This window comes from Oncorhynchus tshawytscha, linkage group LG24 (assembly GCF_018296145.1).
Source record: "Oncorhynchus tshawytscha isolate Ot180627B linkage group LG24, Otsh_v2.0, whole genome shotgun sequence".
Lineage (NCBI taxonomy): Eukaryota > Metazoa > Chordata > Actinopteri > Salmoniformes > Salmonidae > Oncorhynchus > Oncorhynchus tshawytscha.
Window position 1 is genome coordinate 11,917,076 of NC_056452.1, and position 144,179 is coordinate 12,061,254.

The window sequence follows — 144,179 nt, forward strand, 5'->3', positions numbered from 1 at the left end:
GGTGGACGAGTAATGGGGCGGCAGCTCTCATTAGTAATGATGGGACCCTGGGTATACTATAGTGGTATAGGGCTGGATAAACGGACAGGCCTGGAGCAACAGTGTCCAAGCCAAGTCATGTCTGCTGTTCAGCTCCAAGCGGTTTGGGTTGGTGTGGGTTAGCTGAGAAGAGTCTTACTGCTTGGACGTGGAGCTCTGACTGAATGCAGTGGTCTTCCTATGGTGGTGAAGGGACGAGAGAGGAAGTTGCCCTTAGCCACTGATCTCAGGACAGTTCAGCCATTTTCTAACCCAAATGTTTAGGTTAAGATTTAGGGAGGGTAAGCTGATCCTAGGTCTGTGTGCCTAAGGGTATCTTCCGCATCTTCCTGTTTTTTCGGGGCGAGTCTGTACAGTGTTTCACAGGAAGAGAGGCTCTACTGTGTAGAGTGCAGCACACAACCATAGGATTCCTCCACAAAGAAGGAACTACCCCCTGAGCTTCTTTATCCATGCAGGCCTCCATCCACATGAGCCCCCCCCTCCACGCCCGCATGTCGCATGGACAAAGCTCATCATCCGGATCCTCCCCTGTGGTGCGCACTGTATGGGAGAGTCTTCTGGTCTTTGACTCGTTAAAGTATAGAGGGACTGGGAATCTGGGGATTTGGGTATCTCAGAGGCTTGAAGTCAGAGATAGTGTATTGTTCCCATCTGTGTGGTCGTCCATGATCCCAGCCTGCTTCTAGACTCCCAGACAGACAGACACGTGACCGAGATGGTCTCAGAGGAGCGCCAGATGAGATATCAGTCTGCTCTCATCTCTCTGTCTCAACTGTATCTGGGAGATTAAGCTCAGTCCCTTAAACAAGGAACCTGAAACGGCACAGGTCATGTTCTACTCTCTTTTATGAGTCTCTGTCTCTCTCTGCCTCTATCTCTTTCTCCTTTTTCTTTCATGTCATCTGTCTTTTTTCTTATTCTCTCCACCTTTCTTTCTAGCCCTCTTTCACTCTACAGATATGTAGGCATCCCTCACCTTTCACAGGACATCACATGGTAGCAATCAGAGTGGGCTTTGGCAGACAAATTAGCCTGGTTAATGTGGACCGGAGATCAGTTCGGGGGCGGGAGAGCTGCCGGTAAACGCCAACAGATGGGCCTGATGCGTGGACCAGCATAGCAAAGCATAGCATAGAATAGCATAGCATAGTGTAGCAGATGGAGATCTGTGAAACTCACTCCTCAGCCTGAAGTGTCTACACTTGCGCTGCTGAATAGCTAGCTTTTCAGGGGACGCGACTGGGTAAGATGCTTCAGCAGCTGCGATCATGTGTGTTTGTGAGGCAGAGGTCGTGGGTTTGAACCTCTATATGAGCTGAATTAGTAGGAAGTGGTGTGATGTCCTTATCAATGGTGCCCTGACCCAGATCTGGGGGGGGTGAATGTAGCGGATGGAAATCTGGGTCACTCATTCCTCAGCATGAAGTGTTCCTGGGTTCAAGCCTCAATATGAACTGTATCAGGAGAAAGTGGTACTCGCTAAGCAAGCAACGTGATGTTCTTTACAATAGCATAGAAAAGTCAAGGAGGGATAAAAACAGAGGAAGCACTTAAGTCAATGTTTTTATTATAAGTAGGGGGGTGAATAGTTTAAGAGAGAGCAAGAGAGAGAGAGAGGGGGGAGAGAAAGAAAGACAGAGAGAAACAGAGAGAGAGGGGGAAAGAGAGAGAGCGAAAGAAAGACAGCCAGACAGAGAGAGAGATGGAGAGAGAGAGAGAAAGACAAACAGACGGGAGAGAGAGAGAGAGAGAGAGAGAGAGACAGACAGAGAGATGGAAAGTGAGTTGCTTAGAGTGATTTTGTTTGACTTGGAACCGAAAGAGTCAAAGAGTCAAGTCAGACACAACGAATTGATTAGAAACTTTAGATGACAGAGATATAGTGCATTTGAGCACTGAAGGAGATGTTCGGCACAATGTTGGGAATTGGACAGAAATGTTTTTAGCCTAACTCAACTGCATGGTTCTGATCTAAGATGAGATGAGGCACCACTTTAGAGTTGGATTCCTTTCCCGTGCAGTCATCGGGCAAAAGAGGTATTGTCAACACAATTCATCTCTGGCTCTTCTTTATGGAACACCATGCTGTCCTTGAGAGCAGAGAAACACGCACGCACTTGAACATCGCTCTAGATGTTGCCAAGATGTTGGTCAGATAGAAGATGTCCCGCAGATGAGAGAATAAATTGTTCACTCCTACTATCAGTTCTAAAGTGAGCCAGATTTAGTTAGAAATGTCTGTGAGATGACCACGTCTAGTTATTCACTGTTAAATTACACATACGCATCTAAATGTCCTGGCTCCCAAAGAAGGCCAACTAGCAACACTTCCAATCCATCCAAAACAAAATGAACCTCTTCCAAATGGTATTGTTTATTCTTGTAGTCCACCATTTTGTCTTTCATGATATTTCAAGTATTTGAATAAAACATGGATTCCGGAGTTGAAACTAACATATTATCTAAAGCTGTGTTACGTGACTGTTTTTCCATCCTTTGTTTTTGGGTTTCCTCCGTATTTCATTTTCTGAAGTTCCAAGTCACTTTTAACCCTTGGCACCTCATCTGACGGTCAGCTTCACAGCGGAAAAAGTCACAGATCGATTATTTCTCTTTTTCTCTCTCCTTCTCTCTTCTGGTCCAAACCACCTTGTGTTTTTAGAGAGTGTGAGTGAGTGCAGTCTGTTTGGCTTTGTTTGTGCCTCTCTCTATCCAGAGGCTGGTAGAAACGAAGCCAGGTCCACTCTCTGATCCGGACCCAAATCTTTACCCAAAACAAGATGGCCGCTTAAGCTCTCAACCCTGGGTGACTGCTCTCTGCCAAAGCAAACACCCAAAAGTGTTAGAGGGATTAATATCAGGAGAGGTAGAAGTGTGCCCGCACGTACCAAACATGGAAGACCAGTAATTGCACATTTTCTCCAAGCCAAGTTGAGAATTCTCTAACTAGAGCAATTTGTGGATCACAGTTCTGGATAGGCTGTAATGGGTCAAGTAATAGAAATATGACCAGCACAAGTCAACCAGTCTGAAAAACCACAGGCATGCAAGCGTGCGCACGCGCACGCACGCACGCACGCACGCACGCACGCACGCACACACACACACACACACACACACACACACACACACACACACACACACACACACACACACACACACACACAAACCTCTAATGTTACAGGCTTTGAAGAGGCAGACTCATCCCCATTTTCAACAGTACCCAATCAAACACAAAGCTGAGGACAGGATTAGGACAGAGCTAGCCTCTGGTATACAATGCTCTTATCAAAACCCTCATAGGACCACACCGGTTTTAAATTACTCACATTTCTCCTCACTTTCACTCACTCAATAGCTCAATAACATTTGTTTCTCTATTAAAAGAGGCCCAACAAAGGAACACAGACTCGAGTTATGTACCCAGAGTCACCTTAATGCGACAGACATTGTTCGGTTGTGTAGGGAAAACTGTCGAAGAACGATGACATTATTAGCATGACTCGCAGGCCCGTGAGGATTGCGTTGGTTCGCTGGGTGGAATGACAGGGTTTTGTAAGGATGTGCCTCTGAGAGAGAGAAAAAAATGCATAGAACGTTTTTCAAGGTTTCTGAAATGGAAAGATGGAAAATTGAAGGAGGACAGATGTGTGAACAGAGGTGTGGTCATCGTCATGCATCTTGTCAAGTTGCAAAGAGAACAAGGGTGTCTTGAGTGGACAGCAGCTGCTTTTACTCAGGGAAGAAAGGAAGAGACGTGGACCATGAGAGAGAAAGAGAGAGTGATAGAGAGGGAGGAGACACTGCATATTTATGACTTGGGTCCGTACGGACTTCTCACCAAATTTTTTGCGGTTTCCAGGGGTCTATAATATTACATGACCCACAAATACACTTGAATACATACATGCATGTATGTATGCTGCTAACGCACACAAATACACGAGTGCAAGGACGCACGCACACTTGGACACGCACGCACACACCCCAAGGACACTGAGAGAAGGAGAAGGAAGATAGGGAGAAGAAAAAAGGTGAGAGAGCGAGGGGGTAGAGGAAAAGGGGAAGAGAAAGTGGGAGACTGAAAAATAGAATGAAAAAGAGTGAAGGTATAAGTGAAACACACACAGGCACCATGCTGAAAAAGACCATTGTTTGGCTTTGAAGCCGAGTGGTAATGAGGTCCCATTTAAGCCCAATGAAGCTGGTTTGGCAGGTTATGAAAGCGTGATCGGTTAACCCCCCCTCTATGGCCCCCAAGCAGTGTGTGTGTGTGTGTGTGTGTGTGTGTGTGTGTGTGTGAGAGCAGGGGGAGATTTGGCATGAATCCGCCTAGCACCGTTCCCCCCTCTAAGAAGCAGCAACCCTCTCCCTCACCAGAGTGTCTGGCCTCACCATGCAGTCACCCACTTAACGTGGGTTTTTCCCAGGAAACCCCTCTCTCCTCCAGCCCACCTCCTAACCTGGAGAACAGTAAGGTGGTCTTACAACATGGAACACCAAGGTGGTCTTCCAACATGGAACACCAAGGTGGTCTTCCAACATGGAACACTAAGGTGGTCTTCCAACATGCAACACTAAGGAGGTCTTCCAACATGGAACACTAAGGTGGTCTTCCAACATGGAACACCAAGGTGGTCTTCCAACATGGAACACTAAGGTGGTCTTCCAACATGGAACACCAAGGTGGTCTTCCAACATGGAACACTAAGGTGGTCTTCCAACATGGAACACCAAGGTGGTCTTCCAGCATAGAACACTAAGGTGGTCTTCCAACATGGAACACTAAGGTGGTCTTCCAACATGGAACACCAAGGTGGTCTTCCAGCATAGAACACTAAGGTGGTCTTCCAACATGGAACATCAAGGTGGTCTTCCAGCATAGAACACTAAGGTGGTCTTCCAACATGGCGTAAGAGTGTGTTCACTGTTTCTCACTTAAAGGGGGACTGCCTTTAAAAAGCAGCGAATCCCTTTGAAAATGGTCTATGTGGCATTGATAGTCAGAAACAGAAACAGTTATTCTAGTGTCAAAATTGATTACAAAGTGTAAATAGAATACTTTTTGTCTCATCTAAAACAGAGTTTGGAACATCTGTGCGTCACACCAGGTAAATGAAGGTTGGGGTTTTGATTTGACAACGTCCATTTGCCCACTAACATGGGGTGAACAACTGCGGTGATCGTGCTCTATCCAATAGCAGAGACAGTGGACAGCAGCTCAAATCAAATCAAATCAAAGTTTATTTGTCACATGCGCCGACTACAACAGGTATAGGTAGACCTTACAATGAAATACTTACTTACAGGCTCTAATCAATAGTGCGAATAAAAGGTATGTGTGTGTGTGTGTGTGTGTGTGTGTGTGTGTGTGTGTAGGTAAGTAAAGAAATAAAACAACAGTAAAAAGACATTTGAAAATAACAGTAGCAAGGCTATATACAGGTTAGTCAGGCTTATTGAGGTAGTATGTACATGTAGGTATGGTTAAAGTGACTATGCATATATGATGAACAGAGAGTAGCAGAAGCGTAAAAAGAGGGGTTGGTGGGTGGCGGGACACAATGCAGATAGCCGGTTAGACAATGTGGGGGAGCACTGGTTGGTCGGGCCAATTGAGGTAGTATGTACATGAATGTATAGTTAAAGTGACTATGCATATATGATAAACAGAGAGTAGCAGCAGCGTAAAAGAGGGGTTGGGGGGGGGCACAGAATGCAAATAGTCCGGGTCGCCATTTGGTTACCTGTTCAGGAGTGTTATGGCTTGGGGGTAAGAACGGTTGAGAAGCCTTTTTGTCCTAGACTTGGCACGCCAGTACCGCTTGCCATGCGGTAGTAGAGAGAACTTTGCCCCAGTGATGTACTGGGCCGTACGCACTACCCTCTGTAGTGCCTTGCGGTCAGAGGCCAGGCAATTGCCGTACCAGGCAGTGATGCAACAAGTCAGGATCAAATCAAATCAAATGTATTTATATAGCCCTTCGTACATCAGCTGATATCTCAAAGTGCTGTAGAGAAACCCAGCCTAAAACCCCAAACAGCAAGCAATGCAGGTGTAGAAGCACGGTGGCTAGGAAAAACTCCCTAGAAAGGCCAAAACCTAGGAAGAAACCTAGAGAGGAACCAGGCTATGTGGGCTGGCAAGTCCTCTTCTGGCTGTGCCGGGTGGAGATTATAACAGAACATGGCCAAGATGTTCAAATGTTCATAAATGACCAGCATGGTCAAATAATAATAATCACAGGCAGAACAGTTGAAACTGGAGCAGCAGCACGGCCAGGTGGACTGGGGACAGCAAGGAGTCATCATGTCAGGTAGTCCTAAGGCATGGTCCTAGGGCTCAGGTCCTCCAAGAGAGAGAAAGAAAGAGAGAAATAGAGAATTAGAGAGAGCATACTTAAATTCACACAGGACACCGGATAGGACAGGAGAAGTACTCCAGATAAAACAAACTGACCCTAGCCCCCCGACACATAAACTACTGCAGCATAAATACTGGAGGCTGAGACAGGAGGGGTCAGGAGACACTGTTGCCCCATCCGATGACACCCCCGGACAGGGCCAAACAGGAAGGATATAACCCCACCCACTTTGCCAAAGCACAGCCCCCACACCACTAGAGGGATATCTTCAACCACCAACTTACCATCCTGAGACAAGGCCGAGTATAGCCCACAAAGATCTCCGCCACGGCACAACCCAAGGGGGGGCGTCAACCCAGACAAGAAGATCACATCAGTGACTCAACCCACTCAAGTGACGCACCCCTCCTAGGGACGGTATGAAAGAGCCCTGGTAAGCCAGTGACTCAGCCCCTGTAATAGGGTTAGAGGCAGAGAATCCCAGTGGAAAGAGGGGAACCGGCAAGGCAGAGACAGCAAGGGCGGTTCGTTGCTCCAGAGCCTTTCCGTTCACCTTCACACTCCTGGGCCAGACTACACTCAATCATATGACCCACTGAAGAGATGAGTCTTTGGTAAAGACTTAAAGGTTGAGACCGAGTTTGCGTCTCTCACATGGGTAGGCAGACCATTCCATAAAAATGGAGCTCTATAGGAGAAAGCCCTGCCTCCAGCTGTTTGCTTAGAAATTCTAGGGACAATTAGGAGGCCTGCGTCTTGTGACCGTAGCGTACGTGTAGGTATGTACGGCAGGACCAAATCAGAGAGATAGGTAGGAGCAAGCCCATGTAATGCTTTGTAGGTTAGCAGTAAAACCTTAAAATCAGCCCTTGCCTTGACAGGAAGCCAGTGTAGGGAGGCTAGCACTGGAGTAATATGATCAAATTTTTGGTTCTAGTCAGGATTCTAGCAGCCGTATTTAGCACTAACTGAAGTTTATTTAGTGCTTTATCCGGGTAGCCGGAAAGTAGAGCATTGCAGTAGTCTAACCTAGAAGTGACAAAAGCATGGATTAATTTTTCTGCATCATTTTTGGACAGAAAGTTTCAGATTTGTGCAATGTTACGTAGATGGAAAAAAGCTGTCCTTGAAACAGTCTTGATATGTTCTTCAAAAGAGAGATCAGGGTCCAGAGTAACGCCGAGGTCCTTCACAGTTTTATTTGAGACGACTGTACAACCATTAAGATTAATTGTCAGATTCAACAGAAGATCTCTTTGTTTCTTGGGACCTAGAACAAGCATCTCTGTTTTGTCCGAGTTTAAAAGTAGAAAGTTCGCAGCCATCCACTTCCTTATGTCTGAAACACATGCTTCTAGCGAGGGCAATTTTGGGGCTTCACCATGTTTCATTGAAATGTACAGCTGTGTGTCATCCGCATAGCAGTGAAAGTTAACATTATGTTTTCGAATGACATCCCCAAGAGGTAAAATATATAGTGAAAACAAAAGTGATCCCAAAATGGAACCTGGATGCTCTTGATGTTGCAGCTGTAGAACCTTTTGAGGATCCCAGGACCCATGCCAAATTTTTTTAGTTTCCTGAGGGGGAATAGGCTTTGTCGTGCCCTCTTCACGACTGTCTTGGTGTTTGGACCATTCTAGTTTGTTGTTGATGTGGACACCAAGGAACTTGAAGCCCTCAACCTGCTCCACTACAGCCCTGTCGATGAGAATAGGGGTGTGCTCGGTGCTCCTTTTCCTGTAGTCCACAATAATCTCCTTAGTCTTGGTTATGTTGAGGGATTGGTTGCTATTCTGGCACCACCCGGCCAGGTCTCTCACCTCCTCCCTATAGGCTGTCTCGTCGTTGTCGGTGATCAGGCCTACCACTGTTGTGTCATCTGCAAACTTAATGATGGTGTTGGAGTCGTGCCTGGCCATGCAGTCGTCGGTGAACAGGGAGTACAGGAGGGGACTGAGCACGCACCCCTGGGGAGCTCCGGTGTTGAGGATCAGCGTGGCAGATGTGTTGCTACCTACCCTCACCACCTGGGGACGGCCCATCAGGAAGTCCAGGATCCAGTTGCAGAGGGAGGTGTTTAGTCCCAGGTTCCTTAGCTTAGTGATGAGCTTTGAGGGTACTGTGGTGTTGAACGCTCAGCTGTAATCAATGACTAGCATTCTCACATAGGTGTTCCTTTTGTCCAGGTGGGAAAGGGCAGTGTGGAGTGCAATAGAGATTGCATCATCTGTGGATCTGTTTGGGCGGTATGCAAATTGGAGTGGGTTTAGGCTTTCTGGGATAATGGTGTTGATGTGAGCCGTTAACAGCCTTTCAAAGCACTTCATTGCTACGGACGTGAGTGCTACAGGTCTGTAGTCATTTAGTCAGGTTGCCTTTGTGTTCTTGGGCACAGGGACTATGGTGGTCTGCTTGAAACATGTTGGTATTACAGACTCAATCAGGGACATGTTGAAAATGTCAGTGAAGACACCTACCAGTTGGTCAGCACATGCCCGGAGCACACGTCCTGGTAATCCGTCTGGCCCCGCAGCCTTGTGTATGTTGACCTGTTTAAAGGTCTTACTCACGTCGGCTACAGACAGCGTGATCACACAGTCGTCCTGAACATCTGATGCTCTCGTTCATGCCTCAGTGTTGCTTGCCTCAAAGCGAGCATAGAAGTGATTTAGCTTGTCTAGTAGGCTTGTGTCACTGGCAGCTCGCGGCTGTGCTTCCCTTTGTAGTCTGTAATAGTTTGCAAGCCCTGACACATCCGACGAGAGTCGGAGCCAGTGTAGTATGATTCAATCTTAGCCCTGTATTGACGCATTGCCTGTTTGATGGTTCATCGCAGGGCATAGTGGGATTTCTTGTAACCTTCCAGGTTAGAGTCCCGCACCAGCGGCAGCTCTACCCTTTAGCTCAGTGCGAATGTTGCCTGTAATCCATGGCTTCTGGTTGGGGTATGTACGTACAGTCACTGTGGGGACGACGTCCTCGATGCACTTATTGATAATGCCAGTGACTGATGTGGTGTATTCCTCAATGTCATCGGAAGAATACCGGAACATGTTCCAGTCTGTGATAGCAAAACAGTCCTGTAGTTTAGCGTCTGCTTCATCTGATCACTTTTTTATAGGCCGAGTCACTGGTGCTTCCTGCTTTAATTTTCGCTTGTAAGCAGGAATCAAGAGGATAGAGTTGTGGTTGGATTTACTAAATGGAGGGCAAGGGAGAGCTTTGTACGCGTAATCTTTGTACTCTGTGTGTGGAGTACAGGTGATCTAGAATTGTTTTCCCTCTGGTTGCACATTTAACATGTTGATAGAGATTTGGTAGAACTGATTTAAGTTTCCCTGTATTAAAGTCTCTGGCCACTAGGAGCGCCGCCTCTGGGTGAGTGATTTCCTGTTTGCTTATTTACGTATACAGCTGACTGAATGCGGCCTTAGTGCCAGAATCTGTTTGTGGTGGTAAATAAACAGCCACGAAAAGTATAGCTTAGAACTATCTAGGCAAGTAGTGTGGCCTGCAATTTATCACAATATACTTCAGGCGAGTCAAAATCTAGAGACTTCCTTAGATTTCGTGCACCAGCTGTTGTTTACAAATATGCACAGACCGCCCCCACTCATCTTACCGGAGTGTGCTGTTCTATCCTGCCGGTGCAGCGTATATCCCGCTAGCTGAAAATCCACGCTGTCATTCAGCCACGATTAAGTGAAACATAGGATATTACAGTTTCTGACTGTTTACATAACACAACACTTTATAAAAAAATACTTGAGAAATACCACAAAGAAGAAACATCCTCGGCCAGAACATCAACATTTATTACAGATTTCTCAGATTCATTCTGGGGATTTTGAGGAAGTGAAATAGGTGTCTACAGTGTCTCATGGGGGACAAACAGTAACCAAATGCGGAATTGGTCGGGAAACACACACAATCTTGTTTTTTAATGAGCAACAGAAAAACACACGTGCCAATGTTCGGTGTCTCTTTAAATGCTTTACAGCCCAAGATCGCCAAAGATACATTTTAAGAAGAATCAAGCGAAGGTTCTACCTGTCAATGAAGTCGTCATAGCCAAAGTGTTAGTGCCAGGTTGTCAGTGAAAACAAAACAAACATTTCCTGGGTCGTGTTCATAATGTCACACTGTTTCAAAATGCTTTGCAATGGAAAACTAAAACAAACATTTATTATTGGACAGGTTCAGATAGTACATCCCAGTTTCACTCGCTTTTGGACTGCTTTGTCATTTTTCGTGCCTACTGAATATGACCCTGGGTTCAATCTCTGAACAGAATCAAACAGCCAAGGTAAACCTGGGAAATGTTCGAACGCACATACATCCTCCCAACCAACATGACATCATTAACGGAAAGGAAAATAAAAAATCCCGTGTTTTTCTAGCACCTCCATAACTCTCCATTTAACCAACCCCCACACGGGGTTGAGCTCCCCAAATCATAATGACTCCCCTATTCTTAACATTATTAAATTGAGGGGAAAAGAGTAACGGCCCTATTTTTAATCATGTTGCGGGAGTGTTTGCCAAAGTAAGCCAGGTGAATGGCCCTGATGGGGGTCTTGTCAACACATCGCTGTCAAGGGCAGCGGTATGGACTCCGGGAGCTATTGGGGGCTATTGGGGGTTTTAGCCCTCAACCAATCATGGGCTGCGATTAAGTATCCCAAAGGTCCGGCCTCAAGAAGCCATGTCAGAGCTGAGAGATGATGTAGGATTGAAATGGCTGGAGTCTGTAATGATATTAATGATGGATATAGGATAACCTGTTATTCAATGCTTATTCACTAGTACCTAACAGTTAATACGCAATAGACTAAGCATATATTACCATTTCTATTAATAAGGGTTGCGTCTGGTGAATGTCTAAATAGAAAACAGTTTCTGGAAAGAAAAAAAATATCAATCAATACACTGACCAAAAATATAAACGCAACATGCAGCCATTTCAAAGATTTAACTGAGTTACACTTCATAGAAGGAAGTCAATTGAAATAAATTCCTTGAATCCTAATCTATAGATTTCACATGACTGGGCAGGGGCGCATCCATAGGTGGGCCTGGAATGGCATACAGTAGGCCCACCCACTGGGGAGCCAGGCCCAGCCAATCATGTGTTTTTCCCCACAAAAGGGCTTTTTACAGACCGAAATACTCCTCAGAGCCACCCCTCCCCCTCCTTAGAAGATCCCGCAGGTGAAGAAGCCGGATGTGGAGGTCCTGGGCAGGTGTGGTTACACTTGGTCTGCGGTTGTCAGTCTCTAAAACGACGTTGGAGGCAGTTTATGGCAAAGAAATGTAACATTACATTATCTGGCAAAAGCTCTGGTGGACATTCCTGCAGTCAGCATGCCAATTGCACGCTCCCTCAAAACTTGAGCCATCTGTGGCATTGTGTTGTGTGACAAAACTGCATAGTTTAGAGTGGTCTTTTATTGTCCCCAGCACAAGGTGCACCTGTGTAAGGATTATGCTGATTAAATCAGCTTCTTGACATGCCACACCTGTCCAGGTGGATGGATTATCTTGGCAAAGGTGAAATTCTCACTAACAGGGATGTAAACAAATTTGTGCAAAACATTTGAGAGAAATAAGCTTTTTATGCGTATGGAACATTTCTGGGATCTTTTATTTCAGCTCATGAAAAATGGGACCAACACTTTACATGTTGAGTTTGTATTTTTGTTCAGTATATTTGGGATACTGTACTTTATGGGGATGTTTTTGATGGACCCCCAGTCTCCCTGTGAGAGTGAGAGCAGTGCTCCCTGGGCCCACGCCTTCAGCCCAGCCTCTGGCTCTGTTTTCAGTCAGGGGATTGGCCGGCTGGCCCGCCGGTAGCCAGAGAGGCCAACCAGGGTCCACTGGCGCGTGTCTGAGATGTCATGTCAGGCAAGTACTTCCCCTATGGCTGAGCGAGGTTTCAGCACGTCATTTGTCACCCCTATGGAGGTGGAGAAGGACTGAGCATGAGTCCAAGTCTAGCCAGGCTACCAGCCCTTGGGAAAGCAGCAACAGAGGGGAGTGGGGATCCTATACCCTTGAAGAGAAGGAGTTACAGGTAACTTCTTTTTGGAACACCACAAGTCCAACTTGTCTTGGAGTGGGAAAGCACAGGGGAGGTGAGTTGAAAAGAGAGGGGAGAGCAGGGGAGGAAAGGAGAAGATAGACAAGAAGACAGGAGAGGAGAGCGGACCAAATATACCTCCAAGCAATACCTCCTGCATTCCCTAACCCTTCTTCACCTCATGAAGGACTGTCTGATCTCAGCCCTATCCCAGAGGGCCGTGCCTTCTGCGAGTAACAGGAGCTGGAGACTGATGGGGCGGCCACAGGGTAAGGTGGGATGGACATCCGTCACAGATGGAGACGTGCCGCAGTGTGGCCGGACCTAGAACCACTATTTCCACGCTACGATACAGCTATGAGTGGAAGTCACTTTTCCGTAGCAGGTTAGAACTTACGCAGCAGGTTAGGAGTATTCACGTAACAGGTTAAAATCCTTTGGGTTAAGTTTAGGAAAATGGTTTCCTAACCTCCTGCGAAAATCACTTCCAGTCATAGCTGTATCGAAATGGCGTGAAAAATAGTCTGTCCCGTCCGGACCGTCAAAGCGTCAGTCTGTCTTCATCTCAGCTCTGGCCCTATTTCTGGTCCAGTGAGAGAGAGTAATGATAAATTACTGCTTTCCTGTAATTAACTAAAAGGATGGCTGTGGCCTGTTTGGTTAGAGGGTGGAGAGAGGAGAGGAGGCTGGGGGAAGAGGAGAGAGGAGGGGGAGGAGAGAGGAGTTTCCTGCCATGTCCCAGGCAATGGTGTTGGGTTTCCTCTGAGGTGTGGTGGAGGTGAAGGTTGGTGGGGAGCGGGTGCTGCCCCACTGTTTATTTTCAGAGCTTCAGCTCCCGCTCTGCCCTGGGTGGGGAACCACCCAGCCTCCCCGCCCTACTTCCCTCCTAGTCTCCCCACCTACTGTAGTCTGACCCGTCTTCAGTTTGAGTAAAAACACCAGAGCAGGATCAGACTCTCAGCCCAGTGCAGCACCCAAAATCAGAAAGGTTACAAGACAGGCCACTTGACTAGCCATGTAGTCATCAGTATAAGAGCACATGCACCAAACACATGGAAACGCACACACACGGACAGTTGGGTCTGGGCCCCGATGGCAGCCTAAGCAGCCGTTGATCTAGATCTGCTGCATAATCCTCAAAATGACAAACGATACACAAATTTCATTAACTAATAATTTATTTGTCATTTTACGATTAAAAAGTCAGTGGTCATTGCATCAGAGGAAAATGTACAGGGAAGACTTCATAATAACACGAGTGATGAAGGAAGGGGGGTGTGCATGGAGCGGAAGGCAACATCCCATCGGCCCTCAGAAGGCAGGTGGACATCGTCTGTGTGAGTGTAACTCTGTGACCAGAATGTCATGAGGACAGGAGGGGGCTTCTGGCAAATGGGGAGACATTTCATAGAATTTTGCTCTTGATTTCACATATTTTATAACACCTGGCAGTATATATATATCTCTCTCTCTCTCTCTCTCTCTCTCTCTCTCTCTCTCTCTCTCTCTCTCTCTCTCTCTCTCTCTCTCTCTCTCTCTCTCTCTCTCTCTCTCTCTCTCTCTCTCTCTCTCTCTCTCTCTCTCTCTCTCTCTCTCTCTCTCTCTCTCTCTCTCTCTCTCTCTCTCTCTCTCTCTCTCTCTCTCTCTCTCTCTCTCTCTCTCTCTCTCTCTCTCTCTCTCTCTCTCTCTCTCTCTCACCTGTGGACATTATAAATACTGCGGGAGGGGAACAAAGAGAGCAAGTTACGATCCTGGTTCCACTGCCAAGCTGTGGGGCTTGTTAAGTAAAGCAACAGGGTGGCTCGCCCTAGGAAGACTACAAAATGCTTTCGAGGGGTACGTTTAAATTTCTAAATAACATCTGCAGGGTTTAGTAAAGCTTGTTATCTGTATTCCAATATTCAGGGTGGCACAGATAAAAGAGGAAGAAAATAGAGACTGAGGTAAAGGGAGAAAAAGTATAGTGATTTTTTGTCTTGCTGGATATTATTCATAGCCTGGTCCCAGATCTGTTTGTGGTGTCTGGCCAACTCCTCTGGAAAATTACCATAGGAGTTGTAGGAGTTGCTAAGACAGCACAAACAGATCTGGGACCAGGCTATACAGTATTATGAAGTGTTGAGGTTCACACTTGAGCTACTCGGCACTGTAGACAGTGCAGTATAACCCTGCGTGGAAGCGGGTTGGTTCTGGACACGTAACTTGGACATCCATCAAACCTGCCCATGCCTTCCCCACATACCAGGCCAAGAAATGGTGGCTACTGTAAGACCACCTGTTTGACAGCTCGTCATGGACGCAAATACATAAATAATCAGACGATTTGGTTCTGCATTTTTGTGAAATTCCATCTCTGGGAATTCCTCTAAGGAAACGCTACTTTTACTCGGAAATGTTAGTGGTTCCGTCTGACCTCTTTGCTGTTCAAAGAAATAACGTTACATATTACACCAAAATGTATGGAAAACAACCTAGTTCACTTTGGTCATGGATTGGTTTTGGATTGGTTTTCAGAGCACTGTGCTACGCGACATGTTGAATGAATACTGTATGATGCAAACATTGACGCATATGAGGGAGGACCAACAACTGTTACACATAAAACCTACAATCTAACCAGACAGACCTTCATGTGAACAACTTCTAAATCCATTCAGCGTTTCTTTTTTTTAGAATGACAACGCTCGGTCTACATTCTCAGCTTTAACGACATAATCTCATAAGTAAGTACAATCATACCATGTGTCTTTAAGCGGTTTTTACATTTGACATTTTCTCATTTATATACATTCTTTCAGCAAATGAAAACAAGACCTTCACCACTGAAGGACTGTGGCTGGCTGCCTTTGTCCCACTACTGTCACGTACACTACATATACAAAAGTATGTGGTCGCCCCTTCAAATTAGTGTCCACATACTTTTGGACATGCAGTGTATCTAATACACAGAAACACACATGTTGCAGAACAGAAAAGAACTGGGGCCTGACAAGAGAGGGAGAGACACTCTTCTGAGGGGCTTGGACATGTGACAAACCAAACATAGCACTGCAGCCAACCAACCGCTAGCGTGACATTACTGTCAGCATGCTAACAGTTAGCTAGCATTACCCCTTCACAATGTGTTTACATTGTTCTATTTTTGAAATCAATCGTAATACGCTTTTAAAATGAACTAAGGACAAAGACAAAACAGTAACTTTGAGAGCAAACATACGCTCCCTTGTGGTTTCATTTTTGTCCTGATTTTCTCATTTTCTTGATTCAATTTAGAAACAGGCTGATGCATTATTGGCCAACGAAGAGAGGGAAATGTCGGCAAGGCCAATGAGGGGAGATGACTAAGGAGGTTTCCTCTGGATTTGTGATGTTAACATTTGTTAATTCCATGCTCTGCTTACTGTAAATTTTTCGCTTCGCATCGGACGGACCAGCCAAACCACAAACATGCAAACATACAAAGACATGAGGATTGAAGTAGACTATCGCATCATAATACAATCAGGCAGTGTGTATGTAGCCTAGAACGTTCCGGACTCTTTCAGTTTGTCAATAAACTACAGTTGAAAAGGTAGAGCTTAATCCAACCTTTGTCTGTTCTTCGTGAAATGGCACTCTTTATTTTGAGCTCTTCTTTCGGCAAGCGATCACTAGCCCGTCATTGGACACTTTGTCGAAAGTGGCAAACATTTAAAAGACAAGAGAAATAATAGAATTGAACCAACAAATGATATCGGTCACACAATGACACCCGCAGGACCTTCTATCAACAAACAGTGGAAGACATGACACAAAATATCCCCCCAAAAGTTTCCCTAGTATCAAGGGCATTGTTCTGTTCTGAAGCTGGCTACTTTCCATTCTGCTGGAGTCCAATATTCTTTTTCTTCACATGAGTCAGATAGTAATGCATGATTCCATTTCCTGCTCGTGGTGAGAAGGCTTGTGTGGGGGGGGTCTTCACTTAGGTAGTGAGACAGTGGGGTCTGTAGAAGTATAGGAATCTGAGAGCAGAAGTACATGAATATAGAATAAAAGAGAAACATTATTAGGGTTTAGTGTTTGCCAGTGTCCAAACAGTGCCACTGTCTGTCTATGACTGGAGCAGTAGAACCAGTGAGTGAGCGGTGGGGTCACTGTCAACAGCTGTATAGTCTAGACTAGAGTAGCAGATGCCTCAGTCTGAAGTTGTATATATATTGTAATGGCAGTGGTGGTAGAAGTGAGGTTTTGCATTGGAGAACGCCCCTGTGGGGACAGCCTTTGTTGTGGTTAGAAGGATCCTCTGAGGATGAGGATGCAGCCGTTGTGGGTTCTGGTCCAGAGATACTACTGCAGAGAGTTCATGTCTACAGATATCTTACCTACGGAATAGGAGTACAAATAAAATGGCCGCTCTAGGCCAGTAATCTCAGTTGCGTAGAGAAAGGTGGGGGTTTAGAGACAGTGAAACAGTGGGTGGAGGAGGCAGACGAACTGAGGTTGTGCAGTTTGTCTTCTCCCCTGCATGGGGCACTTTGCTACAACACTAAAAAATGTGTTTCTCTCTCTGATTATCTGAGCTCCATGGATACTCCTGGTAATAGAATGGGAAATGTGAGCTTTGATAGCTTCAAAACACTAAAACATGGTGTCAGGAGGGGGGGACTGAAGCAGTCTGAATGGGGAGGGGGAATGGGAGAGGGTAGGGGTGTGGGGGAGTGTGGACATTTTCGCTGTCGTTGTCGAGAAAGGGAATGGTATCCGCTCGTCTACACTTCGTACCCTTTTTAATGGTCCCTTTTTAAGGCAGACCAATAGAAAAAGACAGTCACAGTCCCATGATTAAAACAGAAAATAAAAAGGAAATAATTATACAATATACACAAAGTGGTCCTTAAACAGGCAGTATACATGCAGTCTCTGTAATGTGCAGTGTACCCCGTTTTTTTTTTTGGGGGGTTCAGGGTTTTTAGGGGTTAGGGGGTCGTGTTCTATCCTGCGAACTAGCCGCGAGCTAGGAAGGGGTCGTGGGGAGGTAGGAGTAGGGGTGGGGTCATGGGGGTTGGCTGAGGATGCGCTGCTCTCTCCCCCATCATGCTTTGCTGCACTTGCCCTTCTTCTCTTTGCGCTGGAACTTCCGGAGGCGCCGCGTCCAAACGTCTCTCCACTGGATGACCAGGCTGTTCTTATCGGCCAGGAGCCCTACGCGCTCTGCTCCTGCAGCAGCCCCAGCAGCCCCTGGTCCAGCCCCGGGCCCCCCGGCCCCAGGGCCCCCCGGCCCGGTCTCGCTGGTGCCCATCACCAGGAAGCGCTTGCTCATCTGGATTTTGGGACACTTGCAGGCCAGGTCCTTCATATGGATCCATAGCACGTTGTCGCCCCGTTTGAGTGGCTCGCCGCGGCTCTTGTAGACCGAGACCACGTTGACCGAGAACTTGGCCCAGTCGCCCACCGTCTCCATGTCCAGCACGTTGACTTGCACCGCTGATATGGCACACAGACAAACCAACCATTACAACTTATGCAGGTACAGTCCTAACACAACTGTAAACTAACTGAAAATACAATTCAGCAAAAAAAGCCAGTAACATATAGTATAATAACATATAATACCTTATAGCTACTAACAATCATGTTTCGGACTGATGGGCTGGCAATTTACTGTTATAATTCACTGTTCTAGTACGGGTACTACTTTTTTCATGCGTGATAAATAAATTGGATGCATTCAGTTGTTCAATCGCTCACCATAGTCTTTCTTGCAGTATTTCTTCATGTTGATCTTCAGATTCCCTTTCACTGGTTTGCAATAGGATTCACAATCTGCTGAAAAAAGAAAAACACATTTTAAACACCGGATACATTTTTAGTTGATGCACCACAATTACATGTGTGTGGGGTTTTCCCTTTTTCAAAACACCGGCTACCTGCACACTAGGCAGTCTTACATTTGGAGTCCAACTTGCTGGGAATTACACACTTGGGACAATTACACACATAACAGGACAGATCCACACTTAGGAGAATTACACACATAACCGCACACAGCAGCTACACATTTGAGATGATAAAGTGAACATGATGACATGGTTACATTCTAGGAATAATTACACACTTGAGATGTTTACACACTGTGTTACACACACACACACAAAGAGTTACATAAAAACGCATGTAGCACACGCACATAGCGCACACACGCACACACACACACACACACACACAAAATAGACACAAACATGCATGCACGCATACACACACGCATGCACGCACACACCTACATGCAAACACACAGGTATGCACACACACATATCTATACACACACACACAGCACGAGTGCCAGGACTCTGAGACAGGCGGCTGGATAGAGGAAATGTTAGGTTTGGTCGGATTTGCTGGAGTAATATACGACCTTATACAAATCACACGTAAGCCCCTGCAATAACCGCTGGGGGAGTCGTGGGTGGGTGGAATATTACAGAGGGGGAAAAGTGTTCCATTTGACATGTCTGCCTGCCTTTTGGGGGACTCTGAGAAAAGACAGAGTGCGGTGGAAGTGGTCATGGCTGGATGGCTGTGAGTAGCCCACAGCAGCCTCATGGCTGCGAGACTACGGCCAGAGAGAGACCACACAGCTGACTGCTGTACGTATGGAGGAGGATGAAGCTGCCCTGTGGTCGATGCGCTTTTCTCTGGGACTTGACTGGTGGGTATTGGGTCATAGGTGTGTGAACTAGAGCGGTTGAAAAAAACATTTGCAGTAAACGACCGACTGTACATACCGCAATACAGGTTTGGTTGAATTGATCCCTTACAGATCCATATAGGACATGAGAAAACACACATGAATGGACACAAAGTAGTGAATAATGTGGGCCAGCCAAACCACAACGTAACACCCAGTGGTGCTGTGGGACAACCCAATGTAAGCTTCTGTGGTGGAACCTCTCCCTAAGCTATGACAGGGCACTCACTATTAAAATGGCCAATTGGCTTTAATGTCACTGCAGTGGGAGTTGTGAGGATGGGACAAAGGATCAAACATGTTCATTAAACCACTTCTTTACTGTACTTGTTTTGGGTTTATAAAACCTTTTTGGGTTGGATACTTGAATATAGCGCTGGTTTAAAAGGTCACTGAGGGACAGAGTTGCTGACCAGTCTTGTTTTCTAGTTAACATGCCAGAGAGCCTGGTATCCGATTGAATTTTACTCTGGCTTTTGAAGGGGACACGCGCAAAGGTCCCGAAGACACCGGGTTTCGTTTGCCGCTAGCGTGAAATCACAAAGATGTGAGTCCTAGTATATGTGGTCTCCCTGGTCTCAGTCTCTCTAGTTTCCTTCAAAGTAAAATCATTCAGAAGTTGTGCAGGGAAGCGGACTCCTCCTCCAAAACAAACAAAATAAAAGTGATCGCTCACAGGAATATGGCCCCCCCAAAAAACAGTTTCAGGGTCGGTCGCATGCGAGGAGGGAGCCGTGTTGCGAGGAGAGAGGAGAGAGCCGGAGCAGGCGACGGCAGGAAGAGGAGAAAGAGAGAGAGGGGGCCGAGGAACCAGTAAAAATGTCAGGGAGGCTTGGCCCGTATATTAGAGTGATGGAGCTTTTATTAGCGACAAGCGGAGAGAGAGGCCAGAGCAGCTGCCTAGTTCCTTTACCTCTCACTCACAGCAGCTTTCAATAAACCTCAGTTAAACATACCTGGGTTAACGTGTGTGTTTGTGCATGTTTCTCTGTGGTGAGAGAGAGAGAGAGAGAGAGAGAGAGAGAGAGAAAGAGAGGATTTGGTGTACGTGCGTGGGTGTGTGAATGTGTGTGGGTTAGGGAGAGGGCGCAATGAATGAATTGATGAAGTAGGCCACACTGAATCAGTCATGGGGAGAGCTGAATAAATCTGTTGAATGTCCATCTACAGGAGTGAAGAGAGTGATATGCTAGAGCAGTTCAACCAGACAGTCAAGTAGAAAAGGACAGTTAATCCTGCTCCCTAGCTTTTACCCATAGGATCTTGGGCTCCAAAGTGTTTTTCTATTGTGTACATATACATGTGTTTGTGTGTGTGTGTATAAATGCATGTGTTTGTGTGTGAGTGTACGTGTGTGTATGTTTATATATTTGTACATTAGTATGTGCGTGTGTATATACAGTATTTGTGTGTATGTATATGTGTCTGTGTGTGTGTATGTGTGTGTTGCGTGTGTGTGTGTCTGCATGGTACCCTGGTACAGTGGCAAGCCGTGCAGCCCTTGGTATCAGTGGTGTGTGTTTTCCCATGAAGAGTCACTTACTGATGGGCATTCACCTGGAAAAGACCCCATGAATCGCCTATTGACCCAGAAGAGCCACGGCTGAAAACACACACAATCGACTCGGAGGCTCCGGTTACCCTTGTTCCCCCGTCCCTTTTCACAGTGCCGTGACAATGACAAATTGCGTCCACCGCCCCCCGCACGCACACACGCACACACATTTTCAGGTTTTGGGTACCTGAGTGCCCTAAGGAGGAGGAGAGGTTGGTTGGTATATGGGGTGTGGGTTAAAGGAGAGATGGAAGAGAAAATGATCCTGTATGTTGTACACTTGTGTGGGGATGAATTAACGATAAAGAACTGCTCTTATTTGTTTTTCACAGTGGAAAAGCCCTTTCCCAGGGATACAGAAACACACAAAGGAGTGTACTGTGTGTGAGGGTTACAAGCCCAAGCAGAGACTAAGTTGGTGTAAGCAATGTGGGGAAAATTCCACCTAGCCTATCAGAGGGCAAGGCGGAGCTGTTAGACTTATCAGTGGGCTAGGTTAGCCGTGGTCTGGCAGTTGATGGTAGTGTGAGCCGCTAGAAAAACTAATAAGGTGACACCACAACTTTCACATCCGAGCTAGACATATTGCAATTCCTTCAAGTTGAGACCCAGTCGGTCTTTGGCTAGCTATCAAAGGTCACCAGTCTAAATCCCTTCCTCCCACAAACTCTCCCTCTGCGGTAGGTACATGTTACTCCTTAGTACTGATACAGGATTTTTTTTTAATCCATCCGCCTAATGGTTAAGGTTAGGATTGGGGATAGGATCTGATCCTAGATCTTTAGATATATAGCAAATTCTACATCAAGCACTCCCGCTCAACTCATTTGCCCCCCTTTGGCTAGTTTGCATGCATCCCCTGCAGTGTGAGAAGTCCCAGGCCTTACAGAACATCTCTTCTGGCCTGGGCCTTCCAGAGAGGGCCGTGTCTCAGCCGAATCAACTGTGAAAGCTAAGGAGGGGGTCCTGACGTTGTGGGAGGTACGTCTGTGGTCGCCACGGCGTTGAGTTAAAGCCTGTGATGAATCACCGTTTCCAAATCAACACCGGGCCACAATTCCCCCGGGGAGGCGAAGGCGTTAAATAACGGGAGGGGAATAATTGACTGGAGAGAGCCTGGATGGAGTGAGGACTGCCAGGAGTCAGAGGCGGAAAACGTTCTCCCCCAAAACGACGGTCGCCAACAATCTTTTCACGCCTCGAAAGTTCCCCGTCGAAGTTTCCCCGGGATAGCAAACTGCAACTAATCACTTCTGTTGCAGCCTTTCCGTTGGCTTTGTGTTCGGCTGGAGTCGGACTTCAAGCACAGCGGAGCAAAGCTAACTCGCTAAAGGCTAGCAGGCAGACGTCGTGCCAAGAATGCAGGTTTTAAGACAATGGAAAATCTCACTTGGATCCAGAGCAGTCGTTTCTTCACGGAATATCAAAAGAGAGGCCCACCCCCTCCATGAATATTTATTAACCCAGTTTAGAAATGGAGGCCAGAAATATTAAAAAGGTTGTGTTTTTTAAAATGTTACACAGGTGTCAGGTGTGGGATGTAGGGTGGGGGAGTGACTAACCTGCCGGTTCCTCTGTGCTGCTGCTGACCATGGCTGTAGGGTTCACCACTGGGATCTCTGAAACACACACACACACAGTTTTAACTAGAGTTTTATGGAAACAATTTATACATTATATGTAGACATGGTGTAATTGCTGGCCATATGCCTACTCTTTGCATCTGTGGTCAAGCCAATAAAGTATGCCTGAATTAAATCACAGTTATTTGACGTAGGTAGAATGAGAGGAAGGGTGTAGGGTGGAAACATCAACCTAAAAACAGTGATAAAGATACTGATATTGGCACACACACACACACACACACACACACACACACACACACACACACACACACACACACACACACACACTGTAGAAGCATACTTTGTCTGAGCCAAACTCTCTTCCTCTGAAAACAGCACATCCATGGTGTAAGAGATCAATGCATTCAAACAGGGACATGGGATGAGCCACCTTCAGACAGATGCAAACTCCCTCAATACGCCTGGTTAGCTCAACCAGAACCCCTCGCCAGTTTCCACCAAAGCCAAAATAATTAAATTCTTAAAGAATTCCCCCCACAACGAAGGCCCCTTTTCAATACAAATGCTAATGCAAAGCGATGAAATTCGAATGCTAACAACAAATCCACTGCCTCAATGATAACAACAGGATGATTGGGACGCTGGCTTAGCATCGTTAGCGTGCACCCAGAGGGATTTGCCTTTCGACTGGGGAGTTAGAGGGAGGAGGACCGGGTTGGAGTCAAACAAACAGACAAGGAGCTTCCTGGAAAGAGCATTTTTGAGAGGCAAGTGACAGTTGGCTTGCTTCGAAATTATGGACACCCCTACCAAGAACAACAAATAGGGCATTGAGCTTTGGACTGCTTGGTAAAGGCCGAGAGGAAAGGAGAGCAGCTGGTGAAAGGCACGCCAAGCTGTGGGCCACTCCTCTGAAGGTGGAGGGTTGAGAGTGGATATTGAGATGATAAAGGGATATTCAGATGAGGGGCAGTGTTATCATACTAATTGGCTGTTAGCACGTCTGGTCTTTGTGTCGTACTGTGTTAGAGGGCAGAAGGGCTTGACCGGGGAGGAATGATAGTACCAATCAAATGGAGGGCGTTTTGGGAAGAGATGCTCTCTGGCTCACAGTGGAAACCTCAGATGGCATGCATATGCATACACACACGCGCTGACACACACACTGAGGCCAAAAACACTCTTTCTCCTCACTGGGTGTCTTTCAGAAAGTATCTGATTGGTTTTGTCGGCCGCGACCGCTATTGTTTTCTCCTTTTTGCCCTCCGCCATCTGCTCTGTAACACCAATGTGAGACCAACAACATGGCACCATGTGGCACGACGTGGCATAGCGGGGTAGGGTACGGCATGGCTTGGCGTGGTACACCATAGTTTGGTGTGGTTGGTTCAGGGTTACACAAGCCTGGTGTGTGTGTGAGAGAGTTGTGCCAAACCACATGGCACAGCACGATGGCAAGCTGCCCTCTATTCCTCCTGCCCGCAGGCGGTGGACCAGTAATCTAATTCATACACACACACACACTCACAGAGCACGCACACACACATACACACTGTACTGGCATGTGACGGTGCTAAAGCCTGAACGGTAATCAGGTACTGGGGTCTCAGGGTGGCACTAATCTACCCCAGACCAGACCACCATGACCTGCCTTCATCTGCGGGACTGGTGCCAGCTAGGAACTTCTGTCCCTACCTTTGTTTTACCAGGGCAGGTTACCTGAGAACATATTCTCTTTTACAACCTGCCCAAATAGTGAGCAAATGTTGCTGGGGTTACTGTCTAATTCTTTTTTTAAATTTTTAACAATGGCGGCTGAAGGCATTGAAAACTCAGACTTTCTAATCGAACACAGGCAATGGTGGATTTATGGATGGGCTAGCTTACCTCATGCTAACCGAGTGCTGCAATGTGTACCTGAGTTATCTATCATAATTAGCTTTTAAACTCATGTAAACCCACTGGGATAGCTAGCTTGTGACATCCCAGGGAACATGACTCTCCACCATGTTGTTACCTGGCTATAGAAATGAGACCGGGAATGAAGCAGCTGTACCTGCCATGTTACATGTGTGGTTGTAAACCCCTCGTTGGAGCTGGTACATGGTTCATGGTTTCTCTCGTATGCAGTGGTTCCCAAACTGTGGGGGCTAGGAGTCGGCAGCGGGGGAACTCAGTCCGGCATTCAACTTACTCTTGAAAGGTGTAATAGTAGAATGCACAAGGTGTAATTTTGAAATTGGGTAATGCATCATCAGTTTTTCTCTTGTCAAACCAGTCATTGCATACCTTAGAGAGCTATAATGTGTCAGAAATGTCCAGATCAACTAGCCCATGTCAGCTAGGTTTTTTAGACCATACATTCTGTTTGAGTCAGTCAAATGTCACATGAATGTACATTAGACATGGCAAAATGTATAGAATTGCACAGAAAGGAGCTTTAAAACTGTAAAATGTTCTCTACACCCCATGACTAAATGTGTAGAATTGCAAGAAATAAGCTCTAAAACTGCTAAATTGTATCTCCGCCAACAAGAGGGGTGTGAACAGTTTCTGTTATGAACAGTGCGTGTTATGAACAGTGTGTGTTATGAACAGTGCGTGTTATGAACAGTGCGTGTTATGAACAGTGTGTGTTATGAACAGTGCGTGTTATGAACAGTGCGTGTTATGAACAGTGCGTGTTATGAACAGTGTGTGTTATGAACAGTGTGTGTTATGAACAGTGTGTGTTATGAACAGTGTGTGTTATGAACAGTGTGTGTTATGAACAGTGTGTGTTATGAACAGTGTGTGTTATGAACAGTTTCTGTTATGAACAGTGCGTGTTATGAACAGTGTGTGTTATGAACAGTGTGTGTTATGAACAGTGTGTGTTATGAACAGTGTGTGTTATGAACAGTGTGTGTTATGAACAGTGTGTGTTATGAACAGTTTCTGTTATGAACAGTGCGTGTTATGAACAGTTTCTGTTATGAACAGTGCGTGTTATGAACAGTGCGTGTTATGAACAGTGTGTGTTATGAACAGTGTGTGTTATGAACAGTGTGTGTTATGAACAGTGTGTGTTATGAACAGTGTGTGTTATGAACAGTGTGTGTTATGAACAGTGTGTGTTATGAACAGTGCTTGTGTCCATAGAAATAGAAATAGGCTCAGGATGTTCCCCGATGCTGGTAGACCTGAGTCTGGGAACCGCTGCAGTATGGTACGTTTTCCCCAGTATATAACATGGTAATGGTATTCCAGTATGTAACATGGTAATGGTATTCCATTATGTTACATGGTAATGGTAATCCATTATGTAACATGGTAATGGTATTCCAGTATGTAACATGGTAATGGTATTCCAATATGTTACATGATAATGGTATTCCATTATGTAACATGGTAATGGTATCCAGTATGTTACATGGTAATGGTATTCCATTATGTAACATGGTAATGGTATTCCAGTATGTAACATGGTAATGGTATTCCAGTATGTTACATGGTAATGGTATTCCAGTATGTAACATGGTAATGGTATTCCAGTATGTAACATGGTAATGGTATTCCAGTATGTAACATGGTAATGGTATTCCAGTATGTAACATGGTAATGGTATTCCAGTATGTAACATGGTAATGGTATTCCAGTATGTAACATGGTAATGGTATCCAGTATGTTACATGGTAATGGTATTCCAGTATGTAACATGGTAATGGTATCCAGTATGTTACATGGTAATGGTATTCCAGTATGTTACATGGTAATGGTATCCAGTATATTACATGGTAATGGTATTCCAGTATGTAACATGGTAATGGTATTCCAGTATGTTACATGGTAATGGTATCCAGTATGTAACATGGTAATGGTATTCCAGTATGTTACATGGTAATGGTATTCCATTATGTAACATGGTAATGGTATTCCAGTATGTTACATGGTAATGGTATTCCAGTATGTTACATGGTAATGGTATCCAGTATGTTACATGGTAATGGTATCCAGTATGTTACATGGGTATGTTATGGTTGCCCTGTGTGGTTGGTTTAGTGTAAAGCCTTTAGTTGATGTGGTGGCAGAGACTGGTGTGGGCATTCTGGTAAAACCCTGATGGAAACCAACCCCTTGAATGAAACCAACCCCTTGTCCTTGGAGTGGGAATGACAACACAGATACAAACAGAGCCCGGAGTTGAGGTGGACAGGGAGGTTGAGTGTGTGTGTGTGTGTGCCACCACTGGGGCCTTCAGCACAAAGGAGGCCTTGCCTTGGTCACGCTCTGGTGCACCCACAGACGTCAGCGCTGGTGGATAGATTACTGGCCAGGACCACAGCAACACACAGTGTGTGTGTGTTTGTGTGTGTGTGTGCGTGTGCATGCGCGTGCGTGTGTATGTATGTGCATATGTATGTGTGTGTGCAGGCTCGATTCCCACAGGCTCGATGTGGCTACTGATAGCAAAAACAGTACACTGCCTTCCCCTGGTGACAAGTAAATATGTGCTTCTGTTAAATGCATGTCAATGTGTGAGTGTGTGTGTGTGTGTGTGTGTGATATTCTCACTGATGCAAGGGTCGGTTGAGCGGCCCTGTGTATGTGTATCTGTGATCTACTTACTGATGCAGGGGGCCACAGGTGAGCGGCTCTGTTGGTAGCCCTTTGCACAGCGGTTGCATGTGATGCCCGTCACGCCGTCTTTACAGGGGCACTGGCCTGTCGTCTGGTTACACGTCTTACCTGCCGCACCCACCGGGTGGCAGTCACAGGCTGGAGAGAGGGAGGGAGGAAGAGGGGGAGGAGGTGAGAGAGGGAGAGGGACAGAGAGAGACAGAGAGCGAAACAGAGAGTGAGAGAGAGGGCGAGGGACAGAGAGAGAGAAACAGAGAAAGACAGACAAAGACAGAGAGAGAGACAGAGAGAGAGACAGAGAGAGCGAGAGTGAGAGCGAGGGACAGACAGACAGACAGACAGAGAGAGAGAGTGCGAGAGAGAGTATGCGGGAGACAGAGAAAGAGAGAGAGAGTTCCAGAGAAAGATAGAGAGAGAGAGAGAGGGGAGATGGTTAGATGTGGCCAATTGAGAAACATTTAAGTCGCCTACGGTTCGTCACACATATTCAATGTCACTTTCAAGGTTTATTTGTGACTCGACACAAATCAGATGGCATTTTGAACCCTCTTATGAATAGGCTCTGTAGCACAACACATCCTAGTTAATCATCAACTGCCATTGAAGTATCCAACTGTATTCCAGATGCAACAGGACTGAGTGTTCCTTTAGTCTATTTACTCTATCATTCACACTCCAGGTCTGGGATTCCTTCTGCTCAATTGGGCTACCCTGCTACTGTCGCCTCCAGGTTTACGGACCTGACACTGCCTGGCAAAGATGTGTGTGTGCATATGTGTGTGTGTGTGTGTTGATAGGGAAGAAAAGCCTCCATTTGTCCGGTCTCTTAGGTGCTACGCTGGTGCCTGTTTGTGTGTGACACCCACTCTGCCCTTTCATCACTTCCCAAAAATCTGCCTGGCGCCCGCTGCGTACCAGCGACAACACGCCACCCAGAGAGAGTCCCCGTCCCCCCGGCCTTTTATGTGCTGTTATGGTATGCGCCGTCCGTCCGAACGCACCTTGAGCAATACGGGTCTTCTTCTGTTTAAAGAGCTGCTGGGATACAAGACCCGGCCTGTTGGTCAGCTCCTCTCTTACAAGAGCTCTTTACAAGGTGACAGAGAGTAGAGGAGAGGAGAGGAGGAGGGAGAGGAGAGGAGAGGAGAGGAGAGGAGAGGAGAGGAGAGGGAGAGGAGAGGAGAGGAGGAGAGGAGAGGAGAGGAGAGGAGAGGAGAGGAGAGGAGAGGAGAGGAGAGGAGAGGAGAGGAGAGGAGGAAGAGAGAAAGACATGCAGAGGGGAAGAACGGTGAAAGGGAGAGAGAGAGAGGGCTAACATGTTCCAAACTTTGCCTCTGGTGTGCTCATCAGCATAAACAAGGCTAAATCTCCCTCACCTCACCTTGGTTCAACCCGGCTCAACAAGGAAAACAGACATGTCTTCCTTGGGAAGCCGCACACAGACACACACACAAACGTAGAAGATAAACCTCTCCATCCGCAAGCTATCAAGTATCACTATTACACGTTACACTGATCAATCTGAGACTATCTTGACACATAAAAACACATAACTTTAATATCCCCATAACATTTTACTTTAAAGGGTGCGATTGAACACTTTGACTTGGCTTGGAACTGCAGCTCCTCTGTCCAGGCAATACAAAAGTAATGCTTTTGGAAAAATTCACAACAAAAAAAACTCTGCCCCCTCGATTCAATGCTAATATTTTGCATTTTATCTTGTCGATCTATTCTGGCATAAATAATTGCTTTTGGCCAAAAACAACTGGCCCCCAAAAAAACTGCCGACGGGGGAAGACGGCTCTTTCCCTCTACTTTGGGCTTAATTAGGTAGAAAACAAGCTCGCCAAGTTGCAAAATTGCAAAAGCAAACTGCATTACTTAAGTGTAATGTGATAGCTGGTAATTGTCCTCCTGCTTTTATAAAAACAACAAGAAAGGGCGAAACGAGCCTTTGGGGAAAACCCAGTAACCCAACAGTCTCTGATAGGGCTTGCCAAGGAATGGCAGCTGCTAACATGAGGAGTTTTCTTCAGGGCCTTGCTGTGTTGTTCCCTCAGTGTGTGTGAACATGTTTATTTGTGCTGATCATTTTGCCATCACAACTGAGGAGTAAGGACTCTACCACCTGTTGATTTGGGAGGGGTGTGGTGAGGTGGAGGGAGTCTGGACCATGAGAATTAGGAGTGGGGGGGGTTGGGGAGGAGGGTTAGTGCTTTGATCTTCAGATGCACATGTGGCTGTTCCGTCTGGGTGTCCGGCTGGGGTGTCAAAGTGTGTACGCCTGTTTGAAGCTTGCGCTCGCTTCGTAAATCTGGTGGCTCGCGTTGCATGTAAAATCTCCACCACCTGACCCAGCTTCAAACTCACAGAAGGCTTTGATTGGCCGTTGGTTGGCAGTGTTGGTAATATATTAGTAATATACGTTTGTATTGAGTGGGTTGGCGCACAGGGAGGTTGAAAGTCAAATGTGTGTCCGGTCTTCCGGTACGACTTAGTTCCTGTTTTGCTCCATGTCTACCATGTGACTTCTCTCCTGCCAAAATGTCCTTCTCTCCTGCTCTTGTTCCTGTGCCCAGGTGCAGCACGGACGGGGCCGCGGCTCCATTTGGAATTTCTGGCATTCCTGGGATTGGCGCCCCTTTATACGGTACGTGTTAATAAAACACAGCTGATGAGTCCAGAGACATAGGTTGTAGAACAACACAAACGTCTCTGATTTCATAACACAGCACTACTCTATGCACAATAGCGATATAGAAAGCAATGCACCTACACTCCAAACAGAGAGACTAGAATAATCTGGTAGTTTATAAAAAGAAAAAATGCAAATCATGTACAAACTGGTTTGCTGTACTAAATGGTGGGGACAGAAGTGTAAACTTCCCGTCATTTGATCTGTCTGGTAAAGTCTGTGCCAGTCTGGATGATACCTGCATGCCTAGACTTGTGGGACGGCAACAGACAATCATTTCTGAACCAATCCATTGTTTCGCTGATTGTCTAATAACAAAGGCAACTGGTACCAAACGTTGTGTTACTAACACAGAAAAAAATGAAGGAGATGTTAGAATATGGCCATCTTATATTGGTACAATCAAAACATATTTATCTGCATGTTTATGAGTTGAACATAATACCTCATTAAAAGTCAAATATGTTGTTGTAATGCAAATACATGTTCATTCAATCCATGTAACTGCTTTAAAATGGGATTAAAGTACTCTGTAAATCTACTGTTATTTATTGTGTTCAAAGTCTGTTAAACTCAGAATAACAACAGATGAGTGCCAGGATGGTGTTCGGGGAGGGGCACCCCCGTCCCCTCCCCCAGCCACTCTCCTCCATCCTCACACCGTCTTTCTGAAGTTTTACGCACAGGGGCTTGGGCCAGTTAAAAAGCTGTAAAAATGTCCTCAGATGTTGATGACTATTTAAGCCTGTGTGACTGAAGGTGTGACAGACAGACATCGCCTTGGGACTTGTAGTCTTTGGACAGCAGGCGTTTGCTCACTCTTGAACTCTGAATAGATCAATGGCGCTCAGTGTGTGTGTGTGTGTGTGTGTGTGTGTGTGTGTGTGTGTGTGTGTGTGTGTGCGCGTGCGCATGGGTGCAAACAGTATGTGTGTGTGTGTATGTGTGTTTTAACAAACCATGTGAGTGCGTGTGAGTAACTGAGTAAACGGTACTTTCAAAAGGGGTCCAAGTATTTCACCTTTTCTAATTGGGCGGTTTGCTCTGTAGACATCTGGTCAATACTGGCATGAGCGTTTCGGTTTTGGAATGATTTATCTTGGATTTCCTAATTCCCTTGTTTCTACGAAGTTACTCTATAAGAAATGATTTGCATATGGTCCACTTCAGAAGCTACTTGGAGGACAAATCTTGATATTTTCAGTATAAAGTATATATGAGGCTTTTTGTTGGCAAGGACTGCTGACATATTCTACGGCCTAAATTTAAATTCCTTTCTTTGACATTAATTATAGTCGATATAGATGCCAAGACTAGGACATGTTTGGAGACACATAAAGCTCTGACATTGAAGACCTCGTAGACACTGGTTACACCCGAGCTGGTTATGGCATGCATGTTTCTTTAATTTGCCGGCTGTTTTTATGCACGTAGCAGCGTAAATCCGTGGATGGAGAGTGGCAGCGGCCGCTGCCCAGGCCTGCAGGAGCTTGGGACACCCCACAGAGAGGCACTCTGGGCTGGGGCAGAAGGCCGAGGGCACTTGGGGTGGAGGGGGGTTGGGACCTGTGTGTGTTTGTGTGTGTGTGTGTGTTACCTAAGCACAAGGGTGTAACTGAGAACAGATGGGAGTGACGCTGCCACTTGACCCATCCATCAGAGTCTGGCCTGTCCATTAAACTGGCAATCCTTATAGACTGTGTGTTGGACACGCACACATGCACGCGTACACACACCCACACACACTGGAGCACACACACAGCAGGTCCGACATGGACACTCGTCCACAGAGGAGGTATGATTGGAAGCAGACATTCCACCCCCCCTGCCAACCCTCCAGACCTAACCGCCCATTCCTTAGTCCCATTCAAAAAACACCTGTATTTTATTGCCGTTACTCCATTTCAGACGTGACACCGACCATTTTTGACCCTTGACCCTTCTCCTGGCCCTGTCACAAGAGGAAAAATATATAAAACACTGCGGCAGAAAAAAAAGTTAGAACGAATTGGAGGATTAGAGAGAAGAAGAGAAGAGATGAGAAGAGAGCATTCTCCTCGGACAAAGAGGGAGAGAAAGTGAGAGAGGAGGAGAGAAAGGGAAAGAGACAGGTTCTAAAAGGGACTAGGATTGCTCTGATCAATCATGGTGCCAGCCGCCCAGGTTGAGGGCCGTTTCCACGGGAACGTTCATTTCCGTCACATCTTGCTATCCGAGAGGAAGGCGATAAAGTTTTTACCGCCGCGCGGGTCTGACCCCGAACTGCTCCGCTTTGATAAAAACAGATTGCACAGCCTCCAGGGCCCAAGCAGTGCCGCACGCACAGGCACGGGTTGAGTGTGAGTGTATGTGTGTATGATGGGTCTTGCAATAGCACCGGGGACATACATTTCCATACAGCTGCTGCCAATATCAACACATCTGTGGGAGTCTTATCTATACGTGTGTTTAGGGCAAAAGACTTCTGCTGAAGTCAATTACTGTGTCACATTGCATGTTGTACCATGGTCAATTGCTCTGTGAGTGGAATAATAGAATGGGTACTGTTTAACTGTAGTACAGTGTGATAAAAAATGATTTAACATGGACAATAGTAATGTGCTGTCCCGTACTTGACTCCTTTTGGTTTAAAAGCTGCTTGGGTTAGCCCCGGAGTGGAAAACTGACCAGGGGTCAAATACGGGAGATTCTCACCATGAAATCTCCAACAAAAGCCCTTCACAGCTATGAGTGTTGGCAGTTCTCATCATCCATGTTGTTTTGAGCTCTCTATAAGCGATCCCTTAACATCTCACACTAACCTACAGAACTGAGAAAGAATGCAGTCTCCCTCTGCTATTGATTTGCATATTTCCCCGTGCAACAAGCGCAGGAAAATTGGGTTGTTCTCCAATAAGAAAAAGCTCTTGGCGTAAGCCAGAAAAATATACACTGCAAATTCAAAACATTCCACAATTCAAACACCACTTTTTCCACAAGAAATAACTCATATACTAATTTAATGTGGCTTGTGGTCCAGAGGAATATTTTTTCTGTGGATTTTTGCAAGAACAGCTTCTGTGACAAATGATTTACTTACAGAGGCATGGTATCAGTTTGGAAGTGAGGATGCCAGCCTAATTCTTAGAACAGTGTTACCATTTCAGTCAATGCTATAGGGTTATACAGTGGGGAGAACAAGTATTTGATACACTGCCGATTTTGCAGTTTTTCCTACTTACAAAGCATGTAGAGGTCTGTAATTTGTATCATAGGTACACTTCAACTGTGAGAGACGGAATCTAAAACAAAAATCCAGAAAATCACATTATATGATTTTTAAGTAATTAATTTGCATGTTAACGCATGACATATGTAAGTATTTGATCACCTACCAACCAGTAAGAATTCCGGCTCTCACAGACCTGTTAGTTTTTCTTTAAGAAGCCCTCCTGTTCTCCACTCATTACCTGTATTAACTGCACCTGTTTGAACTCATTACCTGTACAAAAAACACCTGTCCACACACTCAATCAAACAGACTCCAACCTCTCCACAATGGCCAAGACCAGACAGCCGTGTAAGGACATCAGGGATAAAATTGTAGACCTGCACACGGTTGGGATGGGCTACAGGACAAATAGGCAAGCAGCTTGGTGAGAAAGCAACAACTGTTGGTGCAATTATTAGAAAATGGATGAAGTTCAAGATGACGGTCAATCACCCTCGGTCTGGGGCTCCATGCAAGATCTTACCTCGTGGGGCATCAATAATCATGAGGAAGGTGAGGGATCAGCCCAGAACTACATGGCAGGACCTGGTCAATGACCTAAAGAGAGCTGGGACCACAGTCTCAAAGAAAACCATTAGTAACACACTACGCCGTCATGGATTAAAATCCTGCAGTGCACGCAAGGTCCCCCTGCTTAAGCCAGGGCATGTCCAGGCTCGTCTGAAGTTTGCCAATGACCATCTGGATGATCCAGAGGAGGAATGGGAGAAGGTCATGTGGTCTGATGAGACAAAAATAGAGCTTTTTGGTCTAAACTCCACTCGCCGTGTTTGGAGGAAGAAGAAGGATGAGTACAACCCCAAGAACACCAACCCAACCGTGAAGCATGGAGGTGGAAACATCATTCTTTGGGGATGTTTTTCTGCAAAGGGGACAGGATGACTGCACCGTATTGAGGGGAGGATGGATGGGGCCATGTATCGCAAGATCTTGACCAACAACCTCCTTCCCTCAGTAAAGAGCATTGAAGATGGGTCGTGGCTGGGTTTTCCAGCATGACAACGACCTGAAACACACAGCCAGGGCAACTAAGGAGTGGCTCCGTAAGAAGCATCTCAAGGTCCTGGAGTGTCCTAGCCAGTCTCCAGATCTGAACCCAATAGAAAATCTTTGGAGGGAGCTGAAAGTCCGTATTGCCCAGCGACAGCCCCGAAACCTGAAGGATCTGGAGAAGGTCTGTATGGAGGAGTGGGCCAAAATCCCTGCTGCAGTGTGTGCAAACATGGTCAAGAACTACAGGAAACGTATGATCTCTGAAATTGCAAACAAAGGTTTCTGTACCAAATATTAAGTTCTGCTTTTCTGATGTATCAAATACTTATGTCATGCAATAAAAGGCAAATTAATTACTTAAAAATCATACAATGTGATTTTCTGGATTTTTGTTTTAGATTCCGTCTCTCACAGTTGAAGTGTACCTATGATACAAATTACAGACCTCTACATGCTTTGTAAGTAGGTAAATCTGCAAAATCGGCAGTGTATCAAATACTTGTATTTGCTGGAAATGCTGGAAAACCCAGCCACGACCCATCTTCAATGCTCTTTACTGAGGGAAGGAGGTTGTTGGTCAAATACTTGTATTTGATACACAAGTATTTAGTCAGCCACCAATTGTGCAAGTTCTCCCACTTAAAAAGATGAGAGAGGCCTGTAATGTTCATCATAGGTACACTTCAACTATGACAGACAAAATGAAAAAAAAAATCCAGAAAATCACATTGTAGGATTTTTCACGAATATATTTGCAAATTATGGTGGAAAATAAGTATTTGGTCACCTACAAACAAGCAAGATTTCTGGCTCTCACAGACCTGTAACTTCTTCTTTAAGAGGCTCCTCTGTCCTCCACTTGTTACCTGTATTAATGGCACCTGTTTGAACTTGTTATCAGTATAAAAGACACTTGTCCACAACCTCAAACAGTCACACTCCAAACTCCACTATGGCAAAGACCAAAGAGCTGTCAATAGGACACCAGAAAGAAAATTGTAGACCTGCACCAGGCTGGGAAGACTGAATCTGCAATAGGTAAGCAGCTTGGTTTGAAGAAATCAACTGTGGGAGCAACTTAGGAAATGGAAGACATACAAGACCACTGATAATCTCCCTCGATCTGGGGCTCTACGCAAGATCTCACCCCGTGGGGTCAAAATAATCACAAGAACGGTGAGCAAAAATCCCAGAACCACACGGGGGACCTAATGAATGACCTGCAGAGAGCTGGGACCAAAGTAGCAAAGCCTATCATCAGCAAGGGCATTGAAGATGAAACGTGGCTGGGTCTTTCAGCATGACACTGATCCCAAACACAGCGCCCGGGCAACGAAGGAGTGGCTTCGTACGAAGCATTTCAAGGTCCTGGAGTGGCCTAGCCAGTCTCCAGATCTCAACCCCATAGAAAATCTTTGGAGGGAGTTGAAAGTCCGTGTTGCCCAGCAACAGCCCCAAAACATCACTGCTCTAGAGGAGATCTGCATGGAGGAATGGGCCAAAATACCAGCAACAGTGTGTGAAAACCTTGTGAAGACTTACAGAAAATGTTTGACCTCTCATTGCCAACAAAGGGTCTATAACAAAGTATTGAGATAAACTTTTGTTATTGACCAAATACTTATTTTCCACCATAATTTGCAAATAAATTCATTAAAAATCCTACAATATGATTCTCTGGATTTTTCCCCCTCATTTTGTCTGTCATAGTTGAGTGTACCTATGATGAAAATTACAGGCCTCTCTCATCTTTTTAAGTGGGAGAACTTGCACAATTGGTGGCTGACTAAATACTTTTTTGCCCCCACTGTATTGCACTTATTGAAAATAAATAGCCATTTTTAATACTTAAAAAAAAAAATGAATCTACTGAATCGACTGAATTGAAAAGGACTATTGACACCACAAACACTATTGTGAAATATACGCCTATAGTATAAAACCTATTCTCCATACCTTTGCAGGCACGGCGGTGTGTGATGGGCCTGGCCATATCCCGGTAGAAGCCCTCCTTGCAGTAGTGGCAGTGGCGTCCGGCCGTGTTGTGGCGACAGTTCATGCACACGCCTCCGCTCTTCCTCCCCGACAACTTGTACAGCTCCATGTTGAAGCGGCAGCGCCGGGCGTGTAGGTTGCAGTTGCACGCTACGAGAGGGAGGGATCAGGGGAGGGGAAAAGAGAGGGGGGGAAAGAAAGAAAGGTTAGACGTCTTGAGAGTTCAGTGAGAATAGGTGCACTTCTTCATAATCAAAACACGTCCGAGGCACTTTGAAACAGGAAAAGTTGAAAAACCTTTGTTAAATTGGCATCGCCACAGTTAGAAAACAAGGCACAACACTATAGGTATATTGTGGGTATACTTTATACATCAAAATAATTTCCAAAGCACATTTTGAAAACACTCATTCAGATATATGAGCAATAGATGAAGCATTTACTGTAAGTCCTACAGTGTACTTTACCAGTATACAGTGTAGGATGTAGCTTAGCGTCAATACCATTATGATTCAATCAGAGTAGAGGGTGTGTGCTTCGTGGCTGTTACAGAAGTCATCAATCATGAGGCATATATTTTCAGAGCTCATTTTCCTCCATCCATAATTAATGACTGGACCCGTTCTTGGCTCGCTAGTTATTAACAGACCATTTTAATATCATGAATCCCTGATGAGCAGAACTAACCTCTCCCATCTAGTCTAAGACCTCTGTAGTCCGATAGAGGAGTAGGAAAGGCCCATGTACTGTAAAGTCTCAAGCCATGTGTCTTATAGCACCACAAGGATTGATCACTGTGGAAACTGTCTGTATGCCAGTCAATCACAATATATATTTACATTTAGTCACATGTATTTCATGTATCGGGCGGCAGGTAGCCTAGTGGTTAGAGAGGCGAACCCGCAACCGGAGGGTTGCCAGTTCAAATCCCGGGTACGACTAGAACATCTGGTGGGAATTGAGCTGGCAACCAGAGGGTTGCTGGTATCAAATCCTAGATGCCGTTGCCTGCTGTGCCCTCGGGCAAGGCACTTAACCCCCCACAAAAACAGCGCCACGGGCGCCCAGTGTGGCAACCCCCCACACCTCTCCAGAACCTGTGTATGTATGTGTGTCTTTCAGAGGGGTTAAAATCAAATCAAATTGTATTTGTCACGTGCCCTGAATACAACAAGTGTATGTAGACCTTATAGTGAAATGCTTACGTACAGGCTCTAACCAACAGTGCAATTTCTAAGTAAAAAAATAATATAATAATAAATAAAGTTATTAGGTGAACAATAGGCAAGTAAAGAAATAAAAACAACAGTAAAAAGACAATGAAAAATAACAGTAGTGAGGATATATGCAGTAGCGAGGCTATAACAGTAGCGAGGCTACATACAGGCACCGGTTAGTCGGGCTGATTGAGGTAGTATGTAGATATGGTTAAAGTGACTATGTATATATGATAAACAGAGAGTAGCAGTAGGGTAAAAGAGAGGTTGGCGGGTGGTGGGTGGCGGGACACGATGCAGATAGCCAGGTAGCCAATGTGCGGGGGCACCGGTTGATCGGGCTAATTGAGGTAGTATGTACATGAATGTATAGTTAAAGTGACTATGCATATATGATAAACAGAGAGTAGCAGCAGCGTAAAATAGTTTTTTTGGGGGGGGGCTAGCTAGTACTAAAGCCAACTTTATTTTTCATTACTTCAATTCACAAGATAGAATGAACCCGAATTAGGGCCATCAGGAATTGAAACTCTGCGATTCTTGAGCTTGGACGCTGCCATTGTACGTGACGCAACGAGAGTGCAACATGGGCAGTGAAGCAGCTTTCATTGATTTCAAAGGAAGCATTTCCTCAATGGCTGACAGCAATGCCGGACGCCCGATGGCTATAGCGTTGCAGGGCTATTAGGAAGAAACATTGAGAGGAACCAAGATGCTCTCTGCCAGTCATTTGGATATGAACACTCTTTGATCTCCAGCGCTGTGTTTGAAATGCCACCCTATTCCCTATATACAGTAGTGCACTACTTCAAGGGTGCAATTGTGTTCACAGGCCAGGTAGGGTGTGGGAGATCTGCCCCTGAGATGGGAGAGACCTGGTCCAAATCCTTAACCCCAGTCAGGTTCAATTCAAACCTGAACTCAGATTCCTCTAACACTTGGCCAAGTGTTCAAAGAACATTGCCAGAGCATTTGGTGCCAGTTCAAAGTGATCCACGGAAACGGTTTGCGAGAAGCAAACAACAACAAAGAACTTGGATCCCAAAAAGTATCAGCAGAGGACACTTCTCTGGGGGGGGACAAAATAAATGTAATCAGATGTAATCAGATGTGAGTGTATTGACTGCAGTGAGTCAAAACAGGGTTCTATATCAATGACTGTTTCGTAAGGCGTAGACCACAACAGTCTGCACTGAATAAAAGCATGGAGCCATGAAGTGTTGCCAGTCACAGTGTGTGAGAGAGAGAGACTGACTGTGACTGACTTCTCTAAGGTCAGTGTTGTAACAACATCCAGCACAGGGACTGCCACCGCGTCAAGCATTCATTTTTTTAAGGAAAGCTTTTCATTTGATAACAAAATTACCTTTGATGGGACCATGAGATACTTGAATGAAAAATGTAAGGCCATATCAATAATAACTGGAATTTCAAATCAAATTGTACTAGTGACATACACATGGCTGGCAGATGTTATTGCGAGTGTAGCGAAATGCTTATGCTTCTAGATCTGACAGTGCAGCAGTATCTAACAGGTAATATCTAACAATTCCACAACAAAACCTAATACACACAATATAGTAAAGGAATGGGATGAGAATATATAAGTATAAAATATAAGGATGAGCAGTAACAGAGCGGCTAAGATGCGATAGATAGTAAAGAACATATAGTGAAGGATAGAGTATATACATATGAAATGAGTAATGCAAGATATGTAAACATTATTAAAGTGACTAGTGTTCCATTTATTAAAGTGGCCAATGATATCAAGTCTGTAGGTAGGCAGCCGCCTCTCTGTGCTAGTGGTGGCTGTTTAACAATCTGATAGCCTTGAGATTGAACAGCTTCTATCTCTCTGTCCCAGCTTTGATGCACCTGTACTGACCTCGACTTCTAGATGGAAGCGGGGTGAACAGACAGTGGCTCGGGTGGTTGTTGTCCTTGATGATCTTTTTGGCCTTCCTGTGACATCGGGTGTTGTAGGTGTCCTGGAGGGCAGGCAGTTTGCCCCTGGATGATGCGTTGTACACACCGCACCACCCTCTGGCGTGCCCTGCGGATGTGGGCGGTGCAGTTACCATACCAGGTGGTGATACAGCCCGACAAGATGCTCTCAATTGTGCACCTGTATAAGTTAGAGGGTTTTCAGGTGACAAGCCACATTTTTTTCAGCCTCCTGAGGTTGAAGAGGCGCTGTTGTGCCTTCTTCACCACACTGTCTGTGTGCGTGGACCATTTCAGTTTGCCGGTGATATGTAACTTTCCACCTTCTCCACTGCTGTTCCATCGATGTGGAAAGGGGGGTGCTCCCTTTGCTGTTTCCTGAAGTCCACCATCATCGCTTTTGTTTTGCTGACATTGAGTGAGAGGTTATTTTCCTGACACCACACTCCGAGGGCCCTCACCTCCTCCCTATAGGCTGTCTCATCATTGTTGGTAATCAAGCCTACCACTATAGTATCGTCTGCAAAGTTGATGATTGAGTTGGAGGCGTGCATGGTCACGCAGTTGTGGGTGAACATGGAGTACAGGAGAGGGCTGAGAACGCACCCTTGTGGGGCCCCAGTGTTGAGGGTCAGCGGAGTGGAGATGTTGTTTCCTACCTTCGCCACCTGGGGGCAGCCCGTCAGGAAGTCCAGGACCCAGTCGCACAGGGCGGTGTCGAGACTCAGGGTCTCAAGCTTAATGATGAGTTTGGAGGGTACTATGGTGTTGAATGCTGAGCTGTAGTCAATGAACAGCATTCTTACATAGGTAATCCTCTTGTCCAGATGGGATAGGGCAGTGTGCAGTGTGATGGCGATTGCATCGTCTATGGACCTATTGGGCGGTAAGCAAATTGGAGTGGGTCTAGGGTAACAGGTAGGGTGGAGGTGATATGGTCCTTGACTAGTCTATCAAAGCACTTCATGATGACAGAAATGAGTGCTACGGGGCGATAGTAATTTAGTTCAGTTACCTTAGCTTTCTTGGGAAAAGGAACAATGGTGGACATCTTGAAGCATGCCTTATTGCCTTATGGAGGGAATAACTACACTGTTTGTATTCGGTCATGTTTCCTGTCGCCTTGCCATGATTAAACGCGGTGGTACGTGCTTTCAGTTTTGCGCGAATGCTGCCATCAATCCACGGTTTCTGGTTAGGGAAGGTTTTAATAGTCACAGTGGGTACAACATCTCCTATACACTTCCTTATAAACTTCACAGAGTCAGTGTATACGTCAATGTTATTCTCTGAGGCTACCTGGAACATATCATAGTCCGCGTGATCAAAGCAATCTTGAAGCGTGGAATCCGATTGGTCCGACCAGCGTTGGATAGACTTAAGCACTGGCACTTCCTGTTTTAGTTTCTGCCTATAGTAGGGGAGCAACAAGATGGAGTCATGGTCAGATTTGCCAAAAGGAGGGTGGGGAAGGGCCTTGTATGCATCGCGGAAGTTAGAGTAGCATTGGTCGAGTGTGTTACTCGCTCGTGTACTGCAATTGATATGCTGATAGAATTTAGGTAGCCTTGTTCTCAGATTAGCTTTGTTGAAATCCCCAGCTACAATAAAAGCAGCCTCAGGATATATGGTTTCCAGTTTGCATAAAGTCCAGTGACGTTCCTTGATGTCCGTCTTGGTATCCGCCTGTGGGGGGATAAACATGGCTGAAACAAGCCGGCACTGGAATCCGGTTTCTCAACTGCTACTCAGCAAAGGGGTTTCTGGCACAGAGAGATGGGAACAGAGCCCTTTCTCGCTGCAGTTTTACAGGGTCGCAGGCTCCAGGAAAAGAGCACATTCACAGACTCCTTCTCTTGGCAATTACGCAGACAATTTGTATGTATGGAATTCTGAAGTTAATTAAATACTAGTTAGGTTTGAATCCCTCTCGGACTTGTTCTTTTTCTGTAGCTATGCCGCTGCTGGCTCTTCGTGGTGTGTTTTAGGAGGCTGGTGGCACGGGGTCTGGGTTTGACCCTTGACCTCAAGCTATTTTAAGGGTTTGGGGAAGGGTTCACTGCCGCTACCTCGCTTTCCAACCATGGTGAAAGTGTCTGGACCATAGACATGACATTATTGGTCTGGAAACTTGGATGGATGGCACTTGGATGGATGGCATGGATGGTACAGTAAGAAGAACTGGGATGGGTGAAACCCACAGCAGACTAAATCATAATAAATTTAAAAAACAGTATATTAAAATACAGGTATTAAGGTGTGTGTTAGTCCGTGTGTGGGTGTGTATGTGCACACCTACATGTGTATTCGAGAGTACTATGTGTGTGTGTCAGTGTGTAAAAACAGCATGTCCAATTTCTCCTTAAGAGGATGTGACAAAGAACACACCCGCTGGAACAAGGGCAGGAGGGTGGTATAGAGGTTGGAAAAAGGGGAGGAGGGGGTGGAGATTGTGATCAAACGCCTCAAACACACACACACACAGCTGCGAGCACTTGTGTCCATTAACACCTTGTAGTGGGACATGAAAGCAGGAGGATCACTGGCACCCTTTTCTCCAGCCTTAATCCTTTACTGCCACACGGCCCACCTTCATAGCAGATATAAGTGGAGGAATTTAAAGTTCAACTCAATATTAGGACTTTTCTACACAAAGCTGGATCAACAGATGGTCTAAACTGTCATTTTGAATATGAATGAATTCAACAATAGAAAAAAAGGTCCAAGCGTTCTAGAGTTGCTATCCAACATAAGAGGAGAGATCAGATGTCGGATTAGACCTGTTGAGAAAGAGAGAGTGTGCTTGTGTATTGTGAATCAGTTGCTTGCACTACCGACTGGACCTGATGCTTCAAACAGGACTTGTGCTCATTATTCCGCCCTCTCTTTAAAAAGAGCTTGGGAAGTGGGGAAGAAAGAGAAATGAGAGAGAGGAGAAAGATAGAGAGAGGAGTGGAGGAGAGGAGAAAGATATAGAGGAGTGAAGGAGAGGCGAAAGAGAGGAGAGGAGTGGAGGAGAGGAGAAGGATAGAGTGGAAGAGAAAGATAGAGAGAGGAGTGGAGGAGAAGAGAAAGATAGAGGAGTGGAGGAAGATAGAGGAGAGGAGTGGAGGAGAGGAGAAAGATAGAGAGAGGTGTGGAGGAGAGGAGAAAGAGAGAGAGGTGTGGAGGAGGGGAGAAAGATAGAGAGAGGAGTGAAGGAGAGGAGAAAGAGAGAGGAGAGGAGTGGAGGAGAGGAGAAAGATAGAGAGAGGGGTGGAGGAGAGGAGGTGATAGAGAGAGGTGTGGAGGAGAGGAGAAAGATAGACAGAGGTGGGGGGCTGTTAACTTCACCTCAGTGCCTGCTCCAGGATTTGCTGCACCACTTGGAATGTTTATGGGTTTGTTTTGAAGTGATGTACACACAACCACTAACACACACACACACACACTCACACACACAGGTACACAAAACACACACGCACGCGCACACAGCAGACAAACTCCCTCTAATTAGGCTCAGCAGGGATAACTGAAAACCGGCGAGGGCCATTTTTCAATTCATTAACACATCAAAGCTCCACTGGAGCTCTCCAAAAACACTCGCTAATTGTTATCTGTTGGAGGAAAAACCGGAGGGGGTTTGAAAGAAGGCTTATGGGGGAAACAGCAGAGGACCCTGGGAGGCAAGGGCCCGAGCGAGCGTTTTTTTATAGGTCAGAGTCGAACGCTCCGAACTAAGTCCCTGTTGGTGCTGCTGCTGTGTGAAATTCCACAGACAAACGAAGACAAAGCCTCGGCAAATAGACAGCTGCTGAGACAAAGGATACGGGAGAGGTGTAGGGAGAGAGGAAACTAACAACACAGAAAGAGAGGGAGAGAGAGTTGTCTCATTGCGCCCCTCTACACGGAAACATTTGGGGCGGATCTCCACTTTCTCACTGTTAGTGGTGTCTAGTTCTTCTAATCAGGTCCATTCTGGGATTGGAATCTTACTGTAATATGAAATGATGAAGTCCTGGGTCATTGTCATTAGGCACCAAACAGAAGAAAACAAACTAAAACAGGGAGAGACAACCTGGAGTTATCCAATAAGAAACACTTGTTTTCGGGAGGGCCCTACGTTGTGTCATAATGAATACAACCCCATTGTGTTGGAACACCTGCCATTGAATAACCTGTAAAACATACATATGCATGTGCCTACTCTGTGCTAGATGCTTTCTCCATTATGCTTTCAAGTCCATTACAGAACAAAAAAGAACATGAGCAGACGCACGCGCACACAGTGCTTGTTCTGAAATACTGCAAAGTAGCGTGCATTTGTACTCCCCAGGCCTGCTAGTAGTGCTCTGGTGTCCAGTAAATCGGATAATACGCCTGCTGGAGAATGGAGAACTGAGAGACAGAGACAGAGACAGATATGGGGCGGGAAAGAGAGTGAGAGAGAGAGAGAGATATGGGAGAACAGCTCCCACCATCGTTTTCTCACAGCGGGTCCTAATTGGTTCCACTCATTCCAAACGTGTTATTTCAGTCCGGCATCAGTCTGATTACCATATCAAACCCTACATATCACAATATTTACTCCACCCACACTTCATTAGTAGCCTTGTTAGTTTGGTTTGTTTATGTGCAAAGTACACATAAAGTACATCAACTACAGTTCTGTGTGTCTTAGAGAACAACCTTCCATGTAGGTAAAACCAATAGGAAAGACGTTTGGAAGGAAGTTTGGCTTGTTTTCTTAATGGCAGACGTTCATTGACAAATGGTCCGCTTGCTCGCTGAAGCCGAACTAGAAGGTGTCTACACACAAACCGGTTTAGCCTATGAAAAAGTTTATTAAACGTCCCATGGCAAATTGGCTCTGAAAAAAGTGCTATCCTATAATAAAAACTCAAATGCATTGAGTGTGCAATGTCTCAACTCCAGCTCCATATGTTAGGGATCTAACCTAATGTTTTGGTCCAAGCCAAGCCAGTGCGCCCAGCCAATTGATTTTGGATGCCTGTACGAACCCAAATCGCATGGCTAAAATAGGTCCTTGAAAATCGGAGCCCCCCCCATGCCCAGGCCCCCGTCCAAACCTGGAGCCCCCCTGGGGTGCCCTGGGCCTGTCTACCACCGCCCGCAATGTGGGCCCCTGCCATCCACAGTGAGTCTGCCTGTATGTTTACGTGTGTGTATGCTTGTGCGCACGTCCGTGTGTTTGTGTGTGTGCTTGTGCGCACGTCCGTGTGTGTGCCAGGCTGCAGGCAGGTCCATGATTCCCTGGCCGGGGTATGACCACAGGCACGCGCCTGCCTGTGGATGGGCTCCGTGCCGCTTGGCCTGGTCCAACCACCTGCTCCAGAGCACCAGGGGAGCACCGGTTCATTATCTCCTCATTAGAGCCAGGTCCAGAGTACACACTCTGACAGGCACACACACTCACACACACAGATACTCACACACACACACAAACAAACACAAAACTTACGGACACACACGGGGACACACATATGCACGCACACTCAAACCAGGAACCAATGACCACACACTGAAGACAAGGGACCGGGGACCGAACACCAGAAAGCAGAGGGACATGAGACTATATCAGATGACCACAGCGAACCACAATGACCAGAGACTAGAGATGAGGGAAGACTAGATACTGTGAGTGTAGACTAAGGCTACAGACCAGACACTACTAGGGTCTAAAGCCCTGGGGAAACAGCCCCATGTCTATCATTTATCTAAGAGAGACACTTCTGGCCCAGTAGCACGAGGAGGGGTTGTGGGCACACACACACGCCTAACGTTTCTCACTTTCTCCCTCCCTTCCCCTTGACCCTCTCTACACTCATTTTGCGGTTAGCCACACGCCGTCGGCTTAAGAGCCAGCTCTCGGGAGCCCTTTTGAACTGAGAGTCCCTTAATTCTCCTCCTCTCTCTCTCCCCCTCTCTCTCTCTCCCTATTTCAACACACACCTCTTTTCTTTCTTCCACTTTTTCTCTCTCCCCATTTCTTTCTCTCTCCCTCACCTATCTCTCTCTCTCTTTCTCTCTCACTCGCTCCCCCCATCTCTCTCTCTCTCTCTCTCTCTCTCCCTCCCTCCATCTCTCTCTCTCTCTGGATGGCATCAACAGGGGGAAGAGTTTAACAAGATTAGGCTGGAGGGATGCCAGATTGGGGCCTGTTGTCAGTTGGAGTCTGCCTAAACTCTGGTCTTTCTAGTCCACTTCACCTCGCCATGTATAAACATTGTTATCTCTGTCCCCTCTCTCTCGCTTTCTTTCTTTCTTTCTTTCCACTGGAAAGACCCAGTGGTCCAGGCGGGGGAACCTATTACACAATCATGTTAGCTCCATGTAGGACTGATACAATGAGATGAGGAAGATACACATTTTGGAATAGGATCTCTGCATGTAAGCCACTGTATTTGGCGAAACTGAATTCTAAGGCTTAATGTGGACTGCAGTTGCTGTAAATGGTTTAGGAGAGATGGGTCATATTGAGAGAGATGAACTGTAGGCTGTGGGTTAGGTGAAGAAGTGAAGGGTAAACTGATGGTTAAAGAGTTGAGGCAAAAGGTAATACTGACATTAGGGGTTAAGCGTTGAGGTGAACCGGAGGTGGAGTGGGTAATAACTATAAATAACTGAGATAGTTCACTGAGGAGAGAGAGAGAAAGTGGAAGAAAAGAAAAGTGGTGTGTGTTGAGAGAGAGAAGAGAGAGAGAGGGGGTCTGCTATACAAACTGATGGAAAGTGGTGTTGGGGGTAAAACATACGACATTATAAAATCCATGTACACAAACAACAAGTGTGCAGTTAAGATTGGCAAAAAACACACAAATATCTTCACACAGGGTCGTGGGGTGAGACAGGGATGCAGCTTAAGCCCCACCCTCTTCAACATATATATCAACGAATTGGCGCGGGCACTAGAAAAGTCTGCAGCACCCGGCCTCACCCTACTAGAATCCGAAGTCAAATGTCTGCTGTTTGTTGATGATCTGGTGCTTCTGTCACCAACCAAGGAGGGCCTACAGCAGCACCTAGATCTTATGCACAGATTCTGTCAGACCTGGGCCCTGACAGTAAATCTCAGTAAGACCAAAATAATGGTGTTCCAAAAAAGGTCCAGTCACCAGGACCACAAATACAAATTCCATCTAGACACTGTTGCCCTAGAGCACACAAAAAACTATACATACCTTGGCCTAAACATCAGCGCCACAGGTAACTTCCACAAAGCTGTGAACGATCTGAGAGACAAGGCAAGAAGGGCATTCTATGCTATTAAAAGGAACATAAATTTCAACATACCAATTAGGATTTGGCTAAAAATACTTGAATCAGTCATATTGCCCTTTATGGTTGTGAGGTCTGGGGTCCGCTCACCAACCAAGACTTCACAAAATGGGACAAACACCAAATTGAGACTCTGCACGCAGAATTCTGCAAAGGTATCCTCCGTGTACAACGTAGAACACCAAATAATGCATGCAGAGCAGAATTAGGCCGATACCCACTAATTATCAAAATCCAGAAAAGAGACGTTAAATTCTATAACCACCTAAAAGGAAGCGATTCCCAAACCTTCCATAACAAAGCCATCACCTACAGAGAGATGAACCTGGAGAAGAGTCCCCTAAGCAAGCTGGTCCTGGGGCTCTGTTCACAAACACAAACACACCCTACAGAGCCCCAGGACAGCAGCAGTATTAGACCCAACCAAATCATGAGAAAACAAAAAGAGAATTACTTGACACATTGGAAAGAATTAACAAAAAAACAGAGCAAACTAGAATGCTATTTGGCCCTAAACAGAGAGTACATAGCGGCAGAATACCTGACCACTGTGACTGACCCAAAATTAAGGAAAGCTTTGTGTCACGTTCTGACCTTTATTTCCTTTGTTTTGTATTTATTTAGTATGGTCAGGGCGTGAGTTGGGTGATTCTGTCACGGTCTTCCTCCTCTTCATCTGAAGAGGAGAGGCGAGAAGGATCAGAGGACCAAAATGCGGCGTGGTATGTGTTCATAGTGAATTTTAATAAAGAGAACACTGAACACTGCAACACTATACAAAAGAGTAACAAAAACAATAAACCAATGACGACCGTGAAGCTACAAATGAGACCTGTGCTGACACAAGCCACTAACATACAGAATCACCCACCACAACAGGACCAAGCGGCGTGGTAACGGGCAACAGCAACAGCGGCGCCCCGTAGCACTCACTTCCGTCATCATGAAGTGCTTTGAGAGACTAGTCAAGGACCATATCACCTCCACCCTACCTGACACCCTAGACCCACTCCAATGTGCTTACCGCCCAAATAGGTCCACAGACGATGCAATCTCAACCACACTGCACACTGCCCTAACCCATCTGGACAAGAGGAATACCCATGTGATAATGCTGTTCATCGACTACAGCTCGGCATTTAACACCATAGTGCCCTCCAAGCTCGTCATCAAGCTCGAGACCCTGGGTCTCGACCCCGCCCTGTGCAACTGAGTACTGGACTTCCTGACGGGCCGCCCCCAGGTGGTGAGGGTAGGCAACAACATCTCCACCCCGCTGATCCTCAACACTGGGGCCCCACAAGGGTGCATTCTGAGCCCTCTCCTGTACTCCCTGTTCACCCACGACTGCGTGGCCACGCACGCCTCCAACTCAATCATCAAGTTTGCGGACGACACAACAGTGGTAGGCTTGATTACCAACAACGACGAGACGGCCTACAGGGAGGAGGTGAGGGCCCTCGGAGTGTGGTGTCAGGAAAATAACCTCACACTCAACGTCAACAAAACTAAGGAGATGATTGTGGACTTCAGGAAACAGCAGAGGGAACACCCCCCTATCCACATCGATGGAACAGTAGTGGAGAGGGTAGTAAGTTTTAAGTTCCTCGGCGTACACATCACAGACAAACTGAATTGGTCCACCCACACAGACAGCATCGTGAAGAAGGCGCAGCAACGCCTCTTCAACCTCAGGAGGCTGAAGAAATTTGGCTTGTCACCAAAAGCACTCACAAACTTCTACAGATGCACAATCGAGAGCATCCTGTCAGGCTGTATCACCGCCTGGTACGGCAACTGCTCCGCCCACAACCGTAAGGCTCTCCAGAGGGTAGTGAGGTCTGCACAACGCATCACTGGGGGCAAACTACCTGCCCTCCAGGACACCTACACCACCCGATGTCACAGGAAGGCCATAAAGATCATCAAGGACAGCAACCACCCGAGCCACTGCCTGTTCACCCCGCTATCATCCAGAAGGCGAGGTCAGTACAGGTACATCAAAGCTGGGACCGAGAGACTGAAAAACAGCTTCTATCTCAAGGCCATCAGACTGTTAAACAGCCACCACTAACATTGAGTGGCTGCTGCCAACACACTGACTCAACTCCAGCCACTTTAATAATGTAAAATGTAATGTAAAATATATCACTAGCCACTTTAAACAATGCTACCTAATATAATGTTTACATACCCTACATTATTCATCTCATATGTATACGTATATACTGTACTCTATATCATCTACTGCATCCTTATGTAATACATGTATCACTAGCCACTTTAACTATGCCACTTTGTTTACATACTTATCTCATATGTATATACTGCACTCAATACCATCTACTGTATCTTGCCTATTCCGCTCTGTACCATCACTCACTCATATATCTTTATGTACATATTCTTTATCCCCTTACACTTGTGTCTATAAGGTAGTAGTTTTGGAATTGTTAGCTAGATTACTTGTTGGTTATTACTGCATTGTCGGAACTAGAAGCACAAGCATTTCGCTACACTCGCACTAACATCTGCTAACCATGTGTATGTGACAAATAAAATTGGATTTGATTTGATTTGATTTGAAGAGGAATGGACAGGAGATCCTGGCGGGAAAGGATCGCCTTCCATGGGAACAGGTGGAGGCAGCTAGGAGAGCAGAGGCAGCCGGAGAGAGGAGCCGGCGATATGAGGGAACACGGCTGGCAAGGAAGCCCGAGCGGCAGCCCCAAAAATTTCTTGGGGGGGGGCACACAGGAAGTGTGGCGAAGCCAGGTAGGAGACCTGCGCCAACTTCCTGTGCTTACCGGGGGGCGAGAGAGACCGGGCAGGCACCGTGTTATGCTGTGGAGCGCACGGTGTCCCCAGTGCGGGTGCATAGCCCGGTGCGGTACATACCAGCTCCGCGTATCGGCCGGGCTGGAGTGAGCATTGAGCCAAGCGCCATGAAGCCGGCTCTACGCATCTGGTCCCCAGTGGTCCCTCTCCTTGGGCCGGCTTACATGGCACCAGCCTTGCGCACGGTGTCCCCGGTTCGCCTGCATAGCCCAGTGCGGGCTATTCCACCTCGCCGGCACTGGCAGGGCAACCGGGAGCATTCAATCGGGCAAGGTTGGGCAGACTCGGTGCTCAAGAGCTCCAGTGCACCTGCACGGTCCGGTCTATCCGGTACCACCTCCACGCACCAGCCCTCCGGTGGCAGCCCCCCGCACCAGGCTGTCTCTCCGTCTCACCCCTACAGGTGCTCCCGCCTGTCCAGCGCTGCCGGAGCCTTCCGCCTCTCCAGCGTTGCCGGAGCTTCCCGTCTGCCCAGCGCCATCTGAGCTACCCGTGTCTCCAGCGTTGCCGGAGCTTCCCGTCTGCCCAGCGCCATCTGAGCCACCCGTCTGCCCAGCGCCGCCTGAGCCACCCGTCTGCCCAGCGCCATCTGAGCCACCGTCTGCCCAGCGCCGCCTGAGCCACCCGTCTGCCCAGTGCCGCCAGTCAGCCAGGGGCCGCCAGTGCAGCCAGTCAGCCAGTGCCGCCAGTCAGCTAGGGGCCGCCAGTGCCGCCAGTCAGCCAGGGGCCGCCAGTGCCGCCAGTCAGCCAGGGGCCGCCAGAGCCACTCAGCCCAGAGGCGCCAGAGCCCCTCAGCCCAGAGGCGCCAGAGCCCCTCAGCCCAGAGGCGCCAGAGCCCCTCAGCCCAGAGAGGCCTGAGCCCCTCAGCCCAGAGGCGCCAGAGCCCCTCAGTCCCAAGCTGCCGCCCCTCTGTCCCGAGCAGCTGCACCTCTGTCCCGAGCTGCCCCTCTGTCCCGAGCAGCTGCCCCTCTGTCCAGTGGGGTCATTGAGAGGGGTTGCCATGGTTAGAGAGCCACGGAGGCGGACAATGAGGCGGACTAAGACAATGGTGAAGTGGGGTCCGCGTCCCGCGCCAGAGCCCGCGGACAGACACCCACCCAGACCCTCCCCTATAGGTCAAGGGGGGGGTACTGTCACGTTCTGACCTTTATTTCCTTTGTTTTATATTTATTTATTATGGTCAGGGCGTGAGTTGGGTGGGCAGTCTATGTTTGTTTTTCTAGGTTTTGGGTATTTCTATGTTTCAGCTTAGTATGGTTCTCAATCAGAGGCAGGTGTCATTAGTTGTCTCTGATTGAGAATCATACTTAGGTAGCCTGGGTTTCACTGTGTGTTTGTGGGTGATTGTTCCTGTCTCTGTGTTTGCACCAGATAGGACTGTTTAGGTTTTCGCACATTTATTGTTTTGTTCGTTATTTCATGTCTAGTTCCTTTATTAAAGAACATGAATAACCATCACGCTGCATTTTGGTCTGCTTCTCCTTCACCACAGAAAAGCCCTTACACTTTGACTATGTACAGACTCAGTGAACATAGCCTTGCTATTGAGAAAGGCCGCCGTAGGCAGACATGGCTCTCAAGAGAAGACAGGCTATGTGCACACTGCCCACAAAATGAGGTAGAAACTGAGATGCACTTCCTAACCTCCTGCCCAATGTATGACCATATTAGAGACACATATTTCCCTCAGATTACACAGATCCACAAAGAATTTGAAAACAAATCCAATTTTGATAAACTCCCATATCTACTGGGTGAAATTCCACAGTGTGCCATCACAGCAGCAAGATTTGTGACCTGTTGCCACGAAAAAAGGGCAACCAGTGAAGAACAAACACCATTGTAAATACAACCCATATTTATGCTTATTTATTTTATCTTGTGTCCTTTAACCATTTGTACATTGTTAAAACACTGTATATATATAATATGACATTTGGATTGTCTTTATTGTTTTGAAACTTCTGTATGTGTAATGTTTACTGTTAATTTTTATTGTTTATTTCACTTTATATATTATCTACCTCACTTGCTTTGGCAATGTTAACACATGTTTCCCATGCCAATAAAGCCCCTTGAATTGAATTGAATTGAGAGAGATAGAGAGAGATAGAGAGATAGATAGATAGATAGATAGATAGATAGATAGATAGATAGATAGATAGATAGATAGATAGATAGATAGATAGATAGATAGATAGATAGATAGATAGATAGATAGATAGGAAAGAGAGATAATGAGATGGGGAGCGAGAAAGAGAAGAATGGTACATTGAAATTGACAGAGTGAGAGAGCGGAGAGAGAAAGTAGAAGAAAGAGAGAGAGAGAGAGAGAGAAAGTAGAAGAGAGAGAGAGAGAAAGAGAGAGAGAGAGAGAGAGAGAGAGAGAGAGAGAGAGAGAGAGAGAGAGAGAGAGAGAGAGAGAGAGAGAGAGAGAGAGAGAGGGAGGGAGAGAGAGAGAGAGCCACATGTGTCATTGTGGTGGCCAGACCACCATGACCTCCAACAAGCATATCGCCTGGCCAGATGGCACAAGGAAGAAAGGCGGTATGGGGCTGAAAAACAGAGACAGAGGGAAATGATAGACAGATAGAGCATCAGATATGTACTTGTCAGATATTTGGCATTAACATACATCCCTTAAAAAGAGGTTAATCCAAATCATTTTTGTGATATAATATGTACAGTATTTAACCTGTCAAGTATATATATACTAGAAGTAGAGAAGGGATTTAAAATACATGAGAGCTGTCTCTGCAGCGTTACCCATCTGCCTCACCATCTCCCCCCCAAAACAGAGAGACACATACTAACCCCCAATGGCAGAGGATACGATATTATGACGATACTTTGGTGGCAATACGATATGTATCGCGATTCTCACAATTCTATATGTTTTGCGATTCAATACTGGGATTTTATTGCGGTTTGAGGTTCCAAACACATTGCTCATTGCAGCAGGACAAGAGAGAGCCATGAGAAAACACGTTTTGATCAGTCATGGAAATAAAAGTGCCGGAAAGAAATTGGCTCTCTTTTTAAAAAGAAGATGGAGAAAAAGCTATGAAGGAAAAATACAGGATTTTTTGGAGCAGGTACAGCCAACTAAAATAATAATATTGTCAAAACGATACGATATATCTTCCAAAATAATATCGCGACTTAAATAACTATCAATTCTTCCCCCCATCACTACTGGAAAACAAAAACAAAAATTCTCAAATGGGTTCAGGTTGAATCTCTTCCGTTTTAAAACCTTTCTCCTGTATTGTGCCTACTGAACTTGACTCTGGTTGGATCTTTTCACAGCCAGTCATCAATCCCTCCTCTCACCTCAGCCGCTAAAGATAGACGTACCCCCCACTCCCTTTGTAACATTCAGAGCCTTCAATAAACCAGTCTCTGCCCGTTCCCTTTCCATAGAGACATAGAAAGAGACATAGAAAGCCCTGTAGTAGAGAAAAGAGGAGTCTGGCAGAGGTTTGATCAGCAGTCAGAGAGAGAGAGAGAGAGAGAGAGAGAGAGTAGAACTGGGTTGGAGTGTCCCAGTGGAGCTGTTCCATAAGGAGGGGAAAAGAGAAGGAAAGAGATGAGTCTTCAGCCTGAAACCTCCAATGCTCCACATTTTAAAAAACCACTCCGCAAATATCTGTAACTGTCCAGTCAGACATGACACACACACACACACACACACACACACACACACACACACACACACACACACACACACACACACACACACACACACACACACACACACACACACACACACACACACACACACACACACACACTATATACATAGATCAAGTATTCTAGAGTTTACTATAGACAGAGAGTATGTACACCCATACACATAGACCAGATAAGTACCTGCAAAGCGGGATCAATAAGTTAGCCATAGCCAGCTAACTTTGAGAAACACGCAGCTAAACATAGATGTTTTTTTGTTGTTGTCGAGTCGATTAGATGATTTTATGCCCATTTCAAGCTCGTGTTTCTAGAAAATGTTGACCACCAGTTAGCTGCCCGACTCAGGTATAGCCCTCAAAATTCAGTTGGTGATGCAGTAACCGAAAAAGGTTGGGAATAGCTGGGATAGGCTATGGAGACACCGCCATCCAAAACACGGATGAAACGGGCTCGACAGCAAAGGCAGATAGATCTACGTTTTTCAGAAGGATAGACAGATATGCTCTGCTCTCCACATACCCACAGATTCTCCTGCCACGATGAACAATGGCTAGGAGCCCAAACCCACATATTTTTACAGGAACACTTTAAAAGGAAGACTCCACAGAGACCTCAAACAGAAAAAAATGGCCCAAACTGAAACTGTTATTAGAAATAATGGTACATTTTATGACATTAGGACGAAAAAAAGTTTTAAAACACAAACTCAGCATAAAATAGTACCCCGTGCTTAAAGAACATAACTCCCAGAGAGTCAATTCTACGCTGGGGGAGGTCAGACTTTGACAAGATTCAATTATGGCTCAGAACACCCCAATGGTGGGCACCTCTGGTTGTGATTGCTAACATATGTGGGATGGAGTGAGATGGGGGCATGGGAGTGAGGGCGGGTGGGCACGCTACCTAACTGGAGCCCCAGCCCAGCAGTTTGCCTTGGCACAGTGATGAAACACCACATCTCAGATCACACACCCAGATTATGCGTGGCTCACTCACACACACACACACACACACACACACACACACACACACACACACACACACACACACACACACACACACACACACACACACACTCTTACAAACATACAAATGCACAAATATACACACACCATACCAGTGTTTCCCCTATGATTTTTTTCAGCAGCGGTGGCAAAGTTAGCGTGGAGGGGCAGGAGACGGCGTCATTGGCCACGCCCACTACCACGCCCAGTCTCCTGCCGTAAATGTAAGAGGCCCTCCTCTTGGCCATAGATATTTTTTTTTGCAGTTTTAAAGCAAATTTCCTGCAATTCTACACATTTTGCCATGGCTTATGCTATGTTCTTATCCTATCTGAGTGGCTCAAACATTATAACAAAATCAATGGGGGCCCACGCCATGACATTTTTTAAATTTCTAATTCTCCCTGACAGTCTAGTTTTTATTCTGGTGGTTGTTAGTATTTAAAACTATATATAACTCCATTATCTTTTCTACATACCTGGTTTTAGTTGTTTAAGTTCACACTGAAAATGTTTTGCCATCCTGAAAAATGTATTTTGGGGAGTGGCAGCCCACCGCTGCTAAATTAATATAGGGGAAACCCTGCATCACGACGCAGGCATTTACAGAAGGTTCCCAGGATTTCAACATTCCTCTGCTTAATGTTGTGGATATTTTGGTCTTAAAACAATGTTTTTTTGTGTTTTAGTGTCTTTTCGTGCTGCCAGAAAACCCAAATGGGTGGCTAAATAGAAAAAGAAACACTAAGCAAACTGAAATGAATCAGACACAGCCAATCAACAATGGAAACCAATCCTATTGGCTTAGCCAAAGCTGTAAAAGCAAGACGAAAACTACTAACAAACCAAGACATTGCGATATTGACATACGTCTCCAAAAAATCTATCACTAATGATAAGGAAAACCAAGCCCTTACATGATGCCCCAATCATGATGCACATGCGTACACACAAGCCTTAGCCCTGATCGTGGCTCACGCTAACCACCCTAAAGGCACCATTTCATAGGGCTGTTGATTTTAGAACAACATTCCTCGCCTGTGGAATTTATTTGAAAGTTACAGGAGGTTTCGTTTTTTGACCCCCCCCCCGCCCCTCACGCTGTAAGTAATTGAAGTGTCGGGTCCCGGCGAGCCCTGGGCGACAGCAGAGGAGGGGTTTGCAGTCAATTAGTGAAAGCAGGAACATGGCAACATACATGTAACAACACAGGTCGAGGCACTCAAGGAAATCCAACAGTGTCTGTGCTTCTGAGACACACACATAAGTTATTCAATTTAATGCGTTATGATATTCAAATTCTATATGACCTTGCAACCCGAACCGATGTGTGCGTGTGTGAGAATGAAGTAATTTTATGATCTGGTGCCTAAATGTGGTGTGATGAATATGTTGTAGAGAAGGAGAGGAGAGGTGACCTCTCACTGCCCTTGCTAGAAGCTGTGGAAGGGTGGGGAGGGGGGGGGTCGCATGGCTGTGAAAAGATGGAGCGTTGCTTTGAAATTATAATCAGCATCGCGTAACCATCTGCCCCATGTCAGACAGAGAGAGAGAGAGAGAGAGAGAGAGAGAATGAGAAACAGAGATAGAGGGAGTGAGATGGGTGAGAGAGGGAGAATGAGGAACAGAGATAGAGAGAGGGAGAGAGAGATAAAAGGAATAGATAGTTGGATGTTTTTGGCATTTGGGGCTCTTGTGTCCTTCAGTGTTTCCAGAGTTCCACACAGATCTGTGTGCTTAGGTCTTACAGCTCTGTCCCAGACGATGTGATGTGTGTGCGCTGGGTCTGGGTCTGCCAGAGGTAGAGCCCAACCAGACACTCACACACACACCCTCCTGGACCGCCCTGTTTTCTCCAGCAACCCATCTGTCAACGCCCCCCTAATTCTTGCTAATAGTTTCCAAAAAAACAGAGGTCTACTAAAAATACTGAGCCCCCTCAAAGGCAGAAGGAGTCTGGCAATGGAACTTCAAAAAAAGTCTCTCCTCCATCTCTCCCTTCTCTCTCTATAGAATTCCTATTTCCAAATCAAGCTTGCCTCATTAGCATGGCAGACATGATCTAATATTGACCTAGAATAGATCATTGTATATGTATGATATAAGATGTTCAATAATTCAAAGAGGAATTGTTCTGGACAGACTACATGGATTTAGTCTGTCCAGAACAATGGATGTATCAGTGGAGGCTGCGTAGGGGAGAACGGAACGGAGCAAATGGAATGGCATCAAACACCTAGAAACCACGTGTTTGATCCGTGCTGCATCACATCAGGCCGTGATTGGGAGTCACATAGGGCGGCGCACAATTGGCCCAGCGTTGTCTGGGTTTGGCCGGGGTAGGCCGTCATTGTAAATAAGAATTTGTTCTTAACTGACCTGCCCAGTTAAATAAAGGCTAAATTTAAAAAATGTTTTAAAAAATGTATTGGATACCATTCCATTGATTTCGCTCCAGTCATTACCACAAGCCCGTCCTCCCCAATTAAGGTGCCACCAACCTCCTGTGATGCATACTGTACGTACTGTTCACATATGTGATGCACTCTCATTATCTCAGCTGCTTTCAGACAAGTGCTAGGCACATTGTTGAAGTCATGTGCTTCATGCTCTAAGTATCCAGTCATGGCCTGTCGAGTCCATTAGAGCTGGTGGGGTCTGGCCTGTACTGTGATTCCCTGTGTGGACTTCTGGATTACAGAGGGCTGAGCCTAGCAGAAGCCGGCATGGTCTGTAGACTCTAGTCTACACTAATGAGAAGGAATAGCATGAGAGAACAGGCTGGCTGGCCAAAGAGCAGACCTGGGCAGGGTAGGGCCGAGCAGGGGTGACACTGGCAGAGAGAGCCAGGACTGTATGGCCACAAAGTAATAAAATATATAGTTATGTAGTCTGACAGTCAAAAGCCACCACCGTACTTGTTAACTGTTCTGTCCGACAAAAACATTGTGATCAAAGTCAAATGAAACAGTCAACTTCATTACAAGCTGTTGCGTCACACTATAACGTGCCAGTCAGGCTCTCATACCACCATATTATCTCAGTAATGATATAGCTCTGTAACTCTGTACTACCAGCATGCCATAACCATAACACCATCACCACCAATGCACCATCCTATCGCAGTAAGTAATCTGACACTTGTTATTCACCTGTTCCCGACCGCATTTTATCTTTTGGCTCTGAATGAGACCAAGCAGACAATTTTTCCATGACATCTCCTTTAGAAAAACAGGCCATCTCAAACTCTCCTATTTTGGCTTCGATTGCAAACTGCTATGGCTCTGGGTTTGTAAACTCGTGTCTGTGGGCAGGATTCATGGAGGGGCGGCAGGGCGGGCGGGGAGCGTGTGTGTGCTGGTTTGTGTCTGCAGACGGTTCCTGGGCCTGCCAAAAACCCAGACAGTAATCTCGGCGAAGCGCATGTCAAACATTAGCGAGACCCGTGAACAATCAAACAGGACTAGAGAGACAGCTCGGCTTGGCTCACACCACCATACAAGCTCTCGACTCAGTTCAGAACTGGGAAGGGGATTCAAAGTATCTTTTAATAATCTCAATGAATGATAATGATTAAGGCAAGAAGGTAAAAACACTAATGGGGCACGATGCACGTGTTACATAAACATGTGGACTAAGTCCTGTTTTCTCTTCAGCAACACAGCTGTGCTGGTTTCAAATGGTATGAATGGAAAACATTTTTTGTTGTTGAATATAATATACAATATAATATACACTGAGTACACAAAACATTAAGAACAGTCTCTTTCCATGACAGACTGACCAGGTGAATCCAGGTGAAAGCTATGATCCCTTATCGATGTCACTTGTTGGCTGCAACTCAATATTAGGAAGGTGTTCCTAATGTTTGGTATACTCATTGCATATTTTTGTTAGAATAAAATAAAACATATACACCCCCCAGGGGAATCTCCCCGTCAGCTTAACCTTGTCATCACCCCACAGGGGATCATGACCTCAGCCCGCCCCCCAAAAAACACTCCCGGAGCCCCATAGCCCTGCGACCCAGAGAAGGGCTCCGGTGACACCTGGGGACCCCGGCTTCTCCAAAGCGTGCCAATCTCACACCCTCTCCCAGACTGAATACACACACCTCGGCCCGGCGCCACAGACGGCTGCTGCTGCTGACGCGGTGGTGTCCTACAGGGCTCGTTTGTGCGGCCCGCTGCTTTCTGCAGCGCCAGAAAGGAAAAAGCCAGCCGAGGACCAACAAAGGGAGGGGACACTCTTAAGAATGAGCTTCAGTGTGCCGTGGGGACGTCTTTTTTTAAACGTAGTCCAGCACACTTTTGAGGACATTTTGGAACCAGCACTGTGGCGGGGTCATTCTAGAATGAGCCCTAAAGGGCCTTTTGGAACATTGTAATTAGGGACATGTGGGTTTGGCGTCCCCTCTGATCTGTGATCAGGTATAGCGTGCAACATGCATTAGGTTTTTACTGCCCTGTATCAGCGCTGGGATGAGGTCATCAGTGTTGGCCGCGGCGCACATGGCATTTAGTCCAAGAGTAATGGACGGAGGTGACATATCAATCCCACTGAGGAGGGATCTACGGGAAGCAGGTGGAACGTTTCCCAAACAGGAGAGGGGTGGGGAGAGGGGAAGAGCGAGGGAATTACGGGATAGAGTCGGGTGTGGGGGCGGTGGTAAAGGTTGAGAGTAAGTCAAGCGAGTAAGAGTGTAGGAGAAGGAGCTGGACAACGGGGCGCAGAGAAAGCGAGACAGTGAGAGCGTGAGGGGTGGAGATTTGGGGGAAGTTAGGAATGGAGGGTGCTGGGTGCTATGAGGCGGGTGTGACTATAAGGGCACAGGGTTGAGGGTCTGGGGGGGGGTGGGGGGTGTCAGGGAGGGGGAAATAGAAACAGACCCGCTCCTTGGACCAGCACTGCAATGGCCCCAGCTATGTTCCTCTGGCCCTGTCACTCTCTTTTAAGCAGATCTGGCACTGCTCAACGCTAAATATGATTTCAGGCCAGCAGCGCTGGCAATTACAACATGTTAGAAAAATATACACTGTTTTTCAATGTTTTACTCCTGTTTTTTTTTTACTCGCCTGTAATTGTATTTAGTTACGGGGAAGGTAAAACGTGGGACAGTGGCTTCTAATACGGTGTTATTTTCCAATGGCTGCAGAATTGACCTGAATTGGGTTCCACCTCCGCCCGTTTTTAAAGTATCACTACTGACAAGCAGTAACCGAATTTGACATATTAAAAAAAATCTGTGTTCACTTTATCATAAAACGCAGTAATCCCATAAAAAGGTAATCTGCTAAAATTACTGCAATTCCACTTGCCAAGCTTTCAGAGAGTGTCTGGATGGTTCTTTTTTGAATACATGTCTTGAAGTAATGGCAATCACTGCCAAATTACATTCTTGGATGACTTAGATGCAGTGGTGTGCCAACAACTCGAACTGTTGTCATTCGCTGTTTAGACTTGTTCGTGAGGGGGCGTGTTTACTTCAGAGGGGAGCCCAGAAAACATCAAGTTGGGTTGAGTGTTCAGGAGTCCTGTATATAGAGCTAATAAAACAGAAATCACAAATACTGCTGCTGCATTTCGGTGTACTGTAAATCTGTTGGGCAATGTAGGGTTGGGGATGGGTTGCATTTGGCATTGGCCACCGGAACATTCCACCCTCATCTTCAACTGTGTCAACAGCAGGTCATCCTGTGTATTCAGGCAGCACACACATCTAGCCTTACTATTGTCAAAATCTTATTTTAACTTTACCTGCAATGCTGAGACCATTACAGCAACCTCAGATAGAACACAGATTGAGCATTAATCAAACTCTTTAATATAGCTTCAGGGAAAGAGCTGTTGAAATTAGAGAGAAAATGGGGGATTATAATTAATAATACCGAAAATGACTAATTCGGTTTTAAGCTGAATCTACCCAGAAACACCACCATGTGCTGTTTTCAAATATAAGTTACGTTACCCATGTTTTGTCCATATTTAAAGGGAGAAAATGGTATGCTACTTGTCGCATAAAGGAACTGCCACCTGTATTTCAACAATTTACTCATTATTCACAGGCGTTTGGGAGGATAATGTGGAGAAGGAGGCGAGAGAGAGAGAGACACACAGAATCCCAGACAGACGTGTGTTTGTGTTGGGCCCGTCTCGCCTCACAAGCCCACTGATGGGTGGGTGTGCAACAGGGCTCAATCCCCATCCCGCACATTCCCTCATTAGGAATTCTGAGACGCATTCAGTAGCTTGTCACTGGAAGAGAATACCTCCTTCACTCAAGGGTAGGGCGGGGAGAGAGGGTGAGAGAGAGAGAGCGAGAGAGAGTTGGAGAGATAGAGGGGGTGCCTGGATATAGAAAGATAAGTAACGGAGTAGACCCTGCTCAAAAAATGTCATGGTCCTTTCAACATGGTGGCCATTGAATTGATGAGTATTCTCATATTTCTATAATGAGTGATTTGTACTGGTCAAAAAAACAAAGTTGCAGAACACAAATACATGGTAAATCCACTACACAGATCATCAAGCACCTTCCTCTGTTCAAAAACTGCATGAGGACTGAAGAATTCCAATCCATGCTGACACAAACATTTCAAGAATCTGTGTGTGTGTGTGTGTGTGTGTGTGTGTGTGTGTGTGTGTGTGTGTGTGTGTGTGTGTGTGTGTGTGTGTATGTATGAATTGTCTAACATTGCCATATTAAATAATCAATTTCTAGTTATGAGGTGTGATTGAATTAATGAATCTACACATTCAACAATGCAAATGCAAAGAGAGTAAAAAATGGTTGAAATTAGCAAAATTGAAAAGAACAGAATCAAAACTGATAGAAAATGCTGATTAGAGCTGTGACTCACGTAGACACTCGTTAGCCTCGCGAGCGCTGGCCCTTTGCCATGGCCGGTCGTAGTGAAAGGGCTTGCAACGGTCGCACTCGGGCCCCTCCGTGTTGTGCTTGCAGTCGCACACCAGCTTGCCCTCCTTGTCTTTGAGGCAGCGTGAGGCGTGCCCGTTGCACTTACACCTCCCGCCCACCTGGAAGTCCCCCACCGCGTAGAAGTACGCCGGCAGAGACGTGGACGGTACCATTGGGTCTTCGTCAATCCGGCCTCCCCCGCCTATCCCCACTCCTCCTGCTCCTAGCTCACGTGGCAGCTGGGGCCGGCTGAAAACTACACGGATGTCAGTGACTGTCACCCAGTCCTGGAGCACAGGGCTGTTGTCAAAGTCCTTCCCGGAGGGCCGCCCGTCCAGAGTGCTGAAGGCAATGAGCCCCCCGGATAGAGGGTAGAGGTCTGTGTGGCCATCGGTGCACAGGCCCTCCTGCTCGTTCTGCTTGGTGATGGCCGCCTTGTTGGGCCGGTTGTACATGCGCCGACACTGGGACGAGTAGTACTGATAAGGTGTCCAGCTCTTGCCATAGTCCATGCTCTTGTAGATGGCCAGTGACTCAGGGCGGGGCGAGCAGAACTGCAGGCTGACGTAGGTGATCTCAAACTTCTTGCCCAGCGACAGGGTGAGGGTGACGTTGTGCGGCGAGGTGTGCAGGTTCTCCGATTGCCAGCAGGTGAGGTTGTGGGCCGAGTTGAGGTCAGTGAGGTAGGAGGGCGGATGGGCACGCCGCGGGTCCGCCGCGTCGCAGATCTGGCAGGTGCGCACTGAGGGCCGCTCATCACCGCGCTCCACCACACTACAAGAGCGGGACGGCGTCGGCCGGCCGCACACACTGGACACGGCCACCTCCTTGCCAAAGGCGGCGTTGATGAACTCGGGGATACAGCGGCGGGCAGCGCCCGCGTCGTCATAGCATGGGTCTGGGGGTGTCTGCTGCCCAGCGAAGGGATTGGCAGCACCGTTAGGAGAGGCGGGAGAGGCGGAGCATGCCAGGAGGCAAAGCCCCAGCAGGCACCTCCAGGCTTCCCTCATCCTGCGTGTGTGTGCGTGTGTGTCCGAGGGAGTGTATGTGTAGGTGTGAGAGGGGGAGTGGAAGGAGACCCTTCCTTTAGGGAGACCGTGACCACCGCAGCCTGTCCTGTGAAACAGAGAAACAAGAGAAAGAAAAGAGAGAGGGAGAGATAAGTGCCAGAGCTTGCCATAAAATGATTCAAAGCAACAAACAACTTTTTTGACCTCTGCTTATTGATGAAAATATTCACAGTTCAGTCATGTAGATATTCTCATGCTATTGTGGACACGTCCAATCGTCCAAAACACTTCCAGTCATCTTACTGTCGTCAATTCAACCCTACTATATCCGTAAGCTTGCTCATGTGAGCTAAATATCATGTTTGTGACATGTCAACACACCTCAGGGCCTTATAATGAGTAATGGAGTGTTTTCATTAACTAAAAGCCTGTAAAAGAGGTAGTGGGAGAGATGGGGGGGTGGGGGGGAGAACAAGTGAGTGAGAGAGAGAAAGAGAGTGACCATATAAAGAGAGATCTTAGATGTTTGGGGCCGGGGCCGGAGCGACCGAGTCCTGAATTTCAATGGCGCCACTCTTTCAGCACCTCCATTCAGGTCGTGGCGAGGCACTCTGGTCGTGCTTCGGCAGCGCGCGCGGCAGAAGTCACCCCATAATCCCCCGTTCAAAATATACGGGCAGAGCCGTCAGCCACACTTGACCTTAGCCAACTCCCCAATTCAACGGTAAAAGAACACTGACCTAAAGAGGAACTAAAGACAAATAACTAGCTGTACACAGCATTGAACACAATATAGTATTTATTTCCCCACTAGGCAAGTGCAACGCTATATGCCATTTGAACATAAAACATTGGACATGTACCCAGGTACTGTAGCTATATGTGGGCTACAATGGCAACATATGTTCTTTACAGAGGCAGATTCCTGGAAGGCCCCATTGGCAGAGCTGGCTGTAACAAAGCCATTGGTTTGGGCTGAAAGGTCTCTATAAATCTCAGACTGTCAGTGTACCTGGATGAGATCATTCAAATGGGCTCCACACCAGACAGGGGCCTCTCGTTTCCAAAGAGGGAAAGAGGGAGAGAAGGAGCGCGAGAGAGAGAGGGAATGAGAGAAAGATGTAGGGTAGAGCGAAAAAGGGAGGGAGAAAAGAGATGTATACAGCCCGGGGCTTTTCCTCCCTAATCCCACCCTTATTTGCCGGGGTGTCAAGCCTGGAAGGACCCCATTTGAGACAGACAGCCGAGAGGTTGAGAAGGCGCCCCGATCGTCTTTGCAAGGAATTTATTAAGCTACAATGAAACTGTTGCCCCTCCTTTCTCCCCCCCCCTTCTCCTCCTCTCACTCCTCTTATTGGGCATCCCTCCCCTCCTTGGCTAAACAAAAGCCTGCATCTGCCTTGCACTTCAGTCGAGGAGGAAGGCAGACGGAGCGAGTTAAAATGAGTCGAAAAACAAAAGTTCTGTTCTTTTCTTTTTTAGGGGTTCCAAAGCTAGCAACTCAGAACACTGGAGAAAGAGCCCAGTCGTCCGGTAAATAGGGGTGCTCTTTTCTACTCAACTGCTTAAGCTTCTACCATTTGGCCTCTCCTCTGGCTGGAGGTGTGTGTGTGTGTGTGTGTGTGTGTGTGTGTGTGTGTGTGTGTGTGTGTGTGTGTGTGTGTGTGTGTGTGTGTGTGTGTGTGTGTGTGTGTGTGTGTGTGTGTGTGTGTGTGTGTGCGCGGTAAGAACGGAAAGAGGATCATCAAAATGTAAAGAGATAGAGATAGCGAGATAGAAAACCATTGAAATTTCTGTTCCAACTTCTTTATCTATTTATTTTAACTTGGCCGCAAAACATGCATTCTTGTGCATTTCTGGGAGAGTGGTTACATATATCTCCCTAACAATGTTCTATGGGAACAAAGTAAACTATGATTTGACTTTCTTGCGAACAGTCTTTGGACCTAGAAAGGCGACACACAAATAAACAAACCAACTATTTTGCTTCCCAAACATTAACCAGTACTTAAGGCTAAATTGAAGTACGGAATGGAATGCTCTCACAGCCATCCGAGCACCTAAAAAAACCTGTCCACCTCACATCAAATAAAATTCCATGTAATGAAAAATGGAGAGTAGGAATGGAACGAGGCTGGTTCATAAATGATTTGGCAAGGAGTGCTGGGCGGAAGACTATGATCAATGGGACATGTCTGAGGGGAAAGGCTAAAGTGGGTGAGCAGGCGGGAGTACATCATTGGAGGCACTCCATCATCAAAGCCTGGCAGCCAGACCAGGCAGCCAGGTCAGGCCCACAGGAGGAGACCGCTGATGGAATTAGCAACTCATTAGCATCGCGGTCCAGCTTCCGTCAGCGCCGCGCCCGTCGGAGAAAGGGAGAGGTGAGAGATGGAGGGACAGAGAGAGAGAGAGAGAGAGAGAGGGAGGGGGGCTGCAGTGACTATTACAGAGACGGACAGTGAGAGAGAGGGAGCATGGTTGGAAAGGCAGAGGTACAAAGTGGGGTGAAAAGTGTCTGAGAGTGATAGAGCAAAACAAATAACTGAAAGAGGCAGAGAGAAGGAGGGAGGGAGGGAGGGAGGGGAGGGAGGGAGGGAGGGAGGGAGGGAGGGAGGGAGGGAGGGAGGGAGGGAGGGAGATGGAAAGAGAACGAGTGACAGTGATAAGGCAGAGACATCTAAAAGGGAGAGCGAGTGAGGACAGAGATGGAGAGAAAGAAAGCGAAGGAGAGGGGGAAACGACAGAGATGGAAAGAGGGAGTAGAGGGAGGGAGATTAAAAAAAGGAGGGAGAGACAGGGGGAGACAGATTAAGGTGGAGGACGGCCCGTGGATGACTAAATATGGTGTGGTCCACACACAGCTCTGCTCGGCCTGCCGGGAGATTCTTCCAGCGGTCTGGTGCTGTCAAGCACGTCTGGCAGATGAGACGCATAGGTTAAACAGAGGAGGAACAGTGCCATTGCCGCTCTAATTCCACCTCAACAGTTCCCCCTGAAAAGAACACTCACTAGCTAGCTAGGCTCTATCACAACCGGCAGTGATTGGGAGTCCCATAGGGCAGCGCACAATTGGCCCAGTTTTGTCCGGGTTAGGGTTTGGCCGGGGTAGGCCGTCATTGTAAATAAGAATTTGTTCTTAACTGACTTGCCTAGTTCAATAAAGGTTAAATAAAAAAATAAAAAACTAGCAACTCTGTGTTAGCTTTTCAAAACATAAGCTAACAGTAAAAGCATACACTACAGCTAACAACTCAAGCTAACCGCTAGTCTAGCTCTAGTCTAGCTCTGAACAAGACTGTGTCCTTGGTATGTAAACGTCACTGACCGACATTGTTCAACTTGCTTGTTCTCTGTAGAATTTTGACTAGTGTGTGTGCCAATTCCACAAACTTCTCAGCCGAGATGCCAGCGGAGAGACATAGGCTGACTTCTCCGAAACACTCGGGTAAGTTTGAGCTTCAGCAAGAAATGATCTGCTGCTCTCAGCATTGACAGAGCTTTTCCACAAGCCACAAGTTCTTCTCGACAGGGGCAGACTCTGTATCTAATTAAATGTGGTTGAAGTAGCAACAGCAGTGTGAATGTTTGTGAGGAGTAGGGAATAACACACAGAAACGCTTTGCTATTTGACTCTAACTACGGCTAACTACCAACGAGAGGCTACTTCTTACAAGTGGAGCGCTCCGCATGTCATGTGCTAGGCTTACAGGTTCAATTGAAATCTAATCGCCTAAACACACAAACCTGCTTCAAAAGAAAACGACAGTATTTCCACCCACTTGGCTAAAGTGCCTAGTCATTCAGTAAGGACTGAAATGGCCAGTGCTTGCAATCTAACACTGCACGCGACAAGATGCTTTACTGCTTCCGAGTCCCGAGAGGTTAACCAATTTATTTCCCCAGGTTGATATATGGCTTATGTGCATGGAATACATGACAAGTAATCAGCTGCTTGCTGATTCTGGTTCTGCAAGGTCCTGCAATGTCACAAGGAATATCAGGGTGTTTATGTGATTGGAACTGATCCAATAGGTTTTTGCCTAAGAGGTTCAATCAACAATAAGGGGGGTGATAGGAGAGAGAGGAATAGGGTGGTCCTGGCTGCGAAATTCCGGGGAGCGTTTTTTCAGCTTTCCCGTCACCAGGAGATCATCCCATGTTGAGTTGTGTCTCTTTCAAGCGCAGCTCCTCTGTCAGAGTTCACAGATTAGGAAAACAGGAGGTGCTGAGAGGCTTTATTTGGCTTGGGCGTAGGGGACCGGGGGGAGGGAGAACTAGAGGGGTGCAGGGGGAGAGGGACAGCTGATCCACCTCGTAGCCCAGTCAGGGACTCCCATGCTGGGGCAGTGTGCTGGGGGGGTGGCCCTCTCACCACGAGGCTGAATGGATCTCCTTGGGGCTCCTCCACTCAGATGAGCCTGGGAGGAGGCTAGGCCGGGTGCCCCAATGTCTGTCTGTCACTGGGCCCAGTGTACAGTAATCCCTGATTGGCCTGTTAGCAGCTGTGGCAACCGTGGAGGACTTTTTAAATGTGAACAAGAGGGCACTACTGTACACTGTCTATCAGAGTCCAGTCATAACTATGGGAGATGCAGCGTATGCATTTAAATGGGTGGGGTTGATTGACTGAGCAAATCCCCTACACACACACACACCACACACACACGCACAGGGTAAATACACGTGATTGACGGTCCACAGACAATAGGGTATTAGTGGCACAAACCAAATCCGATGATGGAACAAGTGAACAAGAGAGCAGGAGAGTAACAGCGGCAAGAAGGGGTCAACTCTCATAGCTGAGGGTGTCATTAGCAGGGGGGTCACTGACAAATTTTGAAAAGTCTCACGCCTGCTCTGAAGCAGAAGAGAAAGAGAGAAAACGAACAAATTTGAAAATGTATGCACTAACTACTGTAAGTCGCTCTGGATAAGAGCATCTGCTAAATGACAAAACTGTAAAGGGAGGGAACCTCCCCCATAGAGTCCAGCGCTGGGGGACTATCTCTGACACAAAGAGACACACAGTGTGCCACAGAAGGTGGTTTTCAGGGGCAGAGAGCAGTTTCTCTCTTTCCCTCTCCAGTCTAAGAGAGCGAGAACGCCCAGGAGAGGAATGCAGCCGCTGCGGCCCAGCCTACTCTCCAGTAGTTATTAAAACAGAACCTGATCCAGAACTACTAAGAGTAGAGGAGAGGAGGCAGGTCAGGCTACTTCTCATAGATCCAGACAGGAAGCTGTACTAAGCTCGGGGTTCTCTGCGTTACACTCCACTACAAAGGGAGGAAAAAAATGCTGATATTAGGGGTATTTTCTGTTCATTCTGTGAATTTGGTGTTTTTGGTCTGTGGCGCGGAAAGGGAGGGATGTGAGACTGCAAACATGGCGCAAGGGCGACTCATGGGTGAAACAGTGTCAGAAAAAAGTTAATTTGTTCACATCAAGACGGACAGACAGGCAAAGTACTGTACTAACACTTGCTTAGGGACAACGAACTCCAACAAATACACTAGCAAACATCAGGTAAATAGAAACAACATACACAAACACCCAGCCAAACGAGAGGAAGCCTTAAGATGCCCATATGCAAAGATCTAGGATCCGCATTCCCTTTCCAATCCTAGCCTTCACCATTAGGGGGAACAATGCATCACTGACCTTAAATCAACCTGACGTGGGGATGAGGTTAACCCTATATGCTGATCTACCTAATTTACTCTGATGTAATGTGCGGTAGCCTATAGAGTGGCCTAACTAACTCTGTGATGTCGTGGTTCAGTACCATGGAGAGATCCCGAGAGGAAGTTTTAGGTCTCGAGTCCCTGACATCATACATGACTCACTGCTCTGGGTACAAGTACCTTATCACTGATCTAGGATCAGTTTACAGCCACCCAATCATAACCCATACCATAAAGGGGGGTGTTAGACTTAGAGGACACAAACCTGACCTTTCACCCTGCTACTAACAGACTCACACACACTAGGTTTAGAATGGCTTCCTCCTTTGAGCTTATTGAGTTTGGAGAAGAGATAGTGTGTGTGTGTGGGGGGGGGGGTCAAAGAACAAGAGAATGATAGAACAACTGTAACCAGAGAAAGAGAGAGAAACCAAGAGAGACCGAGAAAGAGAGAGATACAATATAATACTGCCTTTCCAAACAATAAATTGTTGCCATCCTATAATAGGCCTACAGATCCCCCCACCCCATCTTGGTTTGAGGACATGGAGATTTTAACTGTGGAGTCTGGGAAAGAATAAGGGCTTGAGCTCATCCCTGAGTTTCATAGAACACATACCTATCATATGAAACATGTTTTATACGGGAATCAGGGAGAAATATACCTTGGCTAATGAGGAGATAGAGGCTTGTTCATTTCATAATGTGCTGGCGGTTTGGCCTTCGCCAAAAGCATTTATAGCCCGTGTCAAGCTGTGATCCGCTTTTAAAAAAAGAAATATATTTCCCCCTACATGTGTTCTCAAGATGGGACTGATGACACCCACTGCTGTGTGAGACGTCAGAGAAAAGACAGGAGACTTCCCATCCGGATCTTCTAAATGAAGATCTCACAATATGGAGACATCAGTGACAACTCCATGTGTAAGGCCTACAGGCCTATTCCAACATACTGGGTCCGGATGACAGGCTTTAAGTGAGGATTGAGGAACCACCTTAGATGTCTTTCATACATGGCTTTTCATGGACGCTACGAGGAGTTTTCGATTTCCCATGGGGGGGGCGTAACCATGGTACGGTCGGACGTGGTGGTCAGAAGTGCCAGGTGAGCTGTTCCTGGATCAGAGGGAGTGGGAAGTGGTTTGTAGAGGGGGTTGAGGTGTGTGCTTCAAAGCCCTTTGATGGTTGGCTCTGCGGTAGGCAGGCTTGCGGTTTCTCCCTGAGCCCTCCAACAGGAAAAAAGCTTTTTCCATTGTACAAGAGACTTCCCCACAGCCAGAGCTAGCTGGGCCACTTTGAACTGACGGGGGGATACCACAAATAATTTTATTAAGTGTTCAAAATGCTCTTACCGCTCACATACATACGCACACACACACACACACACACACACACACACACACACTCACACAAACGCTCTCATTCACACATAGGCACGGGCATGCACACCACACACACTCAGACAAACACATGCGCTCTCATTCACACACACGGAGCCCCATACATTATCAGGGGTGCCAGGGTTTTTGAAGGCAGGGGCTGAATCATCAGACAACCCACCCTTCCCCTTATCCGTCGCTCTCCACCTCTCTCCTTCTACTCCTCCCATTCTCTCCCTCCCTTTCCACACAAAGCTCAATGGTGATGTCCATTTTCCAGGCTGGAGCAGGGTAATGGTACACTGAACAGCGGTGAGTTATGGCCGGGAGGGGAGGGAAAAGAGAGACAGAGAGGGAGAGAGGCCCTCCCGGTCCACCGAGCTGGTCTGCTCCTTCATGTTGCCATGGCAGCCCCCCGGGGGCCAGAGGAAAAGAGAAGATAGCCAGGCTCTGTTTATGACAGTCACCTGCTATTTTACTGGCCCTGTTTCCCTGTGTCCCCCTAACCCCCTGTGCCCACATGCTGACTGGCTGTCATTGAGAGGAGTTGGAGCTGGGGCTATGGGGCGAACACATGTGGTTGTTGTACCTTTGGGAAGGCCAGACATGCGGTGCCTGTCGACAGCGAGTGAGTCGACAACAACTCACCCCAGACCAAAGGAAGTATTGGATTCCTTCAGATAGAACTGAAACACCTGCATGCGTACACTAATGGCATTTTCTTTATTGATAATTGAGATAAAACAAGAGTTCAACCTTAAAATGATTTAGATAGCAGGGTGGTCAAAACACCCTGAGCACAAACGCACACGCACAGACCTCACACACCCTTCTGCATCTGGAGGAAATGTGTGCTGCTGACACATGCAGACTTGGCAGGGAGCGGGGAGCGGTGGGATGGAGCTTCGGAATCTCGGCCCGGGATCATCCCACGGGAAGGGGCGCGTGAGGCGTCACACTGACGAATGACGAGCAGCAGTTAAAACAGGGGCGTCCGGCTTGCACCGACACCGACACACACTTATAAAAGACAGAAGAGACAGTGTTTTGTCTTCCCACAACCACCTCCAATGTAAAAGGTGAAAGGGAGATGTGGTGTGGTTGGGTGCTAAGGGTGGTCACTCATCACACTGCCACCAGTCTATCTATCTATCTATCTATCTATCTATCTATCTATCTATCTATCTATCTATCTATCCCCACACTCCATCTCCCTAGTAAAGAGTTACATTTCTGTGTGCAGAGTGTCAACAGTTACAACTGAGGAAGAGCAGAGGTAGGCCCATTCTGATTCCTTGTGAAAAGCCACTTTTGAAGGCCTATGCCAAACCATTAGACACAGCATAAAAATGATGCAGTTAGGTTTGGGGGAAAGAGAACCTCATGGGCATTCCCCTTTTGGTGCTAAAGCCAAAGATGATGAATAGGTTCAGATATGAATTAGATGAATCTGCGATACTCGGGCTCACTGGCTGTTCTTCCATAAAGGGTCAAAGTTGAGTCAAATGTGTGGACTTAGCTTAACACTCCAATCAGCTTGTTTCGTTTGTTAAGGATGACAAATGTTGATCTCTGCAAACCAACAGCTGTCTCAGGCCCACCGAAAGAAGAAAAAAAAGCGGGGGGGAAAAGAACCAGCAGCATTCCTTCCCCCCTTCAAGCTGTTCAAACCAGAGAAGAAAAATATATTGGATGTGTTGACTTTACTCGTTCAGGTGGACGGAGCCAAGAGTCCCAAGGAATCCTGCCTTGAAAAGCACAGAGAAAATGATCTGCTTACGTTACACACACACACACACACACACACACACACACACACACACACACACACACACACACACACACACACACACACACACACACACACACACACACACACACACACACCACCAGAAGGAGTTTATAAACCTGCTGGAGTGAGTTCCTGTGGATTAGCTTACACACCCGTGTGCCTGAGCCCTGGTGACTCCTGGCTCAACCTTTGACTGTGTGTTATTGATGGATCATAACATGATGCAATTAAATGACTATGATTAATTCACAAAAACAAGTACGGACATTCCTATATGAATAACAGTGCCGTTGTTGCATTTGACCAGACAATCCTGCTCATAAGGTTGCCACATTCCACAGTTAAAACCACATCAACGTTTTCTTTATCTGAGTGAACAACTTAAGGGTGTATCAACAACACCATCTTTCTGGATGGCTTCCAGCAATTTGCCAGGAGAATAAGGATAAGTGGGTCAAGTGGCTGACACTCTTTAATCTCTAATAGGGCCATACCTTAGCTCAATCGAAGCATTTAAGATAAGGAATCTATTGCAGTTGTGGTGTAACTCTTTCTCCCTGCAGCTTGTCTGCTTTTTACTGCTAGTCTGTAATATGTAGCCTATACTCTATAGGATGTGAGTGTTGAGAAAAAGACGGGCCTCCTAATTATAATTGCGAGGTGAATAGTTTCATAGGACTCATGCTCAGTGCCATATCAGCCAAATCAGGCTTGCCAAGACAAGAAAACTTGCCAATCATTTTTGTCAAGAATTTTTTTTTCAAACTTGTATTCATATAAAATAATCACATATAAAATATTTAGTTCTGACTTGTATCTCTTAACAATGTTATCCTTCAATTAATTTAATTACTGGTGGGGTTTAAACTTGCTGTTATCAGCATTGGTTAATCGGAATCCTTGGGATGTACCTAAACTCTAACCCTAACCTTAATTTACCCGTACCCTAATTTTAACCATAATCCGTACCTAACCTTAACCTTAACCATTTCAAATGTCGACGACAATGGGGTATGGAAGTCCCAAGGATCCCAAGTAGCATGTTCCTATAAGCTTCAAGACAGAAAATATAACTTCCTAATCTTCCATTCTCGTGTTTTTCTATACGAATGCGGTGGCGTCAAAGTAAAGGGAAAATATTAGAATTGACAAACGCATTGGGAGATTTGGCATAAGGTGTCCGCTACATTCGAAAGCGGGATACGAGGAGTGCTGCTTGGTTTGGCATCTGTATTTAGCCTAGATTGGACTGATATTAAAACACATGGACTCTACCTACTACTTGCAACCTATATTAAAGTATCCGTTTAGGCTGTTTTTCTCGATCTTTCCTTGGACCCACGGGGCAGCTGTAAACTAAGGAGAGTTCACACCGCACGCTAGATCTCGCTCACCGCGCTCTTTGATCGCCCACCTGTCCGCCTTGCCTCTCCATTTCAGTGCGCCCAGAGGTTTCCTACAAAAACGACTAACCGTAATATCACTACACTATACTTGTATTACCATAAACAATACTAATAAGTATTCATCTGAACAAATTATAGGGTGGATATTGCCCCATAATTTCAAGCGTGACATAATAACGCATACCTTAACTTTTTCTCCTACAAAATAATAACTATAAACCGTATTGCAATAATTAAATAATGTGAATTGAATTCATAAGGAGCAAACAGTTATTCAAGATATTAATTAGACAACTGCGTAATTGACAGTGCTTTACGCATAGTGGATCAGCCTTATAATATATCAGAAGAAATAAAAAATCCCACAGTGAAATACATTTGATAAAACTTCATGAATGTGAGCTAAATAATGGAGCATATGAAGACAGACAAACATAGGCTACTGGAAATGACTGAAATTGACTTCGTAAACTCACGTGTTAAATGCGTAAAATGGACATCAAACTTGCCCAAGAGCGGTGTATTGGCGATTCTTAAACCGACAACACAGTCCAACGTTTCAGGTCCAAAACAATCAAAAATAAATGTGCATCTGTCAGAAGAAAATCTTCTTCCCAAACGCAATGGACAAGTCCCGTCTGCTCAGTCTCGAGCGTTTTGAGGACGGTACATTATACAAAGCTGTTTAGAAACAGAGGCACGTTCAGTATTCTCCAAAAGCGACAGATATCATGAGCAAGGCAAGGGGGACACAGTACAGAGGTGAGACACTGCACTCGCCCGCTCCGTCCAGTACAAGTGAAAAGAGACCAATACATCCATAGGTTGAAAAGCAAGCGAGGGATAGGCTACTCCCCATTAAAATCAATTCCAGATTTTCTTAACCTTGCGCGCAAGAGCGTCTTGGATCACAGTCGCGACCGCAGAGAGAGAGAGAGAGAGAGAGAGAGAGATACATATTTGAATTAATGAGCAATGTGCATCTTTGCCTCACAATAATGTGGAGTAAATAACTTAAGTATAAAAAATACACTAACCATATCAACCTTTGTAAGTGTTGTCAAACGAAGAGCTATAACTGAACAAACCAGCGCGTATCATTTGACAACCATTATAGGCCTATACCTCAGTTGCTATAATGCTTGTGTTACCGTGAGCGTGCTAAAATGAATGCCCGATGCTTGGTGTTTTCGCTGGCAACCATATGGCGGTCGTAATGAGAACACAAAACATTGAACTTGTTGAAACTCAGTTGAGGGGGCTCGAGGGCTCGCAGAAACTAGAGGCAGATGCGATTGTTATAACGTATTAATTATAATAATAGCCAGAACCAGCTTGGTCATATTAGTGGACGCCAACGCTCCAAAACAGCCACATATAGGACATGCATATTATGACAGACAAGGGGGCACCTAATTAAATAAACGGGTATTATATTTTGCTTGCAGCGCCGGTCTTTGGTTGAGGATCCAAGAACAGGCCTATTGTGAGGACGTTTAGAGAATGGAGGTCTTTTCTGCAGATCTCTGCGTTCTCATTTTCAGAGAGGTCCCTTCAGGCCCACAGTGTCCCTCATGCGCCACTATGGCGAGGGGTAAGAATAACAGCATTGCATCAATAAAGACCCCCCTCATTCATAATTCCTCGTGGTTAATTTGTTAGTAGGCCATAGATTATGTGGCATATGCTTTGTCAGCGTGAGTAGGCTAAACGTTCATTATGTCACTGTGCGTTTGTGCATAAAAACCGAGTTGGTAAACGGATAATATTTGCGCAATTAATTTAACAACTCTCGACGGGACTATCATGTTTAGTTTATATTCTAAACCTTTCATTTACAGTGCACGCATATTCGGTCCGATGTGTTATTGCAGGTGTAGCAATGAATAATTACACACACCGTTATTTCGTGCCCCTGCACCCCATGCGTTCTTTCAAATCCTTCGTGCCTCCTGACTCCATTGTAAGCTGATCAACATTCTTAGTGTATTTACTGCACCATCCACTGGGGGTAACAGCACCAGGCTATACAACAACTGATTCATTTGTTCTTTTTGAATTTTTTGAACCAAAACAATGGATCTTTTAATATTCTCTAATATGGTTCTTAGCCCTAAAAAATCTTACATTATAAAGGTTGAGCATGATTTACAGAGAGAGCGCAGTGTGTGTGTGTGTGTGTGTGTGTGTGTGTGTGTGTGTGTGTGTGTGTGTGTGCTCGCATCTGTCTGTTTGTCTTAGGTCTACTCTTGGACAGCTTCTCACACGATAAAGGAGATAGGCAACAGAAAATACTGACATTTAAAGTAGAGTACAAAGAGAGCTATTTTCATACTATTGACCTGAATGACAGAGAGAAATAGTCAACAGATAATAATGGAATAGTGTGCAGAGGACAGGTTTAGGGGGGTGGAGGAGAAGTAAATAACAAATACAGAGGGCAGCAAAAGTGTCTCTTCGTTCCTATTTTTCAAGGCTCTGTGCCTGAGTTTATCCCAGTCTCATCTTCCTCTCCTCCCCTACTTTCCTGAGTCCTATCTTCTCTTCTCGGTGTGAGAGGCTAATACACTCTACAACATACAACATACAAAACTATGTGGACACCCCTTCAAATGAGTGCATTTTGCTATTTCAGCCACCCTCATTGCTGACTTGTGTATAAAATCGAGCACACAGCCATGCAATCTCCATAGACAAACATTGGCAGAAGAATGGCCTTACTGAAGACCTCTGACTTTCAACATGGCACCGTCATAGAATGCCACCTTTCCAACAAGTTAGTTGGTCAAATGTCTGCCCTGCTAGAGCTGCCCTGGTCAACTGTAAGTGCTGTTATTGTGAAGTAGAAACATCTAGGAGCAACAACGTCTCAGCCGCGAAGTGGTAGGCCACACAGGCTCACAGAAAGGTGCTGAAGCGCATAAAAATGGTCTGTTATTGGATGTAACACTCACTACCGAGTTCCAAACTGCCTCTGGAAGCAACGTCAGCACAATAACTGTTTGTCAGGAGGTTCGTGAAATGGGTTTCCATGGCTGAGCAGCCGCACACAAGCCTAAGATCACCATGCGCAATGCCAAGCGTTGGCTGGAGTGGTGTAAAGCTCGCTGCCATTGGACTCTGGAGCAATGGAAACGCGTTCTCTGGAGTGATGAATCACACTTCACCATCTGGCAGTCCGATGGACGAATCTGGGTTTGGCGGATGCCAGGAGAATGCTATCTGCCCGAATGTATAGCGCCAACTGTAAAGTTTGATGGATGAGGAATAATGGTCTGGGGCTGTTTTTCATGGTTTGGGCTAGGCCCCTTAGTTCCAGTGAAGGAATATCTTAACACTAGAGCATACAATGACATTCTACACGATTTTGTGCTTCCAACTTTGAGGCCTTGAGGCCTTTTCCTGTTTCAGCATTACAGTGCTCCCATGCACAAAGCGAGGTCCATAGAGAAATGGTTTGTCAGGATGGTGTGGAAGAACTTGACTGGCCTGCACAGAGCCCTGACCTCAACCCCATCAAATACCTTTGGGTTGAAATGGAACGCTAACTTCGAGACAGGCCTAATCGCCCAACATAAGTGCCTGACCTCACTAATGCTCTTGTGACTGAATGGAAGCATGTCCCTCAACATCTAGTGGAAAGCCTTGTCAGAATTGTGAAGGCTGTTATAGGAGCAAAGGGGGGGACCAACTCCATATTATTGCCCATGATTTTGGAATGAGATGTTCGACGAGCAGGTGCCCACATACTTTTGGTTATGTAGTGTTAACAATAGGTGAACACGTGAATAACCCCCCCTCTATTGTCTTATAACCAATTGCCATATAGCCTGAAAGTATTTAAAATGGCATTTTCCTTTCCTCCCTTGTCTTCAACCTTTTCTCATTCCTCTTCCTCTCCAGTATTGCTATTCATCTCCTCTTTTCAGAGCCTCCCTCGCCCTTCTTCTCCTTCTCCTACTTTCCTTGCTTCCCTACCCTTCCTTCACATTATCCTCTCTCCTATGGCGTCTCTCCCCTCAACCTTTTTGGCAGTTATATAATCGGAATATTTTCCCTATCATCAACATGGAACAGGGTTAATACAGTTATGAATACATTTTCAACTTAAAGCTGTGTATTTGTTATATAGGACCCTTCATCTCTAAGTTTTATACATCCTTTGTTTTAAATACACAAGTCTGCAAAACCTTGATCAAGAAATAGACCCATCTACTTTTTCCACTCACTAAGTTGACTTCATCTCTGTCATAATAATATTTTTCATTGCTGTGTATGTGTGAAGGAATAGATTGCTTGGAAAGATTTACAATCTTATTGGATTGTGTTGTTGTCAAAATAATGTCATTTTTAATCTGCTTAGTTTGTTAATGATATCAGTAGAGGGCAGTAATCATTTGAAAGCATTTAACCCTGACCCATCAATCTGTAAACCTCAATCATTACCTTTTGATGGAACAGCAATTTGATTACATGGGTGATCATGCCAATGTTTTTTTTATTTTTAAACCAAGCAGTCATACAAGGAATATGAAATTGGCTACTAAACAGTGCTCCATGATGTAGTTTAGCCTACATGCATATAGTTTAGCCTGGTCTCCATGCAGTAACCATTTAACAAGCAGTAACATTTTAATACTGTAAATAGGCCTATGAACGATGCATGCACACAGCATGAAACATGCACCACTCAAACATCTCCATCCCACTGTAACTGTCCCATTTGTCCTGGACAAAGGAACTAAACTAGGCAGGCACTAATCTAGGTAGATTATCACTCTAATTACAAGTGGTGACAGATTAGGCTCCATCAAAGGAAGAATGAAAGCAAGAGTAAGAACAGGCAACACACTCACTTGCTGTCACAGTGAATCCAAGCGGGGAGCGCTCTGCAGTCCTTTGTGTTGCTGCACTTGGATTACTGATTTTGTCTCAAAAACAAGCTCCAGGGATTTTTCCAAAGCTCCGTTCTACAGCGTTGGGTTCCCTGCGGCGGACACCTTTAAGAAAATGTCAGCCTCCGGCTTTTGCCTAGCTTCATTTTTGGCATCTCCGCTGCTGAGCGCAAGAGCCGAAGGTACCTTCCTCTGAGGGAATTTCCACACCTACATGTAAGTGGGTAGAGTGCGCCCTCTTCTGAACGCGCGTCGCACATGCAACTGTAGGCCATTCAAAACGCAACCGCTAATAGTCCCCTAAATGCAACTAAAATCGAACGCAAACTCGAAAGCAAACAAAATAGGCCGCCAACAACGCAAAATATACAGACAAATTGGAGACCTTATACCCACCTAACTCACACTGACAATAAATACTTGAAAGAATAGCAAAGCTTGTCCTGCATCTTGTCTAATTAGTGAATCGATGTCAGGTGTGGACACAACTGACGAGATGGGACGTGCTCATAAAAGAGCGGGAAGATCATTGTCCCGCTTGTCAATCTGTATTGACAATAACACAAAACAGGATTGGAAACATTTTCTGGACAGTTGATAACGTTAAGCCTATTATAGACTTAAGCCTACATATGGAGGTGAGAGAGAAATGCCAAACTCCTTCTAAAATATTTAAGTAGCACTAGGGAAAGGGACTGCCTAAAATTAGTATTACATATCATTTAACTTTCCCTTCAAACATGCCAAGACCCCTTAAAATGAATTAACTCGTCCTTAAACAATTGGCCTCTTAAATTTCCCTCAGTGCCCTTTATTTGTCAATTTATGGGCATATCAAGGAATCAGGAAATGCATCCTTAATAAGGCCTTACTACAAAATGTTTGATCGCTCCCTTGCTTTTGGGGTTTAAGGATAGTTTAAGAGATATATGGAGCATGCCCTTATATGGAGCATGCCCCTATACATTAATTTAGATTGTTTTTGTTTATCCTTACATTTTCAGATTAAGTGCCGATTAAAAAACAAATTGCGCTTCTTAAAAATACGTAATCCTTTTGACTAATTATGGCACTGCACATTCAGTGGCGATTTTAGCATGTTAATCTTGGTGGGGCAAAAAAATAGTAAAATATTTTGGATGGATGCCAGCAAAGCCACTACAAAACACTAACCAATACATTAATTGCACTATAACGGTGACAAACGGTGACCACAAACTGTTAGGGCCTACAGCAGAGTCCCAAAAGCAGTCCCAACACCTTACCACTGCTACACCTGGCTATCAGCGGAGCCTTGTTTGGCAGCGAAACAGTTCATTCGGCCTCATTTACAGCCTTTAAAAAAAACATAGCTGATATGGTGGACTTGCTCTACTGTCAATTGAGATCTACAAATGAGCGGATAAGAGGAAATCCGTCATTTCTATTAAGATATTATAGAGCATACTAGGACAGACGTAGTCAATATAACTATTTGTTCAGCACTTTTGAAATGTCATCAAAATCTGTAATTCTCTGGATTTATGGCTCTTTCAAGACAACTGGAAACTCTGGAAAAAAACTAGTTAAAACCATGATGACATCAGTGATCTTCAGGTCGGAGTTCTAGAAAGAGGCCCAAATCTAATTTTATTGGTCACATACACATGTTTATCAGATGTTATTGTAGGTGTAGCGAAATGCTTGTGTTTCTAGCTCCAACAATGCAGCAATATCGAGCATTGTCAGAGCGGCATAGACTAAGATACAGTAGAATAGAATACAGTATATACAAATTAGATGAGTATTGCAAAATATGTGAACATTATTAAAGTGACTAGTGTTACATTTATTAAAGTGGCCAGTGATTTCAAGTCTATGTATCTAGGCAGCAGCCTCTAATGTGCTAGTGATGACTATTTAACAGTCTGATGGCCTTGAGATAGAAGCTGTTTTTCAGTCTCTTAGTCCCAGCTTTGATGCACCTGTACTGACCTTGCCTTCTGGATGATAATGGGGTAAACAGGCAGTGTCTCAGGTGGTTTTTGGCCTTCCTGTGACATCGGCTGCTGTAGGTGTTCTGGAGGACAGGTAGTTTGCCTCCGGTGATGCATTGGGCACCACCCTCTGGAAAGCTCTGCGGTTGCGGGCGGTGCAGATGCTGTATCAGGCAGTGATACAACCCGACAGGATGCTCTCAATTGTGCATCTGTAAAAGTTTGTGAGAATTTTAGGTGCCAAGCCAAAAACTTATTCAGCCTCCTGAGGTTGAAGAGGCACTGTTGTGCCTTCTTCACCACACTGTCTGTGTGGGTGGACCATTTCAGTTTGTCAGTGATGTGTATGCCGAGGAACTTGAAGCTTTACACCTTCTCCAATGTGGTCCTATCGATGTGGATAGGGGGGTGCTCCCCCTGCTGTTTTCTGAAGTCCACAATCATCTCTTTTGTTTTGTTGACGTTGAGTGTGAGGTTACTTTCCTGGTTATTTTCATTTTCCGAGTTGGATGACTGTTCAAAACATATTTTCCCGGTCAGAGCTAGTTTTTTTCAGAGTTCCCAGTTGTCTTGAACTCACTGAAGTCAGATTTCCCAGTCCTGAGTTTCCAGTTGTTTTGAGCGCGGCAGAAGTCATGCTGTATTGACAGTATGACCAATGTTGAATGTTTATCCTTTTAAACTTGGAAAAGAGACCCTTTAACCCAGACTTGGAACCACACACCCACTCTACTGAAAAGCAGGCTAGTGATTGCTTTGCAAGGCTTGCAGTTAGCCACTAATTCATTTCAAACCACTCATTGTTAAATTTGCGATTTCCAACGTAATGTTTATGTCCAACGGCCAATGAGCACCGACACATTTTATCTACAATTTGCCAGTAGGTTGTCGCCTTGATTCATGATGATGACTGCTAGCTTACTAGCTGATATTTTGAAAGTATGATGTTTACATGACCAGTCCAATCAAAGCTAATGTAGATATAATGTGTTTTGACGTCCTTTTATCTGTGGCCAATGACCTTGAGCCTTCTTGGATGGGCACATCTAATGTAACTCTATGGCAGCACCCAAGGAGCTCTACCCTTAGATTTGGCGGTGTAATAGTGTCCCCATGAGTGACAGAACACTGAGCCAATCACAGCGCAACTAGAGAACATTACCAACCCCTACGCTACGTATTTTCTGCTGGCTGCCCCACCACCACAGAAAGCACTGAGCTAGGCTGAAACACCTGCATTTTGGAGCTGCCTTACTCTAGAAAGCAAAAAAGAGACCACGTTTGTATGCAGCTTATTAACTCAATGATTATTTATTTGTAATTTTTTTACTTTGTTTGCAAACTGATATGTGACACGTATGAATGTAAAAATAACATGCAAAACATGACAGCTCTGCCCCATGAACCCTGAATGACGGGTCGTCAATGTGCACATTGTGCGAAAACCACAAGCACACTTATTGTTTTTACTAGTGACGTCATGAGCGTGAACAGAAATCCCACAGATATAAAATCTCTGGATCTCCTCGAGAATGTGGTTTTAGTTGACGTTTTTGAAGTGAGTGGCCGTTGGGTTCTCTACTTTGTTAGCAAAAACATTGACATATAGACCAATAATGAAAGGTAATGTAAATGAGCTCTATTTAAAAAAGCTGCCAAATTTCATAGTTCTACCTAATGCTGGCTAGTTACTGTAGCTAACAACCTAACCGTTAATTTTAGCTAGTTAGCTAGGGAGCCAGCTAGATGACAGCTACTGTACAGTAGCAAGCTAATGTTAGCTTGCTAGTCTGCCTTTGATTCGAAAGAGCATTTAACTAGCTAGAGTAAATACATTGGACTACAGTTAGCTCCCTTTTCCTGAAGTCTTCTTGTCCATGTTATAGGACCTGTGAAATGTACAGTGGCACGCTATTCAGCGTAAAAGTACGCTCTTCAGTGAGTTTGACTAATGTTAGACAGAACTGGAGTTGCTAGTGGCCAAAGGTTTGCTAGCTAGCAAATATTAAGAGAAAGAGGCGATGTAAAACATATGTTGCTGGTATTGGTATCTAGGGTAGCCAGCTATGGAGCTACTATAACTGTAAATTATTTTCCAGGCCAGGCTGTCAAAGGGGATGACCTGCTGGAAATGGATACTGGTGATATCCTGCTGGTTTTTCCCAACAATTTTGGGCTCAGGAAGGCTCTGCGGTGCCTCCTTGATCAGGTAATTGAAGCAAAAATGTCTGCAGCCTTGATGACTCCCAGATTGCATCTGCATAGTTTTTGATTTTATAAAGATTTAATTGAGTTGTTTGCATTGTATACCAATGTAACGCTTGTCGTCTGGGGAAGGAGAGGAGGACCAAGGTGCAGCGTGGTAAGTGTTCATATTTTAAATATTTGAATGAACACTGAAAACAAAACAATAAACAACCAACGAACAGTCCTGTAAGGTGCAACACAACACTAAACAGAAAATAAACACCCACAAAACACAATGGGAAACAGGCTACCTAAATATGGTTCTCAATCAGGGACAACGATTAACAGCTGCCTCTGACTGAGAACCATACCAGGCCAAACACAGAAATAGACAATCCTAGACAAACTAACATAAGCAACCCACCCAACTCACACCCTGACCATACTAAAACAAAAGACAAAACAAAGGAACTAAGGTCAGAACGTGACAACCAATTTGCAGAGTAACAAATCAGCAGAGGACTACGTGAAGTCCAAGAAAGGAGAAAGAAAATAAATTATACTATCATCAACAGTATTTATTTGGTCATTTGGTCATACTTATTTTCCACCATAATTTGCAAATAAATTCATAAAAAAATCCTACAATGTGATTTTCTGGATTTTTTCTCTCATTTTGTCTGTCATAGTTAAAGTGTACCTATGATGAAAATTACAGGCCTCTCTCATATTTTTAAGTGGGAGAACTTGCACAATTGGTGGCTGACTAAATACTTTTTTGCCCCACTGTATAGCATTGGCAGACCGCCGCTACCGAATAAGTTTGGAATAAACACTGGGTCTACTTTAAGCAACCTGTTAAAATCATTTCCAGTACATTTTCCCTTTGTTTCATACACAGCTAGAATAACACCACAAAGCTGAGGCTAATTCATGTCACCCCAGGTTTCAGGAGTAAATATGAAGGAAGTTTTGGTACCCAGACCTTTACCTACCCTTATCTTACAGTATCGACTGCCATATGTCAAGACCAGGTCAGCACTTTTTTGGGTTATTAAAATAATTACATTTAATTTAGACATCTAATAGTGGTAAAGCAATGTGAACAAGACTACATATTTTAATGCAACCGCTTCATCTGTGTTATGTGTCAGTTTTACAGGAGGGCCAGTATCTGTGGTGGGAAAGCACATGTGTGCGCCCTGGAAGAAGAGGAAAGGGAGTGGAAGAGAGAAGCAGGAGAGGGAAAGAGAGGAGGTGGGAGGGAGGGAAAGACGAGAGTAGAGAGAGAGAATGGAAGATGAGAGTGAGGGGACAGGAGAGAGGTGGAAGAGAGAAGAGAGAGGGGGGAGAGTGCAGGGATAGAGGTGAAAACTGAGAGAGTGAGAGAGAGGGGGTGAGGTCAGAGAGAGAATTTAAGCCCATTTCAGGGAAGCCGCAAAATAAAAAATAAAGCAGGCCTTTAGCAGGCCTTCACCTGCTAAATCAGTTCTGATGAATTCAATTTGAGACTGTCTTTCATTTTCTTAGAATCTAAATGATAGAGTATGACTGTTTTTTAACTTCTTTAAAGTGAATTGAGTTTGGTGTTTCTCCAGGGTCATTCCATGTATTTGAATTCAGCGCACCTTACAGTACTTGGAAAAACTATGCATGTGTACATACCCATATTGCATTTTAAAATAGCCTTGATTTTATCCTCTTTAATGGTTTCAATTTTGCAATTAAGGAAATTAAGGTGAAATATGCATGATTTGTAAGGGGTAAAACCCCTGAAAACCCTGTACAACAGCGCTTAATCAGGGTTTACAGAGTTTAAGGAGAAAAACATACAATAATACCTATGGTTTCAGTGGCATTTCAGTGGCAATACCTATGGTTTCAGTGGCATTTCAACCCTTAAATACCCTGTAAACCCTGTTTAATGGGTGTTGTTAGGTGTGATGGTTTAAAAAAACCTGGTTTTGAACATTTGATCAATTAAGGACAAGTTAAGGCACAAATTCAGGGGTACTGAAATGGAATTAAGGGTTTTACCCCTTAAAAAACAGCTTAAAGCATGCACATTCCACCTTAATTTCCCTTAATTCTAAAATGCAACCATTAAGGGGAAAATCAAGGATATTTTAAAGTGCAAAATTAAGAGATCATGTTTCCTAGTGTAGTGTGAATAATCTGTGTGACTAAGAGACTAATCCATTTCTAAAGGAACTATCCTCTGGAAATCATTATGCAGCATTAGAGATGTCATCCATCAGCCCTGTGCAGGAAGAGTCAGCCCCAGAGAGTGATCCCACTTTAATTGTGTTGCTCATGTTTGTTTGGCCCAAAGTACCAGAGCATCATCAGATCTGGAGTTTATCAGCTCAGACAATTCCCAACCCGCTAGATTGGTAAATTAGTCTAGCCTGTTATCTAAACTTGTAGTAATCAGAGCTGAATACCACCCCCATTTATTTTGTTAGTCACTGTAACTCAGATATCAGGTAACTACACTGAACAAAAATATAAATGCAACATGTAAAGTGTTGGTCCTATCCACCTGATGGGTGTGGCATATCAAGAAGCTGATTTTAACAGCATGATTATTACACAGGGGCACCTTGTGCTGGGGACAGTAAAAGGCCACTTTAAAATATTTAAAATAATATTGTCACACAACACAATGCCACATATGTCTCAAGTTTTGAGGGAGTGTTCAATTGGCATGCTGACTGCAGTAATGTCCACCAGAGCTGTTGCCAGAGAATTGAATGTTAATTTCTCTACCATAAGCTGCCTCCAATGTCGTTTTAGATCATTTGGCAGTATGTCCAACCGGCTTCACAACCGCAGACCACGTGTAACCACGCCAGCCGAGGACCTCCGCATCAGGTATATTTTTGTTAAGAGTGTATATATAACAGTCTTATGGCTTGGAGGTAGAAGCTGTTCATGGTCCTGTTGGTTGCAGACATGGTGCATCAGTACCACTTGCCGTGCGGTAGCAGAGAGAACTGCCTATGAATTGGGTGGCTGGGTGAGTACCCTTGGTGAGTACCCATTACTCACTGGGTGTGTATGAACAGCAGGGGGTGAGGTTAATTGCATTTCAATACCGTCAACCTACCTACACTTACTTACTCCTCTTTGCTCCCTGTGGATCATAAGATTGTAACAAGCTCACGTCATGCCAGCTGGCCCTTTGCAAGTAGGCCTACTTCGTCCCCTTAATAAAACATGACACCAGTAACTGGTTAGGATTCACAAAGCCATGCGAATATTTCTGGACTAGTGCTATTTCATTTCAAATGTTAAAAGTTACGCAGTCTTGAATGTAAGCTTATGGGTTTAGGCTAAGCATGCAATTTCCATATGCTCTCCACATATGCATTCTAAGGAGAAAGGAGGGTGAAATTAAAGGTAGACTCAGTGGTATGATATAAACTACATAGTCGGTTCATTTACACAACAACTAAGATTTAAAAAAAACAAATATTTCACCTTTATTTATCCAGGTAGGCCAGTTGAGAACAAGTTCTCATTTACAACTGCGACCTGGCCAAGATAAAGCAAAGCAGTGCGACACAAACAACAACACAGAGTTACACATGGAATAAACAAATGTACAGTCAATAACACAATAGAAAATAAATAAATAAGTCTACATACAGTGTGTGCAAATGGCGTGAGGAGGTAAGGCAATAAATAGGCCATAGTAGCGAAGTAATTACAATTTTAGAAAATTAACGGTGGAGTGATAGATGTGCAGATGATGATGTGCAAGTAGAAATACTAGTGTGCAAAAGAGCAGAAAAGTCAATAACAGCAATATGGGGATGAGGTAGGTAGATTGGGTGGGCTATTTACAGATGGGCTATGTACAGCTGCAGCGATCGTTTAGCTGCTCAGAAAGCTGATGCTTAAAGTTAGTGAGGGAGATATAAGTCTCCAACTTCAGCGATTTTTGCAATTCGTTCCAGTCATTGGCAGCAGAGAACTGGAAGGAAAGGCTGCCAAAGCAGGTGTTGGCTTTGGGGATAACCAGTGAGATATACCTGCTGGAGCGCGTGCTACGGGTGAGTGTTGTTATCGTGACCAGTAAGCTGAGATAAGGCGGAGCTTCACCTAGAAAAGACTTATAGATGACCTGGAGCCAGTGGGACTGGCGACGAATATGTAGCGAGGGCCAGCCAACGAGAGCATACAGGTCGCAGTGGTGGGTGGTATATGGGGCTTTGGTGACAAAATGGATGGCACTGTGATAGACTGCATCCAGTTTGCTGAGTAGAGTGTTGGAGGCTATTTTGTAAATGACATCGGCAATGTCGAATATCGGTAGGATAGTCAGTTTTACGAGGGTCTGTTTGGTGGCGTGAGTGAAGGAGGATTTGTTGCGAAATAGGAAGCCGATTCTAGATTTAATTTTGGATTGGAGATGTTTAATATGAGTCTGTAAGGAGAGTTTACAGTCTAGCCAGACACCTAGGTATTTGTAGTTGTTCACATATTCACATAAGTCAGAACCGTCCAGAGTTGTGATGCTATTCGGGCGGGCGGGTGTGGGCAGCAATCCGTTGAAAAGCATGCATTTAGTTTTACTAGCGTTTAAGAGCAGTTGGAGGCCACGGAAGGAGTGTTTTATGGCATTGAAGCTCATTTGGAGATTTGTTAACACAGTGTCCAAAGAAGAGCCAGATGTATACAGAATGGTGTCATCTGCCTAGAGGTGGATCAGAAAGAGCGACATCATTGATATATACAGAGAAAAGAGTCGGCCCGAGAATTGAACCCTGTGGTACCCCCATAGAGACTGCCAGAGGTCCGGACAACAGGTCTTCCGATTTGATACACTGAACTCTATCTGAGAAGCAGTTGGTGAACCAGCCAAGGCAGTCATTTGAGAAACCAAGGCTGTTGAGTCTGCCGATAAGAATACGGTGATTGACCGAGTCGGAAGCCTTGGCCAGGTCGATGAAGACGGCTGCACAGTACTGTCTTTTATTGATGGCGGTTATGATATCGTTTAGTACCTTGAACATGGCTGAGGTGCACCCGTGACCGGCTCAGAAACCAGGTTGCAGAGAAGGTACGGTGGAATTTGAAATGGTTAGTGATCTGTTTATTAACTTGGCTTTTGAATACTTTAGAAAGGCAGGGCAGGATGGATATAGGTCTGTAACAGTTTGGGTCTAGAGTGTCACCCCCTTTGAAGAGAGGGATGACCGCGGCAGCTTTCCAGTCTTAAGGGATCTCGGACGATACGAAAGAGAGGTTGAACAGACTGGTAATAGGGGTTGCAACAATGACGGCGGATCATTTTAGAAAGAGAGGGTCCAGATTGTCTAGCCTAGCTGATTTGTACGGGTCCAGGTTTTGCAGCTCTTTCAGAACATCTGCTATCTGGATTTTGGCGAAGGAGAAGCTGGGGAGATTTGGGCAAGTAGCTGCGGGGGGTGTGGAGCTGTTGGCCAGGGTTGGGGTAGCCAGGAGGAAAGCATGAACAGCTGTAGAGAAATGCTTATTGAAATTCTCGATTATCGTGGATTTATCGGTGGTGACAGTGTTTCCTAGCCTCAGTGCAGTGGGCAGCTGGGAGGAGGTGCTCTTGTTCTCCATGGACTTTACAGTGTCCCAGAACTTTTTGGAGTTAGAGCTACAGGATGCAAATTTCAGCTTGAAAAAGCTAGCCTTTGCTATCCTGTCTGCGTGTATTGGTTCCTGACTTCCCTGAGAAGTTGCATATCGCAGGGACTATTCGATGCTAGTGTAGTCCGCCACAGGATGTTTTTGTGCTGGTCGAGGGCGGTCAGGTCTGGAGTGAACCAAGGGCTACATTTTTTGAAAGGGGCATGCTTATTAAGATGGTGAGGAAAGCACTTTTTAAGAACAACCAGGCATCCTCTACTGGGGATGAGGTCAATATCCTTCCAGGATACCTGGGCCAGGTCGATTAGAAAGGCTTGTTCGCAGAAGTGTTTAAGGGAGCGTTTGACAGTGATGAGGGGTGGTCGTTTGACCGCGGACCCATAGCGGATACAGGCAATGAGGCAGTGATCGCTGAGATGCTGATTGAAAACAGCAGAGGTGTATTTGGAGGGCAAGGTGGTAAGGATAATATCTATGAGGGTGCCCATGTTTACGGATTTAGGGTTGTACCTGGTGGGTTCCTTGATAATTTGTGTGAGATTGAGGGCATCTAGCTTAGATTGTAGGACTGCCGTGCTGTTAAGCATATCCCAGTTTAGGTCACCTAACAGAACGAACTCTGAAGATAGATGGGGGGCAATCAATTCACATATGGTGTCTAGGGCACAGCTGGGAGCTGAGGGGGTCTATAACAGGAGGCAGGAGGACACGCAGGGCCTGGGTTAACCTCCACATCACCCGAGGAACAGAGGAGGAGTATAACCAAGGGCTACATTTTTTGAAAGGGGCATGCTTATTAAGATGGTGAGGAAAGCACTTTTTAAGAACAACCAGGCATCCTCTACTGGGGATGAGGTCAATATCCTTCCAGGCAGGAGGACACGCAGGGCCTGGGTTAACCTCCACATCACCCGAGGAACAGAGGAGGAGTAGGATGAGGGTACGGCTAAAGGCTATCAAACTGGTCAACTAGTGCGTTGGGGACAGAGAATAAAAGGAGCAGATTTCTGGGCGTGGTAGGATAGATTCAGGTCATAATGTACAGATAGGTTGTTAAAGTGTGAGGCTCAACTTCTCCCCTGTTTTAGTCCTGTGGCTACTGTACCATGCTGTAAGTGTGAAGCGAATCAGTGCACATGGGCAGATACTGTGTGAGAGCGAAGTCTTGCGTCTCGTTCATCTCAATATCTGCGGTGCAGCTTGTTACAACGTCATTTTGCTGAGTCTGCCTTTTATAAAGCAAAGAGATATAATAAATTCCAACACGGTGGTAATTGGGGGATGTTTGCAATAAAGATCAACCAATATTGTGCAAATAAAGGCACTTCAAACAGGATAGAGATCCATTATAAAATAAACTCTCTTCTCAACACACCTACTGTTTATATCCGAGCCTCTCTGGGAACCGGCCCTGTTTACTTTCTCAGCGTTGACTCATTTTACGTCAAGGCATCACACTGGCATTTTTGTATACATCCTCTCACACACACTCACTCACTCACGGGCAAAAGAGGGCCAGTTCAAAGGCTTGCTGACGTGTTAAGAGCGGGAAAGCTATGAATCACGATAATGGTGACAAGGTGCACGTACACCCACGCACGCACACACAACCTACACCACTTTAACATGCACCTTAGTGACGACACAAGTGTCTTTTAGCCACGGTGGAAAGAGAGAGGGATTGTGGCACTGATGGTGTTTTCCACACAATCAGTGCCACAATAATTTGCTATCAAGCATGCTCTTACATGTGTTATTGTCTCTCTAGTGATGTTTCCAGACACTCAGGTGGAACTGTTCATCCGGATGCCTTCACAAGCGTGAGTGAGAGTGAGAGAGGAGAGAGGTTTAGAGTCAGGCTACCTGCTACCCACTGGGCACATACTGGTTGAATCAACGTCGTTTCCACGTCATTTCCAGGAAATGATGTTGAACCAACATGGAGTAGAGGTTGAATCTGTGCCCAGTGGCTAGTGCTGGTGTAGACCAAAGGGAGGTTAAGACTAAAGCTAAGGGCTCTTGCAGGTTAGAGGTTAAGCCACGAGGGCCATTTACAGAGAGGAGTCTTCTTTCTTTCTTTCTTTCTTTCTTTCTTTCTTTCTTTCTTTCTTTCTGGAGATCACTGATCTAAAATATAATTGTCTCGTCTGCGAGGGCAAGGCTTTCACCCTGTTGCCATCACCCATCAAACCTGGGAATATTAGTGATTACTAAGAAAGTAGAGAAGAGAGGATGCATTGTAAAAAGATTGGATCGGTGTCTATTTGCAAGGCTAAAGCTAAAGCTAATGGGCTTGTAGGGGAGGCTACAGTGAGACCAAAACTAGGACCTTTTTCAGAAGCTCACAGACCAATATTTAGCTGTGTGTGTATGTGTGTAAAGGGGAGGAAACAGGTCAAAGATTGATTTTGAAGCCTTGAGACAATTGAGACATGGGATCGTGTATGTGTGCCATTGAGGGTGAATGGGCAAGACGACATATTTAAGTGCCTTTGAACAGAGTATGATAGTAGGTGCCAATAACAGCAATGTTACTGGGTTTTGTGTGTGTGTGTGTGTGTGGCACACACAGTGGAGGGAGCAGCCTGCAAGCTCACTCAGGTACCACTCTGGTGGTATTTAGCCCCTTCATTTGTGTGGAATCCAGCATCATTATCCCAAAGTGTTTCCATCTGGAAGTGCTTGGGAGTTCCCATTTGAACTCAATGTGTGTTCTGAAGGCACTGAGAGAGTGCTAGAAAAACGAATGATCACGTTCTGTTAATTCCACTTTGATATTCATTGGCTCAGAATTTGGCACAATCATGTGGTTAGTTGGCTGATGTATGGCAAGAAAAATGCCACCCAAGGCTTACAATCGGAACAGATTCCTTTGGAATACAGTGAGTTAGAAATGCTGCTCACTGATGTTGGAATGCCTTGTATGTTTGTGTCTGCTTCGGTTGGATGTAATCGGTCTGTGGCAGTGTATATACTATGAACAAGATCGGGTTTGAAGTGGATGATGAGTGGTCCTTTGTAATGCTGCTACCACAGCAATCATCATGACTGAAAATACCATGCACATTGTCACCTGAAATGCATACTGTATTACCAGGAGTTTGTTGAGGATGGGGCAACGTTACAGAATGTTTGGATAATCTGTATAGAACATATATGATTCCACATCCTATAGAATAAGATATTATGACATCTCTAAACTGTAGCGAATTGAGGGGGTACAATACATGGCACCTTACTGAACAAGCCCCTAGATTTATGCTAATGTTGCAATGGGTGTCAATTCAAAGTAGTGAAGTGGAGTTCAACCATTTCTGGACATAGATGCATAATGCCAGTAGATATTTTAGGGATGGGGAGCTGTCTGTTTGAATGATCAAAGGGGAACATTCACCTTTCATGTATACGGAGCAGGACAAAATTAAATCTAGATACTGATCTAAGGTTAGTTTTGCAATATCCTCCCTATTGGTGAAGGTTAGAATATGGGGAGGGTAAGCTGATCCTGGATTTGAACTTGCAGAAAACTTCTACCCGGCGCACAGGGAACGATGGAAGGGGTAGTGTATCAACGTTTACGCCAGGGGGCACTGTTGCTCCAGGCAATTCAGCCCCTCATTGGTCTTTCTGTACAACAACAAACTGACTTGGTGGGAAAATGAGTCTCAAAGCACTGGTCTAAGATCAGTTGCCTCTCCAAATTCTAACCAAGGTTATGGGGTTGAAAGATTGAAGCACTGTACCTGTGTCTGTGCTTATGGTATATTTTCTATCTCTGTCACCTGTAGCATTGCTCATTCTGTTGCTACAACATCTACTGTCAATAAAAACATACAGTATCTCTTGTAAAATTGATGTTATCTCAATAAGAATAACCTGAAAAATACATGAAATAGACATTATTACTTATCCTGTTTTAGTAAAATGTTGAGTTTCCTTTATTTGGTGGGAATTTGGAGTCTACAACCAAAAGTGGTCATAATGAAAGTCTTGAACACATCACTGAACCAGTTGTAAGCCTGTGTATTTTGACCCCTATGGATGTTTCGTAGTAACTACTATTGCTTTCTATTGACAGAAGGGGAGTTCAACCTTGCTATACAATGGGTGGTGGGTTAGACCCGGCGCCAGGATAAAGTAACTAAGGGGGGGCAGTTGAAATCGTTGAGGGGGAAGCATTTTTTTTTGGGGGGTTCTTGCATTGGAATTACATTGAATTCTGCTTATATCACGGTATACCACAATAAACATCAAGTTCAAATGCAGAGCCTCCAAGGCCATTGATTGTGCTTTTGAAGTGACAGGTTGGCGCGAAATCTCCGCTGCGCTGTATCAGCACAATGGACAGCAACCTACACACTAAAGCAAGGCCGTTTTGGTAATGAACATAGGCTACAAGATAGATAGGGTTATTCACCTACGTGAATGCAGTGGTACACACAGCTGTTTTACCAAAATAATGCAAACTAAATGCTGAAAGTAGTATCCTAGTTATTCATGCATGCAACAAAAAAGACTGAATATCAGTTTTGCTTAGAATACCGACATAATTGCGAGTGAATGTGAACAGAATAAAACAGCGATATCAAGTTAGTAGGCTTAGTAAACAAAATGTCAGATATATAAAGGCAAGCCGCAATCTATATTAGGCCGAATAAATTAACAGTAAACAAACACAGTAAACTAAAGGCAAATGAAGATCCAAATAACCAAAACATAGCCTACTACAGTGAGACGTAACCATGCACGGCTGTCTTGACAAACAAATAGGCCCATAGGCCTGCTTCAAACATGGAAAACCCTGCCTCTCAAGAGTACAGCAACAGTTGCGATATGCCACAATACACTTCTGGGGATCAAATTCAACCTACGTAATCAACTAAGCAATGCCTGCCTGCCATAAACACGTTTACAATACGTACAGTTCCATTTTATAACCACGAAAACCAATTGGCTACCAAGAAAAATAAAATATATTGATTTTTATGATGATATGTAGCTAATGTAAAGAATTAGCTACATATAACTGACATGTAGCTAATGTAAAGAACAAGTTGCTATTAAATGAACGTTTCTGGACAGAAAACCCAAGGCTAGGGTAGGATTCTAGGCTAACCTGTGCTGGCCCCTCTGTTCCAAGATCATCAGGAACAGTCAGAGGTGGTGGGGGCTGTGTATCCATTATCCTGGCGGTGCATGTGGGAGGGTGGGTAGGCTCTGCACGTGGAGCTAGCTGGAACTTGGCAGCATCATCGCTGCCCGGCTCGACGGCGGCCCCTGTGGTTTGATGCTGCTGCTCATCGCTCTCCTTTTTGGCTTTGTTCGGGTACTTTGGCAAAGCCAATTTCTGATATCCATCGTGGCAGTGGCAGATGAGCTGGTTCGATCGAGCTAAATAGGCGAAGGCTAATAACACCAATGCCTTTTACAGCTTATCTGGCTTACCCTTCCAATCACACAAACACTGACCTTATGTGTTGTACTCTGTGAAAGAGTATGGTCACTTATATCGCCTCTTTTGCTTGCCTACATTTAAGGACTTACAGGACCTTCAGAAAGTATTCTCACCCCTTGACTTTTTCCACATTTTGTTGTGTCAGAAGGTGGGATTACAATTGATTTATTTTTCATTTTTTTGTCAACAATCTACTCAGGAACATGCAACATCGTCTTGGTAAGCAACTCCAGTGTATTTTGGCCTTGTGTTTTAGGTTATTGTCCTGCTGAAAGGTGAATTTGTCTCCAATGGCTGTTGAAAAGCAGATTGAGACAGGTTTTCCTCTAGGAATTTGCCTGTGCTTAGCTCTATGCCATTTCTTTTCATTTTAACAAACAACTCCCTAGTCCTTGCCAATGACAAGCATACCCATAACATGATGCAGCCACCACCATGCTTCAAAATATGAAGAGTGGTAATCTGTGATGTGTTGGATTTGCTCCAAACATTGTATTCAAGACTTAAAGTTAATTTCTTTGCCACATTTTTTGCACTTTTACTTTAGTGCCTTATTGCAAACAGGATGCATGTTCTGGAATATTTTATTCTGTATAAGCTTCTTTCTCTGTCATTTAGGTAAATACAGTTGATATCGGAAGTTTACATACACTCAGGTTAGAGTCATTAAAACTCGTTTTTCAACTAATTTCTTGTTAACAAACTATAGTTTTGGAAAGTCGGTTAGGGCATCTACTTTGTGAATGACACAAGTAATTTTTCCAAAAATGGTTTACAGACAGGTTATTTCACTTATAATGTGGATCCCTGTATCACAATTCCAGTGGGTCAGAAGTTTACATACACTAAGTTGACTGTGCCTTTAAACAGCTTGAAAAATTCCAGAAAATTATGTCATGGCTTTAGAAGCTTCTGATAGGCTAAATTACATAATTTGAGTCAATTGGAGGTGTACCTGTGGATGTATTGTATTTCAAGGCCTACCTTCAAACTCAGTGCCTCTTTGCTTGACATCATGGGAAAATCAAAAGAAATCTGCCCAAAATAATTGTAGACCTCCACAAGTCTGGTTCATCATTGGGAGCAATTTCCAAATGCCTGAAGGTTCATCTGTACAAACAATAGTACGCAAGTATAAACACCATGGGACCACGCAGCCGTCACGCCGCTCAGGAAGGAGACGCGTTCTGTCTCCTAGAGATGAACCTACTTTGCGGCCAAAAGTGCAAATCAATCCGAGAACAACAGCAAAGGACTTTGTGAAGATGCTGAAGGAAACAGGTACAAAAGTATCTATATCCACAGTAAAACAAGTCCTATATTGACATAACCTGAAAAGCAGCCCAGCAAGAAAGAAGCCACTGCTCTAAAACCATCATAAAAAAGCCAGACTACGGTTTGCAACTGCACATGGGGACAAAGATCATACTTTTTTTTAGATATGTCCTCTGGTCTGATGAAACAAAAATAGAACTGTTTGGCCATAATGACCATCGTTATGTTTGGAGGAAAAAGGGAGAGGCTTGCAAGCCGAAGACCACCATCCCAACCGTGAAGCACGGGGGTGGCAGCATCATGTTGTGGGGGTGCTTTGCTGCAGGAGGGACTGGTGCACTTCACAAAATAGATGGCATCATGAGGGAGGAAAATTATGTGGATATATTCAAGCAACATCTCAAGGAAGTTAAAGCTTGGTCGCAAATGGGTCTTCCAAATTGACAATGACCCCAAGCATATTTCCAAAGTTGTGGCAAAATGGCTTAAGGACAACAAAGTCAAGGTATTGGAGTGGCCATCACAAAGCCCTGACCTCAATCCCATAGAAAATGTGTGGGCAGAACTGAAAAAGTGTGTGCGAGCAAGGAGGCCTACAAACCTGACTCAGTTACATCAGCTGTGTCAGGAGGAATGTGCCAAAATTCACCCAACTTATTGTGGGAAGCTTGTGGAAGGCTACCTGAAACGTTTGACCCAAGTTAAACAATTTAAAGGCAATGCTACCAAATACTAATTGAGTGTATGTAAACTTCTGACCCACTGGGAATGTGATGAAAGAAATAAAAGCTGAAATAAATCATTCTCTTGTAACGACGTTCGTCTGTCGAAGGAGAGTCGGACCAAAATGTAGCGTGGTGGTTACTCATGTTCTTTAATGGAATATGAACGATACATGAAATAACTTAAATCTACAAAACAACAAACGGAACGTGAAAACCTATACAGCCTCTCTTGTGACAACAAACACAGAGACAGGAACAATCACCCACAAACACACAGTGAAACCCGGGCTACCTAAATATGGTTCCCAATCAGAGACAACGAGAATCACCTGACTCTGATTGAGAACCGCCCCAGGCAGCCATAGACTCTCCTAGACAACCCTACTCAGCCACAATCCCAATACCTACTAAAACCCCAATACAAAAACACACAACAAAATAAACCCATGTCACACCCTGGCCTGACCAAATAAATAAAGAAAACACAAAATACTAAGACCAAGGTGTGACATCTCTCTACTATTATTCTGACATTTCACATTCTTAAAATAAAGTGGTGATCCTAACTGACCTAAGACAGGGCATTTTTACTCTGATTAAATGTCAGGAATTGTGAAAAACTGAGTTTAAATGTATTTGGCTAAGGTGTATGTAAACCTCCGACTTCAACAGTATTGTGGAGCAACTAGAATGTTTTTGATCCACCCTCAGTTGTCTCCTATCACAGCCATTAAAGGGATACTTTACTTACTTTATCTACTTCCCCAGAGTCAGATGAACTCCTGGATACCATTTGTTTGTCTCTGTGTCCAGTATGAAGGAAGTTAGAGGTAGTTTTGAAAGCCAATGGTAACTTGTGTAAGCGCAATGACTGGAAGTCTATGGTTATCTGCTAACACGCATTGGTTCTGCACTGGACACAGTATGGAAACAATGGAAAGATGAGACGCTCACGAACATGATGTTCTCCATTTTGCTCTACGACCCCCACTCGTCTGAAGTCTCAACAGCCGAACCGTCAACTTCAGTCTGAACAGTTTGGTCCAAAGATTAATATGACCCCTCTGTGGAAACCTGAGATTCTCACGAACACGTACATTGTTCCCACAGGCCTCACACGACTCGTCAGAAGGCCCCCCGATATCAGTTGGAAAATGGAGGTACGGAATGGAGTTACTGTATATATGGAGACCTTTTTGTGCCAAAAATAAGGGGTTAAAAACATGTTTTTTTTAAATATATATATTTCCTGATCTTTCTTACATCTCTCAGATATAGGACAGACACTTCAGAACAAACTTCCTTTTGTTTTTTGGGGGGGACTATCTGTTGTTCCATGTAATGAATCTGTTATTCAATGTGTTTGTATGGGCTAATAGCAGTAAGGCCAAATAACATTTTTCATCAAATCATTAAAAAAATGTATATACAGTACTAGTCAAAAGTTTGTACACACCTACTCATTCAAGGGGTTTTCTATTTTTTTACTATTTTCTACATTGTAAAATAATAGTGAAGACGTCAAAACTATGAAATAACACATATGGAATCCTGTAGTAACCAAAAAAGTGTATATTTTAGATTTTAGATTCTTCAAAGTAGCCACCCTTTGCCTTGATGACAGCTTTGCACACTCTTGGCATTCTCTCAACCAGCTTCACCTGGAATGCATTTCCAACCATCTTGAAGGAGTTTCCACATATGCTGAGCACTTGTTGGCTGCTTTTCCTTCACTCTGCGGTCCAACTCATCCCAAACCATCTCAATTGGGTTGAGGTCAGGTGATTGTGGAGGCCAGGTCATCTGATGCAGCACACCATCCCCTCCTTCTTGTTCAAATAGCCCTTACACACCCTGGAGGTGTGTTGTATCATTATCCTGTTGAAAAATAAATGATATTCCCACTAAGCGCAAACCAGATGGGATGGTGTATCACTGCCGAATGCTGTGGTAGCCATGCTGGTTTAGTGTGCCTTGAATTCTAAAGAAATCACAGACAGTGTCACCGGCAAATGAGTGTGCAAAGCTGTCATCAAGGCAAAGGGTGGCTACTGTTATGACTGTCCTGATCAGGTCAGGTTACAGGAGACCACAACTCTACAGATTATCTCTCAACCCCAACAGAGTGGTCTGAAGATGTGGGGGTTTTATGACCCCTCACGCCCCTGGTAAATCTTAGGCCACACAACATTCCTGTGTCCCCTCAATATGGAGAACCACCCTCAGAACAATAAACATGAAATAAAGGGACTTTGGAACAATGGTTTCCCGTCAGCCACAATGGTGGTCATGACGATAGATGGAAAATGAAAATGTATGTAATTTTTGTTTTGTTATTAAAGGTTAATAGATGACGTTATTATGAAAATATTGTAACGTCAACAGTTTACCTGGTATATGTTTGATGTTTATACATTGTACGTTGTATGGAAAATGTCCAAATCAAAGAGAATGTTTTGGTAGAGATGAAATGTAAAGTTAGTTGTCTAAAATTGGATTTGAGTCAAATCTAGACCTTGCCCATAACTTGGTACGCCCAGAGAATTGCCCTAACGGCGGTTACACCCACTTCTGACCCGAGGGTATAAAACATGTGAGTGAAGAATTAACATACCAGACTAAGTGACCCGAGCTGCAGCCAAGGTCTAAAAAGTCAACGAACCCGGTTCGCGCCCAGGCTCTGTCGAAACTGGATGCAACCGGGAGGTCCGTGGGGCGACGCACAATTGGCCTCTAGCGTCATCCGGGTTAGGGGGATTTGGCCGGTAGGGAAATCCTTGTCTCATCGCGCACCAGCGACTGTTGTGGCGGGCCGGGCGCAGTGCACGCAAACCAAGGTTTCCAGGTGCACAGTGTTTCCTCCGACACATTGGTGCGGCTGGCTTCCGGGTTGGATGGCGCTGTGTTAAGAAGCACTGCGGCTTGGTTGGGTTGTGTATCGGAGGACGCATGACTTTCAACCTTCGTCTCTCCCGAGCCTGTACGGGAGTTGTAGCGATGAGACAAGATAGTAGCTACTAAACAATTGGATACCACGAAATTGGGGAGAAAAAGGGGTAAAATTCACACACAAAAAAAGTAAACGAACCCAAAACGCAACACAAGTTTGAAGACAAAGAAATCTTTTTCTACCCAAGCTACGGATGAGTAGCTGTGTCTAAGCGGGTGAATTCAAGTTGAACCACCTAGCCTCCACTCCCCATCAAATTGTGGTATCTACAGTGTTTCATTCCTACGCTGTGAGCTCTGAGCTACAGAGCTGTCTGTCCTCAGAAGAGCCCTTCCAGAGCAAGGGCGAGGGAACAGACTCCTAATCCAAAAGGACACTGACATCGTGAGGACAACCAAAGAGTTGCGCCGGAGAAGTGCGTCATTGAGCAGCCTGAATGGTCCACGCGGAGAATCCACAGAGACCTTCCCCACGTAATTACATCATTATATTCTGACCCATAAGAGCGGCAGTTTGGGGCAAGGCTAGGGTTAGAATAAGCATAGCTGACAAATTCACCCAAATGTATATTTCTCTTGTGTACTTTCTCTTTTTCTCTCTCTTTTAAATCCCCATTTTGGGTAACGCGCCATAGTGTGTTGGCCCGTTTTAAGTTCTAATCAATAGCCTAGAATGTGGTTTTGTGTATGTATATATATTATCATCATTTTAGCTTTCTAGTAAATAAATACTCAACTAAGATTGGTGTGGTACGAACTCATTGGTGAGACCCGGGTCCGTGCAGATTCCCGGATTATGCAACGTTCAGAACGAGACTGTAGAGGTAACTGATTAATTAGCGGCTGTTGTAAAATCGATATTCTGATATTCTTTGAGTTAATTTGGGAAATAGAAACAACAAATTTTCCCATGGTGCCCCAGGTTAATGAGTTAATAATTGCTTGATTCAGTTAATCACGCAATTAGAAACCTTTAATCATTCAATGAGCAACAGTCGTCACATTAACTAATACAACGTCACGACACTACTTTGAAGAATCTCAAATATAAAATATATTTTGATTTGTTTAACAGTTTTTTGGTTACTACATGATTCCATATGTGTTATTTCATCATTTTGATGTCTTCACTATTATTCTACAACATAGAAAATAGTAAAAATAAAGAAAAACCCTGCAATGTCTAGGTGTGTCCAAACATTTGACTGGTACTGTATATATATTCTTCAAGGGGTCTTAAAACTGAAAATCAAATAGCAAAATGATCCTTGGTATAATCTTCTTAAAACAATTCCATATAGTTTAGTATAATCTGTTAATCTTTGTTTGAAATTCACTGCTCGACTGAGGGACCTTGCAGATACTTCTATGTGTGGGGTACAGAGATGAGGTAGTCATTTCAAAATCATGTTAAACACTATTATTGCACACAGATTGAGTCCATGCAACTTATGTGACTTGTTAAGCAAATCTTCACTCCTGAATTTATTTAGGCTTGCCATAACAAAGGAGGTGAATACTTATTGACTCAACACATTTCAGCTTTTCATTTTTTATTAATTTGTAAAAAATGTATAGAAACATAATTCCACTTTGACATTATGGGGTATTGTGTGTAGGCCAGTGACACAAAATGTTGGGCTATAAAAGTCAAGGGGTGTGAATACTTTCTGAGAGCACTGTAAATACCAGATTAATTGGACGACAATTAACAAGATGCATCTGTAGCACAGTGTTTCGAAACTGATTAACTAGCTTGCTAAATTGATGTGCTCGCTAAGTCTAGGGGTTCGAGGCCTAGTTAACTGGTCTGCTGAAAAGGAACTGATGTGAAAAGATCTGATGTGATTGGTCAAAAGACCAATTAGTGGAAAAAATATCAGAATTGTGCTGCCTGTGTAAATGAAGCCGATGAGTTGTAATGCTCACAGACACACAGGTTCATAGCAATGTTCCCATGGGGTCAAACTTGTGCACATTGAATTGAAAAGCCTCCCCTTCGGGTCTCCCTTGACACATTCATTCTATTCACACAAACACACACACACACGTCCTCCCCCTTCCTTCCACTCCAAACCCCTGTGGCCCTATATGCCTATCTCCTAATTGGTGCTTTCTTCCCAGGGAGAGAGGGTGTGTGTGTGTGTGTGTGTGTGTGTGTGTGTGTGTGTGTGTGTGTGTGTGTGTGTGTGTGTGTGTGTGTGTGTGTGTGTGTGTGTGTGTGTGTGTGTGTGTGTGGACGTCTCGATTCAGCTCTGTCAGGTGGGGTAAGGGGGGGACAAAAGGGGGCGCGGGGGCCCTTTCTCAGCGGGGCCGTTGACACCAATAAATCCCTGCCACTTCCTCTCCGGTGTGCCGGGGTTATGTCAGGAATGTCCTGGCCCTATTGTGTGCCATCCCGCTCTGTTTTTGGTGACCCGTCACCAGGCATTCTCCAGCCCCTAGCCCCTGTGTTCAGCTCAGTGCCCCCCACCCCCTTCTCCTCCCTTACACACACACACTCACACACACACCCCCCCTGCAGTGTGTCCCCGCGTCCCCATGCTCTGAATAGACCACCTCTGTTGAATACGACAGACAGGCAGGCGTCAGAACGTCAGGTTCAGTGGCCCAAGTCATGCCTGGGCATAATAGAGCTAGTTATTTTCACCTGTTTGGTCCCCCCTCTCTTTTTGTCCAAGGAAGAAAATAAAACAATGGACTGAGTGTTTCTCCCCCGTCACACTCGTTCGCTTTCAGAGCTTTTCAGAGAGGAGGAGAACGAGGGGGGATGAGGATGGTTCTATAGAGACATATAAGTGGGTATACACACATGCACGTACACACACACACACACACACACACACACACACACACACACACACACACACACACACACACACACACACACACACACACACACACACACACACACACACACACACACACACACACACACACACACTGGAATAAACACACACACTGCCTCATACACTTGCACATATTGTAATAAACACATCCATCTATGTACAGACCCAGCATGCTTACTTAGGCATGTACCCATTCTTACACACATGCCTTCTTCTAGAATGTTATTTACGATTTCATACAATCATAATTGAGTCATGATTCATCATATCGTGAAATATGTGCTCTTTGCTGTAGCGTACACACACGTGTGATTGCAAAACTCCACCATGGAGAGGTTTGATTTGTTGTTTGAGGGGTGTACACATGTTTCAGAGGGAGGCGCCATCGTGGCCTCCAACACTATTAGGTTCTTTAAATACACACTATGGCGAAGTTAAACGTTCTCGGCACGCCAACAATGCGCACATAGGGGCGCTGGGAGACGGCCGTGGGATGGAGGGTGGAGTAGGGAGGGGTGTATGGAGGGGAGGACGGGACGTCTTTACTTCCCTGCAATCGGGAGCCGAGAGATGGATATGGAAAATATAGAATCTAATGGGGGAAGACTGAAGTGTGTATATCTAGCTGCCTCCGGGACTGGCGCAATCATGATGGACGTGAGTAGTCTGGGGAACAACTTTGACGTGCTTACCAAAGTACATGGGTCATCCCACCAATTCGGTGTCTTTTAAGAAGTAAAACTATGGATTTCATCTAATTTTAACATTCTGTCATAAAGAGCACATGTTCAACTTAATAAAAAACATGTTTCAACATCTCAAGAGGTTAAATAAAAACAATACTATAGTAAGTGCATATTAAGTGCCAAATAAAGTAACAGGGTTGACCTTTTCATCTTAAATCTGCCATTAATCCCCTCATTACAGGGGGAATGTTAGGGTGTTGTGTGCAATTGAATGCAAGCTTCACAAAATATGTTTTATTGCTAAAACATTTCTAGCCCCTTAGTCGACTGACACGCCTGCGCATCATACCTGACCTCATTTTGAATATTCAATAGATCCCCGTGTGTTTAAACTAGGTATTTACAGTTTCAGTGGTTGCAGCTCAATCCCCTCTTTCTACCAATATGAAGCTTGTGCCCAGTCCATATCATGGGGCTTGTGAAAGATGGATTTTCTACATGAGTGGATCCGTCTATCTATGGGAGGGTTGACGTGTTGTACTCGGCCCGGGCACCCTCAGTTTTCCACCACAAATCACCAAACAATTTTCAAAAAGAGTAGAACCTGCTTTTACACTATGATTGGACTATTAGATCAGTTCAGTGTATCAATATGTGCTTATGTATGTTTATACATAATGTTTCTATTTATATATATATATATATATAAATATATATATATAAATATATATATATATATATTAACTAGGAATAGTTTCACCATATTAAAATCGAGAGTTCAGTTCACGTAACAGGGTTGACCTTAAAATGGGGGACAGATGAAAATGAATCACTAATCACATGAAATAAATGATCATCTTCAGAAGTGACTTTGTCAAAGCAACCAAATGAATACTTTCTGAAGGCACTGTACGTGGGTTGTTCCACGACAAGTGTGCCCTTTTGATATTTTTAAGTTGAAATTGTGCACCAACACTGAATTTTAAAAGCCTGTTATATTAACCCCGTACGGTCGATGTCTGCGCCCGCGAGGGAATGGAATTAGCATCAGAAAAAAAAATCCCCCAGATAATCTGTCAATTTAAGCTACAGATATGTTTTTGCATTGGAAGTGTCTCAATCCACAGCATCGGCCGATGTTGCACTTCTGCATCTATGGTGAAATGTGACAGAGCTAGAGCTGTGTTTGTCAGACGTTGAGGCGTCCCGAAAATCAGTCTTCTCACAAAATAGTCGGTAGAGTAAACGGTCTACATTCTTTGGGGTTTAAGTGGGTTAAAATCTTCCTAGAAGTGACACAGGGATGACGGAGGGACATGTCAAAATGTTTAGCAGATTAGCAGATTTATTTAATTCTCCATGTGGTCTATATTGAATGACACTTAATTTAATAAAACAGGCTAAAATTCAATATTGGTGCACATTTTCTACTTAAAATATCAAAGGGACGCAAAAGGCACTTTTTTCATGGAACGACCCACCTACAGTGCCTTCAGAAGTATTTACACCCCATAAATTTTTCCAAATGTTGTTGTTACACCCTGCTTTTAAAATGGTTTACATTGACATTTTGTGTCACTGGCCTATACACAATACCCCATAATGTCAAAGTGGAATTATGTTTTTAGAAATGTTGACAAATTAATTAAAAATGAAAATCTGAAATGTCTTGAGTCAATAAGTATTCAACCCCTTTGTTATGTTATACCTAAATAAATTCAGGAGTAAAAAATTGCTTAAGAAGTCACATAATACATATATTATTGTTTGTTTGTTTTTGTTTGTGTAAATGTTAGAATTTTTCTTATACTTTGAAATTACAGACAATGTCGATTCAATCCATTTTAATCCCACCTTGTAACACAACAAAACATGGAGAAAGTCATGTGGTGTAAATACTTTGAAGTATGTTTGTTGTTAGAATTAAGTTTGTTGTGATTAAATCGAATCCTGAGATAAACAGAAAAACACTTTGTGTGTTTGTGTGCTGGTGGTTAGTGTTGGTGTTGAGATGTTGAGGTTATCTAACATCAGACATTGTGTGTGTGCATGTGTGTGACTGCGTGCTTGCCTGTTTGATAGGTCCTGCATCGTCTGTTGCTTCACAGTTAAAAAACGTGAGACCCCATTTTTAGACAGTGTCAATTTGTTTATGATTTGATGGGGAACCAAATTACTATTTTTGGGTGTGTGTATGTTAGGCCTATAACACTGACACAAATACCACTAAGATACCAGACAGCCACTGGATTCACTAGACACTCAATGCGTCATGAACTTTTATACAAATTTTAAGCCATTATTGGACAAAACCACGATAAAGGCTACATTTTGACATTTTGTTGTGGCATAGAAAGCAAAAAGAACAGTAATTGAAGCCAATCCTGGATATGGAAAAGAAAGGAGTAACCATGGTAACAGAGCGCCGGTGTATTCCCTATTCCCAGGCTAAAACGCAGTTTCGCACGGCTCCAGACTCGACCGCTATTTTTAGCCCTTTCCTTTTGGCTTACACTATCTGTTAGCCTACATCTAACAAGAGTTTAAATAGAGAAGTCACAGAGCGTGACTGGGGAAATCTGACTCTGGTTCTAAGTATCTGATTAAAATGTATATAAGATCACAACGTAAAAAGCAGCTCACGTGTGATTTTTTATATTTTTTTATGGGACTTCCTCTGCTAGGCCTCAATGGCTTGGTAATGTAAGGGACGGTTGCAGTTTGACGTTTGAGGACATGAGAGTACAGGGTCTGTCCCAAATGACACCCTCTTCCCTTTATAGTCTACGACTTTCAACCAGGACCCATACAACTCTGTTCAAAAGTAGTGCACTATATAGGGAATGCGGTGCCATTTGGGACATACTGTAGATGGAAACAACATAGTCTTAATCAAGAGATGGCAATTTGCAAATGGTTTGTATTTGTTTTTGTATTTATTATGGATCCCCATTTAGCTGCTGCCAAGGCAACATTAAAGCAGTTCTCACATTTTTTAAAGCATTACATTACATTCACAACAAATCTAAAAACATATTAAGCATGTGCCCTCAGGCCCCTACTCTACTACCACATATCTACAACACAAAATCCATGTGTACGTGTGTGTATAGTGCGTATGTAATCGTGTGTTTGTATGCATGTGACTGTGCCTATGTTTGTGTTGCTTCACAGTCTCCACTGTTCCATAAGGTGTATTTTTATCTGTTTTTTTAAATCAAATTTTACTGCTTGCAGGAGTTACTTGATGTGGAATAGAGTTCCATGTAGTCATGGCTCTATATAGTGTTGTGCGCCTCCCATAGTCTGTTCTGGATTTGGGGACTGTGAAGAAACCTCTGGTGGCATGTCTTGTGGTGTATGCATGGATGGCCGAGCTGTGTGCCAGTAGTCAAACAGACCGCTCGGTGCATTCAACATGTCAATACCTCTCACAAATACAAGTAGTGATGAAGTCACTCTCTCCTCCACTTTGAGCCAGGAGAGATTGACATGAATATTATTAATGTTAGCTCTCTGTGTACATCCAAGGGCCAGCCGTGCTGCCCTGTTCTGAGCCAATTGCAAAGACCCTTTTAGTGGCACCTGACCACACGACTGAACAGGTTTTGTCAGGTTCGACAAAACTAGGGCCTGTAGGACCTGCCTTGTTTATAGTACTGTTAAGAATGCAGACCAGTGCTTTATTATGGACAGACTTCTCCCCATCCTAGCTACTGTTGTATCAATATGTTTGACCATGACAGTTTACAATCCAGGGTTACTCCAAGCAGTTTAGTCTTATCAACTTGCTCAATTACCACATTATTCATTACAATGTTTTTTATTTTTTGAGATTTTGAGTTTAGTGAATGATTTGTCCCGAATACAATGCTTTGATGTTTTTGAAATTCTGAAACTAACTTCAGCTCTTTGTTAAGTGTTGCAGTCATTTATGTTGGTGTGGCAGGTGATGTGTATAGTGTTGAGTCATCCGCATACATAGACACACTGGCTTTACTCAAACATTAGTAAAGATTGAAAAAAGTAAGGGGCCAGGTCAGTTGCCCTGGGGAATTCCTGATTCTACCTGGATTTTGTTGGAGAGGAATCTATTGAAGAACACCCTCTGTGTTCTGTTAGACAGAACTCTTTATCCACAATATAGCAGGGGGTGTAAAGCCATAACACACATTTTTCCAGCAACACACAATGATCAATAATGTCAAAAGCCGCACTGACGTCTAACAAAACAGCCCCCACAATCTTTTTTATCATCAATTACTCTCAGCCAATCATCAGTCATTTCTGTCAATTTGTTTACTGTAAAATAGCATTGTATCTGGTTAAACACAATTTTTTCCAAAAGTTTACGAAGGGTTGGTAACAGGCTGATTAGTCAGCTATTTGAGCCAGTAAAGGGAGCTTTACTATCCTTAGGTAGGGGAATAACTTTTGCTTCCCTCGAGCTTATCATGAGGTATTCTACCTCAGGCGAGCAATATCTCGAGACTGCTTTAATATTAGACATCGCACATCCTAGTGGCCGAAGACTTTAATACAGGCAAACTTAAATCAATTTGACCTAACTTCTACCAGCATGTCACATGTGTATCCAGAGGAAAATAAACTCAGGACCACCTTTACTCGACACACAGAGACACGTACAAAGTTCTCCCTCACCCTCCATTTGGCACATCTGACCATAATTCTATCCTCCTGATTCCTGCTTACAAGCAAAAACTAAAGCAGGGAGTACCAGTGACTCAGATACAGAAGTGGTTACATGACGTGGATGCTACGCTACAGGACTGTTTTGCTAGCACAAACTGGAATATGCTCCGGGATTCATCCAATGGCATTGAGGAGTATATCACCACAGTCACCAGCTTCATCAATAAGTGCATCAATGACGTCGTCCCCGCAGTGACCGTACGTACATTTCCCAACCAGAAGCCATGGATCTCAGGCAACAACCGCACCAAGCTAAAGGCTAGAGCGTCCGCTTTCAAGGAGCGGGACACTAATCTGAACGCTTAGAAGAAATCCCTCTATGCCCTCAGATAAACAATAAAACAGGCAAAGCGTTAATACAGGACTAAGACTGAATCCTACTATACCGGCTCTGACGCTCGTCGGATGTGCCAAGGCTTGAAAACTATTACGGACTACAAAGGGAAACCCAGCCGCGTGCTGCCCAGTGACGTGAGCCTACCAGACGAGCTAAATGCCTTTTATGCTCGCTTTGAGGCAAGCAACACTGAAGCATGAATGAGAGCACCAGCTGTTCCTGGATGACTATGTGAGCACGCTCTCCATAGCCAATGTGAGGAAGACCTTTAAACAGGTCAACATTCACAAAGCCGCGTGGCCAGATGGATTACCAGGACGTGTACTCAAACATGTGCTGACCAATTGGCAAGTGTCTTCACTGACATGTTCAACCTTTCCCTGGCCGAGTCTGTAATACCTACATGTTTCAAACAGACCACCATAGTCCCTGTGCCCAAGAAAGCGAAGGTAATCTGCCTAAAGGATTACAGCCCCGTAGCACTCACGTCGGTAGCCATGAAGTGCTTTGAAAGGCTGGTCATAGCTCACATCAACACCATCATCCCAGAAAACCTAGACCCACTCCAATTCGCATACCGGCCCAACAGATCCACAGATGACGAAATCTCAATCGCACTACACACTGCCCTTTCCCACCTGGACAACAGGAACACCTATGTGAGAATGCTGTTCATTGACTACTGCTCAGCATTCCACGCCATAGTGCCTTCAAAGCTCATCACTAAGCTAAGGACCCTGGGACTAAACACCTCCCTCTGCAACTGGATCCTGGACTTTCTGATGGGCCGCCCCCAGGTGGTAAGGTTAGGCAACAACACATCTGCCACGCTGATCCTCAACACTGGGGCCCCTCAGGGTTGCTTGGTTAGTCCCCTCCTGTACTCCCTGTTCACCCACAACTGCGTGGCCAAGCACGACTCCTACACCATTATTACGTTTTTTGATGACACAACAGTGGTAGGTCTGATCACCAACAACATTGAGACAGCTTATAGGGAAGAGGTCAGAGGCCTGGGAGTGTGGTGCCAGGACAACAACCTCTCCCTCAACGTGAGCAAGACAAATGAGCAGATCGTGGACTACAGAAAAAGGAGGGCCGAACACTCCCCCATTGACATCGACGGGGCTGTAGTGGAGCGGGTCGAAGGTTTCAAGTTCCTTGGTGTCCACATCACAAACAAACTATCATGGTCTAAACACACCAAGACAGTTGTGAAGAGAGCACGACAACACCTTTTCCCCCTCAGGAGATTGAAAAGATTTGGCATGGGTCCCCAGATCCTCAAAAAGTTATACAGCTGCATCCTGACAGGTTGCATCATCACCTGGTATGGCAACTGCTCGGCATCAGACTGTAAGGCGCTATAGAGGGTAGTGCGTACATCACTAGGGTCAAGCTTCCTGCCATCCAGGACCTATATACTAGGCGGTGTCAGAGGAAGGCCCAAAAAATTGTAAAAGACTCCAGTCACCCAAGTCATATACTGCTCTCTCATGCTACTACATGGCAAGCGGTACCGGATTGTTTAGGTCTAAAAGGCTCCTTAACAGCTTCTACCCCCAAGCATATCAAATTTGATTTGTATCATCTCCATATAAATAGATGAAAGAGCGTCCTACTGACTGAGCTATGTTGTTGATATAAATTGAGAAGAGTGGGGTGCCTAGGATCAAGCCTTGGGGTACTCCCTTGGTAATAGGCAGTGGCTGAGACAGCAGATTTTCTGACTTTATACACGGCACTCTTTGAGAGAGGTAGTTAGCAAACCAGGCTATCAGAGAGGTAGTTTGCAAACCAGGTCGTATGTAGGCTAGTCTACATGACGAAGATTATGAAACCAATAATATTTTTATTTATCAAACGGAAGTCAAGCATCGATCATCATGTCACCAGAATCAGACCCTCGATATTTATTGGTATTTACTTTCACCACCCTGTGAAGTTCATCATAAGTTATTTAATCTGAAGCCTAATAAACGGCATGGTTTCCAGAGTCATAGTGGGAGGACCACACACCATATCTTCACATGACTCTTAAGTTTCCTTCGATATGATGGTTATTATATCAATATTTGCGCATAAAGTCGTTTTCACCACCATTTCTCGCAAAATACATTTTACCAACACAAAAAGATCCCACCATGAACGAATGACCAAATGATCTGTCTGCATTTATAAAATTGTACCAAAACCTCTTGTTTACATCACAGCAGTTGTGATTTTTAAAAATATGGTATGACTTTAAATGTGGATGGAAACGTGGTTAGTGACCCCATTTTGAGAATCATCCATAGACCACCCGGAAGTCAGTAAAATATCTGTAAAACCCGTACAACCAGGAATACACACACACACACACACACACACACACACACACACACACACACACACACACACACACACACACACACACACACACTGTGATACCACACACAATTCCTAACACACACAATTAAAGCACACACATACACTGTACCTATAGCCGGATCACACCCCATGCACACATACATTCCACACGCACACATCGTAAACTTAAACACACACATACATTACACTAACTAAAACACACATATTACACACATACCCCTGCCAGACAAGACACCACAGCCTGTGAGTCGCAGTCAGGGAGGAATTCCACTCGAACCCGCGGACGGCGGCGGCGGTGTGTTTGGTATCAGCTCTTGTGACAGCATCTCCTCCCCCCTTCCAATTATTTCCCCTCCATATTTCCTTCCCAATTTCTCTCCATCTAATACCCTGTCATCATCAACAACCTCAGGACTGCTGACTCACAAGCATCTACACCCATGGGTTTGGGGGTTACAGACCCTGTCTCTGTCTCGCTCCCTGTCTCCAGCCACAGCCACACTAGAGACCAGGGAGAGTGTGTGTCCCCATCACTGCGGACTGCAGCTATAACTCATCATGTTAATTGAGCTCATCCGATGATGAGCCTCATCATTTAGCTGTTCTTATCGTTATCATAGTTGTCCACTTAACGATCCCCGGACCAAAATGATTAAATTGCCTGTATATGAATTCTAAGAGAGAGTGAGAGACTGGGAAATATTTTACAGTCACATTATTTTCAGTCATAAGATTCTGGGCCCGTTTCACAAAATGTCTCAGAGTAGCGCTGATGCACGATCAGTTTTGCCATTTCGATCATAATGAATATAGTTGTATGGATAGGAGTGACCTGATCCAAGATCGGCACTCTTACTCTGAGACGCTTTATGAATACGGGCACTGAATGTTTCCTGGACTAAAAACATAGCCCGTTTCCTACTGTTGGACTAAAAAGCATGCTCAATAGTGATACTTCATTTCCAGTGTTTTATAGTCCATGGGAAATAGACACCAACATCTCAGGCAGAGTCCAATATAATGACGACTGTACCATTGCCCCTACTGATCAATAGTGGTAAAAGGTTCATACTTAGCAAGGAACGTGTTTCATTCATGAACTTCCGTGGTGACTCAATCAGCTAGACGAGACACTATAGCTAACCTCTAACTACCTACAGTGTAGTCACACCCTTTGACTTATTCCATATTTGTGATAAAAAGTGGGATTAAGATGTATTTTATTGTAATGTTTTGTCAACGATTTAGACTAAATACTCTTTAATGTCAAAATGGAAGAAAAATTCTAACATTTTGAGAAAAAAAGTGAAAAATTAAACACAGAGCGTGCATAACATTTTAAACACCTGCTCTTTCCATGACATAGACTGACCAGGTGAATCCAGGTGAATGCTATGATCCATAATTGATGTCACTTGTTAAATCCACTTCAATTAGTGTAGATGAAGGGGAGGAGACATGTTAAAGAGTGATTTTTAAGCCTTGAGACAATTGAGACATGGATTGTGCATGTATGCCATTCAGAGGGTGAATGGGCAAGACAAAAGATTTGTGCCTTTGAACATGGTATGGTAGCTGCTAGGTTTTTCACGCTCAACAGTTTCCTGTGTGAATCAAGAATGGCCCACTACCCAAAGGACATCCAGCCAACTTGACACAACTGTGGAAAGCATTGGAGTCAACATGGGCCAGCAAACCTTGTGTGTGTGTGTGTGTGTGTGTGGGGGGGGTTGTACACTCAGTTTATCTTGATTTGATGAGTATTCAAACCCCCTCAATACAATGTTAGAATCACCTTTGGCAGCGATCACAGTGGTGAATCTTTCTGGGTAAGTCTAAGAGCTTTCCACACATGGATTGTGCAACATTTGACCATAATTTTTTTCAAAATTTTCAAGCTCTGTCCATTTGGTTGTTGATAGACATAGATTTTCAAGGAGATTTAAGTCAAAACTGCAACTCGGCCGCTCATTCACTGTCTTCTTGGTAGGCAACTCCAGTGTAGATTTGGCCTTGTGTTTTAGGTTATTGTCCTGCTGAAAGGTGAATTAATATCCCAGTGTCTAGTGGAAAGCAGACTGAACCAGGTTTTCCTCTAGGATTTTGCCTGTGCTTAACTCTATTACATTTATTTTTATCCTGAAAACTCCCCAGTCCTTAACGATTACAAGCATATCCATAACATGATGCAGCCTCCACTATGCTTGAAAATATGAAAAGTGGTAGTCTGTAATGTGTTGTATTGGATTTGCCCCAAACATAACACTTTGTATTCAGGACCATTTTTTTTGCAGTATTACTTTAGTGCCTTGTTGTAAACAGGATGCAGGTTTTGGAATATTGTTATTCTGTACAGGCTTTCTTCTTTTCACTCTGTCAATTAGGTTAATACTGTGGAGTAATTACAATGTTGTTGATCCATCCTAAGTTTTCTCCCATCACAGCCATTAAACTCCATAACTGTTTTTTTAGTCACCAATGGCCACATGGTGAAATCTTTGAACAGTTTCCTTCCTCTCCAGCAACTAAGTTAGGAAGGACGCTTGCATCTTTGTAGTGACTGGGTGTATTGATACACCATCCAAAGTGTAATTAATAACTTCACCACTCTTTGCAAGGCATTGGAAAACCTCCCTGGTCTTTGTGGTTGAATCTGTGTTTGAAATTCACATGAGGTAGTCATTCAAAAATCACATTAAACACTATTATTTAACTTATTATGTGACTTGTTAAGCACATTTTCTACTCCTGAACTTATTTAGGCTGGCCATATCAAAGTGGTTGAATACTTCTTGACTCAAGATATTTCAGCTCTTTATTTTTTATTCATTTCTATCCATTTCGAAAAAACATAACTCCACTTTGACAGTAAGGGGTATTGTGTGTAGGCCAGTGACAAACAAATCGAAAATGTAATCCATTTTGAATTCGGGTTGTAAGACAACAATGTGGGAAAAGTAAAGGGGTGTGAATACTTTCTGAAGCCACTGTATGCCTAAATGGTATCAAAACACTGGCCTAGCTACAGTATGCGCCTAAAACAGGTGTAACATGTTAATTCATAATCCGTTTGCAGATGCAAAAATAGTGAATGACTCAAACGACCCCCTTCAGCCCATCAATAGCCTATGGCCCTACTCCATTGACATGTCACAACTGCACATGATAAGGCATACTTGCAATGTTGTTCGGGACCCCTTTCATGCATCATCACTCTAATGTGTCAATCACGTCTTGGACGTCTGGTTCCTCCCGTCAGCCATTAGGATTTCAACTGAACTTTAGCTAAGATGTTTAGGTCTATTTATAGAGTGTTATGTTCAATAACATACTTCATGGGTAGCCTTTAGTTCATTTAGATACTGTATGTGGTTGTTGAACCTAGACTAAGCAGATACATCCGCTCTATATACAGCAAGATGCATTGTGAACTCATATGCTAAGTGCATTACCTGTTTTGGTGATGTAGTTTAGGCTAGGCCCAATGTAAGGTGCCCATATAGAACCCCTTTGATGTTCGTGGTTGGCTACCACGTTAGTTCCACAAACACGAATCGTGCCTTCTGTTGTTGCAATGCGTTCCATTGCCACAACTTCATAGGGAAACAAGGAGAGACAATGTGCTGTATCCCTTGGTTAAAGCTTTAATATGACACTCAGATCAAACTGTTCATGCCTGTTGGAATTATAATGACTGAATAGCAAGATTTCAGACAATCAAATGGTTAACACCAAATCCGTGCGTAATATGTGTTTTTAAAATGAACTATAACATACGTGCGTAATTTGTGTTTTTCATATCATCTCCAAGTTTTTTTGTATATAATTTGTCTTCGGTGGCTTACTTTTCTATAAGATTCACACCTTACAATCGTGGAGGAATATACATTCTAGAGATCAATGATATGAAATAGCAAGGAAACTATATGACACAGAAAAATCCAAACGAACAACGCCAGATTGCCTGACAGGGCTGTTCTAAAAGGTGTGCACCTAGCTCGTGGGAGCCATGGTGGCGTATAGCCTTTCACACGCTTCTAAAATACACTCTGGGCAGAGCCTGAAAGGGTTACTGTTTCCCAAAGTGCTTCATTCTGCGCAGTCGAGAGGGGGCGGCTGAGTGGCGCCGCCGAGTCAGAGACGCAGTTTCTAAAACCCTGAGACATCAAGAAAGAAGCTGACAGTAAGGAAAGCAGCCCCCCTCCTCCGCTGGCATATTGCCGCTCTCCTCTCCTTACAAAATCCCTTCAGTATATCTGTCACAATAACCGTGCGGCAAGTGTCAAATCCAACTCAGCCCGCAGACACAAATCACTTTAACGCGCACAAGATGGTGTGTTGGGGGAAATAATAGAGCTCCAGTTTAAGAACATTTTATAATGTTCCAAACATTGGTTAATGGCGACTGTTTAAGTTGTTGATTGTATTTAAAGAATAATATAAACACCATAAAACCCCTGGAGTAGGCTAAATAAGTCGTTGCTTTGATTTCATGGAATAATTGACCATATCTCTTTAATTTGCAGGCAGTTCAGACATTCTCCAATTAATAGTCTGGTAACGTCAAAAACAGTTGACCATTGTTTTATGGTCTTTGTTTTTTTTCGTATGCTGTCATAGGGCTTGAAAAGGCGCCTGCCTGCTCTACCTCAGTAGGTATTTGTGTAGCAGTGCTTCCAGTGAATGAATAGCACAGACCCAGACGACACTGGCCTGCGTGTAACCCGCCATGTCATCATCGGACACTGTTTCAAATGTCTTAATCATATGTTACTGTTGTGTTAAGACCTTGGATGCGAGAAATGAGCGTTTGCGTAAGAGATAGGATGGATACGCATGGCCTCTCCTCTCCGCTGGCTCAAAACAATGAATGCCAATTCTGTCGAGAAGTTTTAAGTATGTGTTGCGCATTACACAACATAGTAAATCACCCGTTTCTAAAATCACAGTGACAGCGTGGAGCGTCAGTAACGTCCCCCCACATCCCGATTCATTTCAGCTCGGACTTACTGTGCATTTAGCAACTCCATTCCACTCCACGACCATACACGCCCCCCTTGGACAGGCGCACACTTTATAAGCAACTTGCTTGACACTAATACATGTTGAAGAGATAGCCTTTATTGCTAAAACGTGTAACCATAACATTTACACTGATATGTTTACTTTTTATTTTATTTTTTTAGAAATATTCAAGTAGACATCTCCCATAATTTCTGGTATACTCTGCTATTTTCTTTCCTTATGTTCTATACTCACAATCGTTAAAATAATAAATAAAACATACATATTTGTTTATTTCTACAAAATACTATGTATTCCAACAGCTGAGTTCACGCCTTATATATATCTTTATCCTCAACTTTCAATTGAATTATTATTGATATTAATATCATACAAAAACTCTAGGCAGCATTGCAGTGAATTAACAGTCAGCATCAATGTTCAGTTGAAAAAAGTGAACTTCTTGGAGAAGTTGTATATGCATTCCATCTTAAATTTTTCATAAAAAATAAAAGCTCTTCTTTCTGAAGTGCTTGTGTTCCCCCAAAAACACGTTTCAGGGATGAAATAAAATATGGTCCTGTTCATTAAAAAAAAATAGCTGCATTTTTCTTAAATATATACAATGTTGGCATTTCAATTAAAATGCTATATAAAAAAATAGATTCGCTATGGTGCCCACCTCTGTCCAGAGTTTACAGTGCAATAGAAACCGTATATTTCCAGTCCACTTCCCCGACCCTACTACTTCCATTGAAACTCAGCAAGAGCACTTGCACTCCGAGATGATTGGGTATTGCACCGGTATCCACGTACAATATTTCTGTCTTAAAAACCCTTGACAATACCACCGGAGGAAAGTCTTGGTGATTGACTTGACAGGTTTGCAAAACATCCCCTCGGGGAAGGAACAAGAGCGCTCATTGAAGCAGTTTCCCTCCTTGATGTAGCGTGGCCAGAACCTCAAGCCCAAATCTTTCCAGGTATACACCACCGGACAGTGCGTATACGTCCACAGCCACTGCAGAAATTTCCTGCGGGCTTTCTTGCCCACTTTTACCCGCTTCCCGTAGGGGGTCTCCGAGAGATCCAGCTTTTTAACCTCGTTGGGCATGGGTCCTTGAAGTTTCATCTGGGTTTCTTGCACGGAGAGGTTCACCAGCATGGGCGAGCTGATTGACATGAAATTGGGATCAAAGTTGCTGCCGAGCTTTTTCCGCAGAGTCCTCTCGGCCAAGTCCTGTTCCCGGGGGTCGTATTCCGGGTCTGGGTCCTCCTTGAGGTCTGGCACCGGAAGGTGCTCGCTGGGCGAGGGGCGCAGGCGTAGATAATGTTGAGAAACTCCAAGGTGAATGGACACAAGTACATAAACGAGTAGCGTCTGTGAGAAGCCCATATTTAACTTTGCGTGATGGCTCCCAGGGTGTATTAAATATTTAGTTATTTTCACCGCTACTGTGCACTTTGAAATGAGTAGCCCGGGGGCTTCATAAATAGTCGAAGTAGAGGCACGAGCAAGACGATCCTTTTTAATAGACCACGTCGGGTTTGAATGACATGGAGTGGAGTTTCTTTTTAGGGAACCTTAGCAATCTGCTGATGCAATCTTGTAGAACGCGGAGTGCCTCTTCTCAACAACAACAAAAAGAAGAAAAAAAAGAACAAAGTTTAGGCTTAACCAAAAGGGCACAAAACAAAATGGAAAAACTCTATTCACCCACTCTCCCGTTTCACTCTTTTTCTCAAATTCACTTTGGGGTTCTTGTTGTTGTCATGGTTACGCCAGGGACACTCAAAGCCACGACAAATTGTCTAGACTGGATGACAGTGGCTGAGGCGAGAGTTGCGTGGAATAAAGTGTTTCTAAAGATCCGCGTTCTCCTCAGAGACAAAATAGATCCAGAACGCCCAGAGAGAGAGAAGGGCGCACAAAAGAGTACTTCACCAAGTTTTAAATGTCATGGGCCCGGCAACTAGGGCTGTCTTGGTCAATGTTATTTTTACAGACGACTTTTATAAACGTGGCTTCTTTCAACTTGCCCTGGCACGCTCAGGTTTGAGAGAGTCCAAACGCGAGTTTAGAATCCATGGGATGAGAGGTGTCGTGTGACTTTATTCAGTCCCCGTACGATATTCCAACGTTCTGTTGGGACCTCACTGAAATTGTCCACGTGTAGTCTGATGTCCTCTCTTTGGCAAAACGCACCACTGTAGTCTCTCTCCCACACCTATGCAAGCAGAACCATTTCCCGGTCCTGATGAAAAGGTCTATCCAAACCAAAATGTAGCTTTACCCCTACAAATACTCCTCCAGGACGCACAGTGGTTTTGCGCACAACAATTTAAAACGAAAACAACTTCACAACTTAATATAAACTTTCACGAATAAAATGCATATCAAACGCAAAAGCTAACATGCCAGTTTAAGTTCAGTTCAGTTTGATTTCCCTTTTCGCCTCAATGACATTGATGATTTCGCTATTGATATCAAAAAGAGCTACAAGTCCCACCGCGGTTGCAATGGTCGAATCTGCCCAAGTTCTGCAGTCTTTTGCCCGGTCAGTGTTTGCAGTAATTCCTGGGGGAGAATCTTTACTCCTTTGATAGCTGCTACAGTAGCGCCTACTTACTTGCTCCTACTTTAGGAGGTCTGAGACTTGGCGCTGAGCGTCTCTTTGCTTAGACACACTGTGTATGAGTGTGTCTGTTGCGAGCGGTGCTCAAACCCAAGTTAAATATCCCCCTCCGACGGTACAAAGTGTCAGCGGGTCCTGCCCACCACTGCCACTTTCACTATGATTGACAGCACCCCTCGGCCCCCTCCCCTCACAGAATGTGGAAAATATCGGCCACAATCACACTATCCACATGGTCCTAAAGAAACCGATTTGTCAATGACAGAGACATTATATCCTAAACTGTGATGTAGCCACATCGTTTGCTTTCTCCCCAAAATAAAATAGTCATAATATAGCACTATAGATACAGTAGCAATGCTCTCATTACCTTGCAATCTGCCTGGCTCTCCTCATATTTCGTAACTTGTGCGCAATTATTATCTTACTGCAACGCGCTCGAGGTAACAATACGCTGTCAATATTTAATTGTGGTAGCTAGTTTCCCAGTTTATAACATTCCCATGAGAATGGTGGGAAACGTTTAGTAGCGTGTCCGAGGGGTTGTAACGGAAAACGAGCATCACATTCCACCTTTGTTCACGAGGACCTCTGTCCGCACACAGGAATTCGCTGTTTGAACTTTGGGGTCACAAAATAAGCGCGCAATTAAAGCTATAAATGGTCATGGATAGCCTTACTAAACGTTACCTTTCCCATGCTGACTAACCGCACTGATGAGAGGATCATGTTTGAGCCCCAAAGGTTGTTTTCAGTTGAATATATGGAGCTGTCAATAATGCAACTGATATGGAGAAAATTATTTAATGGGTAGGCCTAATTATGCATAATCAGGCTTCTATAAACGAATGCTGATGCAACTGACAGTAACTTACTATCAACACAGTCTCTTGTCATTAACAGCCAATTAGAAGTTTTTAGACACATTTTATGCTTGGTCAATCAAATGTTCCATATTTTGGAGTAGTGTTCAGGACTTGACCTCTTTGACGCATATAGTCGTAATACATACATTTGGTTGAGGCTATTTGATCAATTTATTAGTTGTCGAATCTATTACAATTTCCATCATTTGACTGTTGTAACTATGCTCTGTACACAGTACGGTGTAAGAGACGGACTGATGTGTGTGGTTGTGATAGGGTACTTGCTCTTATAGTGGTCACTAGGGGGCGTTGATCCAGCGTGCAGGAATCCCAGGACAGTTTGCCTCATCATTCTTATCAATGGGGAGAGAGTGTGCGTTCATGTTCACTCCATTACAACGTGACAACAAGTCGTTGTTTCCTAACTTACCGTCTCCGTATCACCTTCTCCACTTATAGACAATTGGTTAGAGAATTTGATTTATAGGATACTTTGATTCACGTTTTTTTTGCCAATTAACCCAAATGATCTTATCAATGATACTGTGTGTGTGTGACAGAGAGAGAGTGTGTGTGGATGTGTGGATGTCTGTGTGGGAGTGTGCTGGAGTGAGCGTATGTGGATGTGTGGATGTCTGTGTGGGAGTGTGCGGGAGAGAGCGTCTGTTTGCTAAATCGGTAGGACTCTTCATGTGCACCACAAAACCACCAAGAAATGAAGAGCGACACCACGGCTGTCTCTTAGGGCTTTTATGTACATCTCCAATTATATTATGGAAAGACAGAAGCACATCAGTCTTCATCTTTCATGGACACTATCACAGTTGTTCATACAGCCATTATGTATAGTATGAAAGAATATACCATCTTCAATTACAAAAGACCGTATAATAGTCATTCCTAAGACAATAGAGTGGAAAGGGAACACCTAGTCAGTCGCTAAACTGAATGTGTTCAACTGAAATGTGTCTTTGGCATTAAACCCAACCCCTCTGAATCAGAGAGATGCTGGGGGGGGCTGCCTTAATCGATGTCATCCGCGCTCCGGGGAGCAGTTGTTGTTTAACTGCCTTGTTCGAGGGCAGAACGGCAGGTTTTTCCACCTTGCCAGCTCAGGGATTCGAACAAACTTCCTTTCAGTTTCTGGCCCAACGCTTTTAACCGCTAGGCTACTTGCCGCACTATACCTGCAATGATATTATGAAAAGACAGGACAGGAACACATCAGTCTTCAATTCACCATCTGACAAGTTGTTCTATAGAAGATTATGGAGAAAAGTAAAACATATCCTGTCTCACATCTCTAATACATTGCTAGGTGCTTTCCGTGTTGACAGTACTCAAATACAACAACTCGTGTACAAAAACACTGTATTATTACAAACAAGCTACAATGTGAAATCACATTTATCCCATTCAGACCCTAGAGAACTTAAACTACATCTCCCATAATATCCCATAATGCTAGCCATCGGCAACACAGAAAGACATGCTAGCTAGCAACAGCAATATGTTTTAGTACTCTGTAAAACTCTATCAATAACAATGATAAAACCCTGAACGTTACATATTTAAATAGTCTCACAATCTCTTAATGCCTATGTCATTAACCTTGGGATGCTCTATTTATTAAGGCTATGGACTTCTACACAGGAGTGATTTTCAACACATACCTTTCTCTGTGTTTTCACGGACAATGGGATGGATCTAAATGTATAAAATGGGGGAGGGTCATGCTTTTTCAATTTCAGTCAATGGGAGGGTTTGGTGTTTTTAACATCTAGTCCATGTAATTTGTAATTGATACAATTTCAATATTTCTCAGTGTTTTATAATTAGATTCTTATTAGTCTATATATAGATGTGTGCCGGATGCCACCCCTGATCTCTAATTCTCTGCTGGGCACACAATATCAAGTGCGCCTATTGGCTATTTGTGACCGAACACCTCTTTCACAGTGGTGGAAAAAGATACATGAGTAAAGATACCTTTTAAAAATATATATATTTTGTTTATTTTTTTTTACCCCTTTTTCTCCCCAATTTCGTGGTATCCAATTGTTGTAGTAGCTACTATCTTGTCTCCTCGCTACAACTCCCGTACGGGCTCCGGAGAGACGAAGGTTGAAAGTCATGCGTCCTCCAATACACAACCCAACCAGCCGTACTGCTTCTTAACACAGCGCGCATCCAACGAAGCGGAGTCTTTTCCTTAGACATGTGGCTAGCTAGCTAGCTAGCTCAACAATGAACCGTAATCCCAACCCATACAGTAGCAATACAAAGGGATTGTCATAGCTAGCCGCCATGCATGCAATGATGTAGTTTTTATTTTTATTTATTTCACCTTTATTTAACCAGGTAGGCAAGTTGAGAACAAGTTCTCATTTACAATTGCGACCTTGGCCAAGATAAAGCGAAGCAGTTCGACACATACAACGACACAGAGTTACACATGGAGTAAAACAAACATACAGTCAATAATACAGTAGAAACAAGTCTATATACGATGTGAGCAAATGAGGTGAGATAAGGGAGGTAAAGGCAAAAAAAAAAAGGCCATGGTGGCAAAGTAAATACAATTATAGCAAGTAAAACACTATGGTAGATGGTGGATTTGGTAGATTTGGTAGATTTGCAGTGGAAGAATGTGCAAAGTAGAGATAGAAATAATGGGGTGCAAAGGAGCTAAATTAATTAATTAATTAATTAAATAAATACAGTAGGGAAAGAGGAAGTTGTTTGGGCTAAATTATAGGTGGGCTATGTACAGGTGCAGTAATCTGTGAGCTGCTCTGACAGCTGGTGCTTAAATAAAGCTAGTGAGGGAGATAAGTGTTTCCAGTTTCAGAGATTTTTGTAGTTCGTTCCAGTCATTGGCAGCAGAGAACTGGAAGGAGAGGCGGCCAAAGAAATAATTGGTTTTGGGGGTGACCAGAGAGATATACCTGCTGGAGCGCGTGCTACAGGTGGGTGATGCTATGGTGACCAGCGAGCTGTGATAAGGGGGGACTTAGTATAAATCTGCAGGTAGCTACAGCTAACCAACTAGGTTCAATGTTAGCTAGCTAGTAGAAACCTATAACTAGCAATGCAAATGGCTTACTGAGATATTAATAATATTACTACACAGAACATACATGTAGCTAGCGAGCCAGCTAGCTAAACTCTTACCTGTATACATGGATGAATGTTTTATGGCAGACTGGAACCCCTTTCACTAAGGAAGAAGTCCTTTGTTGTTTGCGTTTTGTTTGTACAGCTTGCTCAGACTGTTCGGTTCACACTGACTGTGTTCCGGTTCACACTGACTGTGTTCAATGCCATAAGAATCATCAGATCTTTCTCCCTCTCTGCCACGGATGCCATGGTTGCCCTTAGTTTGAAGATGTAATCCGGAGACAGGTGTTTAATGACCAGTGTTCTGTGTTTTCTTTTCGACTCCCTCCGCAAACGTCCAAATTTTCTTAATCACTTCATTTTGTTCTCATACTCCCCTTCCACGAGGCATTCCACTGATTTCAAAACTCGGTCAATTTCTTCTGTGACAACAACACTGTTAATCTCAGTTTCTTCCCAATCACTGTCTTCAGAAGACTGTATTGTCTGCTTCAATGAAAATGTTTTTACCTAAATCAGGGATTTCTTCATCATATGATCCATTTTCAGAGTCAGAGAGCGTCAGTATGGCACGATCATCCTCCAGAAAGTAGTTCATCACAACTTTTTACCACTATTCTTTGTCAATAGCACTTACTAAATTCATGGCAGCAATGTTGTTGAGAGCAGTATGTCTTTTGCAGTTCTCCATGGCTATATCTTTCAAAAAAGCTGCGATTGTAAGGATTATCTACACACACTGAGCAGCTCATGTAATAGACAGCTCTCACCTCTCGGCATGTCCAGCCCATCCATTATCTCAGCCAATCATGGCAAGCGGGAAGGTTCCTGTCTTTTTCCATGGCTAAACCAACTAGGCTTGTAAATTAACAAATGTATTCATAATTACAGATGACATACAAGTTTGTTATTAATGTATTTGAAAGTTCCCATGTTCAAGAAGGCATTTCGGCCAAAAAAAGGCAGAAATGCCTCTCCTGTGAAGTAGTGACATGTGACATGCATCATACGCCCAATTTCATGAAACTGGTTTAGCGTGGTCTCAATCAAATGATCTACAGGTTACAAAGTGCTTGCTAGGAGAAGCATAGAGCAAAGTTATATTTCTAAGATAGCTGGTGGGATGGCGTAAACAAAACAAGGCTGCATTACACACTGCAAAGGATATTACATCCCTCAGCCTGCTCTGCTCTTGCTGATCAAAAACTTTTTTTTTTTGCACTGCCTAACCAATGCTGTGCGGTGTAGGCCGACGGTGGCAGTTCAAGAGGAGAGCCAAAGAATTATCCAGAAAATGTTTTTTGATTAGGCCTAGTCCAAAATAAGCACTATCTTGCGTGCGGACTAGCCTCTAGCCTATGTTCTGTTCAGTCTGCGAAGATGAGATGGAGGACCGGATGTCAACTTTGACAGCTTGCAACTACTTAATGTTAAAAAGCACAGGCCTACTCATTGTTAGCTTATGACTTTGAAGAAAATAATCTATTTTCTATAAAGTGATCTATAATAAAGCTTTGGTCCGCTATGCTTTATGCTAGAAACAAGCTGTTAAATACCCGGCGACTACGTGACTGATGCATATGGGGATTTCATTGTTTCATTTCTTTGACATTCAGAGGCTGTGTTACAACCTTCTATAGCCGAGGAGACAAAACATGTACTTTGCTTGGGAAGTAATCTAATTCTGTCACTATCAATTAATTGAGCTATTCAATTTCTGTACAATAGAAGACGTTTAAACCCAGACAGCCTTTAGGGAAACACTTGTGAGTTTCTCTTGTTGGGTTAAACCATGGAAGAAAAGTAGCCAGAAGTTAAAGCTTACATTGTTCTGCGTCGGTAGACTTTGAAAGTACCATGCTCAGATTCCTAATGATGTCTCCGATTTAATTATTTGCAAACAGGGACAGTTTCATTGCAAACAAGACACATTGATTTGGTGTTGGAGAAATATGATGAAATGAACGCAATAGGCCTAAATAAATCTCTCTCTGTCCATTCTTATACCCTGACCACACAGCTTGTGTCCCGTGCACGAGCATTGCAAAATAAATGTAGAAATCTATATTATTCAAACAGTGCACCCACACTGCTCGCGCGCGCCAACGAGCGTCTGCGTTGCCAAGGGCTAAAATAGAAGTCAGTTCCATTTGTGACACAGATCGTGCTGCAATCCTGCCTCTCCCATCTCCTCATTGGTTTATAGAAGCAGGTACCCACGTGCCATCTCTTCATTAGTTTATAGAAGCAGGTACCCACGTGCCATCTCTTCATTGGTTATACCCACATGGGTAACTGAAAGACGAACGAGGTCAGTAGCGGTAATGCACCTAATTTAGTAGTGGAGAGGGTAGTAAGTTTTAAGTTCCTCGGTGTACACATCACGGACAAACTGAATTGGGCCACCCACACAGACAGCATTGTGAAGAAGGCGCAGCAGCGCCTCTTCAACCTCAAGAGGCTGAAGAAATTCAGCTTGTCACCAAAAGCACTCACAAACTTCTACAGATGCACAATCGAGAGCATCCGGTCAGGCTGTATCACCGCCTGGTACAGCAACTGCTCCACCCACAACCGTAAGGCTCTCCAGAGGGTAGTGAGGTCTGCACAACGCATCACTGGGGGCAAACTACCTGCCCTCCAGGACACCTACACCACCCGATGTCACAGGAAGGCCATAAAGATCATCAAGGACAACAACCACCCGAGCCACTGCCTGTTCACCCCGCTATCATCCAGAAGGCGAGGTCAGTACAGGTGCATCAACGCAGGGGCCGAGAGACTGAAAAACAGCTTCTATCTCAAGGCCATCAGACTGTTAAACAGCCACCACTAACATTGAGTGGCTGCTGCCAACACACTGACTCAACTCCAGCCACTTTAATAATGGGAATTGATGGGAATTGATGTAAAAATATGTCACTAGCCACTTTAAACAATGCTACTTAATATAATGTTTCCATACCCTACATTACTCATCTCATACGTATATGTATATACTGTAGTCTATATCATCTACTGCATCTTTATGTAATACATGTATCACTAGCCACTTTAAACTATGCCACTTTGTTTACATACCCTACATTACTCATCTCATATATATATGTACCGTACTGTACTCGATACCATCTAATGCATCTTGCCTATGCCGTTCTGTACCATCACTCATTCATATATCTTTATGTACATATTCTTTATCCCTTTAAACTTGTGTGTATAAGGTAGTAGTTTGGGAATTGTTAGGTTCGATTACTTGTTGGTTATTACTACATTGTCGGAACTAGAAGCACAAGCATTTCGCTACACTCGCATTAACATCTGCTAACCATGTGTATGTGACAAATAAAATTGGATTTGATTTGATTTATTAAAGTTACCAATCGCAATATAAAGTCAAGAGAAGAAAAAGCCTAGAAGGACAAGAGATGACTAGAAACGATTCGGTTGACCATTTTATGTGTGGATTAATTGTCGGAGTAGAGGACCTCATGCATTTCAGGTAAAATAACAACTCAATGTTTATATCTCAGGACAAATTAGCTAGCAACAGCAAGCTAACTAAATAGGACAAATTAGTTAGGAAGTGCAAGCTAGCTAGCTACATTGCCATACATGATTAATGCTTTTCGACCTGTCCCCAAATTGATGTAATTGGTTCAGAGTTTGTTTTGATATTTTAACCTGCGTGTCGTGATCGCGTTTGGTGTGGGGGGACAAAATAAATGTATGCACGATGCCACACGCGCGCAGCCGGTTTGGGTTCCGGGTTAGCCTGTAATTTCGTTAATTTGTTTGTTATTCAAAAATATTATCCTAACATGTAAAATGACATACAATTGCATGACATGTTTGTAAAAGGCAATTGTTTTCTGACATGCAAACACGATTATATATTCATGCAATGTTTTTACTGTAAAGGAGATCTCTTGTCCCAAGGTGGTCTGTAAACCCACAACCTTCTGGCCCGCAGCCCTGTGCGCTATAAAAAAATCCCTGCGTTGCCAGGTAATGCTTACAGGATGAAGAATAGTTTCTAAAACTGCATATCTAAGGCTCTGGGCCCGCATTTATCAATGTTGCGTAGAAAAGCTTCTAAATTAACTCGTATGAAGAACATTTTGAAGGTTGGTATTTATCCGTTGCTCGTACGCTTGATTTACACACACCTGTTAGTATTTTCCCTAGATAAATCAGACATGTTATAAAAAACTGCTAGTGCACGTGAACTCTCATTTACGTAATGATCTGTCCTAAATGACAATTTATGGTCACAAACCTTTCCTTTAGAGCTGCAAGAAATTTCTCTAATTTCTGTGTGCCAACATGGAGAAATCCAAGAAGACAAAGGAAAAAACTTTTTGGACACAGAAATATAACTTTTGATCACCAAAGTGGAAGCAAAACAAGCCATACTTTTTGGAGCCCTCAGCAAAACAATCTGCACGCTCATTGAAAACACGCTCCCTGTATAATGCAGCTTGTGACAGATCCTCCAGCAATGCAAGATTTGCCATTTTGGACAAGTCACAATGCCTCAGTAGTACCTTTTATATTATTTAACAGGTTTAACTAAATTGCCTACAACCTTACATTCCACTAGCTTTCTAATTGACTTTATTTGTCGCGTTCTGACCTTAGTTCTTTTGTTATGTCTTTGTTTTAGTATGGTCAGGGCGTGAGTTGGGTGGGTTGTCTATGTTAGTTTTTCTATGATTTGCTATTTCTGTGTAGGCTTGAATGGTTTCATGTTTCATGAATTCGATAGCACCCTGAGAAAACTATTAGTAGCCTAAGCGTCTATAAAATAAATACATGAATAAACTATTCATGTGTTATCTTTTTTCTTCATAGTTTATGATTTGGTCCAGTATGTCAATTCTTTCTCCATTTTGTGGATGGTATTTCATTAGCAGTTTAACTTTTCTAAGGAGAACGGGAGCTACGGGTAGTACCCAAGAATTTATATATACACTAAAGGACTGTCAGGGGGCGCTGTTTTGAAGCAACTCCGCCTTCATCTTGGCACTCCCCCACCATTGTAAAAAAAACTTTGGAAGCTATAGAAATGCATTGACTAATGTCTACGTTTGTTTTTGCCACGTTTATTCTATTATAGACACCTTATTGCATACTTTTATATTATATTATATACATTTTACATTATATAATTCTTGAGAAAGTACTACTGTTACTGTCCCCACTACAACAAAATAAATACTTTTAAAAATTGAATTTTGTCCTTGCTTTTCTGAGGAGTGCCAAAACATAGCATCAGCAATCATTGGTAGTACCAGGATGCTAGCAGGTGACGTAAGCACCCAGGTGAAGTAAAATATATTCAATGAAATAAATAAAAAACAAAGATGATAATATCGTCCAGCTACTGTAGCTGCCTCCGAAACATCAACAGGCAGTACAAATGAAAATACAAACCAAAAGTAACGTTCCTGACGATTTATAGCGATCTGATTCCCCGTTCTGTCTGAACTTGGAATATTTCTTTTCGCGGGCTTGGTCCACTGACCCTTAACCTGAATGTCATGTTCTGCTATGTGTACTATTCTAGTAATGTGAAGTTTGATGGAATAATCATTTCAACTCTCCTACACTACGGTGTTGAAAGTCAGTGCCGGTGGTCAGTCCAGTTCAATTGTTCAGCAGTCTGATGGCTTGTAGATAGAAACTGTCTCTGAGCCTGTTGGTATCAGACCTATACCGTCTGCCCAACGATAAGGGAGTGAACAGCTCGTGGCTGGCGTGTGTGGGGTCCTTTATGATGCTGCGGGACTACCTCAGGCACCGTTTCAAGTAGATGTCCTGGATGGGTGGGAACACAGCCTCAGTGATGAACTGGGCCATCGACTTCACCACTCGATGGAGGGCCTTGCTGCCGTGGACTGAGCAATTCCAATACCAGGCCGTGATACGACTGGTCAGGACGCTTTCGATGGTGCAGCGGTAGGACCTGGGTGGCATGCCGAATTTATTCAGCTGTCTTAGGAAGTAGAGAAGCTGTTGTGCCCTCTTGACAAGAGTTGGTAGTGGTGTTGTTGTCCATGTTAAGCCATAGGCGATGTGGAAGCCCGAAAAACGTAAAACTGCTGACTTGCTCTACTGCAGTCCCATTGACGTGGATCGGGGCGTGTTCTCTCCTCTGCTTCCTGAAGTCAACAATCAACTTGTCTGTTTTGCTGACGTTGAGAGAGAGGTTGTTGTCCTGGCACCACAATGCCATTTCACTTACCTCCTCCCTATAGGCTGACTTGTCGTTGCTGGTTATCAGGCCTACGATCGCTGTGTCGTTAGCAAACTTGATGATGGAGTTGCTGTCATGCAAAGCCACGGAATCGTGGGTGAACAGGGAGGATACACCCCTGGGGGGCCCCTGCATTCAATTATGTTAATAAGAGTGTAATGCAGAGTTTGGGGGGGTTACACAGCTGCTATTGTCCAGCAGCGGCCCCGCAGGGAGTCCAGGGGAGATCCCGGGGGAGTAGAGGGGAAGGAGGACAGGACAGGGGAGGACAGGGGAGCCCAGCGAATGCCGCTTCCCATCGTCCCATCCCCTTTATGCCGGCCAGCCCAGCCCAGCACCAAGCCCCCCCCGGTTAATTACCCAGAGAGAGGACTGGAGGGGACTGGGTGGGGGCACAGGGGTGGATGCATGGGGGGGGTCAGTCAGGAGAGGGAGGGAGGGAAAGGAGGAGGGTTGGGGTTGGGGGAGGCAGGATGAGGGAGGAAGAGGGGGCGGGGGAGGACAGTCAGGAGAGGGAAGGAAAGGAGGAGAGTTGGGGTTGGGGGAGGCAGGATGAGCAAGGAAGGGGGGCGGGGGAGGACAGTCAGGAGAGGGAGGGAAAGGAGGAGAGGTGGGGTTGTGGGGAGGTAGGATGAGGGAGGAAGGGGGGGCGGGGAGGACAGTCAGGAGAGGGAGGGAAAGGAGGAGGGGGTGGGGTTGGGGGAGGCAGGATGAGGGAGGAAGAGAGGAGGTGGGGGAGGACAGTCAGGAGAGGGAAATGAGGAGGGGTGGAGTTGGGGGAGGCAGGATGAGGGAGGAAGGGGGGGGGCAGCGAGCAACAGGGGGACATGGCAGTAGCAGTTTGCTGTGGAATGGCCAATTAAATAATGCGATAAAGGGCCCTGGCTCGCTTTAACGAAGTCCGCCGAGCCTGACGAAGTGTGTGAGAGAGGGGTGGAGGGGAGGGCACACAGAGTGAGGGCTGGAAGGGTGGGGTCGGTGCCGAAAATTGGCCTTGTATAACAAGGAGACTTAGCACTTTGGTTTTTGAAGCGATTTTTCACGCTTCCTTAGGCCTCAATAGGGCGCACGGCAAGGGTGCATTAGGGGGTCGGCCCGAGCACAGATAGCGAGCTCCATTCCCTGTGGCTACGAGCGCAGGGCCCCCCGCTTTTTACAAACAGACTGTTTCCCAAGGAAGGCCCACTGGGAGCTTAACCAGCACAGGCACCACCAGGGGCAGCCCCAGCCAGACTGGCTGACTAGGGTCCTAGGGTCCTTAGGGGACTGTTAGAATGGTACAGAAGACAGAGGGGGTAGGAGACAGAGGGGAAAATAAAGAAGAGGAGAGAAAAGGACACGGAAAGGGGGGCATCAATACTTCACTAAGACAAAGAGCATCACCAGGGGTAACTGTGTTGACCCCCCAAAAAATGTCAGACTTCCCAATCTTTTCTGGTTCCCCATGGGAATAAAGAGAGGGGTTATTTTAGATTATACAGAGAATTGAGTAATGTGGCTTGCCTGTTGCTGTTTGGAAATACTCTTCAACACCTAACATAGTAGTGCCCCCCCCCACACCCCTCCACATCCTCCTTCTTATTCCAAAACATTCCTCCACTGTCCTCTCTAAATATTACATCCCTCTACAGCCCCCAACACCAGCCCTCACATCCCACCCCTCACTCCTCCAGCTTCATAGCCCTAAGTTGAAGCAGATGGGTCGGGAAGCATGACAAAAATCTGTGTCCCGTTAACAGGATACTTTTGAAGCTTTCTCTTTTTATTCTTCAGGATTTTTTTGGTGCAAAACTAGCCAGTAAACAGCATCAAAGTGACTTTTCTTCCCCCTGACGACAACAAAAAATAAATCATAAATTGTTGCCGAGCTCTTTATGAAATTGGTCCACCTAGTTACTGAGAATTATTATTACTAGTTACTGAGTTATTGAGAAGGCCCATTCCAGGTCAAAGAAAAATAAAATCATTTAAAACACTTGATCTGCTTAATTGAGCCTGCCTGACTTAATGGATCAATAGAATTGCTCCAAAACTCCAAACCCAACCCACCAGGCACTGCAGACAGGCTAGATGAAATGCTCAAAGTATTTGAACGCAGGTCTGCTCGAGGCAATCTGAAGTCAATCTGAATGTCGGACAAACTCCCGGCTTCTATATGACATTCCATTTGGGACGAAGAAACGCAGTGATTTGTCACAGGCTATGATTAATTGTGATCGTATTGTGAACAGCTCGATGCGTTTGTGATGTGACTGCCGGATTTGACTTTGAACTCGGCCTCTTAGGGATTCTTGGGGACTCTGCACTAACGCGACGGAAAGTGGAAACATCCTTGCTAACACCCACATGCTGGTGTTTGTATATCGTATTCATACACACTCATATTTAGGCACTTATTGTCTGAGTCACACACACGGAGAATGGAGAAAGGGGAGGGATGTGAGAGGTCATCCTCTGTGGTCAAGATGACTCTGGGCATCCTTAGACAATGGCTGCCTGGAAAAGCAAGGTCTTAGCGGTGGGTCTACACACTCTCTATGGACTGTCTGTCTGTCTGTCTGTCTGTCTGTCTGTCTGTCTGTCTGTCTGTCTGTCTGTCTGTCTGTCTGTCTGTCTGTCTGTCTGTCTGTCTGTCTGTCTGTCTGCCTGCCTGTCTGCCTGCCTGTCTGCCTGTCTGCCTTCCTGCCTGCCTGCCTGCCTGCCTGTCTGTCTGTCTGTCTGTCTGTCTGTCTGTCTGTCTGTCTGTCTGTCTGTCTGTCTGTCTGTCTGTCTGTCTGTCTGTCTGTCTGTCTGTCTGTCTGTCTGCCTGTCTGTCTGTCTGTCTGTCTGTCTGCCTGTCTGTCTGCCTGTCTGTCTGTCCGCCCGCCCGCCCAGTGGGCACACAGAGTCCTCGCCCAGCCTGACACAATGTTCTTGGAAAAGCGGAGCAATGACGGGAGGGGATCCAAAGGACTCCCTGTACTCTATACTGTGAATCAGCAGACTGGGGGGTGGTTGCTGGAATTGGCACCATTCTTCCGTAATCATCCCTGGCAACTTTTAATTGGGGAGGTAGAGTGACCTCATTACATTCCAGCATAATTACCCTTATTCATGTCTCTGAAAATTTAAATAAAAGGGAAAGAATCCCCAACAGTCTCCCTTTGCCTTTTCAGTGATTTTTTTATTTGGTGCGTGACCCGGCCCGTTTCGGGAACGAGCGAGAGAAGTGCCCCATCGTCTTTCTATTCTCTCCCTCTCTTTTTTTTCACCCCTTAGAGAAGGAGTGATGAGGGTGGAATTAAATTGATCACTGCCTTCCGGAAAACAACAGGAAAAAACATTCTCTCTGTTCTTCCCTACGGCGCAGTGATGTCATTTGGGCCCAATTCCCACTGCTCACAATAGGGTCGCTGTTACTTTCTCCACAGTGGCACTGCAGCCGGGAAAGAGAGAAAAAAAGCTGTCCTGCAGTGTTGAGACCTGCAACCCTGCTCGCACATCATTACAATCTAACCATGCTCAGTGTTGCTGCCACTCACTCTACTCGGTGTGTGAGGTGTCATAAGACCTTCACAAGGTTGTCATAGTGCTGTCATAGACATGACATTACAGGTGTCATAAGAAACCATGGCAAGGGATGGTATGTCATCTCCCAGAGTGGTTCGAGTCCAGCACTGGAATGGAACCACAGCCCGCCACCAAACCACTCACCAACAACCACCCACTGATGGATGCCGTGCCCTCTGTTCTCGCTCCCCCGTAGCGCCCGTGTCCCTTTGAGTTTCCATGTTTAACTGGGGAGTTCAATGGACAGTCAGTGTAGCTGAAGTGCACTGGGGTGTCTTTGAGTCCGAAAGGCAAAATTCAAACTACCTGAACAACCCCACGCCCACGCCGTGCATGTTGTCAAACAGACAACGTGCCCTTTGCCCCCTGGTATGTTTGGAGAACACGCTGGAGGGTAATAGGGTGACGGCCCCCGGAGAAGGCTTTGGGAAATGTATCGCTAGGGTGCGAGTGCACACAACCCCCCCACCCCCACACCCTCGGCTGCCTGTCTGGTAGAGAACGGGACTGGGGGGCGGCAGACCGGCAGCAGTGTGTATGTATCGGAGAGGGGTGAGGGGTATGATAGTTTGTCCTGGGGATGTACCAACTGTTGACTCGCACTGGTTTGCTAATCGAGAGCCACAAGCCCCTGGAGCCATGAGTAAATACGAGCGTCTGCCTCGCTCTGTCAGACTGGGGAATGAGAGAGAGTGATGGAGAGAGAAACGAAAATGGAGAGAGGGAGGTGTACAGAGCAAGAAGACAACGGAATATGAAGAAGGATATGGTATATGTGTAATTAGAAAACAAATAGCATGAGAGAGACAGAGAGGGAGAGAGAGGGAGAGAGAGGGAGAGCTCTCTGGGCATGTATGAACATGTATTACCTTTTTTGTAGTTAATAAATCCAACGTGACACAGTTCCAGATTTAAAAACAAGTCTTACATTTTTGTAGTTAATAAATCCAACGTGAAACGTGATAACTAGGCCTAAAGTATCCTTAATTAGCACTGAAAAAGTGAATCCCATTCTTCTCTAGCTAATAAGAAATCTCTCTATCTTCTGAATCAAGCTTGTAACGTCAGTATAGTATAATTTAGAGTGGGGAGGGGCAGGTAGCCTAAACAGGTAAAGATTTTCAGCTAGCGGGCTGACACGGAATATGTTTCTGAGTGTCAGAGTGAGGTCTTTACATAGTCGCTTTGTTGTGTTTTGTTGTGGGACAAACAAAATGACTGGAATGTAAAATAACGTTATTGACCGTTTCCCATGCCTTTAAAATGACGGTTCTGTTCCGGAATAGTATGGACCACTTTTTTTCCAGGTTCCGTTTCTGTTCCTTGGAAAATGTAGTTAATTTCCAGTTTTCGGTTCTGTTCCCTGAACCGGTTACAACCCCTGATCAAAACATCCAGTCACTAAAAAGATATGGTTACTTTAAAACAGTTACAGAGTTTAATGGCTGTGATAGGAGAAAACTGAGGATGGATCAACAATGATTCAAGGATGGATCAACAACACTGTAGTTACTCCACCCAGAGTGGTGAGGGGAAGGTAGCCTAAGCACGCACAGGTAAAGATTTTCAGCTTGCAGGTTGACACTGGAGTAAGATTCTGAGTGACAGAGTGAGGAATTTACATAGTTGCTTTGTTGCGTTTTGTTGTGGGACAAACAAAATGACAGGAACGTAAAATAACGTTCTTGACTGCTTCCCATGCTTTTAAAATGATTGTTCTGTTCAGCAACAGTATGGATCACTTTTGTTCCAGGTTCCGTTTCTGTTCCTTGGAGAATTTAGTTATTTTCCAGCTTTTGGTTCTGTTCCCGGAACCGGTTCCAATCCCTGATCAAAACACCCAGCCAAACACAAAGACATGGTGACTTCAAAACAGTTACAGAGTTTAATGGCTGTGATAGGAGAAACTTGAGAAAAAAATAAAATTGGATCAACAATATTGTAGTTACTCCACAATATTAACCTAATTGACAGAGTAGAAAAGAAGGCAGTCTGTACAGAATACAAATATTCCAAAATATGCATCCTGTTTGCAACAAGGCACTAAAGTAATATTGCAAAAAATTTGGCAAAGCAATTCACTTTTTGTCCTAAATATAAATCCAATACAACACATTTCTGCGTACCACTTTCCATATTTTCAAGTATAGTGGTGGCTGCATCATGTTATGGGTATGCTTGTAATCGTTAAGGACAGGGGAGTTTTTCAGGATAAAAAATAAACGGAATGGAGATAAGCACAGGCAAAATCCTAGAGGAAAACATGGTTCAGTCTGCTTTCTGCCAGACACTGGGAGATTAATTCACCTTTCAACAGGACAATAAGCTAAAACACATGGCCAAATCTACACTGGAGTTCCTTACCAAGAAGATAGGGAATGTTTCAGAGTTGCCCAGTTACAGTTTTGATTTAAAACGTGCTTGAAAATCTATGGCACGACCTGAAAAAGGTTGTCTAGCAATGATCAACAACCAATTTGACAGAGCTTGAAGAATTTGGAAAAGAAATACGGGCAAATGTTGCACAATCCAGGTGTGGAAAGCTCTTAGAGACTTACCCAGAAACATTCACTGCTGTAATCGCTGCCAAAGGTGATTCTAACATGTTAGAGTCATTACACTCCAACATGTATTGACTCTGATATGAATTGACGCTTTCCACTGTGCCGAGAGGGCATTTTCGGTACTGCAGTTGAACTGAAATACGGCCGAGAAAGACAATACCCATTGACGACCCCACAGAGAAATCACGTTTTAAAAATGTAAACAAGGCACTTCAGTCATCAACTTTGTAAACCAAACATCCAATGCATTTTTCAAGTAGTCTTAGAGGCCGATTACTTTTCTCCATCACTCATAGCCAAAGTTATTGACATTTTAAATGAAGGCTGTGACTTGAGCGAGCTTAGAGTATGTCACATGCACATTCTGAAGGGAAAACTCACACATGCGTGACCGGGACCTGCTTGCGCGTAATGTAGGTCAAGGAGCCGAGGGAATTCTTTGCACTAGAATAACAGAAGCAAGAAGAAAAAGACACAGCGAGAACCTGAAGATGCCACCGTGTTCAGATTTCAACTTCACCAAACATGCAAAGCGGTCTAAACTCTACACGTAAGCTGATGATTGATTTTTTTTTGTTATTATGATTTAGTGATTATTATTTCTTTTTTCATAATACATGTAAATTGATGGACATTCAAAGACTGTCAGTAAGGCAACCTAGCAGATGGCATGACTCGGCGGGACTAAGTTAGCTGTCTAGCTATCTAACGTTATAAAGCCCACGTGAATCCACGCTCTAGCTAGCAACATGAAATGTGAATTATTATCTGGATTACAATTCATGGACATTTTTGTAGCTGTTGTAAGCGCCGGTCGTGTCAGTGGTGGTTTTGTCGCAAAACTAAGTCCGACACCGAAACAAAGACGGTTCTGCCGAGTTGCTCCTCTGAGTTATTCGAGGAAGTAAAGAGAGGAGGGCTTCACACTACTCTCTCACTTGAGTATCTTACCTAGTTATTTACAGATGATCTAATTTTGCTCTTTTGTAGCTTTGCCAACTATGTGTTCGTGTTTTCTATACCTGTTCGCACCTGTAGGCTTTACAGATGCCCCCAACCCCTTGACTGAAACCTTCTAATTTAGTATACTCATGTGGAATTCTGGGTCACTGGTAGCATTTGGAACAGCTGATTGGCGGTCACGAACATTGACTTAATCTCAGCATTTGCTGCCCTTCAGTCCCTTGACTTTTTGGCACTGACGGAGACATGGGTCACCCCAGAGAACACTGCTACTCCAGCTGCTCTTTCTCCATCTGACTATGTTTTCTCAAATAGTCTGAGAGCATCTGGTCGTCGCGGTGGTTGCACAGGTATACTAATTTCTCCTGAGTGGAGATTTTCTCCTTTCTCACCTTTTCCTCTCTTTCACCTGTCTATCCTTTCATTTGAATTCCATGCTGTCACTGTCACTTGTCCAATTAAGGTTAACATTATTGTCATCTATTGCCCACCAGGTGCCCTTGGAGAGATCCTCAATGAGAATTGACACCTTGATAAGCTAATTTCCTGATTATAGCTCACCGCTCTTCGTACTTGGTGACTTTAACCTCCCGACATCTGCCTTCGCTTAATTCCTTTCCACCTCTCTATTCCCCTCCTTGTCTCTTTTGACCTCATCCTTTCCCAATCTCCTCCAACTCACAAGGCAAGCAAAAAGTTTAACCTCATCTTTACTAGATGCTGTCCGCCCACTAATCTCACTGAAACCCCCCTCCAGGTCTCTGATAACTACTTTGTTTCCTATTCTGTCACTCTTTCCTCCAACCATAACCACTCAACCCCTACCCAGATGGTCATGCGCCGTCGCAATCTTCACTCTCTCTCCTCTTCTATCCTATCATCTCTCCCTTCTGCTAAATTCTTCTCCCTCCTGTCTCCTGATTCCGCCTCTTCGACCATACTCTCCTCCCTTTCCACATCTTATGACTCGCACTGTCCCTTTTCCTCCAGAACGGCTTGGTCCTCCCCTCCTGCTCAGTGGCTGAGTGACTCATTGCGAGCTTACAGAACAAGGCGGCGGGCAGTTGAGGGAAAATGAAGGAAAACTAAACTTCCGGAGGACCTATCATCCTTTCACTCCCTCCTCTCTACCTTCTCCTCCTCTGTATCCGCTGCTAAGGCCACTTTCTACCAGTCTAAATTTCAAGCTTCTGCCTCTAATCCTAGGAAACACTTTTCCACATTCTCCTCCCTTCTTCATCCACCACTCCGTCCCCCTCCCTCCTCCCTCTCTACGGACGACTTTGTCAACAACTTTGAAAAAAAGGTTGACGACATCCGCTACTCATTCACTCAGCCTATTCTCTGGAGACCTCCCATTCTTCAATTCCCTCATCAACTCCTCCCTGACCACTGGCAGCATACCCTCTGACTTCAAAATGGCTCGAGTTGCTCCCCTCCTCAAGAAACCAACATTCGACTCAGCTGACGTCAAAAACCATAAATCGAAACTTCTTTATTTTATTTTCAAAACACTGGAGTGTGCGGTCTCTGATCAACTTTCTCATTATCTCTATCAGAATGATCTTCTTGACCCTAACTGATCAGGCTTCAAGATGGGTCATTGCTCTTCATTGTGTCACGGAGGCTCTCCGCTCTGCCAAAGCTGACTCTCTCCCCTCTGTTCTCATCCTCCTAGATCTATCTGCTGCCTTCGACAATGTGAACCATTAGAGCCTCCTCTCCTCCCTCTCAGGTCTGGGCGTCACAGGCTATACAGACTCTTAGATTTCATCCTACCTGGTAGGCCGCTCCTACCAGGTGATTTGGAGAAGATCTGTATCTGCACCACATACTCTCACTACTGGTGTCCCCCAGGGCTCGATTCTAGGCCCTCTCCTCTTCTCTCTATACACCAAGTCACTCGGCTCCGTCACATCTTCACATGGTCTCTCCTATTATTGCTGCTATTTTCTCCTCCTGACACCCAGGTGGCAACACACATCTCTGCATGCCTGGCTGATATCTCAACTTGGATGTCGGCCCACCACCTCAAGCTCAACCTCGACAAGACGGAACTGCTCTTCCTCCCGGGGAAGGCCTGCCCACTCAAAGACCTCTCTATCACGGTTGACAACTCCAGTGTCGCCCACCCAGAGTGCAAAGAACCTTGGCTCAACCCTGGACAACAGTTGTTCTCTGCAAACATCAAAGCACTGACCCGCTCCTGCAGGTTCATGCTCTACGACATCCGTAGAGTACGACCCTACCTCAAATAGGAAGCAGTGCAGGTCCTAATCCAGGCACTTGTCCTCTCCCGTCTGAACTACTGCAACTCACTGTTGGCTGGCTCCCCACTTGTGCCACCAAAACCCTGCAGAATGCAGCAGCCCGCCTGGTTTTCAACCTTCCCAAGTTCTCTCATGTCATCCCGTTCCTCCGCACACTCCACTGGCTTACAATCGAAGCTCGGAACAGCAAGAGGAACTGCCCCTCCCTACCTTCAGGCTATGCTCAAACCCTACACCCCAACCTGAGCACTCCATTCTGCCACCTCAGGTCTCATGGCTTCTGCTCAGCCCAGTCCAAGCCCTTCCCTGTCTTGGCACCCCAACGGTGGAACCAGCTTCCCCTCGAAGCTAGGACAGCAGAGTCCCTGCCCATCTTCTGAAAACATCTGAAACCCTACCTCTTCAAACAGCATTTTAAATAATCCTCCTTGCTTTCTATGCCTGTGATATCTTAAGATGAATGCACTAACTGTTAGTTGGTCTGGATATGAACGTCTGCTAAATGACTAAAATGTCAAATGTGACTCTGATTTGGACTACCGGTTTCTGTCAAAACACCCACACTGTGATGAAAATGACCTTGTGGAAAGCCTAGATATGGAACAGCTTGGATGTCATCAGCCTTTGGGCAAGTCATGATGAGGTTAAATCACTCCTCTCCACTGTCTCTCCTGCCCTCTCCTCGGTCACTTCTCTCCCCTACAGCACGTGGACATTGCGGCCCTCTTGATCAAATTCAAATGAAGTCTTCAGTAATTCTCTGATGATTCTCAACATAAGCAAGAGAGCTCTATTCTGTTTTTGCTCATAATGGAAGGCATATCTAAGTGTCTGACTTACAATGACGTAGTCTGCTCACTATAATTCCCATCCAATACATTTTTTACACGCATGCCTGGTGAAACACCTCATCACCCAGTAACTCTCCCTCTGAGCACCACCTTCTTCCTCAGGCTGATGATATCCATGCCCTGTTGATGGACACTACGCCCCCAGATGCAGAGAAGAGGGATCACCAGCTCAGTTCGTCAAACTGTCCAATCTCTGGAGGGGACGACAGACATTGCTCTATCGGTGCTTGATTTGGCCCATTTGCTACCCAGCTTAACCGATTAACGTTTTCATGCGCAAATCCTTTAGCTATTGTATTTGAACATTTTGTGTGTATTTATTAGCAGCTGGCAGTTTAGTGGAAGGGATATTCTGAGGTTCAAACAGTTTCATTGTTTAATATCTGCTCATAATATAGTTATCAGTTATTACATATGAAAAGACTAGCTGTGGAATGTTCGTCTCTGCTATGGTAGATTGCGTTGTAACTCTCCGACCAATCGCTAATCAGTATCCTGCAGGCGTGTACAGTGGCGTACCTCTTCCAATGTTAAAAGTCAAACTCCATTCTCTTACAAGCTGAGGTGAACTGATAGACAGTGGACCAGCCGCAGTCGGTATGCTACCTGACACCACTGGAGGTCTTGATGCTGTTTGTGTAGAACAAGAAAGAAAACAAGTAGGCGGCCAGTACAAGTAGAAAGCTTTATTGAACTATTTACATTAGCGTACTTATATTAGAATATCATTTATTCAGGATGCACAACCTTCCACTTCTGTAAGGGGTTCTTTATCTTGTCATTCTTGCTCTGATGCAGCACTTGTTGAATGTTTTTTAAATAGCAGGACAGAAATAAGACAGGTAAAGATATATTGGCAGGGGTTAGAAAGGGTGGACCCCATAATGTCACAGCAAACAGTATTTCACTCCTAATATTGGTTCGACATTACTCACAATGTCAGTGGCTCTGTAAATACATAATGTTGTGAGCGTCTTATAGGATCCAGGAGTTGGAATATTATACTACGAAGCTTTTATCAAATGCTTTCTGTCATTGAGAATTACAAGGCAACTTTACTGATTCATGTACTGATTAATTGGGGCACCGCTAGAATTTTTAACAGGGAAAATTGTAAGTAAGTTTTTTTCACCAACTTTTCCATTTTGTAACAGGTGGTATGTCTTGTTGTGATTGTAGACAATATACTACTGCTAGGTCCTGAGGTGCACATGCACAGCTAGCTAGAGTAGGTAGGATTTAGTCCTCAATGACTTACTTGCATACAACTGCATACACACACTTACCTTTCATGTTTAGAGTGGTTGTGGTCACTGTGGTGCCTGCAGATTTTCCCTCCCCAACTTGTCACAGCCATGCAGATCCCTATTCCCTGTGACACTGGCAGAATGCCCAAAAGCTTCCAAGGCTCATGCTCGGCTGCTGCAGTAATAGTACACAGGAGGAGTAGTCCCAGTAAAACCGGAACTAGCAAGATGGTAGCCCTTTAAGTCATTTGTAACCTGTGTGAACTGGCTAGCTAGTTAGCGGCACACTCTAGTAGTGTTTCAATCGGTGACATTACTTGTTCTGAGGCCTTGGAGTAGTTGTTTCCCTTGCTGTGCAAGGGCCACGGCTTTTGTGGAGTGATAGGTAACGATGCTCTGAGGGTGACTGCTGTCGATACGTGAAGAGGATCCCTGGTTCAAGCCCAGGTTGGGGCGCAAGGAGAGGGACGTAAGCAATACTGTTTGTTACAAGTGTAGGAATTTGCTTATTCTATATGTCCATTCAGAAAGCTTCCTAAAATAAGCCTAGCCTGCCCGGACTTAATCTCTTTAATCAGAAAACTGTAGGCAGCAACAGTGAATGATGGTTCGCAGAAGTGTTAGAAATGACGACAGGTGCCAGTTTAGCTTTTCATCTCTTATTAAATGGGGTGCAACTGAACGAAAGTAGCCGAGCTCCTTTCATGATTCATCCGATCCCTTGAAAAGCCTAACCTAATATTATCAGTAGCATATCCTTTTTCCCGTAGTGTACGATTTGTTTCTCCTTATTAGCCTACTGTGTCCTGTCGAATAACATATGAATGACCGCAGCAGCGTTGGTGTCGTTATGCACATTTTCCGTGAAAGAGGGGATATCGCATCGTGCTTGGTGTAAATTCTTGAGTGTGTCAAAATTGGAATCTGTATTTTTTTTAAAGACCACAAAAAAAAAAAAGGTAATCCGATTGTGATACTATGTTCTGGGCCAAATACTCCATCACATCTGATAGATGAAATTCTAGGCATTTCAAAAAGCTCTTACACTAAAAGGGCATTATCATCATTTCACAATTTCAGAGTGTTATTTCAACCTCATAGTGTAGAAATATATATCTTTAAGAAGGGGGGTCAGTCCCGATACCATAAGCGTTTATTAGTTTATGACAGAACAGTGGGAATATCAGAGAGAGGGAGATACATTGCTGTCATATCCTGTCTTTCACTGTCTGTGTTTGTGTGTGTAACGCAGCAACACCAGAAGTGACCAGTGAAATAACCACACCGCATACATTCCAAAATGCTTGGAGCCGTGCACAGTGCCAAACTATGACAAGTGACATAGAGAGAACAGAGAACCCTTCAAAAGAGAGGACGGAGAGACAGGGACAGAGAGCAGGAGCTGGACACCCTTTCCCAGGCTGTCTGGTTCCAGTGTGTGTGTGCTGTAATTACACCCAGGTCACAGGCGAGGAGCCCAGTTTAAGTATCGTCACTCTGTCTCTGGCATGCGGTGACCTTCCCTCTCCTCTCGCTCCTCTGTCTCCCCGTCTCTCTCCCCGAGACACCATGCCTGGCCCGGCCCGCTCACACACAGGTGCTAACAGGACAGCTGGCTCTGCTCTTTCTCTCTCTCTCTCGCTGTGTGCATGTGTCCAATAATGAACAACAGAACCAAATATGTTTTGCTGTGTTTCTGCATCAATGAGTGATATGCAAGCCAGTATGTCCATGTTTCAGTCTTTGCATAGCCATTATAAGCCTATGTATAAAACCAGAGGTGTGGACTCGAGTCACATGACCTAGTCTCGAGTCTGACTGGAATCACAAATTTGATGATTTGTCAAGTCTGAAGAACTAGTGTAACACACACTCGGCCTTTGATTGGAAAAATATTTTAGTAGCCTACCATTTGTATTTTATATTTATACCTTTGCTTATTCGATCTGGTCACTAACATAGGTCTACGGCATTACACCAAATTCTTGTAATCTGTGCTTCAGAACCAAAACATTTCATGCCTTAACTGTTGACCAATGACCAGTCATCAACGTTGGTGTACAAAGGCTGTTGCTGTCCAAACACGTTATTTTAACCCCCTCAGCCCTTAATCTAGCCACTTTCCCTCGGGGGAATCCCGTCGAAACAGGATGCAGTTTGATTGCCATCTTAAGCGGAGGTCCAATTCACTTACGTTGCCCCCTCGGCCCTCGATTTAGTTCGAGGGAGCGAGTGAACAACTTTGGTCACTTGCGGGGTTGATATGACCCATAATTCAGTACAAACTGTAGTCACATGTCAAACTCTGGTGGCCGCGAAGTGTCAAATTGAATCAACAAGGCTGCATTTTCGGCACGCCAGAAAAAAGTGGGAAGCTAGCTTGCTAAAGAAAATATAGCTAGCCACCTGACTGAATGTGCTAGCTAGATATGTTAGCTTACTGTGTACATGAATAGCTTTAGGTTGGTTGTTTTTAAGCTCAACTACCAGATTTCCACCAAGGACGTTGCCTCTCCGATCATCACTCTCCCTCGCTTGGGCCAAGGGACAATTAAGGTACACTTGGATGTGGCGATGTAAAATGTCATTCAAGGGCTGAGGGTTTAGGACCGAGGGCTGTCTACTTTGAGTCTGAAACGCAGCCCAGAAAGCACTTGTTTAAGTTTCTCCTCTTTTTTGCCTGGCATAAACAGAGTATCCTACCTACGTTAATGTTATCAATATAAAATTCAGTTTAGCAACTTGCTACGGATACATATTTGCCAGAACAATAGGCTACCTTGTGATTTCATTGATCATTTTCATATTTCAGATAGGCCTATAGTTTGGGTGGGTTATAATTATATACCTCAGTGGTACTGGCTATATGCCTCAAGGCTACAGACAGATCATGCTGTCTATCCGACTCGGCAACCGCCATTGCATACAGGCTTGCCTTATGATCCTGCTTGCTCTGGACTCCAGAGAAGTGAACATGTGACATGATGTCACTAGTTGATATCGACTGCTAACATGAATGACTTTCAGTTCAAAACGCAGGTGTAAAACTCAGTTTTAGAAAATGCATCACCCGTGCGCACGTGCACAACAGCTAGTGAACAGATTGATGATTTGTGTGTTGTAGACAAAATTATGAAAAGGGCTGTCTCGTAGCCTCAATGTATAGACAAAGATTTCATGACTTTGGGACTATAAGGTTATATCCACAGGAAGCAAACTGAGATTTTGAACATCAGTTCTCACCTCCCAGGTCTCAGAACTGTTTTGTAGTGAATTCTTTTTTCATTACCCATTAAGGCCCTCACCTTAAAGGTACCTAAATTACAGTGTCAAAATCCTAAGACATTTGTACATTTGTTTTTTTAGGGGGGTGCAATAGCACATCGAACCTTAAGCCTCTGACATGTCAATATGGGTTCAGCTATTTCGATCTGAAACTTCTGAACTAGGCATGTTCGGTTTCTAAGAAGACTGGCAATTTGAATACATAAATGACAGAATAACACTATTTTCCCAAAATAGAGTCCGAACACCATCAAATACACCAAGAAATGTATTACGATCATCAGACGAATGACTGTCATCACTGAACAACGATGTGATGTTTACTTTGAGATTTCTGACTGTTGTTGTTCTTGTCACGGCATTCAAGAGAAGAAGGTGAGGACCAAGGTGCAGCGTGGTACATGTTCATAATGAATTTATTAGCAACTGAACACTAAATACGAAAATGACAAAGAGAATAACCGAAACAGTTCTGTCTGGTACAGATACGAAACAGAAAACTACCCACAAAACCGATGTGGGCAAGAGCTACCTAAGTATGGATCTCAATCAGAGACAATGACAGACAGCTGTCCTCGATTGAGAACCATACCTGGCCAAAAACAAAGAAATACAAAAACATAGAAAAAATCACATAGAATGCCCACCCTAAAAAGCCTCTCTAAGGCCAGGGCATGACAGTTCTGCTTGCGTGCCTTTACTGCTTGCTAGACTAGCCTAGACCATACTTAGAGGGGGATGGCAAAGACATGTCCTAGTTGGTCCGTCTGTATTTGTTCAGGCTTGTGATTGGATAGTACGTAGAACCTTATAGTGCCATGTTCAAATGGATCGAATTTTGTACGTTTTTCATATTTAAAAAAAAAAAAAACGTATTTACTTTTTCAAAAATCTAACTTCACGGACATATGAAGTACCATCTAAAGATCTATTATATGTGACTAAGTCATTTTTGACAAAAAAGTCAGCTAGAAGCCTATAGTTCCAAGGTCTCGATTTGTACAAGTATCGATTTTTTTTTACTCAACTTGAGACTAAACTTGAAAAACTTGTGACTCGACTTGCCCTTAGAATGCACGACTTGGATTTGACTCGAGATCCGTTCTACTTGAGAGTCGGACCTTGTGACTTGAAACTTGCTTGTGACTTAAATAATAGTGAACTCTGTGTTCAACACATTGATGAGCACACTATACCTTCTGGTGAGCATAAACTGTCACTTACTGGAGACTGGAGTAAGTCATTGAGTCACATTACTGTTACTCTCTCTCTCTGTGTGTGTGTGTGTGTGTGTCTCTGTGTGTGTGTGTGTGTGTGTGTGTGTGTGTGTGTGTGTGTGTGTGTGTGTGTGTGTGTGTGTGTGTGTGTGTGTGTGTGTGTGTGTGTGCGTGTGTGTGTGTGTGTGATGGGAGTGCATTTATCCATGATCCTCTCATCTTCTCCTGGCTCCAGAGCCTGTTTACCTCGCCTGTCTGTCTCTGCTATCCACTCTGTCTCCATGCTGGGGCCAGCCCCCTGTGGCCCCTATAACCCTCCTCCCTGCAACACACACACACACGCCGCACACGCACGCACACGCACACACACACACACACACACGCAGCATCCTAAGCAGTGGGGTCTGACACTAATCCTGAGGGTCATGGATGGATCTACAGTATCTGTTGAAAAGGGAGATAAAGTCTGGTCTGATACATGGACCAGGTGTGTGTGTGTGTGTGTGTGTGTGTGTGTGTGTGTGTGTGTGTGTGTGTGTGTGTGTGTGATATCCAGATAGGAATGTCTCGAGACACTGTGAATATTTACGCTTAACATTGTGATCCTGTGTTGTCCTCTGGGACCAGTTTGGCCTCTAGTTAGTCTGCCTGTGACCAAGACGCGAGGTCCCCCACTTAATCCTGGGCAAATATTTTGAGTGGCCAAACAAGGGCAGCCTTTCGGAAGGCTGCTCAACACATACACACATGGTAATTCTTTCAGTTGAGCTGACGGGTGAGTGACAAAATACTGCTCCTGTGACTGTCTGTGATTCTTTCTGCAGATGCACACACACACACACACACACACACACACACACACACACACACACACACACACACACACACACACACACACACACACACACACACACAGACTACAGCCTATTTAGCCAAGTGTCTTTCAAGAAACAGGCAAAGTAACATTTTACAGATTAAATTACAAAGCGATTTAACACAGGTTTCTGTGAGGTCTCAATTCTTGTGGGTTTCCCTTTGGTTGATAGTATCATCCAGTTGAAGAATTGGCAGCCATTGGTCATATTGAAATGAGCTCTTTAAAAGACAAATCTTGAAAGATGTTTACATGGAATGTATGAGGCCAAATAAGTACGTGTAAAGCTGTGTTTGTGCAGGTAGACATACTCTCATCTGTTCAAATGAGAGAGTGACTGTGTGTGTGTGCCCGCGACTCTGCATGTGTGTGTGACCCAGTGTGAGCCGATTTCTGAGATGAAAGCATGCCTTCCCAGTCTGGCTTGGTTTCTATAGATATGGACACAGCACCACACTGACTTAGAACAATAGAGGGGCCTGCCACTCGCGCCAGCTCCTCTCAGATCATTACTCTATGCGTCAAAGCAATCATATTTTGAAAACAATAACAGGGCCAGGGGGCACGATTGTGTGTGTGTGTGTGTGTGTGTGTGTGTGTGTGTGTGTGTGTGTGTGTGAATGGGTGGGTGGGATGAGTGAATCTGCCGGTATGTGTGTGTGTGTATGAATGACAGTGTATCTCAGAGTAAGAGTGGTAATTTTGTGTATCTGTCATAGCGATCACATGCTTTATACAATCAAAGGGCCAGGGGGGCACGATTGAAGTGTGTGTGTGTGTGTGTGTGTTTTTTCCCGTGAGTGAGTAAGTGAATGTGTGTATGTCTATATACAAGTAACTGCCAAAATAATGGAAACACTTGCATAAATGAGGGATACAAAGTATATTGAAAGCAGATGCTTCCCCACACAGGCGTGGCTCCAGAGTTAATTAAGCAATTAACATCCCGTAATGCTTAGGATCATGTATAAAAATGCTGGGCAGGCCGTTATTTTAGCCATTATTTTGGCTACCATGGATATGCCTCCATTGGATGACAATGCCCAATCAACAGGATACGAGTGGTCACTGAATGGTTTCATGAGCATGAAAACAATGTAAACCATATGCCATGGCCATCTCAGTCACCAGCTCAACCCAACTGAACACATATGGGAGATTCTGGAGCGGCGCCCGAGACTGTTTTTTCCACCACTATCGACAAAACACCAAATTATGACATTTTCCATGGAAGAATGGTGTCGCATCCCTCCAATAGATTTCCCGACACTTGTAGAATCTATGGCAAGGTGTATTAAAACTGTTCTGGCGGCTCGTGGTGGCCC

The 144,179-nt window shown here is 44.7% G+C and overlaps 2 protein-coding genes across 5 annotated transcripts; both read right to left on the reverse strand.

The window, feature by feature from the left end:
• Positions 1-17,244: 17,244 nt before the first annotated feature.
• On the reverse strand, positions 17,245-77,160 carry ntn2 (netrin 2). Of its 4 annotated transcripts, none has more exons than XM_024386882.2 (7): positions 76,961-77,160; positions 60,775-61,949; positions 35,899-36,087; positions 26,969-27,118; positions 22,337-22,393; positions 18,223-18,300; positions 17,245-17,958 (listed from the first exon to the last, which is right to left on the reverse strand). In XM_024386882.2, the coding sequence occupies exons 2-7, from the start codon at positions 61,841-61,843 to the stop codon at positions 17,567-17,569; spliced, it is 1,935 nt and encodes a 644-aa protein (XP_024242650.1). In that variant the 5' UTR covers positions 61,844-61,949; positions 76,961-77,160; the 3' UTR covers positions 17,245-17,566. The 4 variants fall into 4 exon arrangements, with proteins under 4 accessions (XP_024242650.1, XP_024242652.1, XP_024242651.1 ...); XM_024386884.2 differs by lacking the exon at positions 76,961-77,160 and adding an exon at positions 72,581-72,933 and having other exon boundaries at positions 18,223-18,297; XM_024386883.2 differs by lacking the exon at positions 76,961-77,160 and adding an exon at positions 72,581-72,932 and having other exon boundaries at positions 60,775-61,944.
• A 36,090-nt stretch (positions 77,161-113,250) lies between these two features.
• nog2 (noggin 2) lies at positions 113,251-115,898 on the reverse strand. The gene has a single exon (XM_024386880.2). The coding sequence runs from the start codon at positions 114,547-114,549 to the stop codon at positions 113,914-113,916; it is 636 nt and encodes a 211-aa protein (XP_024242648.1). The 5' UTR covers positions 114,550-115,898; the 3' UTR covers positions 113,251-113,913.
• Between the last annotated feature and the right edge of the window lie 28,281 nt (positions 115,899-144,179).

What these genes read in the sequence shown, in the direction of transcription:
- ntn2 (XM_024386882.2), bottom strand. Translation starts at nt 61,843, where the DNA reads ATGAGGGAAGCCTGGAGGTGCCTGCTGGGGCTTTGCCTCCTGGCATGC. An exon ending in CGAGGCTAACGAGTGTCTAC is followed by an intron (nt 36,088 to 60,774) that starts GTGAGTCACAGC and finishes TCCCTCTCGTAG; the next exon opens with CGTGCAACTGCAACCTACAC. An exon ending in ACCTGTGGCCCCCTGCATCA is followed by an intron (nt 22,394 to 26,968) that starts GTAAGTAGATCA and finishes TGTGTGTTTCAG; the next exon opens with AGATCCCAGTGGTGAACCCT.
- nog2 (XM_024386880.2), bottom strand. Translation starts at nt 114,549, where the DNA reads ATGGGCTTCTCACAGACGCTACTCGTTTATGTACTTGTGTCCATTCAC.